Source organism: Opisthocomus hoazin, chromosome Z (assembly GCF_030867145.1).
Source record: "Opisthocomus hoazin isolate bOpiHoa1 chromosome Z, bOpiHoa1.hap1, whole genome shotgun sequence".
Classification (NCBI taxonomy): Eukaryota; Metazoa; Chordata; class Aves; order Opisthocomiformes; family Opisthocomidae; genus Opisthocomus; species Opisthocomus hoazin.
In genome coordinates, this window is record NC_134454.1 from 68,329,702 (window position 1) to 68,473,880 (window position 144,179).

At 42.0% G+C, this 144,179-nt stretch overlaps 2 protein-coding genes across 2 annotated transcripts; both read left to right on the forward strand.

The window, feature by feature from the left end:
• The first annotated feature begins 19,995 nt into the window (after positions 1 to 19,995).
• ELOVL7 (ELOVL fatty acid elongase 7) lies at positions 19,996 to 57,736 on the forward strand. The gene is made up of 8 exons (XM_075410799.1): positions 19,996 to 20,071; positions 44,055 to 44,148; positions 46,442 to 46,632; positions 48,991 to 49,071; positions 49,522 to 49,578; positions 51,894 to 51,999; positions 54,849 to 54,985; positions 56,255 to 57,736. Exons 2-8 carry the CDS (start codon positions 44,085 to 44,087, stop codon positions 56,456 to 56,458), a joined length of 840 nt encoding a protein of 279 aa, XP_075266914.1. The 5' UTR covers positions 19,996 to 20,071; positions 44,055 to 44,084; the 3' UTR covers positions 56,459 to 57,736.
• Positions 57,737 to 59,221: 1,485 nt separating this feature from the next.
• Positions 59,222 to 79,934, forward strand: DEPDC1B (DEP domain containing 1B). Its single transcript, XM_075410972.1, has 11 exons — positions 59,222 to 59,269; positions 59,799 to 60,064; positions 64,603 to 64,738; positions 66,990 to 67,117; positions 70,422 to 70,552; positions 71,599 to 71,646; positions 72,090 to 72,230; positions 76,829 to 76,995; positions 78,189 to 78,365; positions 79,021 to 79,206; positions 79,531 to 79,934. The coding sequence occupies exons 1-11, from the start codon at positions 59,222 to 59,224 to the stop codon at positions 79,690 to 79,692; spliced, it is 1,590 nt and encodes a 529-aa protein (XP_075267087.1). The 3' UTR covers positions 79,693 to 79,934.
• The last annotated feature ends 64,245 nt before the right edge of the window (positions 79,935 to 144,179 follow it).

Sequence of the window (144,179 nt, forward strand, 5' to 3'; positions counted from 1 at the left end):
TTATCACCATTTGCTTTCAAACTAAGGCAGAAGGAAACCAGGATATTCTTAGTTATGCATTATAGCTTTCCTTTTGAAAGAAGGAGACTTTCAGTCAGTCACTGAGGTCTGTACACTTGGAAGATTACAAATCCACCCTTTTCTTGCAGCTGTGGGACAGAGATGCATCTGTGATCCTAAACAGGTTTTACAGTAAATTTCCTCATGCCAAATCAGAGATTAAAATCAGCAGTTTAAATCAGTCTAACCAGTTATTTTTACTGCTGCATGTTTGTAATCTAGAGTAACATGTTTAAGCAAGAATGGGGTGATTTATTTAGCAACAAAAATAATATGCCTTTGTTTAATACAAAATAGACTAATATGGGGAGTAGAGAAAAGGGGGGTTATTAAAACATTGTGTTTGTTGTTCTCAGTAGCCACGTTTGAAAGATCCTGAGCATTTTCCTTTTCTATTCAATGCAAAGCATTTATTTAACATGGTACCAGCTTTACATTAGTTACAGCTCTTAGCCTCCAACAGAAGTATTAAAACATTCTAAGAAAATTTGGAATAGTATTTTTAGAAAAGTTAGCTCAAAAAACATATTCATAATAAATGAAGACATATATTATGCTCTTACTGCCGATCATTGGCAAAAATAAGCTTACATTTGGAGGCCAGCCAGTTCCATTAGTATTTAAAATTTGAAGTTGACTCAGTTCTCGCTGTTAGTAGTTCAGGATGGCCTCTGAAAGAACTAGCTGCTAATGTCTGCCTGCAATGTTTTACTTCCATCCGTACAAACAGATCTTCGTCTCTGGTGGATATTGAATCTGTCAGTGCCATTTTAAGAAAGGGGGGGGGGGGGGGGGTAGCTTGGGGAAAAGAAAGAGAAAAAAGAAAATCCTTTCCTCTGACTTCAGGTGTGTCTGTTCTGCAGGCAGCAGCATAGCACAGAGGTGTAACACCAGCTTGCGCCAGCAGCCCTACCACAGGCTTATGTACCTTGCTGGGATGTTGCATCAATTCGGCTATATGAAGCTTCACACTTCCACGGCTAGACTACTTTGTTACTGTGTTAATATGCTTCTTTCCTATTTTCTGTAGATACGCTGTGTCAACAGGGCACAATGAATGCAACGGTTTGGGGAGTTTGTGTTTGCTGTGGTAAAAGGTAGCCCAAACAGTAGGTGTATGGTAAGAGTATCAAGTTCTCATGTTTTGTGGCAGTTGGGAGTGTCTGGTGTTGCTCAACAGTTAATTACTGTTGCTATCATCTCCTACACTGTTCTGTAACACCTCAGGAAATCAGCTGATGATGATTCTCATGCTAACAAACAAGAAAAAGATGTTTTGGGACTTTATAAAATAGTAGAATTGAAGGAAGCTCTTTCCTTTTGCCCACCACTAGTTCTTCCAGGTAGAGTATATGGCCTGGAATACATACTTTTGTACCTGAATCATGCATTATGACCTGTGTGAGATGAAGCTAAGCATCTGAAGTACCCAGATGGTCTGATGCTGTTCTATGGTTTCACTGCCACTAGTGCAACAGGAGCCTCATATGGAACAGTTCTTCTGCACGTCTTCTGTGGGTAATGGTCACATTTGGTGCTTACTTGGAGTGTATTGTACTTTCTCAAAGCAGCACGTGAATTGTTTCCCAAGGAAAAAAAATGCATCTCCAGAGTTGCATGGAACTTTGCCATCTGAATGCTATTCATCATTGTTTATAAAGAAAGTTTCCAGAACATTTAATTGTTTTGCAGACAGCTAATGTACCCGAGGGCCTAAATGAATGTTTGAAACAGCTGCTTCATCCTGTTCTGCCACTATGGATAACTACTACAGTTTAGGTTGACTAATGAAGTATATCAAAGTAATTTAAATGACACTTAGTGAAAGGCTACTATATTAAATGTAGTTACCCGTGAGACATGCAGAACTCTGGCGTATAAGAATTATATTGCTGCTTAGCAAAATTCCTCTGTGTTGGATTATAGGTTTCAGTTCTTCAGGAGGCTTGCTCTGTGTGCCCTAAACATGAGTAAGGTCTCACTGGTACATCTTGTCTTAGCAGGAAGGCTTATTATATATTCCAGTGGCCTTGAAAACTGTGCCAGCAATGTTTTTTTTCCTGCCAGAGAGAGGAGAAATAATGCAAGTCAAAGGGTGGAAACTGGTTCAGTAGTTCACAAGACTGCTCAAGCATTAAGCTTGACAGGCACAAGAAAAAGGAAGCAAAGGAAGCAAAGGAGCTTTCTAGTTTACAGAAAGGAAGGTAGAGCCCTGCTCGTGCCCCAAGGAACAAAAGGTGTTCATGTTCGACAGCCCTCCATGGTGCAGTGTTGCATCGCCAAGGCCAGGGCTCACTTCTGTGGCGGCCTGGTCTCCTGAACCCTGAGGTGAAGGTCCTGCTCCATGTGGGCCAGTGTGCGGGAGCTGTGAAAGCAATGGTGTTCACACTGCTCCATCTCCCCTCTACCTCCATTGCTTTACCTAGGGCCAGGTAAACACAAATCTTCCATGGTCCCCAGCTTCTGCCTCCTCTCTGTCTCTCCCTAGCAGGCTGTTCATAATCATCACAGTTAATTTGCATCTCCTTTCTTTGCTGCACACAGACATGCCCACACACAGCTCTCCACGACAGGCCTTAATCCTGGCCTGTCTCTACACTGAGATCCTCAGCCTTTTACCCATTCAATATTATGCAGCAAGCTCTTCTGCTTAAAACTGGTAGTTCTGTTTGCTTTTGGAATATCACCCACCCTCTCTAGGCAGTCCTTTGGCCTGCCCTCTCCTTTCTTCTCCATTTCCATTTGGCTGACATGGCTACATGCTCCAGTGCATACAGCCGTTTGCCAGTTTAGATAGTGTTTTGAGCAGAAGACCATGAGAGCTTTGATCTGAAAGCCACTTGGCTATGTTAGAGCAGAGCTGTACCCACAGAACAAGGTAAACGGGAGGGAGGTTTCATTAACATTGTCGTAACCCTTTGTTAACATATACATGCAGTTTCTGGAATAACATTAGCTCCTTGTTAACTCTCTTGGACCCAGTACAGTATTTCTCTGTGAAGAAGAAGCTCATTAGTTCCCACACTTGCATTGTTCATTAAATTCAGTATAAAAGAGTTGTCTTGAAAACCTGTCATTTAAATAGTATTTTCACTTTATAATTGACCTATCTTTGTCATTATTTTCCCCAATCACCCACAGCTTCTTAAAATCTTACAGTCATTAACAGAAGTGATCATATAAATGTTCAAGGTCTGTTTTATCTGAAAATAGTTAAATAGAAGTATAACTGAAATATTGCAGAAATCTTTGAAAATCAGCAGCACTAACTGCAATATTAAAGTATTTCTCAGTTTTATAACTTTGTGCAATATATAACAGCTGCCAGGTTTGTTGTTTATCCTCATTTGTAGATGCTATTTCTCCACGATGTTTCTTTACCCAAATTCACATTTGTCCTTTTGCCCCATCACTTCTTCAATGCCATTTCGCTAGTCCAAACTGAATTACTTATCTTCTCTTAAAATGTTCTCACTGCTTTTTCTCCTGTCACCATACCTAAGACCAGCAGCCTCCATGATACAGAGCTGCAAGATCTGCTCCATCCAGCATTGAGATTTTACCACTTTCACCTGTATAACTATTCAGAAAATCTGGCCTAACCTTTTTTTTTGTGCCCAAAGTCAACTAACTTTCATTCCCTGACCTCCCATTTTGGTGGCTTCCTTTTCACTTACTTCCACATTTCCAATCTGCCACCTATTTAATGAAAGGTACCTCAAATTTTAATTGCTCCTTTGATAAGATCTAGCCATTTTCTTTTTACCTTTGCCTTTTTACCTTCTTTTTACCTTATTCTCCCACCATATCACCTCCTCTTTTAATCACTTTTCTTTCTTATCAATGCTTTTCGTAATTCTTACCTCACCTGCCTGCATAAGGTTCGTTCATTTACTCTTCCAGCAACTGCCTCCACCCTTTTCACTTTTTCCACCTTACTCCAAGCTGGTCTACCCAGGTTGTAACTTTTCACTCTTATCAGATTTCAGGACTCACTTCTGTCACTATGTCTTTAGAAAATAAGTCAGACATTTCTTTATCGTTACCTCTTAAATATTCATGAGATGTTTCTGCATTGTACTTAGAGCTGCATCCCATGCTGTCCCATTGTTGCGGGTGTCCCAAGCCATCATTAACCCAGAAAATGGACAACTGACCAAGCAAACATTGGACTTTGCTTCTTTTCCATTATCATGTCATCCACTCCTTTTCTGTTCTACTGTCCTAAAGCTTTAACCCCTTCATTGTATCAGGGCTCACATCACTCAGTAATATAACACAGGTATATTAAACATATGAATGGTTTAATATGGGAGGTAAACCTTCATTTAACATTAGCAGAAAAACAAAACAGTGTTTTATTACATCCATGGGTGTATTCTAAATTACTACAGGATAATTAACCAAGAAATACAGGGAATATCTAAGATACATAGCTTACAGTTCCTTGACAAATATGCTTATCTTTGTTAAAAGCTGTTGTCAAAACCACTTTGAGGAAATTAACAGTTCTACCAAATCTTATAAAATCTGAGCTTATGCTGCACATAGCAGAGATTTCCTTAATTGGGCTCTGCAGAAATCTGCAAGTAAGTAAATATTCTGCATTATTCCAAATCCACCTAATGTTATCCCCCTCCGAGCTATCACCTATTCAAGAAGATAAAGGTGTTACCAGAGATGACAAAGTCAGGGACAGTCAGCAAAAAAGAGCCCTGTCTGTGTCTTCACCATCTCTGGCTGCCTGGGCTGCACCGCAGCAGCCACCAGAGTCAGCAGCATTTAGGAACGTCAGGGCAGTTAAGTTAAAGACAGGCCAAACAGGCACAGGGACATCCCTGGCGATTAAGTGATTAAGGCTTTGCCTCACGTCTCCTCAGGTCACGAGAAGGAAAGATCAGGTGCAGAACTGAATTGCTTCTTTACTTTCCATACATGAAAATCCTGCAATATCTCGGCAGAGTCTTAAAAACAAATCCAGCGTAATGGAACGAGTTTATAGGGAAACTCCCTAGCTTTGTCTACTTGAGTTATTTCTCTCCTGTTTTTCTGTCTCATCCATCTCCCTTTTATATTACTTAGAACATTCTTGTCCTCCTCACTTTTCTTTGTAGCCTGTTTGGAAAAATAAGGTATTTTCCTAGGAACTCTAATCTAAAAGCCTTTTAACTGTTAAAGGTTAACCATTACAGCATCTGTGCAAAAGCACACTTTTCCCTGACACTTGACTCCAGCCTGCCGTGTTCTGAAACTCAGCTATTAGTAATGCTTTAATATCTTGTTCATGCTGACTGAGTTGGTAGGAAGACAAGCTCAGATCCTACATGGAAAACAGACAAAAGCAGGTTAATAACATATGCCTGAGTGGGGAGCCACAAACGCTTCTAACTGTGAGCAAGCAAGTGTAAGAACCTGTCTTTCAGTGGCACTATTCTCTGGTGATTTTGATTCTGATGAACCTTTCTAGTGAGTTTGCTGAGAGTGGCTTGGGTGCTTTCAGGGGGGAAGAGATGTTCCTGTGCACAGAGGAAAAAGGATGAATGCAGCAAATTAGGCCCAGGTGGGGCACATCAAACAAAAAAAAAAAGGCTTTTTAGAGAGGATGATGTGCACGTGTAACTGGAAAAGCAAAACTCTGAAATAACTATTTCAGAGCACACGATATGCTTCAGATGAGAAAACTCAATGCTATGGCACTGGTAGGAGTTTTCCAAAAGGTATCTACACTCGTGCTGAATTTTGGGGTCAAACATGGTTTAAACACTTAAAACTTTACAACTTTACCTGGATTTTCCTAGAAGATTTACAGATATTTGACCTTTCCTGTATACAGGGTAATCAAAAGCAGCTTCCAGTGTCAGTGAGAGGTTTCCTGCACAGCATTTTGCTTATCCTTTTTTCAGTGACATTGACATATTTGTTTCTACCTCACCACAAAGTCATGGTAGAAGCCATTTCACCATTTAGACTGATTTAACTAAGCTCCTTTTAAAGAAAGAGTAGAAGACAGTCTAGACTGTGAAATTTCTTTGTTTTTAGGAATTTCAGTAAAATTTCAAATGGCTTTTCAATTCTACCTTAAAAATAGAAGTCATTAGTTTTATTTTAAGTTCGTTTGTGATGTGGAAGATTCTAGATCCTCTAGCAGAATCAATGACCAAACACGCTAGTACAAGAACTAACCCAACTGGCAAGGAAAAAGAGTGGGAGAAAGAGAATGATGCTGGTTTTTCTCAATTATTTATTTTTAATTGGGTTTTTGTTGTTGTTGTTATTACATTAACTAATAGTATGTAGGATGACTTCAGTATTCTCTGTAATCTGCAGAATCTTAGAGCAGAACGATTAGGTGGCATGTCCTGACAAAGAGCACTAACTCCTGTATGACTTCGTATATGAAAATACTGCCACCAGAAGAAACAAAGATGCTTGGAGATAACTTATTTTTCCTCATCTTCAGTACACAACAAAGAGACAAGCTGCCTTAAAAATGGTAAGAAAATAGTAAGCAATAGTAAGTGTCACAATGACATTATCTCTACCAAGAGATTTCAGCTGCATTCATAAGCTTGAGCTCGTGTAGCCTTTGAGATTTTTTATGTATGTAGAACTCATTAAAAACAATAAAGACCAAGATCAAACCAAGAGCAGCCTAGAAGACAAGAGCCTGAAATGTCTCTGGAAACACTGATGTGTTTAAAATTTCCATTCTGTCCTCTTACTGCATCTCTCAATAGAAAAGGTGAGCACAATAAATATAATAATGGTTTACCTCAACCATGGTAAGTCTCTGTATAGGACAACAGTTGTCAGGAAGGAAAAAGGCTGGGGAGAAAGCCTTGGAGTATTCTTTAGAAATACTTGAGGAGCTGTGTTAGAATCACAGAAAAAGACCAGTAGCCTTAGTCAATAGCTTTCTGCTATCCAGTGATTAAGCTTTGAAGAGAAACTATTGGCAAGGTCTTGCAAACTTCACTGAAGACTTAGTCCTGAACATTTCTCCTGCTGAAGAACATCAGGCTATGTATTATTCCATAGCAACGTGCTGTAGGTGAATGCAGAAGTAACAATTCATTGAACAGCAACCAAGGAAGCGTAAGCTTTTTTTTGAAACGCTGGAATTTTAAAGTAAGATTCAGCACATTGCAGATAGTTCCATTAATCTCAGCCAATCTCTGTTTGAGCTGTATTTATAATTCATTGCTTTGCCTGTTGCTATCCTAGAGTGAACGTAAAGACATGTCAAAATGCATGGAGATACAAAAACAAGTACACTTAAAAGGATTTCTTCTCAGCTCCCACCTACACCTAAGAGTGAAATAAAGCTCTGCCATCTGATATTAAGCCACATTCCCACTTCCACATTTTACTCTTGATCTATTTAAATTCTCAGCCCCAAAAGCAAAGACATAGCAGGAGGAGAGAAAGAATGACAGGACCTACTGTGAAGCACACCGTAAGACATAACACTGTTTCATGCACTTCCCTAACATGTCCCTGGACGCAGCTGTTGAGGAATACAGGATTCTGCCTGGGAGAGTGTCCTTAGTGGGAACATAGGCCTGGGATATACCCTGTCGCAATAACATACCCTGTTGCACTCGAAGTGTCTCACTGACAGGTTTAATTTGTAAGCTAGAATAGGACAACCTTTTTTGGAAGCAACCATGTGGTTCACTGAGTTCACACTAAAAGTTTCACTAGTTAGTTTGGTGAGCTTTCCCCGCCTTCCTTCCATACTGGCCTCAGACTCCTTCACAGAACATTTTAGGTTTCACGGCAGGTTCCCCAAGACAGAATGTGTTTTTCCAATCATGTTACTATTCATATCTCTAAGCCTTGCCTTGGGCCTCACTGTTTGATAGCTCTGCTACTCTCCTTTAAACATGTAAAGAAGACATCTTTATTTGCAAAACCTGATTATTCTGAACTGTTGCAAGTGACATTCATGGTGAGCAGTAATAAACGAATTTCAAGCACTTTGTTAAAAAATCAGACTACTTAGCCCATCTGTGTAACCATGTCAGCTGTAGTGCTGCTTCTCGGTAGTGTCTGCTTAAACGGCGCTCTCATGGCTGCCTGGAAGATCAATGATAGTATGGCAATGAAAGCGCATCTGTGTTGGCCTGCAAAGGGGTGCATAGGGTTTTTCCCATGAGGCACTAATAAAGCCAGGCCTGTAAAATCCCCCAAAGGAGACGATGCCCAGCCCAACAACAGCCCAAGCAACTGTTTGATAACCTCATGGGGTCAGCTCCTCTCCTCTCTCCTCCACTCCTGCCACGGTGCCATTTAAGTACAGCTCAGCTTTGTCCGTCTCAGCAGTCTGAAGAGTCTTTACTCAGCCCTCAAGGAAGCTTTAGTTATTTGCTCTGAGTTTGCTGTTGCTGTGATTATGCTACTGCAGGCCCCTGAGCTGGGAAGAATAAAAGGAGTTCAGGTAGGTTTCTGTGAACTGCTGTGATAGCAATGTTAAGTGTGTGTCCTTCTTTAGAAGGAGAAGTTTAATCACAATGGGAAGGCATGTTTCATCGTGCTGGTGAGTGGTGGTGGCTCAGGTGCTTCCTGTGAAAATGTCACATTTGATTGTAAAGGTTAAAGAAAAAAAGTATACAACAAGTAATGCTTTCAGTAAAAGTTTCTGTCATACGCTAATACTGTCTGCCTTCTTCCTTGTGGAGGAAAAGATAGTGATGTGTAGGCATGTCTGTGCTAGCTGGTCAGGAGTGTGTAGAAAGGATCGGAATTTTTTGTTTGGAGAGGGCTAGGGGTAGACTCATGTAAGTGAATGAGAACTGTTGAGCACAGCTTAGCTGTTTGCACATGTGATTTTGTTTTCACTTTGTTTTGTTGAAGTCTTAAAACTCAGATTGTGGGCTTCCTGTTACCCCTTGGAGAGAGTGTAAAGGTACCAAAGAGAGAAGACTCAAGAAAGGAGTATATGCTTGATGCCTGTTTCCATGTCATGAACTTGTCAGCCAACAGGAAGGGGAAGACAATGGGCAGAACTGAGCAGGAAAGGGCTTGGGGTTAAAGTTGTTTGAGTAACAACATTGTGAGGTGGAATCTGCATCATCGCCCCTGGGCAGAGTGCTGGAAGGACCAGCCTACTGTAACAGAGCAGTGATCTTTCCAGACTTTTGCACTGGGCAGATGGATAACCGAACAGAAAGGCTCAGTGCATCTACTGCTGCACTTCATACTGGGAAAGTGGGATTTGCTGCAGCTTCAAGGTTAGGTGTTTAAGTTAAGAATTACCAGCACCAGTTACTCATTCAGCTCTAACTGCTCTTTCTTATGTGTATGCAGGATGAAGGTGTATCACTTAATATTATTTTCAGCCATTTTTCTGGATCAAATTATACAGTAAGTGGAACTCACAGCAAATGTTTGCTGATAATTATTGCAGAGTTTATGAAAACTGTCTGAACCAATGAACTTCCTTGAAACTTGCTTGAAAGACAGGGATCCACCACGCAGAGGATGCTGTCAATAAGCAGAAAACTAAGGCTTGTTCAGCTGCTTTACTCCATGAGCACTCTTCTTCTTTGGGGTGCAGCATATAGCCAGCATTTAGGGTCTTGATGGTTTTGGTTTTCTTTAGAAGAAAACACTTGAAACAACTGCATATATTCTCTGGTAGAACCCTGCTTCCTTAAAAACAATGCTTCCCCAAAATAGTAGGGGAAAAAGATCAAGCTGACAGTTGCCTTCTTCAGAAATCCAAGTCAAATTTCCGTAAGGATAATGCCTCTGTCAGAAACTGTTTATTAGCTTACTCCAAAAGTTTAGTTTGTACGCATTTCCCTTATTTGCTCTCCTGCATAATTTCAGCTCATTATTTGTGGGGACTGGAAGGTTGTAACCTGTCCCAGGAAAAAATAACTTTAAGATGCTGCAGGTTAGTCCTTGTAAAATCTTACCATGTAGCTAGTTGATTTAACTGCTTTGGTTGGTGCCTACCTCACTCCAAAGGGAAGCATAAATGTGCTTTCTGTTGCCAGTGGCAGACGATGCTTTCTCACTCTTGAAATTAAAGCAGATCTGTGACTCTCCAATGTTTTCCTTGTGACTGTCACACCACTGCTTTGCAGCACACCTGCACCATCTCAACATGCACTGTGAGTGAGATGCACTTTCGTGACTCTAGTACATTGTGGATGGAACTGCAGGCCTGCACAGTGCATGCTTACATAAAGGAAGGCCATGGAGTGTCCACATTTCTATATGTATAAGCATGGTAATGGAAGGTGTCCTAAACCCCTTTTGCAAATATATCTAAAGAAACAAGTACATAAGTGAAGAATTTTTTTGTTGTTTCTTTGGGTGGGATTTTTGTTTTGGTTTTTTGGGTTTTGTCATTTATTCTTTTTTCTTAATTTTAAAAGCCTAATGTAAAATACTTACCTGTAATAGTACTACAGGTATGAGAGATCACAGAAGAAGTATAATTAGCTATGAAGTGTAATTAGCTATGAAAGGTAATGAGTATTTCTGTTTGATTGATTGGTAATTAGCTTGTGGGATTTCTTTTCCAGGAATCATTGTCTCACAGGTCTTATATTGCCAATGAAGAGGCTCAGTTTCAAAACCAACCTGCTTATGTGTGTAACCTATGTGTTGTACAACAACACAGTACGAATGACAAAGACTCCTCTATCATGCCATTAGATGGGAAATTTTTTGAAATTCCCAGCCTGTTCTTCTTATGATCTTATCTAAAAATAATCTAAACTAGCAAGTTTACAACAAGAAGGGCTTCTTCAGCTACATCAGCAGCAAAAGGAAGGCTAGGGACAATGTGGGGCCGCTGCTGAATGAGGCGGCTGTCCTGGTGACGGAGGATGCGGAGAAGGTAGAGCTACTGAATGCCTACTTTGCTTCAGTCTTCAGTGCTAAGACTGGCCCTCAGGAATCCCAGGCCCCGGAGGTAAGAGAAGAAGCCTACAAAGAGGACGAATTTCTCTTGGTCGAGGAGGACTGTGTGAGGGATCGCTTAAGCAATCTGGACGTCCACAAATCCATGGGCCCCGATGGAATGCACCCAAGAGTGCTGAGGGAGCTGGTAGATGTCATTGTCGAGCCACTCTCCATCATCTTTGAGAGGTCCTGGAGGACAGGAGAGGTGCCCGAGGACTGGAGAAAGGCCAATGTCACTCCAATCTTCAAAAAGGGCAAGAAGGAGGACCCAGGGAACTACAGGCCGGCCAGCCTCACCTCCATCCCGGGAAAGGTGATGGAGCAGCTTATCCTGGAGGCCATCATCAAGCAAGTGGAGGAAAAGAAGGTTATCAGGAGTAGTCAGCATGGATTCACTAAGGGAAAATCATGCCTGACCAATCTGATAGCTTTCTATGATGACATGACTAGCTGGGTAGACAAAGGGAGAGCCGTGGATGTTGTCTACCTAGACTTCAGCAAGGCTTTTGACACAGTCTCCCATAATATCCTCCTAGGGAAGCTGAGGAAGTGTGGGCTGGATGAGTGGTCGGTGAAGTGGATAGAGAACTGGCTGAATGGCAGAACTCAGAGGGTTGTCATCAGCGGTGCTGAGTCTAGTTGGAGGCTGGTAACAAGTGGTGTCCCTCAGGGGTCAGTACTGGGCCCAGTCTTGTTTAACTTCTTCATCAACGACCTGGATGAAGAGTTAGAATGTACCCTCAGCAAGTTTGCTGATGACACCAAACTGGGAGGTGTGGTAGACACACCAGAAGGCTGTGCTGCCATTCAGCGTGACCTGGATAGGCTGGAAAGTTGGGCAGAGAGGAATCTGATGAGGTTCAACACAGGCAAATGCAGGGTCCTGCACCTGGGGAGGAACAACCCCATGCACCAGTACAGGCTTGGGGCGGACCTGCTGGAGAGCAGCTCTGCGGAGAGGTACCTGGGTGTCCTGGTGGACGACAGGTTAACCATGAGCCAGCAGTGTGCCCTGGCTGCCAAGAAGGCCAGTGGGATCCTGGGGTGCATCAAGAAGAGTGTGGCCAGCAGGTCAAGGGAGGTTCTCCTTCCCCTCTACACTGCCCTAGTGAGGCCCCATCTGGAGTACTGTGTCCAGTTCTGGGCTCCGCAGTTCAAGAAAGATGAAGAGCTACTGGAGAGAGTCCAGCAGAGGGCTACAAGGATGGTGAGGGGACTGGAACATCTCTGCTACGAGGAGAGGCTGAGGGAGCTGGGCTTGTTCAGCCTGAAGAAGAGAAGGCTGCGAGGGGACCTAATATATGCTTACAAATATCTGAAGGGTGGGTGTCAGGAGGATGGGACCAAGCTCTTTTCAGTGGTGCCCAGTGACAGGACAAGGGGCAACAGGCACAAACCGAAGCACAGGAAGTTCCGTCTGAACATGAGGAAGAACTTCTTCCCTCTGAGGGTGACGGAGCCCTGGAACAGGCTGCCCAGGGAGGTTGTGGATTCTCCTTCTCTGGAGATATTCAAGACCCGCCTGGACAAGGTCCTCTACAGCCTGCTGTAGGTGACCTTGCTTCGACAGGAGGGTTGGACTAGATGACCCACAGAGGTCCCTTCCAGCCCCTACCATTCTGTGATTCTGTGATTCTGTGATTCTGAAGTTCTTAATCAGTTGGTTTCTTCTGAATTTATTTGAGCCCTTATCAGGAAAGCAGCACTACTTGTTTTAACCCATTTGAACCATTTCTTGCCTACATCTCCTTTTCTGAGTGTCTTGAAAAGCACTTCTGCTGCTAGGCTATTTTTCCATGGTTTACCTTTCCTCGAGCATGCATGGGTATCTTCAGTTTCAAAGTAATTTATTAATCTGTGGCCTATTTACCAAGCACAGGTGGCATTACTGTCATGGAGAGAGTGGGGACAAAGATAGCCCAATTTGTCTGAAATCAGATATGAATGTCAGAAGATGAAAGCTCTGATGTATTCACAGAAATGGTGTTGAATATTTCTTTCCCTTTTGCTTATCCACTTCTTCCCTTTTAGTTTCCGACTTTTCTTCCCAATCCCATCTGCAGAAAGTTTTATAAAAATTAAAAAAAAAAAAAAAAAGAAAAAGAATCTATGAAAGACAGGTTTCCACAATGAGTTATGAAGTATGTGTAGTGTGAGCAAGAATCAATTTTGGACAGTAATTTTTTGGTATGATTTTACTCTAGTTTTGCATTTTGTGAGTACTGGCACATCTGTCAAGGCAAAATGAACTGTGGATTTGTTGTAATTAATGATAAAGCTCTCTTTTCTGGTCTTTTGGTTTTGTTCATGTCTCAGTGATTTGCAGAAAAAGGAAAGAGAAGTTGCTTTGCTGTTAGCAAGGCTTTACAATTTAGTAGCATTCATGGCAATTCTTGTGGATGTTGGGGCATGAGGAATATGAGAAGGGACAGGAGAAAAAAATAGATTATTGGCTTTTGAAGCATGGGAGATGGGCTCTGAGTGGCTTTCTCAGTAGTTTTGTAGATGTCCATTTCTCACTGTGATGCTGAGTTACCTGATAAGTTATCTCCCGAGCCTTGGCTGTCCGAGGATGAAACAAATGAAACAACTCGAGGGCTCTGGTTTGAAAGTCTCTTCTCACTCCTTAACGCAAGCATACCATCTTTGTAATGTGTTCTCACATCTGGGAACTGCCAAAATTAGTTGGAGCTTTTGCATGGACGCTGAACATACAAAGAGTGCTATGCCTCAGCAGGCATCCCTGTCTCTCCTGCTCAGGAAAGATGGCAGCCCATGAACTCCCACAGCATGGTCTTTTCACTAGCAAGGGAATAGGAGAATGGTGCAAGGAATACAGCTGTTTGCACATCTCTGTGTCATCACACACTGCTTAGATAAAGAAGCTGTCCCTCTTGCGTTCACACAAAGTGCAAATCAGCAGCTACTCAATCCCACATCTGAGAAAGGTCTTACTCTTGTCTTTGCAGGGGTAGTGCAGGATGTGGCATGCTGTGGTGACATGGCCCAGACGGCACCAAAGGACCACGCAGCTGCTCCATCGCCCCTCCCCCCGCTGGGGGGGTGGGGAGGAGAATGGAAAGAAAAAGGCAAAACTTGTGGGTCGGGATAAGGGCAGTTTAACAGAACAGCAAAGGAAGCAAACAGTAACAGCAATACTGATGAGAACACGCGAATACACAGAGCAACTCTCTCACCACCTGATGCCCAGTGTGCTGCCAAGGCGCGACTCGCCTCCCTCCCGCCAGAACCCCCATTCAGCACCGAGCATGACAGCATAGGGCATCGAATACCCTGTTCTGTTTGGCCAGTCTCGGTCAGCCGCCCGGCTGTGTCCCCTCCTGGCTTCTGGTGAAAGCAAACCCCACCCCAGCCAAACCCAGGACAACATCTAAGTCTTTGCTACCACCAAAGAGTTTGCCTAGGCTGTACTGGTTAATCTTCAGCTTGCGTAATTAACACACTTGTTTCTAACAGCACAAAACAAACTTGAAATAGGATAAAAATTCTCCTTGATTACTCTGATTTAGAGGTGGTGTAGTACTAACAGCTTATTGTTATTGATCTTGCTAGAGCTCTGCATCCTTCTGGTGTGGTGATTGCACCATGGCATTCCGGCACCTGCCAGTCTGGCCAGCCAAAGCCTATTGAGCACAGTGCAGGTATTCTGCAGAGTTAGCATTCACTTCTTTGTTGGCTTTTTTTGTGTGGTTGGTTGTTTTATTATGACACATGTTAGCATGCTTTTGCAGTTATGGAGCACTGCTCTCTAAAAGCAACTTCTTTTTCCAGACATGTTTATGCACCCATGCTCATGGATAAGGCTGTGATGATGGCATAACATTGTGGCCCAGGTACAACAAACAGATCCCACAACTCTCCAGCACCCTGAAAAGGTTACTACTCCTTTTAGCTTTGTCTGCCCAAGCTCCTACAGAATAAAACATTTGCTACCATCACTGTCAATAACACATACAGCTACAATTTGACTGATGAAAGACCTAGCTATAAATTTAGTATAACAAAACCATTGGTAGACAGCATCTGAATCAGAGTTCTCAGCTGTGAGAAGCTGTGAGGTGTTGTGGACTCCAGAACAGCCACTGTCTGCAGTATCATGGAGCATGCTTGGAGTGTTCATTCAATGGTTATCCACACTACGCAACAAGCATTTAAATCTTCACTTCTATACATTTTTAAATTGGAGATTATATTCACAGTTTTAGTGAGGTTGGCGCTTTTTTCCACGTATTGTTTTCAGAGATGGGACAGATTAAAATGAAAAATCTGGTGATACAACATTACGGTTTTTGGGAAGAGGCTGGCTAAGCATGTCAGCTTTGGTTTTCTCATTGCATTCAGTAAGGTTTCTTGGGCTGACTGCAATTCACCTTTTGCAGGTGATTTAATTCTTCTTCCTCGTGAAGACTGAGTTGCAATCAGCCTGCATTTAAGCAAAACACTCTGAAGAGGTGTGTCACTACCAGTTTTCATTTGAGATGCACAGTGTGTATATAATAAACTGTATTATATGTTGTGTGTATATATGCATTATATGTGTATTTACATATATATTATATATGTGTATGTGTCTATAATGTATATGTATTATATACATATTATAAACTTGAACATATACACATTCATAATAGAATGTGTAGATATATCACATATGTATAGCATACACATACATGACATTACCTCTGTTAAACGTCCTCTTTAAAGAGATTTTTCATACACTTAAGATTATTGTATCTACTTTTCCAGTAGCCATTATTCACCCTACTTTTGGAGCACCTTCCTTCACTCCTGCCTAGCACCAGTCTCAGCTGCATAATAGCAAAACAATTTTTCACCATAAGGACCGAATTATTTTAATACTGTTGCTTGAAGTAGGTGGCTTTATATGGAAAGTTCCCTATCTGCATAGCTTTGTCACATCTGCAAGAATTAATCAGATTCACTGTTGTTCAGATAGCAAAACTGGAGTTCAAGATGTAGGTAAACACACAACTGTTGAAACAGAGCTGACCTGACAGCACTGCAGCAGTCTGCAGTGGATTCATGGTGTCAGGCGACCGTGCAAAACCAGCCACAGCTACTCACTTCTGTGCAGCTACCTGCGGCGTCAGTCTGCAGAGGGAGCAAACCTCCTTGCACAATCCAGCTCATCCACAGACAGATGAGCAGGACTGTGTCATTCTGTTTTCTCATCGTTTTCTCATCACTGTCCTCTCACCTTGTGCCACAACAGAAGTGATGATACATATCTGAGGAGGGATTTCTCTGGCATCTGGAAACTGCTCCTGGAACGTCACCACCAGCGTTATGCAAGGACCTGTGCATGGCTCTCCAGAACAGACCTGGGTAGAGAAATGTTCGGAAATGGCTCAGCTACACAATGGACACTGTTGCAGCTCAGAGGATTAGGCAGAAAAAGCAATTTTTTTTCTGCAATAAGCAGTAAGAAAAGTCTGAAAATAACTCCAACTGGAAAATGAGAAAGGCTGCGGATAGCCCTTTTGTCTCCAGCCCAGCTGCCAACCACAGCAACGGGCTGTGCTGTGACAGCTGTGGGACAGAGGCTGCTTGCAACAGAGCCTGCCTGGGACAGGTTTGGCAGTTGTGACTCAAGAGCACCAGTGCAGGTGCACAGGCAAACTGGATGTTTTCTAGGAAAGCAAAGCCTGCAAACAAGATTTAGGTAACTTCTGCATCTGTTCCAGATAGGTGTGCAGATATCTGTTGGTGTTCTTTGGGTGATTGCCTTGCTTGTTTACAACTGTTTGTATTTCAGCAGAAGCTCCCAACACTGTTGGTGCACTAGGGAGCAGCTCCTGTGGTTCTCCTGCTGATCAGCCCTACAGGCTTCAAATACAGTCCTTACGGAGTACTAATCTCTAAAAGACTCTTAAAACACAATCTCATCAACAGAATGACAGCCTAAACATCCTCTAGTCAGTAGAAAAAGTAGTGTCTGAGCTACGTGGTTGCTACTAATGCAACAAAAAAAGGAAAAGCATTGGCTAGCAGTATTTATGGCAAGCATGGTTCTTCATTCAGCGTTAAGACCAGGAGTTCAGCCCTCAGCATCTTGTAAAATCCAGAGAGCTGCCTCCAGTGTCTATGTTCATTTCGCTGTTGCCCTGTTCTTGTGTGGTGAATGCAGGGAACTCAAAAGATTACTTAAATTTACAGTAAATCCCATGTGCATCTTTCATGTGCTAAGCACTGAGAAAACCTGGTTGCTGCTAGCTGCCTCTTTTACAATTTAAATGCCTCTGACTTCCTGAGTGTCTGTTTTCTTTGTGTGTGTAGGGCACAGCTGTCTCCTCCATGCTGCCTTTCCCCTGCCTCATGTTAATCATTTACCTGCCATGAGCAGGTCAACCTTTATTTCTGTCCTCTCCCAACCCTCACAGACTTGCTTGGTGATTCCAACTACCTTTGCTCCAGAAGTCCGTGGAAGGCGAGGCCACTTACTCTCTTTATGAGGCTCCAAAGAGACAAGTAGCAGTGTTGTTGCTGACACTGTTGGCATCAAATGTGTTGGCTTGCAACTGGTAATTGTTTTATTTTTTTCGATTAATGACAACAGCCTTGCATTTGAAGTCTACAGGTGACCTACTTCCTTTTTGTTGTTACGCACCACAGTGTCCCATTTTGTCCCAGCCAAGGCAGCCCTATCAGGCATGGCAAAACAGATATTACAACACATGAAGAATATTAGTTGCTTGCTGTGCCACACAGCCGCATCCCTCTGGACAAGTCAAGACTTATTCGTCTTCAGGTTCCCATGGGCTCTGTCTGAGCAGGGATGTGCTGGTTCCTAAGGTCTGCTTGCAGTTTTTCTTGGCTGATCTCTTAGGAAAAAATGGTTTTGAATCAAGAAATCAAAGAAAAGGCTGCAACTTCTGAAAATTAAGGGGGAGAGGGAGTGGAGGGTATTCTAATCTTGTTCTGTGATTTTCCCCTTCTGGGTGAGACACACAGTATTGCTCAATGCATTATCATATTTCTACATATCCTTTTTGGCCAAACCCAGTGATCTTATTAAGATGCCCTTTCAAAAGCCCCAGGATTTCTTCATCTCTCATAATCCTAACAATTCCAACAGGAACATGAAGCATATCTGGAAGCTCAAGGTCCTCCAGCCTAACCAGTCACTCAGTGATGTGGAGTTTCTGCAGTATCACTGTTACACACCATGTTTCTCCGCCCCCACCCCACCACCTGGTTTTCAGCCTCTCGTGGTATTTCCATGCTCCTAACAAGCTTTTGATGCTGGTTCTTGGTATCCTTCTATGATGGGGTTACAGCGTTGGTGGACAAAGGGCGGGCAACTGACATCATCTACCTGGACTTGTGCAAGGCATTCGACACTGTCCTGCATGATGTCCTTGTCTCTAAATTGGAAGGATGTGGATTTGACAGATGGACCACTCGTTGGATAAGGAACTGGCTCGATGGACGCACACAAAGAGTTGCAGTCAATGGCTCAATGTCCAGGTGGAGACCAGTGACGAGTGGTATGCCTCAGGGGTCGGTACTTGGGCCAGTGCTGTGCAACGTTTTTGTCGGTGACATGGACAGTGGGACTGAGTGCACCCTCAACAAGTTTGCCAACGACACCAAGCTGTGTGGTATGGTTGACACGCTGGAGGGAAGGGATGCCATTCAGAGGGACCTTGACAGGCTGGAGAGGTGGGCCTGTGTGAACCGCATAAAGTTCGACAAGGCCAAGTGCAAGGTCCTGCACGTGGGTCAGGGCAATCCCGAACACAAGTACAGGCTGGGCAGAGAGTGTCTCGAGAGCAGCCCTGAGAAGAAGGACTTGGGGGTACTGGTGGATGAAAAACTGGACATGACCTGGCAATGTGCGCTTGCAGCCCAGAAGGCCAACCGTATCCTGGGCTGCATCAAGAGAAGCGTGGCCAGCAGGTCGAGGAAGGTGATTCTGCCCCTTTACTTTGCTCTGGTGAGACCCCACCTGGAGTACTGCGCCCAGCTCTGGAGCCCCCAACATAAGAAGGACATGGATGTGTTGGAGTGGGTCCCACGAAGATGATCAGAGGGCTGGAGTACCTCTCCTATGAGGACAGGCTGAGGGAGTTGGGGCTGTTCAGCCTGGAGAAGAGAAGGCTCCGGGGTGACCTTAGAGCAGCCTTCCAGTACCTGAAGGTGGCCTACAGGAAGGATGGAGAGGGGCTTTTCACAAGGGTGTGCAGTGACAGGACAAGGGGGAATGGCTCTAAAATAAAAGAGGGCAGATTATGACTAGATATTAGGAAGAAATTCTTCACCATGAGGGTGGTGAAACACTGGCACAGGTTGCCCAGAGAAGCTGTGGATGCCCCCTCCCTGGCAGCGTTCAAGGCCAAGTTGGATGGAGCTCTGAGCAGCCTGGTGTGGTGGAAGATGTCCCTGCTCATGGCAGGGGGGTTGGAACCAGATGATCTTTAAGATCCCTTCCAACCCAAACCATTCTATGATTCTACGATTCTTGCCTCTTGAGGTCTCAAACTTCTCGCTGTCCTCCAGCTCAGAGGCGCCTTCTGCATTCCGGCGTAGACTGTGTATTCGCTTCACAGCTTCAGCTCACAACTCCTTCACCTTGTGCTTTTCTTTGCGTGTCACAAAAAAGAGTTTCCGTCTTTTCTTCACTTTGCCTTCGTGCCCTCCCCTTGCTCCTCGCTTTTGCCTCTGCTTGAGTCGAGCTGCCACCCTCACGCCAATCACAGCAGAAACAGCTGCGCGCTTCCTGGGCTGACAGCCTGACCTGCGGCGCCGAGCGGGCTCGGCTCTCCAGCAGCGCGGGGCCGCCGCGTCCCCACGCTGCCGCCATCACCGCCCCGCAGCGCCCGCGCGCCCCGGGGACCCGCACCGCTGCTTGCGCGGCTCCCGGAGGGCGGGGCCGGGCGGGGCCGGGCGGGGCGGGGCCTCCCGGCCCCGGGTGCGAGCGAGGCGAGGGGCGGGGCCGCGGCGGCGGGGGCGGGGCCGGGCGGAGCGGGGCGCACCGCCCCCGCCCGCGTGCCCTCCTGCGGGCGCGCCGCCCCGCCGCGCAGTTGCTGCCGGGCGGCCGCGGGGACAGGTGGGGGCGCGGCGGCGCGCGCGAGGGGTCCCGTCGGGGGCGGGAAGCTGCGGGGCGGGAGGGGGGCCGGGGGCCCGCGCTGCCCTGCCCACCCGCCGCTTACCCCCGCGGCCTCCCGGCCTCGCCCGGGGTCCGGGGGGCGTTGGGCGCAGCGTCCTTTCGCGGGGTGCCCCCCGCGCTGGCGGGCACGGGGCTGGGCGGGATGGGCCCCGGGGTGCTCCCCGCCGAACGACCTCCCCGCGCCCCCGGTGCCGCCCCCGCTCCGCCTCCCCGCTCCGTCCCCTGGCTGCGTCCCGAAACTGCGGGCGGCAGCCGCATCCCCGCTCCCGGTCCGCACCGCGCCGCACCCCCCGAGCCCTCAGGGGCTGTGCCCCGCCGTACCTGTTTCGCCCCCCGCCTGGCTGTACCTCGCACCCTGCTCCGCCCGGTCCCGGGGTTTCTGCCCGTGCCCCGCACCCCGCGGTGCCTGTCCCGCCGTGCCCGACGCGGGCTGAGCTCACCCTCCCGCCGTGAGGGTCAGGCGTGGGAGCGGACCCCGCCTCGCGCAGGAGGCCGCATCGGCGATTTCGTTCCTGAAAAAACGCCTTTAACACCCCCCCCCCCCCCAACCGCCGAGAGGAGAGCGGTCCCCGGCGTCGAGCGGCGGGGGCTCTGTCCTCTGCGCGGGCAGCGGCGGGGGGCGGGCGGGTCGAGGCGTGGCCCACCTGCTGAACTGGGCCATCTGAAAACGCAGGGCTGGAGGGACGGTGTCTGGTCGGGGGCTGTCCACCAAGCTATTGGGCTTGCTGCCTTCCTCCTCCTCCTCCTCCTCGACAGGTCTCCTCTGCTGCGGTGCGTGGCGGGCCGGTCCCGAAGGAGCTGAGGAAGCAGGAGGGTGCTGGTGTGCCCGGCTGACCAGGCTATGCTGGGCCAGTCCCTTGGACTTGCCCTTTGCAGGCGCGGGTGTCGTGTGTGTGGTTTGAGCGTTGTCACTACGCTGAGACTTCATTTGTAAATACATGTTAAGGACAGTGATACTTTGGTTGGGCTTTGGGCGTCGCTGCCACGAGGATAGAGTTGGGTGACGCTGGAAAAGGTGTAGTGTGGCTGCAGAACAACCCTCACCGATTTCTTCATTTGATTGTGTAGGAAATCAGGGTGAGTTAAATAAAACTGTTTGGACAAGCCAGGAACCTTACAGCTGTGTGCGGATACCCTCTCCCATGCTCCCTTGTAACTCGGTCCTTCCCAGAGCTGCGTGTGGCTCTGAACTGAACGCTGCCGCGTGGGAGAAGTTTGAACTAGTTTTTCTGGTTGTCTGGAGCAGGCTGGGAGCAGCGTGCTGCCCGACTTACTCTGCTGCTCGGCGTCTGGGGTGCTGCCCGGGAAGCGTTCAGGCTGCCTTGGCACTGCCTCGGTAGCAACGCTGTTTATCGACATGGCGTTAGGCAGTGTGGACGTACTCTGAAAATGCCTTACTGCAGAACGGGAGCACCTGTACTTACATGTTTGCTTGAAGAACAAGTGCAAAGACCTAGGATGTGAAAACCCAGCCAAGCATAGGCTTAACGCCTTCCTAGGTGCCACAGTTGCAAGTGTGGGGAATAACGCAACTTTATGGTATTTCATTACAGTGTGTTGATCAACTTTCTATTAAACAGTATTTACTTACTATTAGAGTGAGGTGGGTTGTGGTACAGGAAGCAGTGTTTGTGGAATGTGTTGGGAAAAATGCCACGGCATTAGACAAATAACACATGCCAAATAGGATTTAACTAGTTATGAAGCTCGCCAACTACCGTGAAATACCTAACAACTAATTATGTACCAGTAAGAGAACTAATCAGTACATTTCTGTATGCTGACATGACTTGACAGACTTTGAGTGTGCTCCCCTTGCCATGCTCTGCCCTTCCTGGCTTTGTTTCACTGCGCTGCAATAAACTGGGAAAGTTTTTTTGGATTTTCCCCCCTACCTTGGACTCCCGCTCTTCCTCTCAAATCCACTTCTGCCCAGTGCTTCTGGTTTAATGCTTATCTTATCTCTTCCTCTGGCCTGCCCCTGTCTGGTTGCTTCACACGCAGGTTTCTGGAGGAGCGGGCAGAGGGGTGAGGAGAGCGTGGGATGGGCGCGGGAGGTGTGCGGGCAGCGAGGGGAGCGGGAGGACATCACCTCTCTGCCATGTTCAGGTGCAGGAGGTGAAAGGCAGCCGGGATCCCTGCCTGGATCTTCGTTCGCTGCTTGTGGAGTTGTGCTTGTCCTGTTCTGGATCTAACTTTGCAGGCTTCAGGTGGCATCTCTCCCTCCCTGGTGCCTCTCTGCCTCAGCATGGCTCTCCAAGGCTGCCGCCCTGTAATTCCCCTGGCAAAGGCTAGCGTGAGCTCCCTGGGCTGCCACGGCCAAAGTGAGATGGTTGAGCTCCCGGCTACGGGTTGAACTAATCTGACTCACTTTGTCTGAAGTGGATTAAGGACTATGTGTAAAATAGTGGTAGTTGAGCAGCGATGCACATAGGCAGCGATGAATAGATGGGGTGGTGTCCACCTTCAGTGGCACAGCATGACTATAAAAATAATTTTATAGCCCAACACTCATATTGACTTGAGACTAGCGGATGTCTGAAGCTTTAACCTGCTTCCCAAAGCCTGTGTAGCTGAAAAGGAAGAAATACTCCATTCCTGTCACTATTCCTCTGCCCCTCGCTGCAGCTCTTCACTGCTCTGGTTTTCTTTCCCGAGGTCACAGCAGGTGACAAACAGAGGTGCAGCATTTTAATCAGTTTCTCGGTTGCCCAAGCACACATGAATTTTGAGAACTAGCAGATTTGATTACGTACTTCTGTATTGCAATTTATGGACGCTTTGAACAGCAGTTCTGGTAGTCCTTTCCAAATATTTAGGAGGAACCTGGTCTGTGCGTGGAATCTGCCCCCGAGGCAGAGACGGATGGGAGCTAAGCACTGGGGAACTTGCACAGAGGCTACTCCGACATTAACTGTTGCCGTAAAATAGATTTAAAGCATGTCAAGGAAGTTTCACAGTTGTTTTACGTTTAATTTTAGGATATTTCTTCTCACTTAAAATTATGTGTTATTTAAAAGTTGGGTGATTACACTGTATTGTTGGACGATGCCAGGGAGCAGGTTGTGCGTGCTGGCCCGGGGGCCTCCCTCCAGTGCCCAGGCTTACTGCTGCATCTGGAGGGAAACGCAGCCTAAACGGTGAAAAGTAAACCTTTTACTGCTTGGAGAGATCAGATTATTAGAACAAAAACATAGCACTGACAAAGTAAAGAATTCATTTTTTAAGCCCAATTGTGCTTTTTTAGCACAGTTGCTTTAAAAGGCAAGAAAACGAAAGCCAGAGTGTCATGCAATACTTGTTTGTTTTTTTTCTGTAGTCTGTTGTCAAGTGTTCAGTTTACAACAAGTTTTGCAAAGTTACAAGTGGTGTAGCAGTTAATAATTTTTTCTGTCCTTCTGATACTTAGTTGAAATACAGAAAGTAAAAAGTTATTTCAGCTGAAGTTAAATATGTAAGTTTGTGCTGACGGGAGACACCAGAGCACATAGGTGTCTCTTTACCTGTCATTAAACACTTTACCAGTGTTTGATGCTGACCATTGAAATGGAAACGCTGAATAGGTTTTTTTAAAATTTTTCTCTCTATTTTTACTAAGTTCATGTGGTAAAATGCTTTCCATGTGTCTGTTGATGTATATCTTGATTTCAGTTTTTTTTTCTGCATGTATTCTGCTATTTATGTTCTGTCTGCCTATGATGGCTACACAAAAGATTTTATCACTGAAGGTGTTGACTAGAAAAGACCTGTAAGTAGCTCATAAATTGAGTAATGAGAGAAGAACTAACAGTTTAGAGCATCACAGGTGTAAAAGTATCATCTTGGTTGTTATCTTGCTGCTGGATGAGAAACTGAGGAACGGAATTTTGCTAGCATTTTTAACTTTGAAATCCTGAGCTAGCACACAAAACTAATCTCTTGTAAACACTATCCAGCCCGAAGCAAGGTCTGGGTTCCACCTGCAGAGTGGCAGAGATGTCACAGGGAGGACAAATACAGGTGCCAATATCACACTCTGTGATTCATCTGATTTGCCAGGAGCAACAGCATTCAGATAGACCCTCTGAACTGTGTCAGGGCTGTGTTACTCGTCACGGTAAAAGCCGTGAACACTTACTTCTGTCTCCGCTCTGCTCATGATACCAGCTTAGGTTGATGTAGTTTCACCAGCATTCCTTTCATCCTGAGTGCCTTTGCCCTTGTGTCACCTTTCCGTTGTGCTGGTGTAACCCTTGGTGAAGGCTGGCGCTGAAAAGCACCGAGGAACTGCTCTGGGTTAAAAACACCCGGTCCTTTTCTGCAAGGCTGTCTCTCCCGCCCTGAATCTGTTTCCCAATCTATTTTATTATGCAGCCAGAAAAACAGTTGTTCCAGTACAAGTCAAAGGTGACATGGGAGCAGGTATGAGTGATGGGGGGAGAGGCTGATTAAAATGGCATTGCTACCATTAAAAGTGCTCTTATAATTGAAAATTTACCCGTAAACAGACTCGCTCTGCTTGAGCCAGCTATGCTCAAGAGAAGCTGCTTGTAGCAGCTTTACAAATTTCTACATGCTGCCTGTGTGTGTTTAGTTGTATTAAGAAGTCTTTGTAGGTTGGATTATCTTTTATGTTGATATGGTGCCTTGCACAATGGGCCCTGTGCCTGGAGCCTCTATTCAAAACCTTTTTTTTTTTTTCAAAGCAGTACCTTGCTAAACGTGTGAGTATGAGCGTAATTTTTCTATGGTGCACTGCAAAAACCTATACAGAGAAATGTACAGCACAAAAAGCTGTTACGTTTCTACAGGCATCTCCTGGACTGGAATTCAAGAGAATGCCCCTACCCCAGTGATGGCATTCTGGGCTAATGGGCATGTCTGAGATAAAAACATAGCTTACTAAGAATATTCCTTTTATTCTTTGTTTTCTAACAAAAGAAGGGGACAACTCTTGCTGCAGTCTGAAACACAAAGATCAGTTTGTTGATTTGGAAATAGTTTGCTCTGTATCGTCAGTCCTGAAATGGCTTACAACAACGTCACAAAAACCGGATCCAATGCTTCTCTCTGCTCTAAGAGCACGGGTACAGTTCATGTTGATACCGTGACCTTTCTAACTGGCTCAGGAAAGCTACTTGAGGTGACAAGTAGATTTTTCTCCTTTTTTTTTAAATTGAATTTTGCCTGATCCGTTAAAAAGTGCCTAGAAATTGTAGTTGAAGCTGATGTTTTTTAATGTGTAACTGAGCACAGTGCAAGAAAACCGGGAAGGAGAAATTTCTTGGTTGAGAACTGTTGTCACCAGTGGAGGAGAAATATCTTTTTTTTTTTTTTTTTTTTGTATCTGATTTTTTGGTAAAGATTTTACAGCCTAGATTTTCAATTGTTCTCTTTTGGTAAGATATTTCTTGTTTTATTTTTAAATAAAAGGTATTGGCTGAAGCATGAGGAGTATCAGGGCTATTGGTCAGATGTGCTCATTTATTCTTTCAAGTAAATACTCTGATATTTACCATGTGACATTACGAATAGATGGGGATGGGCAGCATGGAAATGTCTATAGTCTGTTCAGAGGAGTAGTAGCTGGTATGCCTTCTCCTGTACAGGTGAAAATTACTTAGATTCAGGTATATTACAAGTGACTACTTCAGTGTATTTTACAATATTTGCCTTTATGACATTCACTACAATCCTTTTTTTGTTTATTTGTTTAGATGTACAGTTGTAAATATCTGGATTAAACACCTTCTTTAATCACTTCTGTAGTCAGAGTTCTGTGGCTTGTCTTTTCAGTACTGAGATAAAAGATTCACTTTTGAGGCTTTAACTGCGCAGAATGGGTCTGACAAGCTTAATAAAATTATTATAATGCACTTTGGAAGTGCCCTGTCCACCCTTGTCTCTTGTGACTGAGATGTGTAGAAGACACCGTGTACAAAAGCCAAGAGGCTAATGGGGCAAGCTCACTGCTCACTGTCAGCTTTGAAATTAGACCTCTCACAGAACTGCTTGTGAGCTGTAATCCTCAGAAACTTTGTTACAAATATTAATTCCTTCAGTCACTTGTATTATTAATGTTGTGCTGACAACATTGTTTCTGTAGCACCTTTTGTTCTGTACCACATCAGGTTGTGAAAGAGGAGTCTGCTTCAGTTTGTTTTTACACGAAGAAGTGATAAAAGTGTGAGGCAAGGCTGTAAATAGCTTTATGTGTAGCTCTGGTGTTCAGGAAGTCCACTTATTTAACTTCTAACCATGAACATGACACATTTTGGAGAAGGTTGGGAGGAGGGAGTGCAAAACACGGGAGCTGTTAGAGCTCTCTGTGCCGTCCTTCAATGAGTGTTCGAAAAGTTATGGGGGGAAAAATCCCCCAGCTGAATTTCGGATTGTCCTGAAACTGCTTCTCATAAACTGAAGTGGTCCACTTGATCTATTAGGGAAACTTATCTGAAAGTTGCAGAAAAAAAGGGTTCCTGAACATGGAGTGGACTGCACGGAGTTCTGGTTTGATCCAGAGTTTTTCCTGATCTGTTGAAATGAGGCTGCTGCTGTATTTTAAAACTGAGCATCTTAGATACCCCATTTCATCTACATTTAAAAGTATGGGATGGAAAATTGCTTCTGGAGCTGTGGAAATTGTGCAATTTGGTGTTCTTGCTTTCATCCTGTCGAGACTTTACACGTGTCCGTGTGAAGTGTGATTGCATGCCATCGGTTCCTTTCATCCAAGGTGCTGGAGCGTTGGACAAAGCTTGGTTGAATCTAGACAGGCTTTTGTGATAAGCAAGGGAGCTGCTTTTACAGATGGTAAAATTATATGACCTTGACTCACCAGTTGAGCCAACAGCAGTGAGAAAAGGTCCAATCAGTGGGAAAGCATCGTGCTTTTCGGATATAGTCAGCTGGATAAACCTGCAGGTCTATAATGTGTATGGAAGACAGCGAGAGTGTGTGAAAGCAGTTTCCTTAGTTTGAGTGTGAACAGTAACATCATCTTTAGGTGAGATAGTAGAGAAAGAGTGGAGGCAAACCGCTGCACTTAGAAACCCGCTCGGGTGGTGAGGACTGCGGTGTTGCTTTAGGTTCGGGCAGTGGAGTGTGGCCTGGTAATTTTGTGTAGTGACTGGAATATTGAACTGGAACCCAACATTTTGGTTTTGCTCACAGCTTTGCTATGCTAACTGATGGAAAAAGTGCCACTTTCTCTCTGGTGACTGGGTGCTTCATGCAAAGAGTGAACCAAACACACTGACCTCTTGCAAAGCACTGAAACCTGTACGTGAAAAATGCTATGTAAGCCCTTTGTTGATAACTTAAATGCATAGTTATATATAAGCCTAATCTTTCTTTATACTGGAGATGGTCCAGTTTTCTTCTCTTTTACTGCTGTTGCTTGCTGAGTAGACTATTAGACACTTGTCTGTTTCTTGTATACTGTTGTTTTACAGGAACATTAGTATTAGGCTGAGTACTCTGCGGCTTGCCAAGCTTCTGCGCTGGAAGTATTATTGTCTCCTGTGTTATTCTGATGTGGCATATCCATTGCCTAATGCACTTTGTTGATGGGGTAAATTTTTTGAGCTATTTGTATTTGGCAATCTTTCAGGATTTGAAGGAGGAGAAAAAATAAGTGCAGTTGACGTAGCCAGATGTAGCTGGTTCGTCCCTACGTGCTGTCTAGCTGAGCTGATCTATTTTAAACTGCAGAGATGTCCTGTGGTTCTGGGTGGTCTCTGAATGCTTGGAAAGATGGTAAAAGCTACATTTTACTACAGTGGTGGAAAATATTGATAGAAGATGGAAGCATCTGACAGCATACCTGTGATTAAACCTGTGCATTAATGTGGTGTTTCATTCTGTTCTTCTGTGAAGTTACCATGTGGTGTCTTACACTGATTTTGAAAAGCTCTGCTGTTATAAACTTACACCCTGCATATTGCTACTTTATGCGCTGTTCTTGAGCTTCCTGAAAGTGCAAAATAATCAAGACTTCTAAAAATTCCTCTTAGCAAAGGAACTAAGGTCCAGCTAACTAGATCTGGAGCAGAAGTAAACCTTCACAGCTGTGTAATGTTGTTAATATATTTTGCCCGTAATATCAGCCTCTGCTTTGCATTCTGTGTTATGAAAGTCCTGCATGTTGATTGCTTGGAAATTGAACAAAGAGCTGATACATTTTTAAAGCTGGATTTTTGTAAGAAGATCCGGTTTAAAAAATGTTGTAAAACACTTTTGCTGATCAAGCCCATTAATGATTTTAGGTGATGGAGGGTTTTGTTTTCGTGTAAGCTTCTGAGGTTAGGTTGTCATCTGAATACTGTCCCATGCAGCATTCCTTTGCCCTTGGAACAGCCTTTTTCTTTTGTCTCTATGGGCCTTTGACTGCTCTGAGTCACCTTGACTGGATGTTTCCTCTCTCTAATGCTTGTATGCTGCTATGAATGTTCCTATTCCGTACAGTTTGTTGAGTCCTGACCCCCAGGGCTTTCCCGGGAACCCTTTGGAAGTCCAACACTTCTGTAGTCCTTAGAAAGGTACCTGCACAGCAAGCAGAAAAGAGCCTTTCTGGAACTGACATTAGTACTGAGTCAAAGTAAAGGTGCTCCCATTTTTGTGTTCACACTGTGTGCCCAACCTCTGTCCAACTGGATCACCCTCCAAGGACTGCAGTCACCTCAAAAGGGAAAGGTGCTCTAGAAGCTGTGTAAACAGCATCCAAGACGTCTTGAGTGGTAACCGAAAGCTTACTCAAATTTCAGACAGAAAACCTGGGGTTTGTAATATGCTAATTTCCATACATTCATCCCTGGACTCAAAGTGTAAGCACAGTGCAATCTTGACAAGTGACTTAGACTACAGTCTGAGTCTACAGAGTCATTCCCTCCAGCTGTCCCTAACATTCAGACATTTCTTTGCTATCTGTTCTTCATCCCTCTGTGATTCCTCATTTGAGTACAACGTGGACTTGCTGGGAAGCATCTGGCTTTTCTACCTCACCTGCATTTGTGAAACCGTGTTTCACTTCTGCAGTGACTCTGTTCAAGTATAGACTAATGATTTCTCTTTTTTTAAGTTGACAGCTTCTTTGGGATGTAGGAAAAAACCTCAGGAGTATCAGGAGAAATTAGAAGTCTATTCATGTTCTTACTGCTCAGTTTAGTTCTTCTGGCGGAGAGGCCTGAGTCTCCAGGTGACAGTATAATGCACCTTCGTGGGTTGCCGGACACTAAAGCTCATGAGTATGTTTCTTAGTGATAAATTAGTCCTTTCATCATGCTGAAGAGTGCTGATTTAAACAACAACAGAAGACGCAAAAACCTAAGGCCTTGCTATCTCACTGCATATTCCTCAGTGATTCAGAACCTCCAACTGCAGGTATACAAATTACCAGCTCTGGACTGGAAAAATTTAGGATGTGGCAGTGCAGTCGCTTCCTGGAGCACTCCAGAAAGCACATTCACAACAGTAGCTGGTGTGCCAAGACAGAACTTGGGAGCAGCAGCTTTTCTCGTGGTACTGTCAGCATGTTTCCCTGGGTAGGGGGAGTGTTCTGAGACCCTAGTTCAAAAACGCATAGCACAGATTTCCTGTAAAATGGCTTTTGTCACCGTAAAGCTCCGTTGTCCCCTCTCCCTGTGCAGCTGCTGCCTGTGTCGTGCTTGCCGAAGTTCAGGGTTGCGTTGTGTGGGTCGTTGCAAGAGGTGCAGGCACAGCTGGTTCCAGCTTTCTTTTGAAAGAGCCTCCCAGGGAGGGTGCAGTTGCTGGTGTTTACAGTGCTCAACAGCATGTCCACTATGCTGTGGTAGCTTAAAAAAAGGAGGAGAGGGACGGGTGGGTGTTAGTTCTAGGTCAGCTGCCTTGAAAATTTATGCTTGCCTAATGCAACGCAAGCGAAATCAAAGCAGAAAGAATGCATTATTTTGCTGCCTAGAATATTGGCCTAGGACCCAGAGGGTGGGTAGGTTGAGAAAGTGCAAGGCGGTGGGAAACAATGGTAAAGGAAATTAGCCCACGTCAGCATGAGAGTGGTGTGGGAGCAGTTCAGCTTTTGTAAATTGCTGCATGAAAGAGTGAATAAAATAATATGTTGCAACTCTGCACCGGTGTTATCAGTGTTACTACTTACTAATATTCTGAACCCAGCAAGATTACAGCTGGTGCAATAAAAGTTCCGTAAAATGACGTTGACTTTGCAATGTCTTTTTGCCAGGGCGATTATAGTGACAGCAGCCAAGTTGAGTGTATGCTATAGGCAAGATGTGTCTGTAGAAAAATATTTCTTTCGTTGATAGTGATGAATATATTTCACTTGCTTACGTCTTCTTTCTTAAGGTGAATATTGTGTTCCTAAGTTAATGATATCTATTTTTTTTAATCTCCCCTTCCTTTGAAACTTCTTTTTTGCTGTACTTTCATGTTACAGAAGACAGCACCGTCTCCCTGTCTTTGTCTACCATGTGTGGAAATTTATAGTCTAATTTTGCTGTATTTATTTTTCTCTAGTGCTGAATAGCTACAGGTACGTTGCTGTTGATTACTTAGTTACAAGGTGTCTTTGGAAATAAGAAGGCTTGTCTGCTTTTTTTCCATTGCTATTGGCTAGATTAGCAAGATGTTACCGTTTGTTTTAAGGAGTCTTCTTGGGAAGCTGAAGTCCAACTCTGCATTTCTCTTTCTGTTTAGCTTCCACAGAGTGCCTCTTCTCCCCTCCCCCCCACCCCCCGTGACTATTTAATGACAATTTATGGCATTGTTCTGTTAAGTGATGGGGAAAGACAAACTAAGTTCTTTACGGGTCCTTGGTAGCAAATTGCTTCTATTTGTAGTTAATTGAACATATGAGATTCTCATATGCAGTTAACTCACGTGTATTAAATCTTAACTGTTAATGAGGATAGATGATATGACGGAGCCAGCTCAGTGACTCAGCTTGCCACAGAACGAAGGAGATGGTCTCACTCATGTCCCTTCTCACATTTTGGCATGAGTAACTTTAATCCAGCAGGTGGATACAAGCAGTAGTACTCATAACCAGAGTCATTTTTAAGCCGTACTACTGGGAGGTTCAAGAATGATACAGACTTCGGGTAATGGTATCACAGAGGAGGAGGAGGAGGGAGAGCTTTAGACTGATGATAAATCTTGGCAGTGTTAGCTGCGTGTTTTACTTGTGACCTTCCCTCTGTCAGGTATATTGGGAAGGTATTGATAACTGATACGAGGATGCTTTTATCTGCATTCCATGTGCTTCACCTTGAGAGAGGTGTCCGGTAGAATGTTGAAGAGTCTAACCAAAGCATTCAAATAACTACAGTGTGTACTGAAAACAAGCAATCTTCATCCCCACAATGAGAAGAAATTAAATGTGATTAGTCCTATTTTGTGGATGTGTCCACAAAACCCCATCACTTTTAGTCTTCTAAAATGTAAACTTTGGATGTCATCAGACATCTTTGATCCCTGTCTTTCAAAATATTTAGTTAATCACTTGCACTTCCTCTACCTTTTTAGAGCTTACCTGTAAATTGTGTCTTAAAAATAATGTACTTCCTATGCAGGTTAAAAAACCCAGACTGTGCTATCTTTGCAGTGCAGGTAAATACCACTCCTTACCCCTGTAGTTCAGTACAGGGTTTCATATTCTGGTTTGCTTTAGAAACACGACAGATAAATATAGGTAAGAATTGTTTATATCAGAACTGTCTCTACTGTAGAGGAAAAAACCAGAATGGGTAACAGCTCAGCATATTACGAAGATGTTGGCTTGTACGGGAATGAGCGGGGAGCACTGCGTGTATCAGTTAGCACGACTGTGTGGTGCGGCTGAAAATACTCGATTGTGTTACTGCTGTCCAGCAGGTTATTGTTTTGTGAAAGTCTGTTTAAAGTGACCCAAAGCTTAGTTGATCTGGTCTTGAAAGAAAAATTCAAATGCCGCAGAAAGTTTTCTAGTTACATAATAGGCAAGGAGAAAAAAGGAGAATCTGTGAACTCCTTTGGTTAAGGAGGAGATTAATCTGAGTCAGATACAGCCCAATTAGTAAATCAATACTTAGTCGAAGGTCTTTGGTAAGGGTAATTGTATTTCATTATCTAATGAAAGTGAGGTTGCATTAATTAAAATAATTACATCATAAGTGAACCTTATTTTGACTTCTAAGTGAAAGTTGTCATCTGATATGTGCCACAGAGCTCACCATGTACTCAGAGCTAGGTGACTTTGTTAGCTGGCATCACTGAGCCAGAACGAACCTTAAAGGAGCCAAGTGCAAGTCATGCACTGGGGGACCAACGAGAAGAGCTTCTGTCCTACACTGGGTGCAGGAGTCACTCAGTCCAGCAGAGGACTAGGCAGGTGAGACTCATTGGCTGCAGGATGGCTGGCATAAAAATGCTCAGGTAAAGAGTGTTTGGCAAAGGCAGGGGAGCACCGATAATAAGTTAAAATTCTAGGAGCTTTTTCCCCTTTTTATTTTTTTGCCTTTCTCTGAAACTTTGGGAAAATGGGGAGAGAAAACTAGTGAAGTTACAGTGATGTCCATGACATTCACTTCCTAAGTGAAGCTGGCAATCTTTTCAGGGGCCTGCCCAGAGTCTTTCTTGTACTTGAGTTAAACCGAGTTAAACTGACAACTGAGTTCAGAGCTGGAAAGAAACCCCCTTCCAGGCTGTGATTGCAGGGGCTGTTTGGACTTGTTGTGTCTTTCTATGTGATGTGGGACCCACAGAGGTCCCTTCCAACCCTGAACATTCTGTGATTCTGTGTGATTCTGTGATGACTTTCATATGCATCGCTGCAACCCCAGGTGATGCATTTAAGATATTTAAGACATTGGCGATGCCAGATCTTTTCCTGCCTTACTGTAGGACAATATGATTTTTATGGCTTCGATTCTCGCCTTGTAGGCTGTCTCTTGTGGCTTATGATGGACAGAGTGATGACTTGCTGAGGTGCAGTATGTGAACTTCTTGACTGCCGATCTAGTACGTGATTGTCTATGAGTATGCAGGACCGGACATGATGATGCTGTGTCCTCCCTGCATGGTTTCATTATCAGCTTGAAGCGATCTATGATGGGGCTGCTACTCCCAGCTTTCTCCCTGCCTATGGTATCCCAGTTCGTGTGTCTCAATGTTTCCTTTGCACGAGCCTGTTAGCCTTTCAGGTCCAAATTGACTGAAAAATAGCCTTTTTTTCTCAAAAGCCTAAGCTTTCAGTTGGGTCAGTGAGCTACTGTGATACGTGCTGCAGCTGCCTGAGGAGCAGACCCATTGGCAGTGATACTGTGGGGCTGCTCACCAGTTCTTCCCCGATCAGCCATTGCTGGTGATTGGATCAGTGTAGATGGACCAGGAGAATGCCCATAAAATTCTGGCTGGCAGTTGGGCACAAAATGGGGCTGTACCCCTGAAATCATTCCCATAGGAAGGGGATTCTCTGTGCCTGTTGCCAGTGTTCAGCCTTGTTGTCAAGTCTGCAGTTATCAGTTCTTTTAAGAATTTATAGGCAGGTGTGGAAGGAAATACAAATTGGTCTTTATTTCACGCAGCATCAGAATGGGAAATCCATTAGTCTGGCAGAAAACCAATCTGAAGTGCGATTGAAATGAAACGTGTTTTCACTAGTTCTGCTACTTACAGACTACTTTATTCATGTAGGTGAATGACAGATTTGATGCTAGTTTAAAGAGCAAAGCATTGAATAAAGAGGTACCATGTGATTAATTCAGTATGGGTGACTACACAGGGTAAGTATTAGATCTCTTACTGAATACTGCCAATGGGGAATTTTACAAGTAGACATGCTAATATAGTTTCTAAACATCTTTCATCTGGTTTTAGGATGTCCATTTCTTTAAAAGGAATTTATATTTATTTTGAAATTTCCTATTTTCTCCCCACTGTCTGCTCTAAAATGCACATGCAGAGGTTTTTGCTGCACTCTAAGGAGTAGGATTTGTGTTTCAAAACGGACTGGCTTCAAGGACAAAGTTTTAAATTTAATCAAGGTAACGACTAACTAATACATCTCTCAAAACTTGGACATTTATCAAAGTACCTCTATTGTATAGAATTTCCTTGCCTGCCTTCTGTCACTCACTTGGGCAGAACTATCATCTAACAGGAGCAGTGTTTACAAGCAATGTTATCAAAGAAGAAAAGGCCACCTAACACTGAGTGGATATAGCCAACTTGCCTGCGAGATGAATCTTTCAAAAAATGGGTTAGGTGGTTGAGAGGAGGCTTAAAGGATGAGGAATGTGATGGAAACTTCTCTTAGGGAAATCCATAATAACAGGTGACACCTGGCTAAAATTTAAAACTTTGTTGCAGAATATAGGTGGGTAATCCGTCTAATGTAATAGGCAATTTGTATTTGTTTGCTGTGTGCATTAGGGAGCAATGTGGTTAGAATAACAGCAATTATGTAAGCACACAGCCTTGGGAAATAGGGAGGGCAGAGCTGGTATTTCCCAGGTAAGGCTTAAGATACCATCTGTGAAACATCTTGATTTAATTACCTTCTGAACTTCAAGAGCAGGATTAACAACAGTATACCAAGTGATTCTGAAACATGAAAGTTTCATAATTGTGCCTGAATATGTAAGCTGTCATTTCTTAAGCTATCATTTTGAAATCAGACCTGTGTGGGTCAATGCTTTCTTCAGGCTCTCCACAACTTCCAGCAGGCTCTGTGGGGTGGAGGGTCCCCCCTTCGTAACCTGCTTGCAGGGCCAGGGGGTAATGCTCCAGAACATTTGTTTTTGGGATCTGCCTTGGGTGGAAATTACCCCGTTGAAATTTGTACTGTATTGTCATATTCTCCAGTCTTGTTGAGAGATCCCTGTAAAAGTACTTTGACCATCTTTCTAATAATTAGCTTTGCTCTCTAATGCAAATTCTTAATGTTTAGTGTTTTAAGTTCCCACTGAGCTTTAGAACTTGTTTCTGGAGTGATAGAGCTTCCATTAGATTGTTTCATTTTGCTTGGTTTTCTGTCAAGTTCTTCTGTTGGCTTGTTTTGTTCAGTTGCCATCAATCTAAACCACTTGTAAAATTACTATTTAAAAGCAAATCTTGATATCTGTTTTGATGTTTAAAAACTACGTAGGGGGAATAAATAAGCAATAAGAATGGCAAATATCTTTCATGTGGGTTAAGCAAAGGAATGCGAGAAACTTACTGTTCTCATTTAAAAATAAGGAATGTTTGAGGCATACCAGTAATTCCCATTACAGGAGTCACTAATAGTTTTGTGCACTAACTGAACTTGAGCACTTCCAACAGCTTATTACCTACTACTTGTCATCGTGAGGCATTCTCATATGGTTTGCTGTGGTATTTGTGGCATTTTTGGCTGGTGAAAGTGATCTTATTGTCTACCTTTGCCTCTCCAGTAAAGGTAATGGTACAACTCGAAATTGGTTCTGCCAGTCCGTATGCCTTAACTCAGCTGCACTTAGTGGGCTCTTTCAGCTGTCTACTGCGCTGCAGGGGACCAGAGGCCAGCAAATGGCTTTTCTCTTTTAACACAACCCTTTCCCTCATTTGCCTCACACCCCCTATTTTTATAATGGTGAACACACATTCGTTTAACGATCTCTTCAGAAATTATTTTACTACAGCTGGCTTGAACCTAGGTGCACAATATTACTTCCACTGACATTTTTAAATAAAAAGAAAAGAAAGAAAAATAGCGCTTATTTCTTTCTAAGAACTGAGTACCTTGCATATGACTTTGAGGTGATTTCAGTGCTTGTTTTCTGAATGCATGTGCTTCAGAGGACTGCCTCTATGTTCAGAACTTTTCAGGCTGGGCAGACTGAATTTATATGACTGCATTTTAAAAATTTGTGTAAATTGTTTCCAATATGTCATTTAAAATAACCTAACTTTGAACATTAGTCTGCTAATGTGACTTCCCTAGTTCTGAGAGTTTACTACAGTCTAGACACTGTTTTAAAAAGAAAATTCCCTACTGTTAGTGCATTTTAGTTGCATTTTTTAGTTTTGTTACAAGCAGAAAATGGAACGTTGGAAGTAAAAGTGCCAATTTGCTGATTCTGTAACCACATTAGCAGGTATACCAAATGTGTACTTTCCTGACTGAACTGTGGTTATACAAATGCTTAATGTGCAGAGGAGTTTTCAGCATGAAAAACTGAAGCTCTGTATTTCATAAATGACCTTCTCTGCCCCCAAGTCTTTGTCCCTTCAGGCAAAATATTTGCAGTCTTAACGTTTAGAGGATAAGTTCTGTGGACTTCAAAACTGCCAAATGTTATGGAAGATTGTATTATTGGTAAAGCATTATCAGGTTACTTCTTAACAAGATGGTTGTACTGTAAAAAAGAAGCCTTTCAAAAATGATTTGATTTTTTTCTGAATCGCAAGCTAGTTGTTTATCTTGTGTGTGGGTATGTGAGGTTTTTTACTCTTCTATTTTTTTTAAAAAAGGCAAGCCTTGATTACATTATTTTCCAGTACGTATGAATTTATGTGTGAAGTAAGTGTAACAGGATAAGACAAGCTACGTTCCATGCTGCCATTAACCCTACTTGTAGGTAGATAACAAACAAAAAATCCTGAAAACTTAACATGAATGCAGACAATTATTCATAGAAATGGACTTCCAAAGGAAAACGAGGTAGCTAGTTCATATTCAGAATAATTGATCATTCAGTATGTCTGTGTGGTGAGGCTGTGGCTGCTCTGTGGCTGGTACATCCTTCTCTCAAGGATAATAACTGAACTGCAAAAACTTTCAGAGTTTAATACCTGCTGTGGAGTTCTATCTTGCATGCCACGTTATGAATAGAAAAGAAACCTTGAAAGCTAAGAGCCTCTGCTGTTTTACCTCTTGTGAAATGTTTTAAACGGAGAAGAGCTGTGAGTGCTGGGGTCAGGAGAGGTGTGACAAATGCCTCTCCATCTGTATGGCAGGGGCTGGGAACCATGAGAATTCACTGTATTCATCATCTGCCACCTTTCTAGTATGAGTAGAAGCGATCTATTGGAAATGGTCTGGTTCCAGATAAAAAGCTTGCTTTTGGTCCCAGTGCCTAGTAGGTGTAAAGGTTGCTATTTAAACACTGACAGCATTTGTCAGACTCCTAATGCAAAATTGATGCAGTGTTGATTAGTCAAGTGGAAAAATGTAAAGAATTCTGTATTTGTGAGCATGCAGTTGTCAGGATGAGAGCTTTGCACTGTCGGAAGGAGGAAAATTCAATCAACACTGCGTAACCTCAAATTAATGGTAATTCATTTTGAGCCCAGCATCCGCTCCAGAATTTTCTGGATTTTGGAGAGCATGTTTTGAAGTGTTAGGTTACTTCTTTAACATAGGTTTTGGTTAGCATGCTGAGCTAGCCTGTCTGAGTGCCTGTAACACCTTCATCAGGATGAGAGCAGGAAGACTGACTGATAGTGAAATTAGGAAGCTGTTTTTCTTGTTGAAGTAGTGATTAAATGTAATGTGATTGTTTGTATTCAGTGAGTATATTTTTATTGAAGTACTGGGCCACACAGTGCACAAGGTGTCTGTAGGCTTTGGTAGAGTATCATTATAACTGCTGAACAGGGTACTTTCTGTATGTCATGCCTTGTCTTTTGATAGACCGTTCTCATGAGACTGAAATTGGAAGAATACTGGATTTCAAGGATAACCTACTGTAATCAATCTAACTAATTTAATAAAATAATTACTTATAAAATACAGAGTTTTAACACTTCCCTCCATCACCAGTTACTTACAGCTGAGTTGCCTGGTTGACATAGTTGCACGATCTGAGGTACCTGGTGTTCAAGACAGGGTTGGGTATACATGTGATTAATATCATCCATAGTTTGGTTTATGGAGCAAAATGGCAGGGATATTTATAATTTGTCTCTGACCTTAAAATCCTTTTCTCTTGTGTGATTGCCAAAAGGGCCACTCAAGTTTCCATTAGAAAAGGAAGAGGATGTCCTCTGCTTCTTCAGATTTTGCCCGCACCTTTATAAACAGAGCTTAGTAGCAAACATGGTAATACAAACACAGGGCGTGTGAAAATGGTCGGCGTAAAGGCAGTGATGTTGCGTTGGGAAATGCTGATGCCGGAGGATGGTATTTCTAGAAAACATGAACTTTAATAGAGACTTGCAGAGGTAATATTTTCTGAACGAGAAACTGATAATTGTTTCAGATGTGCAGACACACAGGACAGAAGGGCGAGCAGGAAAACAAGTGGGTAGCAACATGAGAATTGGGAAGAGATAGATCAGACGAACTGTAATGAAAACAGCCTTGTCTGTGTTGCATCTTGTGATGAAGGATGTGTGCAGTGTACTTTGAGGAGCCTAAAAACTCCTGTGAAATGGCAGTGAACATGAGGTATTTGTAGAAGTGGAGATAGGGGTGAAATTGTTTTGCAGGACTGCTCAGGTGAGGACAAATGAGAAGATGATAGTGGGGAGATCTGAGGAGAAAGATGCATTACCATCAAGAGGGTGGAACTGGCTCTCCAAACCTGCAGCTGACTTAGCCTGGAGGAGATGCCGAAAGGCAGCCAGAGGAAAGGAGCTGGTTGTCAAAGTGTGCTGCAGCCTGGACTAACAAAGGCAAATTCTGCGTGAAGATTGCACAGAGATGCGGAGAGAAATCGTATGGCAAAATGAGACACTGAGTAGGAATAGGAGAGACACCCTTCAAATATGTTGGGATTTTTAAAAAAGCATTTTCTAGGGGGAGTGAGGGAGAGGAAGAGCTGATGAGTACTTGATTTTGAAGCAAAAATCAGTATTCATATAAGCATACTTCTTTGAAAAGTTTTACAAGTGTGGGTGGTGCTGCCTGCAAACTGGATGTGCTGGATAATTTTTGTGAGTTAATGGTATTACTGGTGGTACTGTGAGACTTCATGATCCCAGTGTGGAAACAGTTGATTCATCAGAGTGTGATTTGCATACTAATTCTAACACAGCTAATTATTGTATTTAAAAGGAGTATGCAGACATATTGGCACCGTTCCTCCTTCCCACCTACCTCAGAAATACTTCTTAGTTAGAAAATTAAAGTTTTCTGTGGTGAATGTGGCGAATGTTGCAAAGCTGAACTTCTTCACATATCAGTGACTTGAAGTGGAGATGGCAATAAAAATGAATTTAAGCAGCTACTCTTTATTTGTATTTCCCCCTTAACTGCATTTCGGCGAAGCTACTGAAGGTGAAGGGTTCTGGAGCAGAGGCTCGCGCCGAGGGACCCTTTCTCCGGTGGCAAAACCGCAGCGGCGAGGCGGCAAAAAGCGCCGAGAGAGAGAGAGGAGACCCCAGCCTCCCCCCCCGAGCGGGAAAGCGGGAGGTGCCAACGAGCAGCAGCTCTGACTCAGCGGGGGCGGAGTCGAGTGTGACAGCGGCCAAACCCCCTCAGGGATAAGAGCAGCTCCCAGGGAGCGCGAGCAACCAGAGCCGGCAAACAGAGCCGGGCGCAGCAGCCCGGGAGCGGCGCAGCAGTTTGCGCGGCAGTTCGCGCGGGCAGGGCGAGCGGGGAAGGCGACTGGCGGGGTACAGCCACCCCTTCTGGCAACTCAAGTAGTGGGCATCGCTCTTCCAGGAGATATTCTAGCCATGGTTACCACCCGTGGTAAAGCTGTTGCTCGAAGGAGTGTGGGGACCCAGACGGAGGCCCCACGCAAGAACGCGGGTGTCCAGGTCTCTGGCTGCAGGGAGTGCCTGAGCCTGGCGCTCGTACCGGAGGACAGCAGAGACAACGGCTGTGTTTGGTGCGAGCAGGTGAATGACCTGCTCAGCCTGGTGGCAGAGCTGAGGGAGGAAGTGGAGAGGCTGAGGAGCATCCGGGAGTGTGAGAGGGAGATCGACTGGTGGAGCCGCACGCTGCCCTCCCTGAGGCCGAGGCAGCAGGAGGCGGCTCCACAGAAAGCAGAGAACCCCCTACCCTCTTGCCACCGAGCAGAAAGAGGGGGCCTAAGAGATGGGGGGGAATGGAAACAGGTCCCTGCTCAGGGGGGCAAGCGAATCTCCCCCCGGCCTCCCTCACCGGCCCAGTTGCCTTTAAGCAACAGATATGGGGCTCTGGAATGTGAGGGACCGGCCACAGAGGATGTGGGTGAAGGTGAGGCTCCATCCAGGGGGTTGCCTAGAACGAGTCAGACAGCCCCAAGAATTACGACTGCCTCAACTAAGAAAAAAAGGAGGGTCATTGTCATAGGCGATTCCCTTCTGAGGGGAACAGAGGGCCCGATCTGCCGACCGGACCCATCCCACAGGGAAGTCTGCTGCCTCCCTGGGGCCCGGGTTAGGGATGTTGCGAAGAAACTCCCTGGTCTGGTGCGGCCTTCTGATTACTACCCCCTCTTGGTAATGCAGGTTGGCGGGGACGAGATAGCAGAAAGAAGTCCCAAGGCCATCAAAAGGGACTTCAGGGCACTGGGGCGACTGGTTGAGGGATCAGGGGCGCAGGTGGTGTTTTCCTCCATCCCATCAGTGGCAGGGAACAGCACTGAAAGGGGCAGGAAAACTCACCTGGTTAACAGGTGGCTCAGGGACTGGTGCCATCAGTCAAATTTTGGCTTCTTTGATCATGGGGAGGTGTACACAGCACCAGGCCTGCTGGCGACAGGTGGAACTCAGCTGTCTCAAAGAGGGAAAAGGATTCTTGGCCACAAGCTGGTGGGGCTCATTGAGAGGGCTTTAAACTAGGTTTGAAGGGGGAAGGGGACATCGCCCAGCTCACTAGGGACGAGCCCAGGCTTGGTGTGCCAGGGTCAGGGGTGAGATTGACAGCCCAGCTCAAGTGTGTTTACACCAATGCACGTAGCACGGGCAATAAACAGGAGGAGCTGGAAGCCATTATACAGCAGGACGGCTACAACTTGGTCGCCATCACAGAAACGTGGTGGGACAACTCGCATGACTGGCATGCTGTCATAGATGGCTACAGACTCTTTAGGAAAGACAGACCAACAAGGAGAGGTAGGGGGAGTTGCTCTGTATGTGAGGGAGCAACTGGAATGCATTGAGCTTTGCCTGGGGGCAAATGAGGAACAAGTTGAAAGCTTGTGGGTTAGAATTAAGGGACAGGCTCATAAGGGTGACATTACGGTGGGTGTGTACTACAGGCCACCTGACCAGGAGGAGGAGGTTGATGAGGCCTTCTACAGGCAGCTGCAAGCAGCCTCACAGTTACAGGCCCTGGTTCTCCTGGGGGACTTCAACCACCCTGACATCAGCTGGGAAGACCATACAGCTAGGCAGGCGCAATCCAGGAGGTTCCTACAGAGCATCGATGATAACTTTCTGATGCAAGTGGTGGAGGAACCAACAAGGAAAGGCGCGCTGCTGGACCTTGTGTTAACAAACAAGGAGGGACTGGTGGAGGATGTGAAGGTTGGAGGTAGACTCGGCTGCAGTGACCATGAAATGGTTGAGTTCAGGATCCTGTGTGGAGGAAGCAGGGCGATAAGCAGGATCAAAACCCTGGACCTCAGGAGGGCTGACTTTGCCCTCTTCAAGGAGCTACTGGGAGGAATCCCGTGGGCCAGGGCTCTCGAAGGCAGGGGGGTCCATGAGTGCTGGTCGCTCTTTAAACAACACTTCTTCCATGCACAGGAGCAATGCATCCCCCTGAGAAAGAAATCTAGCAAAGGAGGCAGGAGACCTGCATGGTTAAACAAGGAGCTTCTAGCGGAGATCAGGCAGAAGAGAAAGGTCCATGGAATGTGGAAAGAGGGGCAGGCCACTTGGGAAGAGTACAGAAACGTGGTGAGAGCATGCAGGGATGCGACGAGGAAGGCCAAGGCTCACCTGGAACTGAATCTGGCAAGGGATGTCAAAAACAACAAGAAGGGCTTCTTCAACTACATCAGCAGCAAAAGGAAGGCTAGGGACAATGTGGGGCTGCTGATGAATGAGGCAGGTATCCTGGTGACGGAGGATGCGGAGAAGGCAGAGCTACTGAGTGCCTTCTTGGCTTCAGTCTTCAGTGCTAAGACTGGCCCTCAGGAATCCCAGGCCCCGGAGATAAGAGAAGAAGCCTACAAAGAGGACGACTTTCCCTTGGTCGAGGAGGACTGTGTGAGGGATCACTTAAGTGATCTGGATGTCCACAAATCCATGGGCCCCGATGGAATGCACCCACGAGTGCTGAGGGAGCTGGCGGATGTCATTGCTGAGCCACTCTCCATCATCTTTGAGAGGTCCTGGAGAAGAGGAGAGGTGCCTGAGGACTGGAGAAAGGCCAATGTCACTCCAATCTTCAAAAAGGGCAAGAAGGAGGACCCAGGGAACTACAGGCCGGCCAGCCTCACCTCCATCCCGGGAAAGGTGATGGAGCAGCTTATCCTGGAGGCCATCATGAAGCAAGTGGAAGAAAAGAAGGTTATCAGGAGTAGTCAGCATGGATTCACCAAGGGGAAATCATGCCTGACCAATCTAATAGCTTTCTATGATGACATGACTGGCTGGGTAGATGAAGGGAGAGCCGTGGATGTTGTCTACCTAGACTTCAGCAAGGCTTTCGACACAGTCTCCCATGATATCCTCCTAGGGAAGCTCAAGAAGTGTGGGCTGGATGAGTGGTCGGTGAAGTGGATAGAGAACTGGCTGAATGGCAGAACTCAGAGGGTTGTCATCAGCGGTGCTGAGTCTAGTTGGAGGCTGGTAACAAGTGGTGTCCCTCAGGGGTCAGTACTGGGCCCAGTCTTGTTTAACTTCTTCATCAACGACCTGGATGAAGAGTTAGAATGTACCCTCAGCAAGTTTGCTGATGACACCAAACTGGGAGGTGTGGTAGACACACCAGAAGGCTGTGCTGCCATTCAGTGTGACCTGGACAGGCTGGAAAGCTGGGCAGAGAGGAAGCTGATGAGGTTCAACACAGGCAAATGCAGGGTCCTGCACCTGGGGAGGAACAACCTCATGCACCAGTACAGGCTTGGGGTGGACCTGCTGGAGAGCAGCTCTGTGGTACCTGGGTGTCCTGGTGGACGACAGGTTAACCATGAGCCAGCAGTGTGCCCTGGCTGCCAAGAAAGCCAAGGGGATCCTGGCGTGCATCAAGAAGAGTGTGGCCAGCAGGACGAGGGAGGTTCTCCTTCCCCTCTACACTGCCCTAGTGAGGGCTCATCTAGAGTACTGTGTCCAGTTCTGGGCTCCGCAGTTCAAGAAAGATGAGGAGCTACTGGAGAGAGTCCAGCGGAGGGCTACGAGGATGATGAGGGGACTGGAACATCTGCCCTACGAGGAGAGGTTGAGGGAACTGGGCTTGTTCAGCCTGAAGAAGAGAAGGCTGCAAGGGGACCTTATAAATGCTTACAAATATCTGAAGGGTGGGTGTCAGGAGGATGGGGCCAAGCTCTTTTCAGTGGTGCCCAGTGACAGGACAAGGGGCAATGGGCACAAACTGAGGCACAGGAGGTTCCGTCTGAACATGAGGAAGAATTTCTTCCCTCTGAGGGTGACGGAGCACTGGAACAGGCTGCCCAGGGAGGTTGTGGAGTCTCCTTCTCTGGAGATATTCAAGACCCGCCTGGACAAGGTCCTGTGCAGCCTGCTGTAGGTGACCCTGCTTCGGCAGGAGGGTTGGACTAGATGACCCACAGAGGTCCCTTCCAACCCCTACCATTCTGTGATTCTGTGATTCTGTAACAGTTAACCACAGTATGGTTTCTTGAGATAACACTTTATGGCATGGAAGCACCTAGTTTGGTATGTAGCGATTACAAAATCATATTGTAGCACATAACAGCTCAGCTATAAATTAGCATCAGGCATAGTGCAATGTGGTCAGCTAATGGTCCCTGATCTGTATTTTACATGTGGTTCTCTGTTATCCCTCTCTATACATTTTTCCATTCTGTTTAATGAATGTATTTCCCAAACACTTGACCTTTATTATTTACAAAAATCTATATTTCTGTTTTGTTTTGTTTTCCTGCAGGCAGCATCATAAAATCTTCATCAAGTGAAAATGGCCTTTAGCAATCTGACATCAAAGGCTGTACTACTGTATGATGAATGGATTAAAGATGCCGGTGAGTCATTTAACTCTAAACCTTATTGACTTTCAATGATTTTGAATAGCGATGTGTAGCTATTCTGGGTTTACTGTTTATCGACTTATAGTAGCTTTGTCTTCCTGTAAATGTTTTTAAGACTTGCAAGGTTACCTATTGATGATTGTAATGATAAAGAACAGACTAGTTTCTGCATTTTAAAAATGGAAAAAAAGCAAAACTGAGTTAGTTTATGGTTATAACCTCAGAATAAATAAACTGCAGACAGTGATTCTTTAAGAGTTTCTGCCTTGTGGGAATATATAGTTTACGTTTCTCCTGTGCTACTGAAGGTAAAGCTTTAATTCTTTTTCATTACCAAACAATGGTATTTTATCAGTTCATTGAGCTAGGTGCTTGGTGTTGCTGTATTTTGCTTTTGCAAAGTAAAAGAAATAAAAACCCTAGTAAGTTATAGTATCTTGAAATTAATCCTCAGAGTAATTAACTCAGTCACAGTTCTGTTTGGAAAAGGAATGTTAGTCTTGTGTCGCAGCTGGTATGAGGATATTAAACATGTTTTGCTTTGATGTTGTTGTTCTGTGGTTGTGCATGCTTACCTAAAAATGACACAGAAGATCTCAAGTTTGGGGTTAAAACCCATCTGTTGCAGTGGCATCCCTGAGTGTTCCCCACCATGGTAGACACATAGTGACAGGGATTAGCTGATTCCTGGAGAAAACTTGAGAACCAGTCAAGGTTTGATCAATAAAATTACTAATTTGTATTTTCCAGTGTAGCTGCAAACCATTTCTCTTGTTCTGTAGAACCACAGCATTCAGGTGAAAAGTGAGTTTTATCAGTGTAACTCCTGGGGTGAAGTGGATTGGGGTGGAGCTGGGTGGTGGAGCATTTCTGCTGCAGTGCCTGTGACTTCAGAATTTGAGTTTCTCGTCTCCCTGCCTACCAGTGCTTATGTTGGGCATCTTGTAGTGTGCTGTTAGTGGCTGGACATGGTTTCATCAGGATCAAGTTGGGAAAACCAACGGGAAAGTTTTGGTAGTATCAGTGCAAAGAGTGGATGCAGAAAAAGCAGTCAATGGTGAAGAGCTGGTGATTCTTGTGCAATGCAACACATACAGATGCCTAGTGCTGTGGTTCACAATCCTTGTTGGTCTGTGGGCAGCAGCACTGGGCACATTTACAGGCTGTGAGCAGCATTATAACGTGTTTCCTTATCAGTCTGTTTTAAAACTTCCATTGGCTGCAAACATCAGAGCATCTCATGGGTGATATGTTGCTTGAATGCTGTGGGTTGAAAATCACTGACTTAAGACATTTGGCCATTAATTAAATGCTTAACAAAAATCGCAGTGGTGTAATTTGACCCCCAAAATACAGCAGCAAACCATGAAAGCAGCAGTTTACTGAGTCAGTAGTTAAGTTTGGGATCATTAAGAAATAAATCTTCCAAAAGTCAGTTTATAAAAATTAAAAAAATATATATTAAAAAAAATACATGAAGTTCATGTCAATTCTCCTGCTTATGAGGAAGTGTTGAACTCTTTGGTGAGCTGGGACTTGGTGATGGACCCAGAAGGGTGCAGTGGGATCATGGTGAAGCTCAGAGGGAGTGCCTGCCAGGCTCAGCTGCAGGGAGAGAGAGCATGGCGTGTGTAGGAGGAGGACTCTGCAAGGCTTCTCTCTGGGATAACCGGAGAGAAACTTGTGACACTTTTCTGTTGGCAGACTTACAACATGAAGGTGTGTTTTGTGGTGATGTGCCTGGACTGAATACGCACAAGCCTGACGTACTAAGCTATGGATACCCACTGATGGGACAGAGGGTATTCTAACTTTAAAATCCACATAGTTACCACGTCTAATGCCATACTGCTTATAAAGCTCAAGGATCTTCGAAAGTGGGGCTGCTCCCCATCTGTGACTTGAGCTTGAATGAAGTCTCATGTGGAGGTGCAGCCTCAGTGATCTGCTTGTGCACTCACTGCCTTCCTGTGCTGCCCTCCGAGACCCGTTCATGTGTGAAAATGCAGACTATTTATGAGGGAGAGCTCTAGACTGAAAATCAGGTCGCTTACATGTCTCCTCTTCATTACCTGTGAAGAACTGATGCAAAAAGAAGCAATGAATCCTACAGGTGCTAAATATTGTTATCCAGGAGGTATGGATTTGAGGTTGAATGGACCCTGAAACATGATCAGTGACAGCAAAACCTAAACTGTTAAGGATTAGGTACCTTTCTGTAGACATTTGAGGATTTGCCAAGTACTGGAAAGATGTGGTTTATTTTTTTTCTCTTCCCCTGCTCTAGATCCAAGACTGGAAGGCTGGCTGCTCATGTCTTCACCTTTCCCAACAACCTTTATTGTTGGAGCCTACATCTATTTTGTCACTTCCTTGGGACCCAAACTCATGGAAAATAAAAAACCTTTTGAACTCAGACAGATAATGGCATTTTATAATTTTAGTGTGGTAGCTCTCTCTATATATATGACTTACGAAGTAAGTACTACTTTTATTTGTAATATACTTATATGTTTTGTATCTCTAACTATCCTCTTGCTAACTTTTAATAAAATAAGTAATATAATTCCCACTCTGCAATTCTCAAAAATCTATTATTATTTTAATTATATTCCTCCCAGATTGATGCTAAACTGATTGTGCTAATACTTGAAAAAAAGGGAATAAGTTGTAACTAGAGAGATTGTAAAATATTCTATGTGCCATTATATATAATCTACAAAATTAAAAATCCTTATCACTTATTTAATTTCCCTGGCCTATAGAAGGTAAAGCAGACTACATGTTTTTCTTAGTCTGTTGTAACTGTTTCTGTTTTACTATGTGATAGCCAACACTGATGTTTCAAACAGAGTATAGAGTATGTTTATGATAGAATAATCATCAGTTAGACCTGCCTTTTAAATGACAGAAGTTAACAATATCTAATCTGATGATCTCCACCCTTAAAAAAAAAGAACCGCAAAACCCACCAACAAAAGCCACTCACAAAAAACCAAAAAAACCCCAAACCAAAACCTCACATGAAAATCTTTAGCATTGATTTTTTTTTTTTTTTTTCCCTCACAGAGATAGTAAATGTTCTTCTCCTGAGCAGGAGTGTTGCTATTTTGCTATATTTCACAGCCCAAGCAAACGTTAGACTTTTAAAACTAGAAGGCTTTGAGGAGTTGTATAGTGTTATGGGTTGAATGACCTAAAAATCTATAACCATGAGTGGGATAGACTAAATAGAAGCTTTAATTTAGAACCAGCTTTTGAACCTTAAGATAGCTAATGTATGTTGGACTATTCTTAGGTTTTGTTTGGTTTTTATTTTTTAAAGTGTAGCTATTTAATGATAACATCATGTGAACGATAGCCTTATACATTTGGTTGGTGAAACATCTCTATTACCTTCTTTGTGTTAAAGTTGGCTTCATGGCTATTTTGGGTGTGGCAAACTGGTAGTGAAAAGTTGTCAGGTTATCGTGCCAAACCGGCAGAATACCTTTCTTTTAGCTCAATTTGCATAAATTTTATCATGAGTTACAGTGAACTGCCTGGCATTTCTTTTAATAGCACTCTAAAGGCAGCGCAGCAGCAGCTGCTCTGTGTCATGACTGTTGAGTGGAAAGCTATAAGTGGTGGGCAAGATGCACGCATTTAGTATTTACTCTTTGATATGAAAAATCACCAAACTTCCTTTTGTGATATAGTGGTAAGTTTGGTTTTGGTTATAGCCCTCAGAAACAAAAAAAAATTATTAAATTTCTGGTAGTGTCTGACAGTAACACATTATTCAATTAATCTGCTGTCACAACTTCCATTATACAATTTCATGAAAGAATGCACAGAAAAAGTGTAACAGATTGAATTTCTGCTGTTGTCTGGCTCCCAGCAAAAAGCTGATTCTTTCCCTCTTTGGATCCAAGCCATTGGGTGGGTGCTTTAGTGTTGTGGTCTCTTGGTGGTGTTTCAAATCTTGTCTTATTTAAGCAATTGGTTCTTTTGGGGGGTTAAACATCTATCGCAGTCACAGACTAAACCCCTCAATCTGTTAAGAGAGCTAAACCTCCTATCATGCATGAGTTGATGATGATGTAGAATGGATGAGAAACGCTTTGTAAACGGATGTAAGATGCAGTAGTCCTAGTGGCTAGAAGGGGAATGAGCCAAGTAGTATTAAGAATGTTGCTCTTGTCCAAACTCTAACATAATTTAACCCTTACTCTTGGAATATATTTGTTATATACAGTCCTTTGGTCATGCACCTGCTCTTGACTGTAAAATCCTTGCTTCTGATCCCTTGTATCACTGAAAGATTGATTGAATTGTGCAATTTAACTAAGCAAAATTTTAGAAATTATATGATACCTAAAATATAGTGCATAGTGATTTGTCACTTGTATTTAATGATACTAAGCCATATTTTTCTGTTGTGCTAGTTTTCTTTCAGTATTAAGATGTTTGGCCGTGATGGCAATTTACAAAAAATTTGAAAATGTTTCATTTGATTTTGTGATCTGATTAACACAGTAAGTTGCTTTTCTAACATTGGTTTTGAGATGCAGCTGTTTCTCCTCCTCAGTTACTAATGCTGTGATAATGGGTGTAGGAAGAAAGATCTTGTCCATAGGTGTGGTCCTGGAACTAGAAACTCAGTGATCTGCAACAGCAGAGGATTTTGTGGTGGCTAGCCCACACAGAGGTAGATGACTGACAAGGATGCCGATTCAACAAGTTTTTAATTCTGTTTTCCCCTCCTCCTTAGTGATTGCAAAAGTAACCTGAAATTAATGAATTTTTCAAAACACACACAGTAAATCTTTGCCCTTTCCCTTTTCTTTGCTCCAGTTTCTTATGTCAGGTTGGGCCACGGGATACTCATTCCGGTGCGATATCGTTGACTACTCGAGGTCACCTAGAGCTCTGAGAGTAAGTTGCTAAAAGAAAAGCTGAATTGTTGTGCTACACTGACTTTATTTTTGGAAATGCTTTTTGGACAACCAAATGCACTGCTGCAGAGTGGAGTGCACTAAATGGCAATGCCCTCTTGCATAATGTAGAGCAAGTGAGTTAAATGCAGAGGGCTGGATTGTTTGAGGGGGAAAAAAAAGAGGCAACGTATTTGTTGGCTTGTTCTTCTGGGTTTTAAAATTCCTTCAGGAGTAAAAAATGGTTTATGTTGTTAAAGAAAAACCAATCAAACCATACATTTCAATATTTTGGTCAACAAAATTTGTTGACCAAAATTTGTCAATTTTGTGACACCACTTACTTGTCCCAATATTTTATTTTTATATAGTTACTTACTTTTCCTGTAGCTGCTTAGTTTTATTTACAACTATATTATGATTTGACAATTTCTGGTTTTTACTCTTGCAGATGGTACGAACTTGTTGGCTTTACTACTTTTCCAAGTTCATTGAATTACTAGACACTGTAAGTATTTGTAGCCTAACGAAAGAGGTAGTGATGTTTCCTTTTCAAAGCAGAACTGGTGCTGTTGGTGGCTGGGAGCGTAAATTGCTCTTTATTTAGCTCTCCAACCTTCAGTTATTGGAATACCATCAAGGTGTTTACCCTTACTATCTCTTCTCCTGTTATTGTCCCATTACGCTGTCATTCCTTGACTATCAGGAAAAACGTTAATGAGAGAACACACCTTTAAAAGTTTAGGAAGCCTTGACAACTTGTTGGTTTAACAGCTGAATACCCTGACCTGTTGTGCTATGGCAATGCTTGTCTCCACACTGCAGATAAAAAATTGTGTTGATCACGTTGAATTTTTTTCCACATCATCTTCAGATTTTATCTTCCACATTCAGAATATTTGCATCAACAGTTCTGAATGCAGCATAAATTGCCGTACCTACCTGCTCTAAATGTCTTCATGGCCACAGCTATGGACGTGTTTCATGTCAAGCTGGCACTCTGACCTGTTTCAAAGAAAGTCTGAGCAGCAATGCATTGAAGCAGAATGCAGACCTCACTTACCACCAGCAGCCATCTGCCTTCCCTGCTTCCCAAGACTGACACCTAGCTACTGTCAAACCAGCCTCTGAGTGTTGGAATCAGCTGCGATTTCTTTTGCCTTGTATGGGGCACAACAGGAGTGATTCAGGAGCTGAGTCATGAGCAGTTAGGATGTTACACGGCCTGCAAGCAAAGTTAGCCATCTAACTTTCATCTGCAAATACTCATGATTCAACACTGGAAGATCTTACTGACTGAGCCAAATGGAATGGTAATGGAAGGGCCAGGAATGCTAAAACTGGAAAAGCCTGACAAGTTCAGTCCTCTATTTAGCTTTACTACCCACTGGTTAGACCGCTCCTTTTTAATCAGTCCCGGGCCTGAAAAATTCTTTTTAAAAAAATTTCATTTGTTTAAATCCACCCAATCAGGTACCTGTTTCTCAGCAGCTTTTTGATTTTATTGCAAAAATAATTTCTTAGCTATATTTAATTCAGCTGTTTCCAAATGTTTTGCCTGGCACACCAGACTTTTCTTCTGCATGTCTTTGCTTGCCATCCGATACCTGAATTCAGTTTTCTTGCTCTGTCTTCCCTTAAGTTTCCTTCATATCTGTCCTTTAAAATGTGGTCCGTCACTATCGGTTAAGAATTCCTACATATATTCTGTCCAACTTTGCCATTTTCCAAGGGTAGCTAAGTCAGTGTTCATAATAAAGTGCTGTTCCTCTAACTTAATATTTGCTACTGTCTTGATCTGTTGCTAGTCCTTCGGTTAATTTTCGCAAATGCCCTTGCCTTAGTTCAAGGGACTGAAAATCTGATGCCTCTAAATACTTCTAAATCCAAGCAAGTCCATCTTTCTGTTAAAGATTTTACTCTCACACGAATGGGTTACACTAGGTAATGCTTTATTCACAACTCGGAGTTGGGCCATCACCTCAGCAAGTGGCAAAGCTCAACTCCATAGATCAGTTTTTACACATTTCTTACACCAATTATATCAAGTCTAGAATCATCATAAGTTTCTAAGCAATCATTCCATTTCTTAAATACATCATTTATTAAGTTCTCTCTATTCTTCTATCTTAGCAGAATTCTCCCTTGCTGGTTTCAGGTCCCGCTTGGTTTCAGGGTTGTCTTGGGGTCATCGTCTGTCCTTTATCTTGTTCTGTGAATTCTGTTTGGTACAATCCAGAGAAAGACGTCGAGACACTTCAAGATGTTCTATTAAACTTACTCCTGTTTCTAAAATTTAACCTATTGACCCATGACATTAGTCTTGCTACACCTTCCTATGCTTATCTTATGCTAGGTCAGTTGGTTTTTAACCCAACCATGGTAAGGCCTATAGAGGGGACAATTGAGAGCAGTATTCCATGATCATATGGTTTCTTAACACACCTGTATTCACACAACTGAGTCTATATTCTAGTTCTATGATTTTATTCTATTCTGTAGTCATAATCAATCTTCTCTATAATCAATCTCTAACACTTACGCTGTTGCACACATAGGTGGTGGCTTAACCTTGGACCTTTGCTTTCAAAGCTTGCCCTAGCTTTTGAGATTCCACAGGTGGATTTTACATACTGGTTTAATTTTCTTTGAAAACTAGTCCACATATCAAGAGCCTTGGTTTCCCTTCTCCCGTAACTGCAACTGTGAAGAACTTTTAAATGTGTAATAGTGAGCAATCAGCACTGCTGCATACAGTTTTCCATAAGTATGTTGGACTTGATTATCTCCTGTAACATTCTGTTCATTAAAAATCTGTTTCAGATATTTTTTGTGCTGCGTAAGAAAAACAACCAAGTTACATTCCTGCATGTCTTTCATCATTCCATCATGCCATGGACCTGGTGGTTTGGAGTCAAATTTGCTGCAGGTAGTGGAGAGAGAGTTTAAGTTGTACATATCTTCCGGAGGCAAAAGTTAACTATGCTAGAGAAAAATATTTAAAGAACAGGATTAAAAAAACTCACAAACTTCGATGTTTTTAAATTTAGGTGTCTGCAGTATTTCATGGAACATCTGAGGTCACCATAATTATTTAAATGTGTGGGGAGTACTCATTTTTCCTATTTGACAGCATTTTGTGCAATGTTGATTTCTCATGGAAGGAGGGGGAAGTTGCACAGGAGAGAGCTGTGTATATAAGCAAAGAGCATTATTACCTGAAAAAGAGATGTGACTGCAAAATCAGAAGTGCTAGGGGAGACATATGAGGCAGATAACTGTTGAATCTACTTCAAAGCCATTTGTCATCCTGAAATGTAAGAACTGAGTTGGAGGGGAGGACTGTTCTAATTTTTTCTGACCTGTTTAAGAATTTATTCAGGCTTTGTTGCAGTTGTTTTTACTGGCTTTAGGTAGCATGATTGAGGTTTATTTACATCTAACACATTGGCTTTCACAAAACTACAGAAATATTTTCTGGACCTTACTTATTACAGAAACTTACCTGAATTGCACTAAATTGAAAGTCTTCATCCACTTCTCACTTACCTTCACTTTCTCCTTTCCTGCCCTGTGTGTCTATGCCTGCATCTGCCTATGCTATATTATTAGGGTGCACCACTAATAAATATAGCTCGCCACTAGAATAGCCTGAGAAGCACAGAGTGGAGAAACGCATAGTCATTTAGTAGCCCATCTCTAAAAGGGCGTGGGTTTTCTTAGGAGCTTCTGCCAAGAAATAGGTTTGTTTTGTACATGTTTCTTCACTCATGTTCTCTGGCATGTTTTTTTTTCCCCAGAAAATTGGTGACGAATTGATGAAGAGAAACATTGCTTATAAAATCTGATCTGTTAGTGTCTGTTTTATGAATACAAAAATAAGACCTGGAAGCAGTCCAAAAGATTTATAGGTGGGATCTTACGAACATGTCCACTGTGCAGATTTTCCCAGTGTATAAAAGGATATTCTTCTACTGTATTTGAGTTTCTGTTATTAGGAAGCTGGTGTCTTGATCATGTATTTTTCGAATGCTGCTGAGTAACTGGTATTTTAATTAATGATGAAATTGTGAGTAATTTTTTCAGCATACAGTTCAATGTGTTTATGGAAGTGCAAAAAAAAACCCAAAACATCAACTAACAGTCCCTCCTCTTCAACCTTGAAAAGTTTCCATTTATAGATGATTAACTTTCTGCCATTTATCTGGACATCGGATCAGTATACCAGCTACAGGTTTCTGATTTTACTTCAGATTCAAATTTCCCATGTGATAATTTGACAAATACTTTCAGCAATGTGTACAAGAACTGTTTTGTCCTCTGCTAATAATAGTCCCTCATATTCGTGCTGAGCTGTGTTTATTCCTACAACTCTATTGCTTGTCTTTATACTAATCTTTCCAAATATTGTTGTTTGATAATTTAGTTATATTTCCGAGAATCAGTCCTGCTGCTGATTATCTTGTATTCAGTTTCATCACTGTTTGTCCTTCTAACTGGTGGCATTGATCAAGTTTTCAGCCTGTTTTAAAAAAACAATGGGTTTGAACAGAGATGCTGATTTTTCTCTGATATGATATTAACAGGAAACTGTAAGACGGTGCTTATGTATGATGTTGCTTTTTGGAGCATATTTTTGTACTGTTCATTAAGTTGTTTTTCCTTTTTTTTTTCTCCTGTGCTTTAACTATTTATTTTTTCTTTCGAATATTCACTGTGCAAGCCAAAAAAAGTATGTACATTTGAACTGTAAGAACACTCAAATTATTCTTAAAAATATAAATGGCTAAGTTTCAAAGAAAGTTTGCAGTCACAGCTGGAGGAGTTATGATCTTTCAAGCTGGAAGATTAGTGTGAGCTACTAAAATCACAAAATAAGTTTTATTTTTAAGTTAAATGATTCCTAGTGGAAAATTTGCGCTTTTCCCCCCCTCACTAAATGTCTGTTGTTATGTCATCTTGTTTTCTTCCTGATGCTCAGTATGTTCATATTTCTGTTAAAAAGACTTTGCTGTCTGCCACTTCTTGGATCATTTTACATGTAATTTCTTGTGTTCATTAAAATAAAATTACTTTGAGCAGGATCATCTGACTCCACAGTTGATCCAATGGGAAAGAAAGTATTTCCTTACTTGCTTTGTGAAACGTTTGTATCTTACCGGTTTCAGTCATGAGTTTGTCCCAAATAGGGCTACTTGGCCTTAAATTCTCTTTTCACTGTAAGCGTGGTTTTGAGATGGACCATGAATATGTGAGACCCTCACTTAGGTGATGATTCCAAAAACTTACTCTCTGAAACTGTGATTCTTTCCCTAGGAATCTGGAAGGCTGTGTTGGGGAAAGAATTATTACTTATCCTCCAGAGCTTTGCAAAGTTCATCATGATGTCTAGAAAACAGATGTAAAACAGGAGGAACACGGTTTCTACTAAATTCTCTGTGTCTCCATCACATATATGTTTTAATAAAAAATAATAAAAAAGTGAACCCAAAGAACAAAAAAATTCCAGTAAAACCTTTTACAGATAAGTAGATCAGCTAGATTTTACTGCTGTTTTGAAAGTGCTTAGTTAAGCTGTTTCTGAGAAAGGAAACTTGGATGCAATCCCTCAGAACTGGTGTGAACCCAATTCAGGTTAAACACCTTGAGGGCTAATCAAAGTCTGTAGGTTTTGTGGTATATGTTTGTTCTACCCCGACTCAGACAAACCTGCGAAGACCTGAGGTGGCTTTTAAAACAGCTGAGGCAATAATACTACTATGTTTTGGTTTTCTACAGGTGGTTTAGGAACATTTCATGCTTTGCTGAACTGTATTGTCCATGTTGTCATGTACACTTATTATGGAATCTGTTCTTTGGGACCAGCCTATCATAAATATTTGTGGTGGAAAAAATACATGACAACTATACAACTTGTGAGTAATCTTCTGTTTGATATAAGCACCTCTCAGAAAGCTGATTGTGGCTAACACAGACTTAATGCAATGCATTTGTACTTTTAGTTACGTCCGTGTGTGTAGCTTACAGTTGGTACAAGGTTTACTTATGTTTTAATTGAGTAAAACAAAAGTTGTGAGCTCCCCTCAGTTACATGCTTGAATCTGCTGACTTCAGTGTTCACTGTAAAGACTGATTTAGACACCTGAGCTTTTTATTACGCAGCACTCAGTAAATATATTTCCAAAACTCATGCCCTGTGTAAAAATTATTAGAATGTAATTTTACGCCAAGAAAACATAATTAATGTACAGAATACATGTGACTAGTAGTGAGGAAAGGGAGAAAGAGGTGTTTCTTTAGCATTTCATGTCTCTTCTTTCATAGAAAATGTTTGTGTTTAGCAAATTTACCCCTCTCTAACTCAGAACATTAAAAAATACTCTGGCAGTAATGACATTGTGTTTTACCAGCATTAGAATACTTTCAAAAGGTGTGCTTTTTCATGCCTGGCTTTTTTAATAATTGAATTTTCAAAATTCAGCTTCCGGATAAACAATTAGTTTGGCCTGAGCAAGGATGCTGATGAAGGAGGGAAAGGAGCAGGGAGAAGCAGCCATGGCTGTCTTTTTGCACCAGGTCTGGTTTTAATGGAATAGTTCTTGTAACCACGTGTAACTCTGGACAATTTACCTTGAATATTTATGACTTAAAGTCTTTTTGTCCAGGCAGCGCTACCAGTGGATTATTAACTTGGAGTTCATGTGGAAATTTTTTTTTTTTTAAATCTTTCTTTAAACTGTTTTTTGGGAACTGTGGACCTTTGTGTCACATGCTAGTGTGTGAAGAAGGTGGGAAATCATGTTCAGCAATCCTATAATGGTTGTCTTTTTGTTTTTCTGGCTAATTTTTCTAAAGGAGCCTCCCATTTGTCACAGGTGTTTGCTCCTTTCTCCTCTGAACTGGCCAGGGCAGACTCCCGTTCTCCTAGTATGGGTTTCTCAGTACTGCTTGTAATTCAATTTGTCCCAGGATGTCTTTTTCTTTACTCTGTGAAAATGTTTTTCAGTGCAGTACCATTTTGGGAGAGGGGGCTCTAAAGGTGCACCTGTGTCATTTTAAAAAGCCTCCCCCAAAACAAGGTGTCTGTTTTTCTGTATGCAAGTTATGCTGAATCTATTTAAAATTCTGTTGTAAATTTGTCATTTGTTTAAAAAGCATTTCTTTTCTTCACCTTTTTCCTCCAGGTCCAGTTTATTATTGTTACAGGCCATATAGGACAAATCTACATCATGGATGACTGTCCGTACCAGTATCCAATTTTCATGTTTATTATTTGGCTATATGGCTCTATGTTTTTAGTCTTGTTTCTCCACTTCTGGTACCATGCTTACACGAAGGGCCAAAGACTACCAAAGATGGCAAGAAATGGGATCAGCAAAGATCAGTGAAACAAACTCTTGTCTCTCAACCCAAAAAAAGTGTATACGTCAAAGTGGAAACTTGTACTACTTGACAAGATATTTAGGTGTGCACACTACATGGTGTATATTTTGTATGTTTTCTTCCAAAACAGAATTTGTATTTTTATTGTAAGTTATTTGGGATTCAGAATTTGGGGGGTGAGGGAAGCAGCGTGGATCTCTGATTTGAAAAAGAAAAAAGGTGTTTTTTCAACAAGTTGTTCATGTTTATTCTATAAGAAAAGGATAGATGATCTCTGTCTAGAAGGTGCATGAAAATAAAAATATTCTTTGGGAAAATTAAAATGTGTATGACAAGTACTGAGTACTTTGAACACAGAGGGGAAAAAATTACTTCACCTTAAATGTCATAAGTTGTTGAGTCTGTCACCTGAATTTTATTAAAAGAACCATTCTTCCATAAGTACTGTTTATACAATCTAAAGCTTATTCGTATAGTTAGTACATAAATATTGTTACATGTGTTAACAGACTATATTACTTTAAAGAAAGGAATGTATGTTAATCTGTCAAGGTATGGTGTTTCATTTGAAGATCATAGATTTTTGGATATACTGTCTTTTCCTAAGATGACTTAATTCATTTCATGTTCTACTCATTTGAACTTTATTCTAAATGTTGGAAACCTACTAATTTGAGGATTATCCAAACTGTCTTGTGTAATGATCAAAGCATGTTACTGATTTGTTCACCGAAGTAGCCTAATATACTTATTATTCAATGTATCTATGGATATATTTTGATATTGGTAGCCTAGGCTGTTTGGGGGGGGGAGGAATCTGGTAATTCAATAGCCAAAATCTTAGTCCTCAAATAAGTTTTAAAATATTTTTTGATTTAAGCCTAAATATCACCTGGCATGATTGTGATGTGCTATATTTTCTTTGATTTCCATTATCTATTGAAATACATGCCTAGAAAGATTTTCCATTGTTTTCTTCATTATTGTTTGTACTGTATGAGTTTATTAAGGAATTGGTGCATATAACAGACCTGTCAATGAGGAGTTAAAGGTGTTTAATGTTACCTTTAAAAGTACTGTTTTCTATTGTGTTCACTACTAACAGAAAAGAAGCTTGCCGTTTTTGTTTTGTGCTTGATCTGATCTGTGGTATTTTCAAATACCCAAAATTCTGGGGCAGGTTTTAGTTGCCTCCCTGTTGTACTATTCCAAGAAGAAAGTACGCTTTATTACTTGAATACTTTTATGGGGATACTGACATTTATGGTGCATTGTTAATGCTAGAAGAGTTTAAACTTTATCTTGGATATGAGTTGCAAATGATTTCTTATGAGATTACATACAAGTTGTCTTTATAAAGCAAATAAAAAAGTAATTTCTACTTTATTTTTCCTCTGTTTAATCCCCATAGCTATCAACTGTCATGGCAGATTGAAATTATGTCCCAGCAAGGATTTGGATGGTTCAAGATGTGTGTTGTGACCCCTAAATTTTAGATGCTTGATCCTGGAATCCTCAGTGCTGAGTTCTGGCTCCCTGGCAGCGCAGGCAGAGAGGTGCTTTAGCACAGAATCCCAAGACAGCCGGAGCGCTGAGCGGGGGCCACACAGGTTTTCAGCGGGAAATGCAGTCACTGACTCCAAATCTCGAATCCTGCCAGCCTCCAGCCTGTGTGCGTGCCTTCCAAAGGAGGGGCCCATCTCCTCAGGACAGAGACCTGCTGCAGTTTTTTTCTCCTTTTTTTTTTTTTTTTTTAAACCAACTGGAGAGGGTTTGCCTCTGATTTACTTCTGAAGCTTGACTGGTGCCTGTTTTTTGTATAATAATTTATTAACTAAGTCCTGATGAAGAAAGTGGAACAATTGGTTCGTTTAGGCCTTCTTGAGCCTGAGGGTTCAAACTTTTTTGAGAAATGCAGGCCTCCTGGGGGAAGGCTGTGACAGCTACTCCGCAGCACAAGCGGCATGACGCTACCCTCTGCTTCTTCCCGAGGGCAGCGGGCACGGCACTCCAGCCTTGCAGATGCCCCACGTGCTGGCAGGGAAGCCATAGTTCTGGTCCCTGATTTTGCAGCCGCGCGATTTCTTACACGCTGGTTCAGTTTTCTGTGAGTTGTGGAGCACCTGGAGAAAGGGGACGCGTCGTGCGGCTGTGCCGCGTGGATGCGCCCAAGGAGGCCGCACAGGGTGCGGCTGCGCTGACGACGCCAGCACAGGGCCTTGTGCAGCCCCGTCGCACCAGCTCCAGCTGGGTTTTCTTCCTTTAACGCCGAGGCGAACACGTGAAGTGTGGTGTGATAATGAGACGTAGTAGGGTGTGGGTGTTTTTTTGTTTGTTTCGGGGTTATTTAGGCAACTGCGGGGATGGGTGGCAGGAAAGAACAGAGGAAGGTTATTTTTCCTGCCTAAAGATTGTGCGCCCCGCATGTCGAGGCGTACGACACGCTCACTGCAGTTGCGCTAGGAAGAGGGGTGCAGCGGTCCGCACCCCCGTTAACATCGCAGTGGTTAGCGGCAACGAGAGGAGCCGGAAAGCGCACGGCCGGCCAGTCCCCGGGGGGGAAGGGGCCGGCGGGCACTGGGACCTCTGCTCCCCGCCGCCGGCAGGGGCGGGGCCAGAGGCTCCTCTCGCCAATGAACGGCGGCGGTGGTCCCATCACGTGCCGCCGCCACCCAATAGGCGAAGGCGGCGCGTCTCGTCCCCGGATTCAAACGGTCGGCGGGCGCGGCTGCCGGTTTCCGTGGAGACGGCGAGGCCCGGCCGCGTCCATGGAGCCGAGGGTTGTCGGCCCCGGGCCCTACCGCGCCACCCGGCTGGTGAGTGACCCCCTGCCGTGGGATGCCCCGTCGTCCCTTGGGTATCCTCACCTCGTCCGGGTGGGGCCTCCGCGCCCGATGGCGACTCACCAGGGTCTCCCGGGAGCGCCGCCGGGCGCCCGGGCCTGCCCCGCCGGCTGCGCCTCTGAGGCCTGGGCGCGCCTCGGGCCTGTCCCGGGCGGCCGGCGGGCACCCGGCGGGGCGGTCCCTAGCCGACGTCCCGGCGTCGGTGCTCGCCACGCTGAGTCTGCGCGAGGCGGCGGCAGAGCGGAGGCTGCGCCAGAGTGAAAGCTCTGCCCGCAGACCTGCAGGTAGCACGGGGCTCCAGGTCGCCCAGCTTCCTTATCCTGGTGTTCGTTCTCGGGTCTCAGCTGTTCAACCCGTGGTTTTAGCTTTCGGTGTGCTTGTAAACCCAGGTGATCAAAGAAACAATGTCGTGCTGCGTTCGGGTCTGGCCGCGTTCTGATCGAATGAAAACGCCTCTCGGAGAAGAGCTCCGGTAACGGTTTGTTTTGTTCCTCTTCCCCAGTGGAATGAGATAATAGAACTTTTTCGTGCTGGGATGCCTTTACGAAAGCATCGGTGTCGCTTCAAAAGCTACGAGCGTTGCTTCAAAGCTTCAGAGGCAGTGGACTGTTTACACGAGCTGCTTGGCTCTAATCAAAACTTTGGCCCAGAAGTGACTCGCAATCAAACAGTTAAGCTGCTTAAGAAATTCCTGAAAAATCATGTTATTGAAGATATCAAAGGAAGATGGGGCAAAGAGGACTTTCAGGATGACGGCCATTTATATAGGTAAACCTCTATGTGGTGACTGAAAAATGGTGGCTTTGGGGAACAGGGAGTAATAACTCTTGCGCGTGGCCTTAACGAATGTTTTTGTAGAATACCTTTGAAAAGGTGTTAATGTGTCTCCCCACCTTCCTTTTAAAGACTTTATTTTCTTTAGTGATAGGCAACTGTCATGATTTAATGTTTGGCTTGGTTTTGAGGGTTGTTTTTTGGCTTGTTCAAGTATTTTTGAAGGGCACTTTTACTTGATTACGTTCTGTGAATACCAACAAGAGCTTTTGCAGCTTTTATAAGGTAGCGAGTCTGTTTGCTGTTGGTAGACATCAGGTTTGTCAGTGTTGGAAGAGTGCATATCAAGAAGATATCAATGGAACTGAGGACGCCATTGAGCTTCCAGCTACGCTTGTCTTTCCTTTTCCCCAACCCCCTGACATTTTGGCTGCTGTTTTCACCCCTGAGAGAAGAGAAAGCCCTTATGAATTCATAAGTCATTCATGATATAACCTTTTACTACGCTCCTTGGGTTGTAGATTGAAATCATCTTAAAAGAGACAAAGTTCTGTTTGCTCCTCCTTAAGGATGCTTACTCACCACTGTTTAGCTTCTCAGTTAGTGGATTGTTAACAGAGGAAAAGAATTTTCTTTGTAGTGAAAGCTTAGCACTACTGGAGTGGGTTCTTTGACCTCTTGTGACTTCAGTTAAGGTTTGGGTGTCCTGAAGGTGCAGGTTCTGAATTTGTACCATTTTGTAGTACGCTGTTCAAGGAAAGAGTAGTTTAAAAATGACTACTACCTGAAGTATGAATTTGTAACTTCTATCACGGTGAGTCTTCTTTTGAGGAAATGGGAGCTATCTTCACACAAAGCAGTAGGGAAAACAGGTCAGCAGTAATGATATGTTTCTATTTATTTCATTTATTATTATATACTTAAAGAAATTGTATGTATTATTCTTTTTGTAATGATTTCTTAATCTTGTCTTTGGGAAAATGTATGTAATGCTGAATTTCCTCTTGGTGCGGATGAAGTCTATTTTTCATTATGCTCTATGATCTTAACTAGTTTGTTTGTAGAGTGTGCCTAAGATTTTTTGCTGTCTAATTTGTACACCTGTGCTGTAAGTGCAGTTGTTCATTACTCTCCTAATTTTATTTATTAACTTGGAATACTTTAAATGTAAGAGGTATGTATGGTGTAACTCTTTTACTTTGTCATAAGCAAACTTGGGTCACGATACTTTCTTGTAGAAGAAAGCTATACTCTGCTATAGAAGGGTAAGTTGTTGTGGTAGCTTACCTACTTATCAACTAGTTCAGGTTGGAAAACAGGCATGGAAGACAAGAAAAGCTGCAGAGCATCTTATGTCTTGACTTCGTTCTGGAGAAGGTAAAATGTAAAGGAGCTACAGAGCTAGAAAAGCAGTTAGGTACTGGTACAACACGTGGTGGTGGGTGTGTTGTTTGTTTGCTGTGTTCCTAGCCCAGCCCTGCTCTGTCTACTCTTCTTAGACCAGCACTACCTGCATGTTGTTGTTTTTTTTCACTAGTGCCATAGATTTTAAATACAGCATCTCCTTTCTTTCTGGGCATTGTCTCTTTGTCAAAAGATTAAATATGGGTGTTGGTAACCACTCGTATTGTGCTATATCTCTTTGGTTTGGGCTTGTTGTGTTTGTATGATTGTGGTTTGTGCTTGTTTGTTTTACATTGGCACCACGCATTCAAATTATTTTGTTCGTTTCTCCTTTGTATTTTCAGCCATGACTTTCCTGAGCTGCAGGCTGTGGGAAGCTGCAGGCTGTGGAAGATTTTGGGTGAAATATTTCTGTGTTTTTCATTTCCTGTGTGCTCTGCCTAATGATCTGCTTTTGGACAAGAGAGCATTTTCGTTATAGCTATCTTAATCTTGTCCTTTCTTCATTTCCCATTCAAAAGATAACTAAGTTACTAATTGAACAGGTTTTTTACTAAAACTGTGTATCTTCCATGCATCTTGAACAGGAGCCAGCTTTTTGCCGCTGAGCTTGACGCATAGATAAACTATGCATGTTACTCACGGTTTTGGTGTTTGGCTTTAAATATTAACACGTGCTTTTCACCTATTTATGGAGCTAAACATCGGTTTTCTAGCCTGGCTTTGTTCGCGTATTTAATGTCCTGGCAGCTCCCTCTGCTGGACTTTCCTAATGTTACTGTGTAAGTACTTTTTTCACCGAGTGATTCAGGTAGCAGTACAAGCCGCTTATAATTCTGCTGACAGAGCTTACTCTGGAAACCTTGATGTACTTCATACCTTTTCTATAAATTCCTGTGTTAATTTACTGTAGTTGTACACTGCAGTGGACAGTTGTGTCATTCATTAACTTCACATGTATGTGTAGTTGTCTGCCCTTGTTCACTCCTCAAGGTATGCAAAGGAGGTGTTGCCAAATGTTGATTTGCCTTGACAGTACTGGGCAAGCATTAAATGTGAAGGTGAGAACTGGTGTGGTTTCTAAAAATAGGAAAGACTGTCTGTCTGTGTGTCCTGACTTACTGGCTCAGTGTAATCTACAGCTACAAAAGAGATGTTGCAGTTTTGGAAGCTGTCAGGCTTTACATTTTTTAGTCTAAGCAGTTGTAGTAGAAGCAAAAGGGTTAGTACTCTTGCATTGCTAGTAAACTTCTGGGAATTCAGCTGTGGTACTTGTTATACTGTCAATACCAATGTTAGTTGACCTTGTTCTCTACCACTTGCCCTGGACTCAAGCAGGTATCTCCTTCCTCCCTGTATAAACTCCTAAAAATAGTGTTGCTAGCTGTAAACCATGCTACTCTTGACATGTCAAACTTGAAAAGCTCTTCAGTGGCTAGCTTTAGGTATAATTATTCCATTTGTCATAAAATCAGAGGCTTTTCATTGTTCATCTAAAAACTTGGCTCTATCTAGGTCTTGCTGTAATGCTATCTGAAAAAGGGGAATGCACCTCCTTTTTCTGCTTGTAAGAACTCATTTATTTACTGGTTGGTTGAGAATCAGGACAGCAAATGACATAAAGCTAAAAATTGTGAAAAACTGGAGGAGAAACAGGGAACTGTTGAGAATACTATAAGGCAAAGCAAAAAAAGGCTGCAGATGTTATAACATTAAACTCTAAGAAGCAACAAATAGCTGAAAAACAGTTGAGAACACTCAACAGCTGGGCATCTACAATGCAGTCTGGGTTACTCTTAAAAGGTAGAGCAAGTCTTGCAGCATTGGTGCAGGGTGTGCTTGTTACTTCTCCTCAGGGTTTGTCTGAAGGAAGTGATATCTCACTGTGTTGCACAGATTCTGTTGAAGACCGTTGTGGAATCTGCCAAATGGGCTCAGTGTGCGTGGTCAAAACCATGACATGTTTAACTCGTGCAGTATGACACTACTGCACTACCGAAACTGCAATACAATATAATAAATGTTGGAACTTTCTTGAGAGGATGGGGTGAAATTTTAGAAAAATCTTGAGGATTTCTTGAGCATGAGAATCTTTCTGATAGGATATAAATGCATGCTGTCCAGCAGTGTACAGGCTCTTGTTGCGTCATCACAGACATAACTGTCTTTTACATTCTGGTTAAAAGCATGAGTGAGGCTGATGCAATTTCTGAAGCATGAGGAACCTTGGCATCTAAAACCTAGGAGTACAGGTAAACAAGATCTGATCTCGACCAATCTGATATGATGACCATTCTATGATGACGAATCTATGACCATTCGGTGATGATACTATGATATGTTGCCATCAAACTGATGTGTCTTTCTGATGTGCTGCCATTAATTCATTTGTACAAGCTCTGACCTAGGTTTTGCAGTAATCTAATTCTGGTCAAGCTGGAAACGTGACTGAGCTGAATGTGACATGGAATTGTTTGTTTTCCTTGTTTTGTGCAAGGACTACTTAGGGTTTATCTCTGCTGATTTCTTCAAGGCACTTCTTGAAATGCCTTAAAAATAGTTTCCTCTGCAACCAGCTGGAAAGACTCCAGTATGTGATCTTCTCATAGGAAGCATGTACACACAGAACAACATGGTAATGTGGACAAAACTTTGCGTGGACACTTGGATGTATGCTAATTAAATCCAAGTGTTAGTCATCTGGCTTAGTTATGTAGCTTTTTGCTTTAGGAAATGCATGCCAGCAGTGCACTGGACATGGGCAAGACCTGCCCTCAGCTTTTTCAGCAGAATCAACATCTGCTAGTGAAGACCTGAGTCAGTTGCCTATGCGTAGGCAGCTGGTGCTATTTGAGATGCACATGGATATCAGATGTTCACCCAAGGCTCAGCGATGTCGTGGGAGGTACAAAGAAGCTGAACTGTTCTGCAGCAGCAGATGAAGCCAAACAAGACACCTTAGGATGTTTTACGTGTCACTCAACAGCAGTCTTCAGGCAACTAAGTCACACTGTGAATGTCTAAGGCATTTGTGGCCTTTTTGTATGTAAAGGCCTACTACAGTTTTGCATTGGTAAATATGGAATAGAGTGGCTTTCAGAGGCTTTAAAAGTATTCTCTCATTGTAGATTTCCTCCTTCATCACCGCTGAAGCCATATCCAAAGAAACCTTCATGTGGAAAGGAAGTCATTAAATTTCCAGACTGGAATGAACTGGAGGCTGGCACTTCCCAGGAACACATCCCAGTGAAATCGGTCACAACGGTACGATATCCAGTTTTCATTTCCCCAGACACAAGCATGTTTGGAAAGCAAAACTGAACTAATGATCTCTTTGATGTGGCACAAATACTTGGTTATGAAATTAAATGCAAAATACTTTTATGTGAAGTAAAGTTTTTTCTTAGTGATTTGCTGGGGATCTTGGTTTCAGGTGCTCTTTCTGCTACAGATTATGATGTCCTGAGCATCCTAAGTTCAGCATGGCTGTATTTGCCAGTATGGTCGCATTCCAGTTTGCTCAAATTCCAGTAAGGCATTTATTATACTACAGGAAAGAGCAATTACTTTCCTGTCACTTGCCCTGTAGCTCTTATTCAGACACTTCAGGTAGCAGAATATATACAGTATTACTCCCTTCCTAACTGCTATGGGTTTGTTAGCAATTCCATTTCCTTTTTCATAAGGAATATGTTGTGGCTAAGGAGAAGTGGTCCTGGTTTCATTGATACCCTTTGTGAGCTAGGAGAATCATCCTGCCCCATACTTGCCTGGATTGATCCTTCCTTTGTGAAGTTGTTGGGGAAAAAAAGCTCTTGCTTTTATTAGTAAACCAAAATTGTATCAACTCTTGCCACCTGGACACCTTAAAAGCCTAGGCTTCTGGAGTTCTGTGTATTCTAAATCCTTCCTCTGGTGTATCCTGTATGTGAGTGTTCTCATATTTTGTGAACTCTTGGGACTTCTTTGATAATTTTGGGCTTTTTATTAATGCTTATCAGTTCAGAAAACTAGCCTTGGATTTCTTAGTGATCAATAGTCTGCAAAAGTTGCTCCTACGATTTTGCTGGAGCTCTAAAGATCCTGAGTGAATATGAAATTCCCTATTGGTAATCCAATTACTTATGTACAGATTGAGTGCACCTTTCATGTACAGCAGGCTTCTGAAGAGAAAAAAGCATAGTCCTTACAACTTCAATAGTAGGTAGAAGATTAAGTGGGAAGAAAGAAAAGATAGTGCCAAAGACAAGTAAAAAGAATAGAGTATTTTAGTTACTGAGCAAGTTATCTGCTGCAATTTTAACATGTTATGGTCTCCAACTGTCTGCTTTAAATTTCCATCCAAGCATCCTGGCCTGATAAGAGTCAGTAAAAGTTTGTCTATATATGTCTCACTTAGATGTGACAGCATACAGTCTGACATCGCTCAAAATCTCTCATTGGCAGATATGGTTAATACAGTGGACCGTAAGTTGAAGTAACTGAGGCAAAGGAATGAGCTTGTTTCTGCTGGCTCTTCTGTAGAAAGGTATAGCTTCATTGGAAGGGTGAAGTAAAGAGGTGGGTGCAGTGGTGGCACCTTAAATTGCTTCATCATCAGTCAGAGCACTTACTGGCTGTGTGGGTTGACAGGCATGGCTCTGTGTAGTGAAATACTAATGTGGAAGACCAGATACTAATTTCAGAGGGTGCTATTTGTTTTGAATTAGCTCTAGTCTAGAGTCATGGAATGACAGATGATTAGTGCTTTGAGTAATTAAGTGCATTCCTGGAGTGCATTTTATGGTTTGGTTATGATCACAAGAATTAATGTGCTTTAGGACTGCTCTGTGATGTAAATTAAAGAACTGGGAAGGATTAGAAGTTTTGCCTTGAAAAAAAAGCTGCTGACACAAACTGTATTGTATGTCCTCCCATCAACACGTTGATGACAATCTTCAAGCATCAAGCTTGGATATGAAGGTTGTTTAAAGGATAGTAGTCTCTTGCATTCTTTGTTTTTATTCTGTTATAATGGTGGATTAGATCTGATGAGTGTCTTCAGCTGTAGCTATTTGCTTTCACTTTCTTCACGTATAGAACCTGCTAATGAACTTAATGTTTAGTTATGATCAGTATATGTTGAACAAGGATGAATATCAGTCTTTGATATCTAATAATTCTCCAATATTTTTTCCATAAGCAGATGTTTAAACTTAGAGTGGTAGTTGAAAACCAGTGAGCTGAACTGATTTTAATCATGGAGAGGAACTGAACACAAGATTAGAGGCCACTGACTCCTGAATTTCAACGGCTATTCTGACACACATAATTTTTCAACTTTGGACAAGATATGTAACTGAGAAAATATGCTGCACATCTGTAAAACTTAAACACTCACTTGTATCCTGGACACTTTACTGGAATTTAGGAATATTCAAAATACTTGTAATAGGGAGCATGCTGTACTATAAATGTGTTACACTGTTTAATATTTGGAAAGTCACCAGTTAGTGACTGTTTTTTCTGATTTCAGAACTCTGAGATGTGGTACAAGCGACACAGTATAGCTATAGGGGAAGTACCAGCATGCAAACTTGTGTTCCGCAGAGAGCTAACACAAACAAATATAGAACAGATATGGAAATCCATTACTTTGTCACGGTGAGTATATTTGTGAGTTTGTTGTTAGAGTAAAACTGTGGTAGGTAATAGTCTTCTCTGGTAATGCTTGTAATTTCATCCACGTACCTTTCATCACTGGCATCAAAGCCATAGTGGCTAGACTAACTATACCACTTGTTCTTTGGCTAACAAATTCAGCAAATAAAGTTTGCAAAGAAACTTTGTTGTGCTTAATACCTCTTGACATTTCTTTTTACTGTTGTGTTATGCAAGTTCTTTTGTTTTGTGGGCTTTGTCTTGTTTTTTTCCTCTGTCTTTCTCTTTTTGTTTTCTTGTTGCTATAACATAAAAGCACTTCTGTAGAAGCGCAATACCAGGAGAAGTCTTAATCACAAGTACGAAACTTCATATGACATAAGAAATGGAATAACTAGTTGAGTGCAGAAGGCTTTGCGATTCAGATATTCTTTACTATTTCCAAAAGGAATACCCCATGCAAAGTTAAAGGCATTGCTTTAGACTATTCATACAGGAGAAAAAAACCAAATCACATTAGCTATTTTTACAGCACAGTTGAGGCCTTACTAATGATTACTTTTATCTAAACGTGGCACATTATCTCCATGTAATGAAGCTGATGCTGAGGGGAGCAGCTCTGGTGCTGGCACGATCCGCAATGGAGCACTTGACCGTGGTGCACAAGGGGGCTTCTGAAACCGAGGAAACCTCTGAGGAGTGGAGAGACCTGCTGAGAGCCCACAGCTCCTGCAACAGCAGCTGGCAAGACCTGGGCCAGGCCAGGAGCAATGGTGGCCAAGCCCCACCACCTCCTAGGGACCAGGAGCACTGTGAGCAGGGTGAGCAAAAGGGCGTGGTGCAGCAGCTTGCATGGGAGGGTGCTGAAGCTCTGCCAGCTTGGGGAGTAATGGTATCTGCCCGGCAGAAAGCCCTGGCCTCTCTAAACTCTGCACCTGCCACGACTGGAGCAGCTTCCCAGGCACAGCTCCACTTGGAACACAGTGCCAGCTGGTTGTCAGGCTGCAGGGAGCGCCCTGCTTTTACACTACTACGGGCCAGCAGTAGTGAGTACGCCTGTGGAAGGTGTGCCTAGGTAGAGGGTCTCCTCTGCTTAGTGACAGAGCGCTGGGAGGAGATGAGTAGGTGAAGGACTGTCAGGGAGTCCGAGAAAGATAGGTTACTGGAATTGCACCCTACCTTCCATGGGACAAGCCTGTCCAGCAGACAGGACACATGATACAGAGGATTCCTTATCTTCTCTCCACCTGGCTGAACATTGTGACTTAAGGGATAGTGGGGAATGGTGACAGGTTCCTGCCTGGCACAGCAAGAGTGTCTCCTCCATGACTATCCCACCTTCCCAGGTGCCCATGAATAATAGATATGAGGGGCTCAGCAAGTGGAACCAAACAATGATGAGGATGATGGTTCATCTAGGTTGGAGGTGTCACCAGGGTTAAGTCAGCCTACACTCTGCGTCAAAACTGCTTCTGTAAATTAAAAAAGACAGGTCATTGTCATAGGAGACTCTCTTCTGATGGGAACAGAAGACCCAATATGCAGACTGGACGCACTTCTTAGGAGAGTCTGCTGCCTCTCTGGGGCCCAGGTTAAAGTAGTGAAGAAAAGACTTCCTGTCCTGGTACAACTCTCAGATTATTATCCATTACTGTTTGTTTTTTTTTCACGTAGGTAGCGATGAACTTGCAGTAAGAAGTCCAAGTGCAATCAAGAGAGATTTCAGGGCCTTAGGATGACTGGTTAAGGCATCAGGAGCACAAGTAGTCTTCTCTTGTTTCCTTCTAGTTGTAAGGAATGATGAGGGAAGAAACGGGAAAACACAGAAGATCAATATGTGGCTCTAAGACTGATGTCACCAGAATTTTGGGATTTTTTCATCATGGATCAGTCTAGACAGGGACTCATGGACAAAGTGGTGATTGGTGGCTGTCTTGGTCACAGTGACCACAAAGTAGCTTCAAATTTTTGGTGATAGGAGAAAAACCACAAGCAAAGCATGGATATGGGGAAAACAGACTTTGGGCTGCTAAAGGAGCTAGTTATAAGTTCCACTGGGAATCTGCTTTTGCAGGTATTGGGATCCATGAATGCTGGTCACTAGCACAGGAGCAGGCTCTTCCAAAGTGCTGGAAGTCAAGCAAGCAGGGCAGAAGGTTGTCTTGGCTAAGTAGGGCTCTTCTAGAACTTAGGTGGAAAATGAAAGTTTATGGACAGTGGAAGCAAGGATGGGCAACACAAGTACTACAGAGATGCTGTTCACCACTGTATGGTTTTGTAAATGATCTGGATGCAGGAATTGAATGTACATTAAATAAGTTTGCTGATGATACTAAACTAGAGGGAGCTGTGGACTCCCTCGAGGGTAGAAAGGCCTTGCAGAGAGATCTGGATAGACTAGAGAGCTGGGCAATTGCCAGCTGCATGAAATTTAACAAGAGTAAGCGCTGGATTCTCCACCTGAGACGGGGTAACCCTGGTTTTACGTACACACTGGGGGACAAGAGGCTGGAGAGCAGCCCTGTGGAAAGAGATCTGGGGGTCTGGGTTAATGCAAATTGAACAGGAGTCAGCAGTGTGCCTTGGCAGCCCAAAAGGGGCAACTGTGTACTGGGGTGCATCAAGCACAGCATAACCAGCTGGTTGAGGGAGGTGACTGTCCCACTCTACATGGCACAGGTGTGGCCCCACCTCAAGTACTGTGTGCAGTTTTAGGTGCCTTAATATAAGAAGGACGTCAGACTATTAGGGTGTGTCCAGAGCAGGGCAACCAAGATGGTGAAAGGTCTCAAAGGCAATACTTGCAAGTAGCAGCTGAGGTCACTTACTTTGTTCAGCTTGGAAAAGAGAAAGCTGAGGGGCGACGTCATCACAGCCTATAGTTCCTCACGGGGAGAGTTGGAGGGGGCTGTGCTGATCTGCTTTCTCTGGTGACCAGTGATAAGGCACGAGCAGATGGAATGAAGATGCCTTGGGGGCAGTTCAGACTGAGTATTAGGAAAAAGTTCTTCACTGAGAGGGTGGTCGATCACTGGAACAGGCTCTGCAGGTAAGCGGTCACAGCACCAAGCCTGTCAGAGTTCAAGGAGCACCTGGATGATGCTCTTGGTCATATGGTTTAGTTTTAGGTCATCCTGCAAGGAGCAAGGAGTTGGCCCTGATCCTTATGGGTCCCTTCCAACTTGAGATATTCTGTGATTCTATGAAATAGAGAGATATCTTTTTCAGAATTGTATCTATCCTAATACTATGTTTGCCTTTTTTAGATTAGATGACGTATGAACTATGTGTTTATCTGTTTTTACAGATTACAAAAGGTCCTGGGTTTGGATTCTCTGGATGAAGTGTTAGACACAAAACTTGTGAATTCAAAGCATATAGTCCAAAATGCATACAATGTCAATAAGCAAGGCATTGTCACTTTAGAAGACAAATCAAGTGAGTATTTTAGAAGTTTTCATTTACCTTTTTTATGTTGTAATTTAGTATTACAGAAAAAGTATTAGTTCTAACCTATACTAATGTGTATCATCTTTATACTTCTATGACCGCATCTATACCAGAGTTTTTACAAAGTATGTCGTTGTTGTCCTCTGACATCCCAATAGTAAGACTCACTGTTTATTCCACGTTTACTCTCCTAAACATATTCTTGCTTTAGCAGCGTTGAAAGATGAAAGAGCAGCAACTTTTCATCTATAAAGATAGGGGTATTACTCACTTCAAACTGGCTTTGTCGATCCAGCTCGAATGAAGTGGAGTGTTTACGTGCGGGAAAAGTGTATTAGAAATTGGGAAAGAATCAAAATGTACACTGAGAGATGTTTAAAATTTATCACTTTTGAGTTTTCAGTCAATGTGTTTTGAAATTAGTACTGAGTTTAAAACTGCTTTGCACATCAGGGAGAAAGTAAAGCATCTTTGCTGCTGGGATATATTGCTTAGAATATTATTGCCACCGTGTTTTCCACAAGATTTGTAGAGAAGTGAAAGATGAGATTGGAATCTAGTTTGATTTGTGAATGAAACCTCCAGAGCACATACATGTTCATTTTAAAGACAACTAGAACAGCTCAAGATATTAACTTACTCCTTGCAGAAATGACAGAACTGAATATACGAGTGCTTTTCATCATCTTCAGTGCAAAGTAAACACTACACTGTATGCACTAATGAAGGTCCAGGTTGAACTAGTTTGGCTGATTTTTGCAGGGCATGTTAAGGATTTGCAATACAGTCCATTTTGCTGATGGAGTTGTAAGAGCAGTAGGTGCAACTGGTTGATATTGAGTGCTGGAGGTACTAAAGTATAGATGTAATTCAAGCTAGATCCTACATAAAGGTATAGCCTGCCTCTGCAACCAGTCAATCTACCATATAGGAGGAACTTCTTAAAGAATTTTCAGCTTTGCTTTTATCTACAGTTTAACATTTTTCTGAAGTTTTTTTTTGTTTTAATTTCTGTCTGTTTCTCTCCTATGCAGAGGAACTACCTCACTGGATATTATCAGCAATGAAATGTCTAGCAAATTGTAAGTAAGTTCAGGAGCAGGGAAAAAAAACCCCAAGACACAAACCACCTCTGTAAAAATCAGTTGAACTGACTGTGGCTTTACCACATCATCAAATCCCATTTACATTCACAATCAATATTTTTCTGGTCATTGCTTTAAACAAAATTGGGAAAGATCAACCAGCGTATGTTCTCCTGCCAGTGCAGCTTATTTCAATGAAACATACAAAGGTTTAACTATTCACATTTTTCCTCTGCTATGTTTTTCACTAGACCTGTTGGAAGTATATCAATTCAATAGATCAATACAAGTTCACTTATGTTTTGAAGAACAAATCTAAGATTTGGCAAGTGTTTTTTGGTTTTTTTTTTTCCCTGCTTGAAGTTGCATTTTTATTGGCTGGACTAGAAAACAGCTGCAAATTACTTTTCTCTCCTTTTTTTTTTTCCACCTTTGTGTAGGGCCCAGCTGCTCAGATATGAAGCAGCCTGCATACTCAGGATTTGAAAGAGATGTCTTCAAAACTATAGTGGACTACTTTGGCCAGATGAAAGAACCTCTTCTCACATTTCACTTTTTTGATGTTTTTGTCAGTGTGTTAGGTAAGTAGTTTGGGGTGTAATGAAAACATAATTCTTTAGAATTATCTTCCTGGAATTAATTTACCATACCCAAATAGTATCACAGCTCATTTCTTTAGGACCTGTCCTGTCCGTTCTACATAGAGAACAGTCTAATTTTTAAGTTTATTTCATATCACAAGGCAGTTTTATTCTTGTGTCTTTTTGATCACACTAGTCCAACATTCTTCCATTGCTTGTTTTGTAATTTTTAAAGGCCTCTGTTCATTGCTTACCACTGCCACACCTAATAGGTGGATTTTAACAGATTTTTCATTTTCTTCATAAATACCCAAGCGTCTTAAAAACTCACATAAGCTTTTAGGAATTGCTTGACTGAAGTCTCTATTGAAAAGAATTAGGGCTGTAAGGACTGTTTTTAACCCGGGCAATACGACATCTGAAGGAAATTGAAATCCTTCGTTGCTTAATCTTAGAATAGACATTAACTAATCTACTGCTTTAAAAAGCAATAGTTTAATTTTTAACTATAACTTTTTAAGGGTTCACACCTTATCAAATTCACCTATCCTATAGCTATAGATGGCCCATTGAAAGACAGTAAATTGAAAACATTTGATTATGTTTTATGGTTAGATTTCAGAAAAGAACAACTGTGTTGAAAAAGTGAACGTGCTTTGCAGCATGACACTTTTTTCTGAGCTTCTTTAAGTCAGAACAACATTGCTTTTAATAAACTATTGAGAAGCAAATGGAATTCAGAATAACACTTTTGTTTCTGGAATTTTGTATTTTAGTACTTTGTTAGTTGACAATTGTGCTTCAAGCTAAACATAGTTTCTTTTTTGACTTCTTTGTCTTAGACAACAGATATTCTTGATAATATCTTTAAAAATTCTTCCTCTCCTTTTATACTGTCTTTCTATTTGCTTTTCCATTGTACTTCATTTCTCTCAGGTTTTAAGAGTTTTATTATGCAGTATTTCACAGATGTAAAAGTAAGAAGAAAGAATTCCTGCCAATGGTCATGTGGAAAAGAAAGGAAATCGTGTACAGTTTAAAAAAAAAAAAAAGTAAAAAAAATAATTTTGTGGTCTCTTTCACAAAAAAAGAGAGGTGTTAATATGGAATCCTTCCTTACAAACAAAAATAGATTTACACAAAATATCATGGGAATACAGGCTTTCAAGAACTACTTAGTTTGTTTGCCATCTTCATACTTACACAATTTACTTTAAAGTACTGGCGGCATTTGTTTGAAAATGTCATGTTTCTCTAGAAGTCTTGCCTAAACAGCCTCTTCCAGACACCTAACACAGGTATTTAAACGGCTAAAAGGTTGCATTTGGCATTAGTGGGATGATTTGGGAATACCTGAGTTAGGCATTCTCAGTGACTGGGGCATGGGGTTGGGCCAGATGATCCCCAGGTGTCTCTTCTGGTTTTTTTTATAATTCAGGATTATGCTTCCTATCTAGCCAGTGGAAGGAGTTCAGGAAGATGATTCAGCATACGTATAGTGAAGCCTAACTCTCCTTTTTGTACTCAGAACTACTTAGAAACAGTAGAAAGAAAATAAACAAGTAAATATGAGGCAGAGATGCCTGATTTGTAGTTTTGGTAGCAAGGTGTTCTCACTCAGACTCTCTTCTGAGGTTCAGTCTGTGATTCTTGGGGGCGGGGGGCAGGAGGGGGAGAAGAAAGTATTTTTTGGAGGTTCAGATGAGAAAGGGAAAAGTTTCGGGTTCTGCTCAATGTGTAATTAAGTCTTAACAATGATGATAATGTACAGACCATTATGAAGCTGTACATAAATGTAGAGGATATTGAACACTCCATAGAACAGTATTTTGTAATAAGTGTTTAATATTAGTACTGCATGCTGCCTCTGAAGCAGTAATCACTTAGGAAGTTATGAATTTACAAAATATGGAAAGGCAAATACATGTCTGCAGTTGTATTTCTGTTTTTTTGAATTGAGTATGGCTGGCTAAATCAGCCACAATTCTAAATCTGAAGACATCTATAAACCAAGATTTCCGTTTTTGAGTCTTTGACTTTTCATATTGCTGCCCTGAGGGAGCTGCAACCTTTCCACAGTGATTATAGGACTTCTTTCTTCGTTCAGTGGATGAGCTTTCTGTTTAGTGGAAGACTTCAGGAAACAGCCAAGGAAGTGTTGTTAGATGGTATTTTTCGTCAGTTGAGGTGGCCATGATGTGATTTGTATATGTCTAAAAGCTCCATCTTAAAACCTGAAAAATATCTGCAGAAGTCATAGGTGGCTTGTGTAACCATACCAAGATGCCTCACTTTGCTTCTGCTTTTGAATGAAGACTGTTTAGAGCACTTCTCTTTCCAGAAGCTGGCTGCAATTAGTTTTCAGAATAGCTAAGAAAACAGGACTAAGGTGTCAGTGATCATCGGATATTTTACCAACTTAGTAAGATTAAACTTGTTCTTTGCACAGATTATAATGATTCTTTATGTACAAATCTCATAAAGGCTAATTATTATTTCTCGATACCTCTTCTAAACATATGCACCAGAGTGCTTGCCAAATCTTCCTTTGAAATTAGAAAAAGTGTTGCTTTGAAAATGAAATTAACTGCAGTCCTTTACCACACTTTTCCTGGAATACTGTTTGTTTTGGCTGCCCTACTTACTACTGCACACTTCTGTTCTCTTTTTTAGTAAGAACCTCCACTTTTTATACAGTGTGGAATTGACTGTCATGGTGGATAAGAGGCCAGCAGTGGACGCTGTTTATGTTGACCGTAGTAAGGCTTTCAACACTGTCTCCCATCTCATCGTTATAGGCAAACTGAGGAAGTACAGGCTAAATAACTGGATTGTGAGGTAGACCAGAAATTGGCTGAATTGCTTGGCTTAGAGGATTGAGATAAGTGGCATGAAGTCCAGTGGGGTGTCAATCGGTAGGAAGTACACCAGGGCTGACAATGGGGTCAGTAGTGGTTAACACTTCATTAATGACCTGGATGGTGGGACAGTTTGTCCTAAATAAGGTCGGAGTGCCCTAAACAAGCGTGGAGATGATACAAAATAGGGAAGAGCGGTTAGTGCAGCAGAGGGTTGTACTGTCGTGCAGAGGGACACTGACAGGCTGGAGGAATGGGCAAACAGGAATCTCACGTTTAACAAAGAGAATTGCCAAGTTCTCTCCTGGGGAGGTATAACCCACACCAGTGTGTGCTGGGGGTGACTGACTTGAAATCGGCAGAGAAGGACATAGTCCTGGTGGGCACTAATGTAACCAGGAGCCAGCAGTGTGTCCTTGTGGCAAAGACAACCAGCAGCATCCTTAGCTGCATTAAGAGCATTGCCAGCAGGTTGAGGGAGAACTTTCCTCAGCACTAGTAAGTGAGTCCAGTGAAGGGCCACAAAAATTATTAAGGGCTTGGACCATCTGCCATGTGGTGAGAGGCTGAGAGCAGGGACTGTTTAGCCTGGAGAGGAGAAGGCTCAGAGAGGATCTTATTAATATGTACTGATGTGGGAGCCGTGAAGAAAAGGGATGCAGGCTGCTATCAGTGACATCCAATAATAGCACAAGAGGCAACGGACATGCACAGAAATACTGAAAATTTCATTTATACACAGGAAACTCACTTTTTTAATTGGAAGGTGGTCAAGCACTGGAAGAGGTTGACCAGAGAGGGTGTCAAATCTCTGTCTTTGGAGATATTCAAAACCTGACTGGACATAGTCCTGGGTGTATTGCTGTAGATGGACCCTGCTTTGAGCAGGGGGAGAGGTCTAGATAGTCTCTAGAAACCCATTCCAAACTCTACAATCCTATGGAAAAAAATGAAGTGTAAATCTTTGTTGTCTTCCTTGTTTCTTTTTTAAGAGAACTTACTGTTAGACTTCAGTTATGCAAATGTTTTGCTCCTGACTTCTGTTTTGTTCTTATACTAGTGCTCTTTAGGCAAATGTGTAGTACATGCTTCCTCCACTGAGCCTTAGAAACCCAAAAGAGGATGAGATTTTGGTGGTGAGATCTCTTTATTGATACCTAAACTACTATCAGATTCTACTGTGCCTGTCCAGTCTTCAAATTTCTCTGCCATGCTCACATTCTGGGTTTTCTCAAGAGTTTTTAAGTAGAATTAGTCATAGATTTAACTTTGATAGGTGTGAGGGACATGTCAATATTGTCATAGCTGTCACTGATGCAAAAGCATGTGTTTTGTTCAGGTTCTCTGGTTATTGCCCCAGGCTTAACGTTTTTATGTGGTTGCTACACCTGTGCATACATCTCAGTTGTGTTTGGAGCTGAGGGTTATAAAAAAGCAACGGATTAACTAAAGCATTGTAGTTTTTCATGTGTACTAATATCTAGAGTTGTTGGTTATGGTTATTAATATCTCCCAATGTATCAGAAGGAAGTCTTGTAAATAGTTAAACAAGGCGCCCAGTTGGAAGTGAGTCCACTTCTAAGGATGTCTTCCTAAACTCTTTGGGGAGTGGAGTTCTAAGACAGTCTTGAATGAGTAGGCAAGGAATCCGGGGAGACAGATTTTGAAATGTTACATTAAATGTTATGGAAATACATAATTGAGAGATCTTGCCCAATCTCCTGATTTTGTATAAACCAGGTCTACTGCAAAAGCACAGCAAGGCCATAGAGGCTCTTCAGATATCTTGTCTCCTGCTACCACCAGAAAATCGGAAAAGACTACAGCTGTTGGTGAGGATGATGGCAAGAATTAGCTTAAATAAGGATCTGCCACCTCTTTCCGAATCAGTGAGGACCAGAACCTTGGTACGTATAGTGTAAGGCAAAAAGTCTAGACAAAGCTTTTGAGCCGGTACAGGTGAAAGAGTCTTACTGGCGAGCATATACAAAATACAGTTTGCTTGTTTGAAGAACAGTTCATCTATTCTGGCTATGTGGAAAGCTACTATGAATTTGAATAAATTGGGATTTCTTGGTAAGTTGTGAGCAAGGGAAGAATTTGCTCAGAGTTTGGAGGTTTCTTTATTTTTCAAAGTTAAATCACCACTGATTTCACTACTGAGTAGAAAAAGAGCAAAATACAGTAGATGAGGTCCCTGGTCTTCATCACTGCAGACAGTGTGAGAGAAACACACTGCCTGTTTCAATCACAGTTAGAAATGTGTAGCTGAATGTTTTGATTTACCTGTTTTCAGCCATTAAAAAAAAATTCGTACCAGTTTATTTCAGTACTAATTTTTTTTCATCACTAAACTACAGAGATCTCTGAAAGTAATTTTAATCAAATTTTGACAAAGCCTTAGTTTTTGCTAATGCTCTTTCTGTAGGGCTATTTGCAGAATTACCACTAATGTTTGCAATAGTGTGTTATTATGAAGTTATTAGGCATAACTCTTAACGACTCCAACTGGCTAAAAACATGTGTTTCTTTTGGTTAATTTTCAAGTCTTTTGCAAGAAGGGCAACAGAAAATTCAGCTCTAAAACCACTCCACAAAAATCCTATAGTAGCATTCATAAATCTAAATTTGTTCCCATAGCAACTAAGTTTTTAATGAACTATGAATAGTATTTGATTAGAATAATTAAATTCTTCACTGCTAAGGTTATAATTTAATTAACTGTAAATGGTCTTTGATTAAAATAATAATGTTATAATCTCAATGTTATTTTTAGAAGTGAATCCTTTACAGTCCAAGTACTTTGTACTAATTTTTAATTCAGCAATGTCATGGTCCAATGTCATGGTACCTGACAGAGTTTAAAGTCTGGGTTAGATTACGTATATGAGGCAAGAGCCATCTTCAGTCCACTCAGATAATGTCACTGTACACAATATTCTTTTTTTAAAAAAAATTTATTTTATTTTTATTGATGTGTTGGAAGTATGGTAAATATTGTGCTGTTAAAATTATTTTTCTAAAAGATCACTTTTTAAATACAGTCTGATTTCCACCCTCAAACAGAAAAATATACAATAATGGTATTATTTTTTATCAGATGGTTCAGGCATTTGCTCGTTGTATTCTCTGCTCAAAGGATGAAATTGACTTGGATGAACTGCTTGCTGCTAAACTAGTATCTTTTCTCATGGACAATTATCAAGACATCTTAAGTGTTCCTTCTGCCTTAAAGTCTTCTATAGAGGAACATATTGTACATCTTCAGAGAGTTCAAGTAGGTATCTAGTGAAAAAAGCCTCCTATGTCTCTGTGTTTCTAGATCAGATTTATCCTTTCTGCTCTGAAGTTCGACAGTTCTTAGAGACTTTGTTCTGTCTCTGCCATCTTCTGAAGAGCGAACTAATTTTGCTGATATTCAACCATAACTATGTGTTTCAATGGAACTAAACAGATCTTGAATGGTTTAGAGACAAGAACTCTAAAATATGTTTTCTTGTTGGTCAGCACTATCTTCTCCATGGAATGGGCAATCTATGTGGTAGTGAGGAATACTGTGAATGGTTAAAAAGTGTTTCCATTAATGTTCTGATTTTCTTTTAGAGCAATCCTTACTTGCTTGGGTTTTTCATAACTCTGTTTCCTGTTACCACATCCTGTTTTGTTCAAAGCTGCTTTTTAGTTCTCCCTTCTCTAGTTTCTACTGAAAAAACAACTTTTAACTTCTTCCAAGAGTTAAACAGGCTTCCTTTGTGTCATATTTTTTGACTTATTAGAACTCATTCAATTAGTGCAGGAGATAGGAGATAGAATTATAGGTCTCTAATCTGTATCTTCGCTACTTAATGACTTCAGGTGGCCAATTTGATTAAGCCAGTTTTTGCAAATTTCTTGCAGAAAACATAGCTGCTCTTTTTTTACTTTTTGTTTAGATAAAATATGCTGGAGCTGATACTGATGCAGCTTTTCCTCCTCGATCATTTTGTCACCAAATCAGTACAGATGAATTTGAATACCAAAGGACAACTGGCTCTCAAGAACCACTGGCAGCTTTATTGGAAGAAATTGCAATGAATAAAGAAATATCCGTGAAAGATAAGAAGAAACAGCTCAAACAAGTAAATAAGAATTCCTCCACCAACTTTAATTTTAACTTAAAAAGCTTTATCAAGTCTTAGACATGTAGTCCTCTAGAGAAATAGTGAGATTTAAAATAGTAGGTACTCTTGGGGATTTTTTACTTTTTAGTCATTTAGAATAGCGGTACAGTGATAAATCAAGCCATATTAGAAAATATGACTTAATTTTCTGTGTAGAGGTACAGAAATTCCATTAGAGATATAATCAATTTTTCCTGCTCCGGAGGTGGAGGTTGCATTTCAATAGTTTTTTATATTACAGGTTTGAGTGAATTCTTCATTTAAATTGATGTATTTTTCTAGTTTCAGAAATCTTACCCTGAAGTGTATAGAGTACGATTTCCTACCCCTGAAAGTGAAGCAGTGCTGTTTGCAGAAAAAACTAAACAGAAACCACCAATACTGATGTGGGCCTTGAAAAAGCCTTTTCAACCATTTCACAGAACCAGAAGCTTTCGGATGTAAGTGGTTTGAAATATATCAATGAACGGAGTTGTATTATCAATGAATCTTACACAAAAGAAGCCTGAGCAGCATGTAGTTACTCAAAAATCTACTGGACATACTGCCAAGGTAGTAGAAAAGGTCAAAAGAAGATGAAAGTATTGAGGTGATAGAAATGTGAGCCACTAGCAGTATTTTTGTAAATAATAATTTTTTAAGTGTCTTTTTTTAAAAAAAAAAAAACAACCAAAAAAAAAAAATCAAAAAACCCACAACAAACTGCAAGTGATTAGTCTACATGGGTGATAAAGTACACACTGTAGTTTGATGTCTAAATGTATTTGTGTGTAATGTATTGTTGATAACTACTCAACAGCATTTTTTTCCCTGAAAAGGAAAACTAGGCTGTGTTTGTTCACTTATAGCTTGAAGAATTAATTTGCTGTACGTGCTTGAATAAATATGAAACACTGGATTTTGTTTTGCTGTTGTACACCTTAGTGTTCTTGATATGTAAGACTTATTTTGGAAAATAATGAAAACTCAGTCTTGTTTAACTTCTTCATCAATGACCTGGATGAAGAGTTAGAATGTACCCTCAGCAAGTTTGCTGATGACACCAAACTGGGAGGTGTGGTAGACACACCAGAAGGCTGTGCTGCCATTCAGCGTGACCTGGATAGGCTGGAAAGCTGGGCAGAGAGGAAGCTGATGAGGTTCAACACAGGCAAATGCAGGGTCCTGCACCTGGGGAGGAACAACCTCATGCACCAGTACAGGCTTGGGGTGGACCTTCTGGAGAGCAGCTCTGCGGAGAGGTACCTGGGCGTCCTGGTGGACGACAGGTTAACCATGAGCCAGCAGTGTGCCCTGGCTGCCAAGAAAGCCAATGGGATCCTGGGGTGCATCAAGAAGAGTGTGGCCAGCAGGACGAGGGAGGTTCTCCTTCCCCTCTACACTGCCCTAGTGAGTCCTCATCTAGAGTACTGTGTCCATTTCTGGGCTCCGCAGTTCAAGAAAGATGAAGAGCTACTGGAGAGAGTCCAGCGGAGGGCTACGAGGATGATGAGGGCACTGGAACATCTGCCCTACGAGGAGAGGTTGAGGGAACTGGGCTTGTTCAGCCTGAAGAAGAGAAGGCTGCAAGGGGACCTTATAAATGCTTACAAATATCTGAAGGGTGGGTGTCAGGAGGATGAGGCCAAGCTCTTTTCAGTGGTGCCCAGTGACAGGACAAGGGGCAATGGGCGCAAACTGAGGCACAGGAAGTTCCGTCTGAACATGAGGAAGAACTTCTTCCCTCTGAGTGTGACGGAGCACTGGAACAGGCTGCCCAGGGAGGTTGTGGAGTCTCCTTCTCTGGAGATATTCAAGACCCGCCTGGACAAGGTCCTGTGCAGCCTGCTGTAGGTGACCCTGCTTCGGCAGGAGGGTTGGACTAGATGACCCACAGAGGTCCCTTCCAACCCCTACTATTCTGTGATTCTGTGATTTTTCTGATTTGTATGATGCATTACAGCTTGAGTCAACTCCTATTGAAATTCCATTAACTGCCACAGTGCATGGATATGCATGGCTTAACTTCCATTCTTTTAAGCAACCCAGTCTTTTAAGTCTTTTCCCCTATGCTCTTGCTAAATATTGCCATACAAAATCGGATGCTTGAGGATATTAACGGTATAAACATGTTTTGTTGGGAAAATGTGAAGCCTTGCATTTCCTCTGGAGATGGTATTAAAATATTGGAGCGACATTGAAGAGTACATGCCTTTAATGATTTCATTTGTTTTGCATTATGAAATCTACTGTACCTATAACTTGACTGTGCATATAACATACTTGATTCTGACAGCTCTATTGAGCTATTGAAACATTACGATTTCCTGATATTTACTTAAAGTGGTGTTTCCATGATATCCATTAGAGATTTCAAGAGCAGCATTTCGTACCTTACTGAATGTCAGAGTAGTCTACACAGGAGAGAAGACAGCTGACATCTCAACAGATTTGTCTGATGTTTTAGTAAGCAACATGGTGACTGTCCTGTAATGCAACATTAACAGTATTTTTACTTTGCTAACCTCCTAACCAGTCAATAAGCTTTAAAGTGTACATTACAAGGTTGTTGGTTTAATAGATTGGAATATTTCTCGCGCAATGTGCTTTTGAACAATACACGTTTCCATGATCTGTTTTCATGTATTGATTATACTTGGACTTCATATCAATAACCTTTATTTCTTAAGACAAAGTGATACAAAAGGGTACCTTCTGCCTTTCAAATAATAAGGAAATATGAAAATTAATATTTAAAGTAGTCTGAAGCAACTTCTTAACTTTTGTACTAGGTCTTCAAGGGTAACATAACCTTTTAGATGTGTTACAATATTCTGTGTATGCTTGCATGCAGTCAAACTTTGACTCTGATTAGACTACTCACATATAATAATTTGGTTACAGCATTAATCCAAGAAGTATAATAATGAGCAAGGCTAGCTGGAAAGTAAGTCTTGCATAAAAGTGGAAACCCACCGTAAGTGATCTCTCAGATCCATTCCTGACTTGCAGAGGTGAAGTAGAAGCCAATCTATTTGCCATTAGAAGTGATCTCACTGCCTGCCAACTAGCCTTCTACTGGCATGTTGAATTTTTTTCACCATTGTAACTTTTAATAAATGTGTAGCCTTCCTGAGCCTATTTTAAACAGTAATAAGAGTTTACTCATTAGTTTGCATGAGGAGAAGTTGAAGATGTGTCATATGTTTCTATGAATTAATTCTACTTCTGTTTCAAAGAACTATTTCCATGACTGTGGTAAAAACAAACTAAGAAAATCTGTTTGCTCACAATTTCCAAGTCTGCGAAAAATACCACCACATAATGTCTGCTAAAAGCCTGAAGGGAACGTAGAGAGGGAACTGTATTTGAGATCATAATCTCACAGACTGAGTTTTAACTGTTGCCGTATCTTGGGAGACACTTATGAAAGCTTATCTTAGTGATAGAAGATGTGTGACTACGGCTGCTGCTTACATCGTTTCTTTGTCTCATAACTGAACCAGCTGCAAATATGCAAGAGGAATATGGTATGAACACGACAATAAGTTTGTCTGTTCCTTTTGGGGTGGAGGTTAGAAAAAGAAAGCTTGAAAGCTAGTTCAGAGAAGACTGTGGTCTTGATGAAGTGTCTTAGAAAAACACAGTTTCTGTATCCCTAACCAGTAGTCCATATAAACTTCAGTTTTTATAATAACTTTCTCAGGAATTTAACCTTTACTTCTGTGTTAAACCCCTGCATTGTCTTGATGTTGCCAAAACTGAACAACCTGGACTCTGTTGGGTTTATTTCCCCTGAAGTGTGAGGACCATAAGCCAAACATTCTTTTGCTTAACCTAGTTGCTGCTTTCTGGAGAGGCTCACTAGATTGAGTACTAGCTGATGTTCTTTTAAAGCACATCAGGTAGAAGACTCAATAAAGGTAGAAGATGATGTTTCAGCTGCTTTTTCAGTCTACTTAGACCAATGTTTGCCATCTAAGAGGAGCATCAGAAATATCCACCTGTAAGTGTGTAAGTAGGAGCTATTTCTTGTTAAATTTGGATGATGCTGTTTAACTCCTTAGTACTGAAACTTCTAGTGTAATGCCTTTGGTAGTCATGGTACTGTTAGGCTTTCTGGACAAGATCTTTGAGTAGAAACACTTTTTTGTGTGGGAGGTTTTTGTCTGGCTTTGTGGTGGGTTTTTTTGTTTGTTTGGGTGGTGGTTTTTGTTTTTTTTTTTCTTTTCTAAATTCTTTGCCCCCAGCAGCGCAATCTCTTTTCCCTCACCTCCCGCTGCACCTTGAGCATAACCTCTCTCCTGACCTATTTGTTCTTAGTGACACGCCTGTGACGGCTTTGCTCCAGAATTTCCTGGAAGAGGGAACAAGTGTTTACCTTCCTTTCTAAGGAGCTGGGCCTTTGCTTAACATCACTCTTTCTTGCCAATTGTTGCATTGCTTTCATAGATGCTGTTCTGTAGCTATAGAAGTGCACTTAAATTGATTTTATTAATTTGGAACAGTTGGTGCACTTTATACTATCTGTAATGCACTGACATTACCATTTTCATCAGTTCCTTAAGCTTGAAGCACAAGCACGAGATGACAAGCTTTTCAGGAAAACAAAGTCCGTAAAATGGGATTAGAATATATACGGATTTTTAGTCCTGTTTTCAAGTATCTGCTGTATGGTATTTGTTTATCAATATGTCTTCCTGTGTTAGATATCAGTTCTGTTGTTTGTTTGTTTGTTTGTTTTTCCAGAAACCCAGATTATGGAATAGTTAAGCATCCAGGACATTATTTATCTCCTCTTTCTATATGAATTATATTTGAGAAATGCGTGTTTCATTCTATTGTCTGTAAAAGGAGTGGACAACTTTACTAGATATAAACTTATAGAATAAGGTGAAGTCCCTCTTCATGAGTGTCTATCTGGGTGCCTAACTCCCATTTAATTTTACCAAGGTAATTAAATAACATAGAGGAGATGCTCAAGACTGTGTTTAAAAAGAAGGAAGCTCATACATGTTTGTGAAGTCCTTGAAAGAGGCAGGATCCTTAAACCATATTTAAGGACAGTAATTTTCAGTTTCATTGCTTTTTGGGAACTTTGTGCATCTAAAGCTGCCTGAAAAAAATGTCGCTTGTCCTGGCAAAAGCATAAAAATGCCAGAATAATGCCACATACACCCTTATTCAAGAGGATAAAATAGCCAATAGCAAATATATCTGATGGCAGACCTCAGCAAAACAGTGGAAGAAGTTTTTTAGTGGGAAAACCTAGAGCACAGAAATAGAGCTAAAACTTAGTCAGTGCATTGTTTTAATTCTTTACAAAAAGTATGCTGTCTTGTGTGGCAAACTTGCTTTTGTTAGTGATGGAGATTAAAAGTTTATAATGTGTGTCAATTTTTGTGAAAATTTTTTTTGATGAAGGTAAGATATTTATGTAGCAGATTTAGGTAAACTGACAATAGACTTAGGTCTTTTTAATGTTTTGTGGGTTGCTTGGAAGTACTGATGGAGCTATGGATATGGATGAAAATTGTGTGTACAATAGGCTTTTTATGGCATTCCATTTAGTAACATCTGATAAAATTATTCTTAGATAATGTCAGTAAGTGTTTAGATGATTAAGAACTGCCTAAATGCAGGCACAAGGGAATCATGAAGGAAGAGTGTGGCCAGTAGGTCCAGGGAGGTTCTCCTTCCCCTCTACTCTGCCCTAGTGAGGCCCCATCTGGAGTACTGTGTCCAGTTCTGGGCTCCCCAATTCAGAAAAGATGAGGAGCTACTGGAGAGTGTCCAGCGGAGGGCTACAAGGATGGTAAGGAGACAGGAACATCTCTCCTATGAGGAGAGGCTGAGGGAGCTGGGCTTGTTCAGCCTGAAGAAGAGAAGGCTGCGAGGGGACCTTATAAATGCTTACAAATATCTCAAGTGTGGGTGTCAGGAGGATGGGGCCAAACTTTTCAGTGGTGCCCAGCGACAGGACAAGGGGCAATGGGCACAAACTGAAGCACAAGATGTTCCGTCTGAACATGAGGAAGAACTTCTTCCCTCTGAGGGTGACGGAGCACTGGAACAGGCTGCCCAGGGAGGTTGTGGAGTCTCCTTCTCTGGAGATATTCAAGACCCGCCTGGACCAAGGTCCTGTGCAGCCTGCTGTAGGTGACTCTGCTTCAGCAGGAGGGTTGGACTAGATGACCCACAGAGGTCCCTTCCAACCCCTAACATTCTGTGATTCTGTGATTCTATGATGGAGATTCTCTTTATGGATTTTTGCAGGAAATCAATACTAGATTTTCCTATCAGCCAGTGTTTTACTTGAGGATGTGAAAATAAATATAAAATTCACCATTAGCATCATTAGCTAAACTCATCAGTGTTTTCAGACTGTTCAATAATAATAGAAGCATCAATATGGAACAGTGCATGTTGAAAATGAATTCAAATGTGGTCATTTCAAAGTTGTATGTCTGAGAACAAGATATGTAGGTCATTTAAAAAAAACGGGGGGGGGGGGGGGGGGAAGAGGAGGAAAGACTGTGTTCTGGAAAACTGCAGCTCTGTAAAAGTTGCTCCCACAGTGAACAAGGCTTCCCAACACTAGTGAGGCAAAGGGCTTATGTAGTGCTTAAAGGTCTAAATTGGAGGTTGTTACATAAAATCAGCTGACTCATCTCATGTGACCTCTACGCTCAGTACTATCTGACTGACACTGAAACATTCCCTTTTTTGCAGCTTTTGTAAAACTGTAGATGATGCAAGGTGAGTATTTGGCATTCTTTTCTTAAACTGAGCATTTACATTACTCAGTCTTTCCCATTTATTAGAAATAAGAACAGGAGATCACTTGATTACCTCATGGCCTGCGTTCATATAAAGAAGCACTTATACTGGTAAGCAGGAAAACTGGAGTGAAGAAGAGAGTAATACTTAGTGGATGGAAGATGGAGCTGGATATGTATTTTTATGTTGAGGGTACCGAATGATGAGAGTGTGATGAATTTTAACTTGTGTCTTCAGAGTAAGATCTCTGGTGGATATTTACTGCAGCCCAAGTCACTGAGCTCAGGGCAGGGTGAGCAGAGGGGAAACATAATGACTCATCTTGTATGGAAGACTGGACAAAATCTCTGGGCTCCTCAGTCTTTACATGCTACAGATTTTCACATGTGAGTCACACATCTGTTCAAATTCACTAGCTTCACTCAGTGACTTGACATTCAGGATGTGATGTGAAACAGTTGATTTGTCATTCCTCTCTTGATTTTTGAGGCAACTAGAGAAAACAGCATTTGTTACTTTTGTTCTTCAGCCAAACTCCAGTGAATATAGGCAAAGAGGGGTCACCTTCTGAGTTACCAGGGCACAGCTGCTTCTGGTGATAATGAAAATGACCTCTGCTTTGCCCAGCACTCTCATCAGGAAGGGCGAGGTATGTCTCTGGTGTGCTGCAGTTGTTTTGCCTGGGAGTGAGAGAGAGAATAAGGTACATAGAAATGTGATTTGGTGGCTGGTATGAATTATAGTAACACAATCATTGCTGCTTTATGACCTAAGTAGGTCTTTTAAAATGCATGTCTTAGTCTTGCTTTTTTTAACCTGGGATTGTGTGGTGCTGAACTAATCATATTCATCTCTAGGAAAGACAACTCTTGAACATCAAAAGCAGCCTAAAGTATCTCTTAGCACTAACTTAAATCTATGCTATAGCTACTTTTTCCTGTGAATTTTTTTGCACTTTCTTTACAATTGTGATTTGAAACCACTGCAAGGCTCTCTGAAACATTAGCGATGACTGACAGAGAAGCTTCTGGCAAAGATGCCTGAGCTTGCCTGCTGAAGAGAGGATGGACTGACCTTGGCACTTCTAGACAGACTCGAAAGGTGAGTAAAAGGCACCGTGTAGTATATTTACATGTTTGCAAACCTTTCTTTTGTTTCCTTGTTTAACCTGAATACTTATTCAAGTGAGGGTCTGGCCTTGTGCATTGACTAAGTTTTGTAATGTGATTTCAAAGCTCATATGCAGTGCTAGCTTTTAAATTTAAAATCTTAAAAAGCAGTAGTTCTGAGTCCTGTGACTACTTTTGTATTCAAATACTGATGAGAGGATGAGTAGTGGGATCATTAATTTCTTGTTTGTTATAATAGCTTGTTGCGAGAGACTGTGTGAAGAATAAGCTGCCCTTTTGATGTTGAAATCTATGCAAAATATTCTGGGATCCTATGAAAAATTCCTTTCTTTTCTCCTTCTTGATAATTTAATGTTTTGTGTATCAGTCTAGATGCTTGGTAATTTATGACCCAGCAGAGGTCAGCCTTGTGACACTTAGCAAAAGATGCTGAAAGAAAAGAAATAGAGACAAAGTTCTTCTTATGCAGGCCTTTGGAATTTTGTTTTATGAAACATACTCCTGAAAATTAGAGTTGGTGTGATATTACTGTGTTGTAGCTAGGTGTGTGGCTTGAATATCTCGGTGTAACTTCTCTTTACGTAGTATGAACTTTTACTGTTTTGTAAAATCGTTACAAATTGCCTCAAATGTTAGTCTTATTGGTATACTAAAATATGTACTTACTGATTCGATTAGAGTATTGTATTTCCAGAGTTGGTTGTGTAGTTCAGTGAAACAACATCAAGAGGGAACACATGGAACTGTCATTTGAATGCTACATGCTTCAGATTCACAATGATGTCTTGAAGTAGTGTGTCTGTATAACATTAATGACTGGCTTATGGCAAGAAAAAGTGGGGAGGGAGGGAGGAAGAACAGGCAAGTATTTTGTAACATCTCTCTAAGAGTCTATTGGAATAAAAGATGTTCTTACCTTTCCATAAAAGAGATTTTTTTTTCCTTTGTGATGCTTAAAAAAATAAAAGATGGGGAGTGTAGGGAGATCGATATTCACCCCCTACACCAGCTCAGAGCACAAATGATTTGTTCACAATTTAAACCACTCTTCCTCTGTTGTATCACAATGCTAGAATGATCAGTGGTGGTTTCTTTGATGCTAATAAGGGTAGCACTCTAATTGTATATGGAGCTGATGATTCAGATTATAATCCTCATCAAGAATAGTGGCAGTCCTGTCATAAATTGGTTCATTACCTGCTTTGTAAGTTCAGTTTTTACTGGCAGACTCAACAGCAGCTGCTGTAATTGCTCTGCTCTGCTTGAACACAATCTTCTGTGTTAGCTAGCTACCTTGAGCTAGCTCTAAAGTAGTTTTATCCAGTTAGACAGTAGAACAGAATATGCAATAACAGCATTGTCAAGGCTGCAGCTGAGTCTTCTGCAACAGAATATGCTTAAATGACTTGAGCATGGCATTGGGAACTGGGAAAACATGTTGCCTGTTTTGTTCAGCCGGTTTGTTTTCTGAACTTTGCAAAGATGTTTTAATCCTTTACTGTTACTGCATTTTTTGTATACTCTGAAGTCATTTTTCAGACATTAAAAACACACTGTGATGAGAACAATATTCTGAGGTTTTGGAGCAGCTAATAAAAATACATTCTGTGTCTCATGCAGCAACAAGGCTGCAAGTCAAAATTATCCTCGGGAATGGGGACTGTGCTTTTTAGTTCTTGCTTTTCTGTTAAAAACCTCTTCTCTTTTTCTCTTTTTAAAATTTCCCTTCAAGGAGGCAAGATCAGCTTGGAGCAAAAGCAGCTACTATGTTTTTCTTTATCTTTTGCAGAAGATGGCTACAAACCACCCAAAACCTGCCAGACAGAGCATTATCTCATAAATATGTTCTCCAATTAGAGAGAGAAAATAAGATCTTCGCTAAATGGAAGCCTTTCCTGAAATTGAGTCTTTATTAGTGTGCTGTGACCAGTATGCTTTAACACGTTCTTTTTGAATATATTATTGAGGATGCTTAATGTTTATTATTTGCTGGAGAATAGCAAAGCCAAGGTATTAAGATGAAGAACCCTATTTCATGTTAATGAGCAACAGTGTATGTTGTTCTTGTTCCTGTTCACTCACTCTGTTGAAAGGAAAATAGTGTTGAATGCTTTGGGCATCCTGTGGACTTCAGAGTATGTACTTATGTAATTAGGCCCTAACCTAATGGATATGTAAAAGAAAAGATATTGTGAATTAATGTTGCATGAGTAATTATCATTTTATGGTGCTTTTTAGCTCTTCAGTACTTGACTCTGTTGTCTGAACAGTCTCATACAAAAGCATTTTTTGTCCTTAGCACAGTGGCATTTGCCCAGCACTTTAGTTATTATACAGAAATCCCAGATTTGTGAGCAACTCTTCAATTTACTAAGCCTTCCTTTAACAAACAGAAACAAAAGTAGGTGCAGAGACAGATTCTCTGAACTGAATGAGCTTAGATCCAGGTGTGCAGAAACTGATAAACCCAATTGAATTTAGACTATCTAAGCAGAAAATCACTTGGACGTTTGCACTGTGCTGTGCACCACAACCTCCTTTTGAGAACATGGTGCAGAAATGCCTCGTCTGGTTTTGACAGGGAAGCCTGCTTCTCAAGGTGTCACATGGCTATGTAAGCCTCAGATGGTAATCTCTTCAGTCTTTAGACGTCTGCATCCATAAAGGGTGCATAAACTTACCTCTTCCATAAACTTAACTCGAAGAACGGATTTAGGTGAAAGGAAATACACAGCACTGCCCAGGTTCTTCTGGGAAGCTGTCTACAAAGCATGCCCTAGATCTTCAAAAAATCTAAATGGTTTTTCCCTGTATGTTCTGAATTTCTACACATCTGGACTAAACAGAAAAAACAGCAGCCCATTTCTGTCCTTTCAAACTGAAAATGGTAGGTTATGAGACAGATAAACAACATGGCTCTTAGAAAACAATAAATTCTGGTAAAATTTAATTTCTTTTTTCCCAGTTTGGAGTGAGAAGAGGCTTACAATAACTGTAATGAGAAATCGTAATGAGAAAATGCAAGAGTAATTGTGTAAATCTGCATAGAAAAGTTGCACTATGTGCACCTGAGGAAGGAACACTGCATATTCAGATGATGTATAACTAATGCATACTTTAAATTTTATAAAGGAGTGTTTTTGTTTTTTTTTTTTACAAACTAGGAATATGGAGTGATCTATACAAATCAGGTTTGACTTCCTGAAGCTTCAGTCTGTCCTGTGAAATCTTTGTTAACGCTTCTCTGGGAAACACTTGTCCAAGTTTCTTTAACTCAAGCAAGTCTTGTTACAGGACAGATGACTAAGAGGGTTTTTTTTCTTGTTTAGAGTCAAATAGGCTCAAATTTTCCTGTGTTGACTTCCTCTCATAACTTTATTTTCAATCATAACGGATGTTGTTTTTCTATAGCCAGGTTCATCTGCTATTCTGTGATGATGTCCAGATTATCCGAGTGTGGAATAGTAATGTCTGTGCTTACCATGATAGTGCTCATTTTCTTACAGATAGGAAAGACAAAGAAGAGAGTCAAGATTTGTGCCAGCCATCCTGTTTAACTGCCTGATCTCCCTCACTGTTCTGCATATTTGTTTGGTATTTTGTCTGAATATACTCAAAATACCTGAAAAATATTAACCAATATAAAATAACTTCTGATTTATTCCAGAAAACCTGTTTGCTTATTTCACAGGTATCTAAAAGCATAAATAAATTTTTTGGTAGGTTTTGGTTCTTATCATCTCGGGAAATAGAATCAAAGAAAGAAGAAAGCTGTATGCCATTTCCATGCCAAACATGTAAGTAAAGACAGCAATAGACTTGTTTTACAACATCTGAAGAAATTTTCTGTATCTATCTAGAAAGTTTAATTTAATCAAATTCAGATTTATTCTCATTTTATTTTGAAAAACATCGAAACATTGAAATACTATTGTCACCTGGCTTCCATTAGGAAAACACCTTTATTTAGACACTTGAATCTGGGCTGGAATAAATAATTATGTAATGTAACATCAGTTTTGTAATATTGGCACAAAATATGATATTTTTTCTGCCCCTACCTTTAAATTCAGTTGGAAGTCAAGCTTCAACAGGACAAATTCACTACCAAACACTGCAATCTTCATTGTACTTTTCACCCAATTTTGTCAATTTTTCATATTCCTGTTAGTGAAGAAAACTATTGCCTGAAACCATGAAAATGAAATTTAAATTCAGAGGTGGAGTGACTGAGAAATCTTGTCAGGCTCATTATTCTTATTTAAGGTGGGAATCATATGCAACTTCAGCTGTGTAAAAGCTAAATTTCAGCTGAATACCTTTTTATTGCCATTTTCAGAAGACTACATTTCGCCTGCCTTTTCAGATGCAAAGAATTGTTTTCAGAAAGTGCCCTGTTGATTTAACAAAAATGTAGACAAACTTTATGGTCCAAAAAAATAATCAGCTTGGTATTTTTTCTCATGTTTATGAAGCCAAATATAGGTAAGACTGTAGCACTCTAGAATATGCTAAATTTAATTTGAGGTGGTAACATGGGTGTTAACGGTGAAGAAACTAAGCTTTCAGTGCAGCTTGCAAGCCTGCCAGGAGCTGTGGACATGTACTCTGCCCTACTCAGAAGCCCTCGCTCTCACGATCTTTACCAGGACAGCTATTAGTGCTAGCCTAACTCCAAGCTATGGCTGTCTCCTCATTGCAAGTATGTGAAATATATATTTGGGAGGAAGGAGATTTTAAAGGCTTTCTGACCATGTGTTTTGGAGAATGTATTAATCCCAATATAGGTTTACAGAGTATTGTATTGTATACAATTTTGATGACGTTGCTTGTATATTTAAATCGCAAAAATGTTAGTAAAACTGAACATATATTTAAAGAAAGAGAGTGATAATCCTACAGGACTTATGAGATAAATGAAGAAATATTCTGCCATTTCTTAAATAGTGTTATGATGAGTGATAATTTTAGAAATATACCTAGGGAAAATGAAGGGCTTGAAAAGAAATCTTGCATTCTGATTTTTTCTCTGATTCTCAGTATTTATATATGAAAGAAGTGCTGTGACATAGGTGCATAAAGAGATTTTCTTCAAGACAGGGGAAAAACAACTTGACACAGGAATCACAGTAAAAGGAATATCCAGCTGTGAGATAACTGAAGGGAAGTAAAAAAAAAATTTTGATAAATATTTATACATATCCTCTAACTGTTTAAATAGGAGACATTAAGCAGTGAAGGAGGCAGGAGGAATACTGGCCTCAAAGGTTTTTGAATGATAAATCTAACATACAGAGGAAATTATTTTTTTTTTAGCTTATTATTCGTGACAAACTCAAGGTCAAAGCAGAGATGGGGATAAATCACCCCAAGTGGACAGTGACATGGTAAGAACTTTAATTTGCTTGCCCTGCATGGACAAAAAATAGGTAAGAAAATGAAAGCTGTGCAAATAACATTTCACAGCATACAATAAAAATTTTGCCCTGAAGCTTTGCTTCTCTTAGATGTCAATAAAATACCCCATGAACCAAAGAGTAGCATGATGCTTCTTGAGGGCACTCTACATAGTGTTCACGTAGGAGGGACAGGTGTCTGATATCATTGATTACTAAATCTCTGGTGTGTTGTTTTAGGATTTTCTGTCATACTACATTTTTATTTTTATTTAGAAAGTAAGAATAATGCCTCCTGCCATCCAGCCTGGACAAAGGAATCGCCCTAATGCTTGTCGGGGTGAGGTTTCTTGATAATGGTGCTGCAGCATGTCATGGGAGTAGCAGGAAAGAATGGCCACTACTACTGGCACAGGTAGGTTATCTCAATGACTTTATAAAAGTATGCTTAAGCAACACTACTGATACCCTGCTAAAGGCTTAGCACAGAGTAGAAGCTGTCTTGAGACAAATGTTGAACAAATGAGGCTGAATGTTATCCACATGGTCCAGACTGAGGAGAAACAGACAAACTGTGAATCACCCCACTTTATGAAAAAAGATTTTTTTTTAAAACACTTGTCCTCCGAGGTGTTTGCTTTTGGTGAGAAACGTTTTTCAGCATATGTAACTGTCTTTGCTCAGGGAAGTACAGCCACTATTAATAGAAACTTTTGCCAGAAAAATTTCTATGCCATTGAAAGCATTAAGACGATCTTCTAGTCTTCAGCTTCCCCTATCTGTAGTCCTTGCCCTAACATGGTTATTACTTTGTTGGAAATTGCCTATATGTAGTATATGCAAAGACTCATCTTTTCTCACACTTTTTTCTGATGCTGATATATTGAACACTCAGACATTCGCTGTTACAAGAGTACGGACCAGGTTCTGTATATGACCTCTATAAGTCTAGCTCCAAAATGAGCTCTCGTGAAGCCTGTCCTCCAAATATGGTCATGGCTGCACATGATCACCTCCAGGAGTAGTAAGACCTTCTTAGTGTTATCTTGAAACACTACACAAGACCATTATGCAAGTTTGGCAGAAAAAGTTAAATTGTTGAGGGTAATACAAGAAGAGGACTGGGTAAAAAACAGGTGCATGGAGAAAGATGAGGTATGAGATTAGATATTGTTTGGACAAAATCAATGGAGTAATATTAATGGAAGGAAGTGGAACATTTTCTGGTGGCCAAGATGCCTGTTATAACCATGTGGGAGTTGTCTGTCACTGTTAGTACTTGATATGGTTTCATTCAGCTTTATACATAAATATATGAACAACAAAAATTAAAATAAGGCACAAGGGGGTAATCAAAAAGATTCTGTAATGAGATTAGCTGAGTCTGATATTCTCTTCAATTGGCGAAAATTAAACTAAGAGAAGACTTGGAAAGTAGAGATGGCTGCCTGTGGGTAGATGGGGGCTTACCAGGGAGGCAAAAAGCCAGTCATCTTCTATTTCTTTCCATAGATCGCTTTGAAGGCTTGCGGTTGGCTGAGAAGTTTTCTACTACTTTCTATCCTTTCTACCGGTTTCTGTCTTTGCCAAAATGGAATATAAAACTGCGAGAGGGAAAAGGTGTCCAACAGTTCTCTGTGAAGAGATGCTGAAAGATAAAATGTGCTTAGGAGGCAGGAAAGGATCTTTCAGACAACTTTTTTAAAGGATTGTTAATTTGCAATAAACAATAATAGAACCGTGTAGTGTTCTGTATTCAGAAAACCCCTCGCAAGTTTACTTGAAAAGAGATATAGAAAAACCACTAAGCATCTTCAGGAACAAAGCTGTAACTATGCATGATTCTGCATTACTGTTTAGGATGAAAGGCATATGTTGCAACCTTGCTATAGTGTTGCCAGTATCACATACATTTCCCTATCTAAAGAACACAAGGGAAATGAAATAGTAAGATGTCCTCAAGAAAGCCTTTAACCTTGTTAGCATTTCACTCTCTGTATGTTGCAGACAACATTTTCTTTAAGGCTGCTTGCTCCGCAGTACTGTGCTGTAGTTTAAATTGCAGTGAACTGCTGTGGGTTTCAAGAAAGAGGCTGATGAGTAAGCTTCTGCATCTGCAATGCCTCCATGAGCAGAAAAACTCTTCTGTTTTGGACTCCATTTTAGGACTCTTCAGGGTAGCAGGACTGAATTTCCTCAGATTGCCTTAAAAGCTTAACAGGTGCTAATTGTAATCTTGATTTTGTGAAGTATTTTTTTTTAAATTATATTTCTGTGAAGTACAACCTGTTAGGTTAAATTAGGAACTTTGTCACCATTTATTATTCATAGTTGTCTATTGGTGTCTGAGGAGCATGCGGGCATGTTCTGCTGCTATTCCATAGCTGTCTCAACGTATGGAGAATAGATACACTATCGTGTAGATAATCCAAGGCATGCTCCTGGAATCTCAACCAGGGCTTTATAGTCTTTGTTCAAAAAGCTCTGAAGGTTTTGAGACCTACAATTGTAACTGGTGATTACAAATGCTTGTAAACAAACAAAAATCAATCCAGATTCTAGTTGCTAGTCTTTTGCAGGGAATGTGTGAGGATGATGTTTTATTACAGGTAGGAGCTCAAACTGTATGAGGTAACTTTTTTCTTGTTTTATTTTTTTATGAAAAAAAATCACTAGAACGATCTGCATATCAACAATGAACTGCACAGGATTTTTCCATATGCTTTAGTGCTTTAGTCACTCTTTAAAGTATACTATATCATTACTAAAGCTAGTGCAATCTTCTAGTATTGTGGATTTTCTTTTTTTCACGCACCCTATTGCACCTTCTATTTTCCCCTCATACCTTGATGATTCTTCTCTCAGTGAGCTTATTAAGCTTCTGATATTTAGTGCAGTTCTAGTCTGTTTAATGCTGCTGAAACACGTTATGTTTGGAATTCCGTTTTGTTGTATCTTCTTCCTTCAGGGCAGATTTGAAGATACTGTTCCCCTTCTACAGGGCCACTGTATCTTTGGGGCCTGGCACTTGGATATAGGGCTGGGAAAACAATAATTTTGCTGCAGGGCAGGCTGTCGTGACGCTGCAGGAAGTTCTTCAGAGGCATTGCACTAGATGATAAAGAAGCAGAATGACCTTTTGTCTTTTTTTATCTTACACATACACTTCTTGAAATGCTTCACACTAACAATCGTTTCGGTTTTCACTGAGGCATTGTTTTTTCTTTGCTTGGACCGGTTGCCTGTGAATCTCACTGAAGTGACCCCGAGCAGCACGCTGCAATTGCCTTTGCAGGGCTGCCAGCCTCCAGTGTGTGCCAAGCTTGCACCACACCTCTTGAAAAGCACAAGACCATATTTCCAGGTTCTGTTTCTGACGGCATTTCTTTCAGTTAATAGGTAAGCTTTTTCCCACAGCCTTACAACAGTGAGATCCATATTTCTTCCAGGCTAATATCCAGGCATCAAAACTTCTATCAGCTGCAGCTGTTCAGCATCAAACTTAATGTGCCACACCTCTCCCTTTGCGACAAGTCTGCTACTGTTCCCTTGCCACTTCATGGATTCTTTGCCTCCCCCATTTTATAAGCCAAAACCGTCTTTGCTTCTCTGACTGCAATCTCTTGAATTATTTCATCCTTCCTGTTTTCCTGTTGTCATGGTTTAACCCCAGCAGGCAACTAAGCACCACAGAACCACTCACCACCCCACTAACCCCCCTCCTGCAGTGGGATGGGGAGGAGAATGGAGGAAAAAAAAAAAGAGTAAAACTCGTGGGTTGAGATAAAGACAGTTTAATAGGACAGAAAAGGAGGAAAATATACTGCTACTGTGACTAGAACATATAAAACAAGTGATGCACAATGCAATTGCTCACCACCTACTGAACGATGCCCAGCCATCCCTGGGCAGTGACCTTGTCCCCCGGCCACCTGCCCCCCAGATTATATACTGAGCATGACACCATATGCTGTGCAGTATCCCTCTGGTCATCTTGAGTCAGCTGTCCTGGCTGTGCCCCCTCCCAGCTTCTTGTGCACCTTCTCACCCAGCAGAGCTTGGGAAGCTGAAAAGTCCTTGACTTAGCATAAACATTACCTAGCAACAACTAAAACATCAGTGTGTTATCAACATCATTCTGGTACTAAATCCAAAACACAGCACTAAACCAGCTACTAGGAAAAAAATTTAACCATATCCTGGCCAAAACCAGGACACCTGTGAACATTTTTATCTTTAGTGACTGTATTTCTTTATAACTGCTTCCTAAGTGCTGCCTTGTTTAACTCCCTTCTTGGCAAGCAGATTTAGGAATCCCAACAAACTGTCATAGGTAAGGGCTGTCTGTGACTTCAACCTGGGTAGCTTGTCCAGATGGTTTACGCGTGTGTTCTTTGAGCTAAGCCTTCAAAAAAACCTTGTCTCCTGTATTATGAGAGAGTTTAAATAAGAATTAAATAAGGCTATGCCTAAATGTTATGGCTTCCTACAGGACATGCCCTTTTAATTTACTGCTATAATTTGTAATGATGTCCCTAACAAAAGATCTGCATAATCTTCAGAGAATTTGAAGAGATAGTTTCATCATTATGAAGAGAGAAATTTTAGTAAAAGGAGTCTCATTGTCTGCGAGATGCAACATAACAGACTAAAGCAACTAGAAACTGAATTCAGACACATCTGGATTAGAAATTAGGAGCCACCTATTTATTACACTAGTAGAAAAAGTTTACTATTAAAAATCATTACAAATGGATTGTAGTGGGTTTTCAGTCAGAATCTTAAAATCAGTGTAGAGTAGTACTTGAAAAGTCTATACAGTTTTAGTCTTCCTTCCTGAAACTCATCTTAATTTTTCCTGTTCAGAAGACAGTCAGCTATCCTCTTTAATTAAAACAAGAATTGTTTTACTTAGATTAGGTATTGCTTTCTATACTGGACTAGCTAGACTCCTTACTCTAATGAAACTTAAGTCTTTCCCCACTCCTATTGCATGGTTCATTAGTAACATTCAATATCAAAGGTCTCTCACATTGGATCTTTATAGATTCTGCAGCAATCAATATATTGACAAATATACTTAATAAAAGCATTTAAATGTCTACCAAGTTTGTAGATAATTTTCATAGACTATTTTTTATTTATAAATAAAAATTATAATAATTATAATTATATTATTACTTTTTATTTATAAATAAAAATAAGTAGAAGTGAGTATCTTTATTTACCACCTACCATATTAATCACTTAGATGTTTCTGATCTCCCAAACTCTGTCTCCAACGCATGCTCACACTGGCTTAGCAGGACAAGACAAGTTTGCGCTGTTAAGTCCTTTAGAGGTAAAAGACAGTAGGTTCAAGAAAGTGGTACCTTCTCCAGTTCATTGTTAGCCTGGGAGAATGAAGGACTTCTTTGTGCGGATGTTTGCTGGCACTAAGATGGGACTCGGGAAACTCAGTAACTGGAAGGCTGTTGACAAAGGGTTTTTTTTCTTTAGTAGCACCTGAATTCCATTATAAGTATTACGAAAACAGGAATTATGCAAGAAAGTGTCTAGCGCCAAATCCATACTTATTAAAAAGTACTTGATAGTCAGGCAAATACATTTTAAAGGTCAGTTGGCTAGAATACAGACTGTCTAACGTTTTTATTGTCAAATGATTTGAACAATGTTTTTTTAAAAGAGGAAAAGAATTAGTGGTATTCTATTGCGACACCTAAAAAGGTTACAGTATTCATCTCATGTAAATACCCAGAAGCATATTAAACATTGCTGACCTTGCATACATATTTTTTTAAGAGAACAGGTAATGCCAAGAAAGAAGCTAGTACTCTGTATCAGAAATGAAAGGTATTTACAAAGGGACTCCCAATCCTTTTCATTAGATTGTGGTATATCTGTAAAGGCAGCCTGTTCCTTACCTGGATATAGCTTGAAGGGCCATTTTCTTGAGTATGAAAAATGGAAAGTCATACAAACTTTTACCTTGGGCACAGGATAACTTTATTGGTATTTATACATCTTTCAGTACTTACTTTGAATATGTAATAGCAAATCACAAAACAACTTCCTGTCAGTTTGTTGCCTTTTAATTTCAGTATATGTCCACAGGTTCTGTGTCTTTTGAGTAAAGTAAGTTTCTTTTTTCCAAAGAGAGCTTATGTCATGATTTCTCATAATTGCCTTTTTTATCTAGGGTTCTCAGTGCCTCTAAACGCTTTGGTATTCCTTTCCCATTTCTGTTGTGCCCTCTTGGATAGCCAGTGACCAGAACTGAAGAGATGAGAAAATAAAGTAGTACTATAATGTTTTCAGTTCTTACTCTGTTCTTTTCTAGAAGAAACTTAACATTCTTTCTGACACTTGACAGCTTACACATTTTGTGCCAATTACTTCATTAAGTTGTCACAGTGTTAGCTTTTTAGGATACAGGATACACCGATGTGACCACTACCTGGTTTTGGTTCATGACTGGCTGAGCCTATAGAATGCAGCTGGCACAGTAATACACTGCTCTCCATCAGGACGAGATGATTTGCTTACTTTCCTTGCAGGGAGAATACACTGGGATGTCCTTGTGGATGTTTTGCAAGCCGTTACCTGTGGCTTGTAATATACTGCATGGGCAACGTGGTCCTCAGTGAACCACCAACCACTTTGAACTGCAATCTGAAATTCATCAGATAACTTGGATGCTTTTCACAAACTATCACAAAAATTAATCTAGCTTGCAGTGTTTCAGCAGTATTTATCAGAGTTTGCTCTGTGAACATAGCTTTGGTAGAAACATAGAACAGTGAATTAAATTCCTCTTTTTGGAAACTGTATATTTAAAAAGTGGCCATAGTATTTGGATTTTTTAAATATAGAGGTTTGTTCCTGTTAGCTCAGGGGGTGGACACTGGTTGCTTAAGACTACCTATTTGCCACTTCATGACTAGTCAAACAAATCTATGGGACACGTGAATCTGTTTAAAAATCTAGATCATATAGTTTTTCTGTGTGATTTCTACAGCTTTCTTTTCTGTAGACGTCTTTTCTACAGATATCTTTTTCTATGTGTTTTTTATAACCTGACCCTTCTTTTATACAATACCATTCCATCCTTCCCCACTGCACCTTCACCCCCAGGACGTAGAAACTGTTTGTTAGTGACCTAACTAAAATGACTGAAAAGATACAGAGTACTACTGTATGCAACTTGATGTGTCTAGTCAACCTAAATAATTGTTTGGCTATTTACAAGTACTGTTCTGTTTCAGTACTGATGTTTGTCGCTTAATGGAAAGAAAACAGAAGAGATAATTAGCACATGAGAGAACTCTAAGGCATTTCTCAGGAGTGACTGGAAACAGTTTGATCTTTTTAGAACAAAAAATATGAATGCCTGAAGACAGGAAGGGTGTATTGTCTAGGCTTTTGAATATGTGTTCCAAATTTCACTCTCTTTCATTGTGGCAGATGGTGGATTAAAAAGTATTATGAACCCTGTATTTAATTTAAATATTGAGTTTAAGTTGTCAGGTTAGTAAGGACTTTTTTTATCTAGTTCCACAGATAGTGTGGGTATTGTAGCTGAAGTTCTTGAGGCACTGCCTAAAGGTAGCTGAGTGGCATTCTACATACTGTATCTATTTGTTTTTAAGGAGACTACAGTAACATTCTTCTGTTTTCTCTTGCTACTGTAAAAAACAGGCCACAGAAAGATGGTTCAGCATTTCAGTGATTACTGAAATTAATGTTTTGGTATTATAAGATAATTCACATTTATAGAATAGTATGAACATTTCTCCCCATATTAAGACTGTAGAAATTACAGTATCCTATAGTATTTCTGTATCTGTGTATATGTAGCACGATGTCTCCTCTGTCAGGAGGAAAGACAAGGAACCAGTCTTTTGGTAACAAGAACATATGGCTGCTGCTCAGCTTATGTGCATAATCTTCATGATACGTTACTTTCTGTTACTTTATATAGTTCTCCAGTGTGGTGGGTTGACCCTGCCTGGGCACCAGGTGCCCCCCAAAGCCGCTGTATCACTCCCCTCCTCAGCTGGACAGGGGAGAGAAAATACAACGAAAGACTCGTGGGTCAAGATAAGGACAGGGAGAGATCACTCACCAATTACCATCACAAGTAAAACAGACTCGACTTGTGGAAATTAGTTTAATTTATTACCAATCAAATCAATGTAGGATAATAAGAAACAAAATCAAACCATAAAACACCTTCCCCCCCCACCTCTCCCTTCCTCCTGAGCTCAACTTCACTCCCAATTTTCTCTCCCTCCTCTCCTGGAGTGGCGCAGGGCAACGGGGAATGGGGGCTGCGGTCAGTTCATCACACATTGTCTCTGCCGCTCCTTCCTCCTCAGAGGGAGGACCCCTCACACTCTGCCCCTGCTCCAACGTGGGGTCCCTCCCACGGGAGACAGGCCTCCACGAACTGCTCCAGCGTGAGTCCTTCCCGCGGGGTGCAGCTCTTCATGAACTGCCCTAGCATGGGTCCCCCATGGGGTCACAAGCCCTGCCAGCAAACCTGCTCCAGTGTGGGCTCCCCTCTCCACAGGTCCACAGCTCCTGCCGGGAGCCAGCTCCAGTGTGGGCGCTCCATGGGGTCACAGCCTCCTTCGGGCATCCACCTGCTCTGGCATGGGGTCCTCCCTGGGCTGCAGGTGGACATCTGCTCCACCATAGACCTCCATGGGCTGCAGGGGCACAGCCTGCCTCACCATGATCTTCACCTTAATGCTGCAAGGAAACATGACATCATTAAATTAAGATGTATACTTTGCCTTCTAGAATTTTTGATCTTTGCTTCAGAGATATGGCATAGCATAATAAGCAACAATTTCACAGGAATTTGTCTCAAGCACTTTTATCACATGAAGTTAAAAGATGTGCATAAGGAAATAGTAACAATTCCAAATGTGCCATAAATTTTTTGAGGCAGAAAAACTATTTACATATATCTACCTCAAAGAGAGAACCTGCAATGGTGAGATGCCATCTTAAACAGGTCAGCCGGATATATGGTCTTAAAGACCAAAGAATTCTCTTAAGTGGTAGCTGATTCTTAAAAAACAGCTTAGCTGTTTTTAATGAATGTGTGTGAATTTATGGTCTTAAATTGCGTTGAATGCCTTACATCAGTTACGTGAAATTGAAAAGGCTTTCATCATGTGTCTCAACTTGTTTACTCTTTAACTTCAAATGACAGAGTCTGAACTGGTAATTCTTTCACACCTCCCACCCTATAAAGTTCAAACTGGTGTTTACTCTTTTGGTGCCTACTGCCAAAAAGCTTATAGTGCATTTGCATATGAAACTGGGTTAAAGGTTTAGCACCAGACTTAGACAATGGTCTCCCTCACTACTAAAGCTTCAGGTGTTATTTAGGGCCTGATTACACAGATGCCCTGAAAAATAATTTCTCCCACTCAACTTGTGCTCAGATGCAAAGGTCAAGTTCTCATTGTTATGTGACAATAAAACAAAACTCGTCATTATTCTGTCTCTCAAATGGGACAAACAGCTTTCAGTTCCAACAATGACGTAAGTAAATCTCAGAGAATATAGCACTTTCCCAGGAGTTTAGCAAGAGTATTATCAAAAATGAACAATACTGGACCCAGGAACTTAATAACCTTTGATTAATTTAATCACCTTTAAAAATGAAGCTGTTCTCCTGGATGGCTGAAAAACTGATAGCACAAGAAAGACAACTATTTATCCTGCCACCTTGGCTGCCAAAGCAACTTAAACTAACAGGAAAAAATAATACAAGTACTGAAAATTAATAAATACTAAGAGATCAGATTCAGCAACAATGTTAACTATAATGATGTAGGTTTTAAATGACTTAATCCAAGTTTAAACAGGGAAATAAATGAATTACTGGAAGTGACCTTCAGCTGGAAAGAAAAGCCCTTGTGTCCGTGATTTGTATTTCTGGTCTTCTAGTATACATCAAAAATTCTCAGACATACAGTGCAGTAAGAGGCTTTTCTGTTATTTCACTATGATAGGAAACTGTTCCCTCTGAGATAAAGGGAAAAAGAATGAGAATGGACAACGCTAGAAACCTCTTTCAGTTCTGCACAGAGCGTGTGCAAGTATGAGAGGTGACAGTTGTTTGTAGGACACTTGCTGTCAGTATAGTGTATGTAGCTACACACTATCAAAAGAATATTGTTATGCCCATGTAGATGTTGGTGGTGTAGCTATATGGAGAGTATTGGATGGGCTTCCCACATGGGAAATAAATAAACAGACCAGCAGCCATCAGCCTGAAGAACAGATGATAGAGGGGTAAAACTGATGGCTATGATATAGTGAGAGCGAGAGAAGAATAGGGAACAATTATTTATTGCAGTTTTGAATACAAAAACTTGGAATAATGAAACGAACCTAGGAGGAGGTATCACGTTCGGAACAAAAAGATGTGTTTTTTACAGGGTACTTCAGCTGCGGACTTCTTTCTAGCAAGTTCCTATAAAATGGTGAAGGCTTATGTGGGTTCAAAATGTGGCTGGATAAGGTTATGGAAGAAAAGAATTAACTGGGAACTATTATAAGCCATGATGCCAACTTTGGCTCAGTGCATTGCTGATCCACAGCTTACTGAAGTTTGCAACTGCATTCTGGAGAGGCGGTTTTTACATGTTCACTCTTTCATTAGCATTGTCTACTTGCCAGTGTGAGAATCGACCACCTCTCCAGGAAGCCTGTTGCAGTGTTTGACCACCCTCTCAAAGAAGAATAAGAAATGCCTCCTGATGTCCAGTCTGAACCTCCCCTGGCACAGCTTTGAACCATTCTCACACGTCCTATCTCTGGATCCCAGGAAGCAGAGCTCAGCATCTCCCTCTCCACGTCTCCCCCTCAGGAAGCTGCAGGGAGCAACGAGGTCGCCCCTTGGCCTCCTTCTCTCCAAACTGGACAAGCCCAGAGTCTTCAGCCGCTCCTCACAGGACATGCCTTCCAGCCCTCTCCCCAGCTTTGTTGCCCTCCTCTGGGTGCATTCAAATTCCTTCACATCCTTCTTAAATTGCATGGCCCAGAACTGCATACGATATTCAAGGTGATGATATTTATGCATTTATTACAACTCACTTATGAAGACAGACAGACACAGGATGTTCAAGTGTCCTCTCCACTTTTCAGATTTTGTATAGAGTGGAAAAACTCTGACCAGAAAAGCCTGTGGATGATCTATGTCTAGACTTTGGATAGGCTGTGACTTTAAGGATGGATGAATTGGGCAGAAATGTGACTTAAACCATGACTCAGCTTCCAGGCTATTGCTTGCCATAAGCAGAGCAACAGAGAAGAGAGGGTGAAAGAAAGATCCAGCAAGGTTTTCCCTGTCACAGACTTCTACAGTTTGACTGTGGTCTAGAGATGACACTGACAGTTCTTAAAAAAACTATTTCATGTTCATAAGACAATTTCAGTTGGCATTTTGCAACCAAAAATGTGACCTACTCTGCTTATAACTAGATTGCTTAATATTTCCCACCAGAGAGAAAACCCTTCCTCTTAAATCTCTTGTGCCCTTGTTCACGACAGTTGTTTGAGAAAAAGAATACCAGGACTGAAAGAACTGTTTTGTTTAGGGCTTTTTGTTCTCTACCCAGTCAAATCCTATCCAGGTCTAGCTGAGCTATCCAAAGTATTAAATTGCCAGATTTTTTTCTGAGAAGAAAGAAAAAAGCAATGTGCTAAAATAACTGCGTGTATGAACTCAGCTATGCTCACGTTGCTGCTGCCAGAGTGACAGCTGCTGCTTCACTAAGAACATCTGAGACTGCCAGAGGGGGTGAGAGGGAAAATCAGGCCAAGAGTCCAGCCCTGCACAGACCCATCACTATAACTGAACCTGTGGGGCTCCCAAAAAAGGTAAAGTGTGGGCTGTTTTTTTTCCTGTTCTCCTTTGACATTGTAACTTTAATTTCTTCCTGATACCCTTGTGCTTCTCCCTTCCCTCTCGCAGTGACTTGGTGGGGATCTCACAAAGTGCTTTGGGCTTTTCTGGTGTTAATACCACTCTGCTTGGATCTCCTGACTCATGGCATGTCTGGGAATTGCACTTGGCAGGAAATGTGCTGGTTCAATCTTCCCCACTCTCTTTTGTACCTGGTTCTATTTATCGAAGACCAATATGCAAAAAATAGTTTGAATATTTGTACTTTTTCCAGCTTGAGCAATGAAAGAAAAGCCTGATGCTTCCAGGTTAGCTTAGGGAGAGAGGTTATGGGAGGGTTCATTCTTCAGTAGTCATTCTCACTCCTGAGAGCCAGTGCTCGGTCCCAGAGATCCATCCACACCAGCAGGCTACCAAGTTCCTGGACTCGTCAGTAATGTCTTTAAATGGTAACTGTATGCTTCAGTGCTTAGTCTGCTGTGTGGGCCAACAACTGTCAGCTCCTCTCAACCATCACTGAAGGTCTAGAGGGGCAGATATAATGCATACTGTTTTTCTCAGTATCAACCTAGGAAGCTACATAACTATCACCTCTCCCCTTCCCAAGAAAATCCTCCCCTGCAATTCTTGTGCAAAATATTACACTGTTTCTGAAATCTAGTATTCAGATGCTGGAAATGGCAGGTTTTATATTCTTATAGCTAGTTTCTAACACAGTTGCTATCTATTCTCTATCTATTCTCAAAGGACTCCAAATTTTCTTACTGCTAGGACTGAATGTATAAATTTAGTGTGCAACTGTAGAGCTGTCATTTTTAAACTTTCTAGTGCTTAGGTTCTCAATGCAAACAAGTTCTGCTAATACAGTCAGACTTTTCTGAGAGCAAGAAAATGGAAACTTTATAGGGCTTCCCCAGCTAGGTACTCACTTGGTTTATCGACAGGGCTGAAAACACACTGGGTCTGCTAGGTGCTGAACTTCAGCTGGCTGCTTGCTTAGCTTATCTGGCACGTGCCTGAGCATAGGGTTTATCATTCTTTTAAACACATGCTATCTGAGGCTACTGGGGACAGTTTCATCATTCCTGCCAGATGTTAGTAGTTACAATGGAGAAAAGCAGGCCCTTCTTTTGAAAACTGGTTCTCTAGATCATGGAGTTTCTCTTCTGTCTCTTCATATGAATTTCTTACCTCTGCGGGAGAGGGAATATATGCAAGTGAAAGCATTTTTTTTACATATTTGTCTGCTGTGGTCCTCTTCCTTGGATCAAGCTTCCTGCGTATCTGTGAGACTCTATAAATTCTTCTATATCTCTCTGGTTACTGAGACTCCTAATGATGTCCCCATGTCTTCTGCTGTTTCTGGAATAATTCTATTCTTCTCACTTCATGGACCAGCAAGTGTGGGTGGACTGATTTCCCTTGGCTTCAGCCTTTCCTTAGTCTAAATGTGATTCTGCTTTCCAGAGGACCAATGAGATTTAACAATCGTCCATCTTTGCTGGTCTAGGGTTTAGGTAGTACAACTTTGATAGCATAAAGTTGATTCTATGTATGCAGGATGTTCAGTCATACAGTAGCACTTTATGTAACTTCACTGCCTCATAGGTAGTTTATAAGATATAACTCTCTGTAGTAAATTGTGATGGAGATGAGTATCTTGTGGCTTGAACCGTGGAGTAAGGCTTGGAAGACTGGATTCCATTCCAGAGTCAGTGATCGTGGGAAAAGTTTCTTAATATTGTGTCTCCCTTGGCATCTGTTAAACTGAGAGAAATTCTACACTCCCAGTTTTTTTAATAAGTGCTATATACAGTGTGGGGTTTTCCTCTCTTTGTATGTGAAATGAGTTCCAGATTTCAGTCAAAACCTCCAGGACGTATTAGAAGGCAAAGGATACTAATAACAAAGCTTACCATTTTTCTTTTTTTTTTTTTTTCTCTTTTCTGTTTTCGTGTGGGTTTTGTTTGTTTGTTTTCATGGTGGTGGACATGTCTTCCACCAGGCATTTTATATAGCTCACTTTCAAATTTGGGATACTGGGCTGAATTTATTTTCAGTCTAACTTGATGCAACTGTTCTATTAACGAAATCAGTATTACTGAAATAAATATATTTACTACATAGACCCAGGGAACTACAGGCCAGTCAGTCCCACCTCTGTGCCCGGCAAGATCTTGGAGAAGATACTCCTGGAAACTATGCAAAGGCACATGGAAAATAAGGAGGTGATTGGTGACAGCCAACATGGCTTCACCGAGGGCAAGCAGTGCCTGACAAGTGTGGTGGCCTTCTGTAATGGGGTTACTGCATTGGTGGATAAGGGAAGAGCAAATGATGTCATCTACCTGGATTTGAGGAAAGCATTTGACACTGTTCCGCATGACATCCTTGTCTCTAAATTAGAGAGATATGGATTTAATGGATGGACCATTCGATGGATAAGGAATTGGCTGGATGGTCGCACTTAAAGACTTGTGGGCAGCGGTTTGGTGTCCAAGTGGAGACCAGTGACAAGTGGCGTTCCTCAGGTGTCAGTATTGGGACCGGTGCTGCTTCATATCTTTGTTGGCAACGTGGACAGTGTGATGGAGTTTACCCTTAGCAAGTTTGCAGATGACATCAAGCTGTCTGGTGTGGTCGACATGCTGGAGGGAAGGGATGCCACCCAGAGAGACTCTGGCAGGCTTCAGATGTGAACCTCAAGAGGTTCAACAAGGCCAAGTGCAGGGTCCTGCCCCTGGACTAGGGCAACCTCCAGTATCAATACAGGCTGGGGGATGAAGGATTTGAGAGCAGCCCTGACAAGAAGGACTTGGGGGCAGTGGTAGATGAAAAGCTGGACATGAGCCGGCAATGTTCGCTTGCAGCCCAGCAGGCCAACCATACCCTGGGCTGCATCAAAAGGAGTGTGGCCAGCAGGTCGAGGGAGGGGATTCTGCCCCTCTGCTCTGCTCTGGTGAGACCCCACCTGGAGTCCTGCAACCAGCTCTGGGAGCCCCCAGCACAGAAAACTCATGGACCTGCTGAGGCGGGTCCAGAGAAGGGCCACCAAAATGATCAGAGGGCTGGAACACCTCTCCTGTGAGGAAAGGCTGAGAGAGTTGGGGCTGTTCAGCCTGGAGAAGAGAAGGCTCTGGGAAGACCTGATGATGGCCTTCCAGTAACTGAAGGGGGCCCACAGGAAAGCTGGAGACTTTTTACAAGGGCGTGTAGGGGTAGTACAAGGGGTAGAGGCTTTAAAGATAAAAGAGGGTAGATTTAGATTAGGTATAAGGAAGAAATTCTTCCCTGCGAGGGTGGTGAGGCACTGGCACAGGCTGCCTGGAGAAGCTGTGGCTGCCCCCTCCCTGGAAGTGACATTTCATAGAAGCGTAGAATGGTTGGATTTGGAAGGGATTTTAAAGATCATTTTGTTCCAGCCCCCCTGCCATAGGCACGGACGCCTTCCTAGCCAGGCTGGACAGGGCTTTCAGAACTCTGGTCTGGTGGAAGGTGTCCCTGCCTATGGCAGGGGGGTGGAACAAAATGATCTTTAAGATCCCTTCCAACTCCAACCTTTGTATGATTCTATGAAATGTCAGGATAACTTAGTAGTTCTTTGAGGTCTTGCAGCATCTTTATCCTGAGCACAATACAAGCACATGCATATAATACAGCATAATATTGTGTGGGCTTACATAATAAAGGTGTGCAAGTAATACAGCCAGATTGTACACACTGTTCTCCCTCTACGCAGAACTGATCAGCTGTGAAAATTGCTTGTATTGCTTTTGTATTGAAGTTATCAGTTAACTGTGCATCTAGGAGCAAGTTTAGCACTGGCGGAGCTTGTTCACATGCATCTGAACCAGTAGTACAGATGAATCCTTGGCTTCCTAGACAAAAATGCGTATATAGGATTTTTCTCCCCCCGCCCCTCCCCCCCCAAGAAAAAAAAAAATCTGCTGTGTATATACTCTGTTTCTTCAGCTTGGTTTTTGTAGCTACATAATGTAACCTTAACTAGTGGTTGTTCTTGTTTACTGTAAGCAGGAGTTTCACATTCTATTACATATTGGTTTGCTAATTCATTACATAGTTCCATGCTGGTTGAGTCCTTCTGCTTTTGATGTAGGATGTGTATTCATGGATCATATGTTCCATTCGTTGCATATTTTCCATGTTTTTGTACACTGTTCAAAAGATTTCCTTCACAAAACTATCACACAGAGTACAATTACCTTTTACGATCTGGTATTTGTTGGCATTACTGCTGTATAAAATAAAATCAGCATCTGGAGACATGAACAACTTGTTTATTAAATTATTCTATGTTTGTGTATACCTCAAGTCATTCAACACTCAGTGCTTGTTTCCTAATATTATCAGAGAAATCTTATTCCCCATGTAAGGTTCACTAGCAGATTATACCTGCTTATTAATCAAATCTGTAAACAGTCAGAAGTTCTCTTGTAGCCTGCCTGCAGATCTCTACTTTCATTGTTCATATATGCAATTTCCAATGCTGTCCTAGTGTTGAATTTCCCTGCTGTTTTTAGAGCTGGGTGTAATAGCAGTATGGCTTTCTTTCCATGTATTTTGTGTGTGTGCATTGCAAGGGGTGATTTGTAGATACCACTTATATAGTCAGTCCATACAGAGAAACTGGTAACAATCACCTCTGCATGGACTTCATGGATTGCAAGCAACCCTAGGAAAGCTAAGAACAGGTATGTTCTACAGGATCAAGTAAATCTGCAGATGTTTCAGCTCATATACATCTGGTCATCTACAAGACACTCTTGGAACTGCAGGAGTAAAGGAATGTGAAACCTGCGGGATGAATGGCATAATCTGCCATGGAGTCGAAAGTGTATTGAGAAAATTGAAACATATCGGAATGTAACCTAATCTCACTTTCTTCTTTTGGACAGCCTAATTGCCACTGACAGGGGTAGCCTTTTTTCACGGGTCCTAATTTAGCTAAGGAGAGGTGAGGAAGGAATTGGCCCCTATTAGCACTTTCGCACAGAGCCAGCTGCAGCTGCCAGGCTGCCTCACTCTTGCCTAGGCTGTGCCTGCCTCTTCCAATCAGTTAAACAATCAGAGTCTACTGCGCCCAGACACTCTCGTGTATGAAAATGGGATTCCCCTTCAGCCTGCCAGAAAGACTAACCTTCAGGCAGGTAACTGTTGAAGTTCCTGCTTGGGACGTTTTCCTTTTAAGCAATATGCTACAGTGTTAAAAAAGTATTCAGCTAACAAGAATATTTCAAGTATTGACAAAGAGAAATCATTTGTGGGTGAACCATTTAAAAAAAATTGTAACTGGCAGAGGAATGCATTACTTTTAAGGTTGCTGACTTTGTTAGCAGATGAGAAGCTGATACCAGCGTGGCAGACCATGAAACGTGATAAATCAGGGAGTTCTGAAAGAGAGCCTAGTACAGAAAGAATGAATTACATGCAGAAAACTCCTCTTATGGAAATGAATAACTTAACAAGACAGAAAAAAAATTAAGTGCCAAGGATATGATATTTTAAGTACTGAAGGATTAACTGTATTGCTTTACTTCAGACATTCCAGTTATTTGGTGAAGGCTTTTCTTAACTGTGGATTTTGTTTCAATGAAGTATTTGGTTTTAAATTTAACTACAGTAAACTGGCAAAGTGATACTGTCCAGAGTTATATGGCAAATAAGGGAATGGTACAAATAAGGAAATGGAATTTATTATGGTACTGCAGTAGATTTTGTTTTCAAAACACTGAGTGTGGGTGTCAGGCTGTGTATATCTCCCACACTGGTGGAAATGGTAGGAGCTAATGCTTTTTCTGATCTTGAGAAGGAAAACCAGAGACTGACATTCTTTGAGGGTATAGCTGAGAGTTGTGGTAGGTTTCTTCGTTGAGAGAACGAGAGCTAGCAGCTTCGCATTTTGATTGTGAAAGTCCTAAAAAGAAGCAAAAGGTGTAAGAAGGAAGTTTTTGGCAGGGAGGTGGGGGAAGCATTCTCCCTCCTACTTTCAAAGCCTGTTGTAGCCTCAGTAGATAATAGGGTGGCAGAGAGGACTATGAAGCCTATTTTGGGGGGAAAGGCAGCACCCTACATGAATTAGTCTGAAAAAAACACCTTAGCGTGTGTGTATACATATTCATTTACTCCTTTCATTAGCAAATGCTTTTCTTTGGAGGTGGCCATTCCTCAGTCATAGTGGAAAGAAACAAGCTAGTAATTGCTTTATTTTCCTTATGTTATGGCAGCAGGAAGCCGAAGCTGAAATTTGCAGGGTTTCCTTTTTCAGTGTGGAGACGTGGTTTGCAAAGGTAATGAACTTAAGTTCCAAGTCTGTGAAGCCATTGTGCTTCTTTCTAGTATTTGTCATATAGAATATGTGCTGGTGACAAGGTTGTAGTGGATATAGATAAGAAGATATTGTATGCATCCCGTAGGTATGACTACAATATTTTCAATTTTCTAGGTTAAATTTCATAATCTTACCCCTTTTGAAATATATTTTTATATTTTATTTTTATGTATGCTATCAATGTGGTTAGTAAATGCTCTTCTTTGGAGGTGGCTGCTCTTCAGCCATTGTGGTTTCGTAGAATCTTTGAATAAAGTTATTCTGTTTATCTGTTGCTCAGAAATCTGTGGGACATTGCAAATTTTTTCTAATTAGTGGAAACAAGGTAACTGAATATCACTTTGAGTATCTGTTATAAACTGTTGATTTTAGAACATCGTTTCTTTTCTTTTTGCATAGTAATTTTTCATCAAGATCCATTTAAAAACATGCAATGCTGAAATAGCTCATGATTAGTAAATGTAGTGACAGACTGGAGACCCAGGAAGGAGACTGCTTAAGTATGCAAAAAGACAGGATCCATGAGATTAAAGGCTTCTGTTTCTCTAATTCAAGTAATGATACCCAGCAGGACAAGGTGGTCCAGATGGTCATCTGTGGCTATTAACTGTCTTATGGAAAGTATCTAAAGCTGCAGAATATCTGTAGAAGCTGTTGAATATGGGTGTCACAGCAGCAAATACTAGAGCGTGTTTTGTAAAATACATTTTGCCAAGGAGATTTCAGAAATTATTAAGGCATGGATTGCAAGAGGAAGGAGAAAAGGGAAGAAATGTGAAGAATGACCATGTGTAAAAAGAATCTAAAGATAGAGCAACCAAACCTATGTGATTTCCATCCTTGTAAAATTTATGCTAACTCACCCCAAAGTATCTTACGTTTTCATTAAATATTACTAGGATTTCTATATAAACAGGCTTACAGCTCTTTTCCAAAAGTGTTGCTTTTCATATATTAATGTTTGTTTCCTAATTCTTTTTTGAGTAAATAGAAATTCATCAACATGGAGAATTCAGTGGGCACTTGTGCAGTAAGATAGTTCTGTAAGTTCAAAATTTCTTATCTTGCCAGATTCTTACATATTTTCACTAAACTATAGATCTTATTGTATAGATTTTTATAAAATAAACCAGAATCGAGACAAAAAAGTTTTCTGTTAGTCTGAAGCACTTCAGAAAAGTTATTTAGCAGAAAACATCAAAGAGGTGTTCATTTCAAACTGGTCGAATCCACATTTCAAAACCGTGGAATTTTCCAGGAAGGATAACTTTGGCTCCATATGGTCTAGTGTGTAAATCCTGGTGTTTCAAATTTTTTAAAGTGCTTCCTTTTTGATTATTAACTGAAGACACACTTTCTTGTTCCTCTACTTATCTCTCTGGTAAATGATGACCTTAAAACCTTAAACCCTAGGACCATGCAGATGGCTTTCCAGGAAGGGCTGCTCATTAGTGCACGGAACAGCCACCTGTGATCTGAAAAAAAAAAATCTTAACTCTAATCAGATTTTATGGAAGGATGTTTCACACTAAGCAGTAACATTATATTCCAATTAACAGCAGCAGAGCACTGAAACAATTGCATAGGAAATTAAAAATTCAGTTTGCGCAGCTTTCTGTTAATAATGTGAAAAAAATCACTCCTAAGGGGGATGGTACTCTTCTCAGATGTTTTAGCTGATGTTGCGAATGTTTGGCTATAGTGCTAGCCATCTGACTACAATGGAAGAGTTGCCTGTTAATTGAAATTTATTCTGTTGTTTCAAGAGCAAGGCTGTGATTTTTCTTTCTTTTTTTTTTCCCTGTCCTTGTTACATGCTTTCCTCTCTCTACACAGAAAGCAATCCTAGATAAACAGATTAATATGTGGAATAGCTCCTCTTCATTGTTCTGTGCAGCACTTCCAGCTTTTCATAGCCAGTTGGACTTGTTAGGAGGAGCTAAGTGATTGGTTGTTTCCTGGGCTCCGTTTCATAAATTATAGCCCAGCATGCACAAGCATGATTCCTACAGCTGCGGTAGTCCAGAGGCCTGTCAGTTCCTGACTTTATGCATGTTTCTTCCTACTTGTTTTATGATATTGCACTGGAATTTCCTGTCTTAGATAGTTTGCTATTGCATCTTCAGGACTCTGTGAGTAATTTTGACTCTTTCAACTCTGTTAATTACATACCGTAAACAGGAATGTTTGTATTTAGGAAGCCGTTCACTATCAGCTAGTATTTGAGATTCTGTGCTGTGTGAGATCAGGTACAGTTAACTTTGAAGCTCTTCTATTCCTAAGGTTAAAATAGCTTCATGGTGTTGCATGTGGTCGGTGCATTTGGAGTTCATTCATTTCTGGAATGGGCTGTATTTGATCCCTGTATTTTTTTTTCTTCTGTAACAAAATATGGTGATCCTGCATTACACGTCATTTGTGCCTAATCAAGACATGTGGCGTGTCTTACATTTTCATGCAATTTGTATATTATATACTAGCAATTGCAGTAGAAGTATTGAAGAAATGCATACAATTCTCAGCTTACAGTACAACAAAGAACCCCCACTCCTTTCACACTCTGCCCCTACATCTTCTCTAAATAAGAACAAACATGCCAGTAAAAACAGGACAGTGCTAACATCCAGTATTTTAAACAACTGCAAACCTTAACTAACCCCCTCTACCCTCCCTGTTTTTTTTTTTTGTTTTGTTTTTTTGGTTTTTTTTATGATGCTATGATGCTTTCATTAATTTGTAGAGATTGTTTTTGTAGCAAGCAAAATGCCAGCATGTTAGAATCGACACGTCTAAAAACAAATTCTGCTCACAGTGAATTAAAAACCAGTGGGAAATGCTGTTCAGGATCTGCAGTTTAATCAAATGGAGTTATCACAGTGACTCCCTTGCTGGTTCCCTGAGATTGTTGGGTGTTACCTCTGCACAACTGAGTTTTAAAACAATAAAGCAGGAGACTGAAATCAGAAATTAGAAAGCTACTAAGCTAGTGCTCTACACATCTCTAGTGCTACATGGTCATATTCATTGCTATAAATGCATTACTTCATTACTGTCTATGTTACTTGTTTTTCCACTGGCAACATCATTTCATTGTGTGGTGTAATCAAGCTAGCATTTGTGGGTAAATAGCTTGGGTTATACCAAGAAGTACATACTTTCTGCTAGCAGGATATATGCCTGTGCTGTTTCTTGCCAGCTTTCCTTCTTGAAGCCATAGCTTTTCAGATGGATTTGTGTAAGTGGATAGTTTTAAAAGAGCGTAGGTTCTTAAGACAGATGATTTGCTCTTTCTAATGATATTATAGCTTCTGGGGGTATAAAATGCCCTTGTAAAACTTCTGTAAAAATCTTTTTTTCTAGCAGATAACTCTTATTTTAACTTGTAATAGAAAATAGGAATGTAATTTTAGCAATATGCTTATCATTTACTGTCAAATTCTTATTTTAGGCAGTGGTCAGCTACATTTTCAACTTCAAAAATAAAAAAAATTAGCTACTGAATTTATGGTTAACATTGCAGTAAAACAGTTTCTTTTGTATTAATGGCTTTATGCTTATTGAATTTCTTTTTGTGAGGAGTGTATTACTTCAAAAGGTGAGCTATGCATACTGTGTCCTTTGGTGAACACAATATTGCTGCTTGCATGTCTTACGTTGCAATGCATAGGATCATGCAAGACTAAAGTGACCATCACAAACTGAAAGTCAACACTGTGGTAATACTGTCTCAAGTATTTTTGTTAGATGTGGGTCAGCAAAGTAAACTGTTTAATTCCTCTAAATGGCTGTATGAAGGTAAACAAAAAAGTGCTTTGGTCACAGTAATAGTGGAGATAACTTTTGCCAGCTTTACCTTAATGTTCAGGTATAGTAAATAGGTACACTACTATATATGTAATATATAACCTAAACTGCAGTGAAATTAATTTGACTGAGATGGTCTGCATTAAGTGAGGCAGTGAATTATAATATAAACTATTAATTTCTGTGATATTTCTGACATAAGAAATCCAGTGTAGTTCTCTTAGATGTGAAAGGCTGGTTTCAGCATAGTTTCTATGACTATGCAAAGCACAGGGAAATAACTTGGTGAGATATTAAATGTGGAGAATGTGGTATTGTGGTCTGAACAGCCATGTGAATTATCATGTCTCATTTGAATGAAAGTTATCTCTGCTGTGATAATTTTTTTTAATCTATTCAGGTTATTTGGCTCTGAACGTTACTACTTTGCTTTTCCTGCGCTCAACAAAAAAGAGAGACTGGAAATAAAAACTTGCAAGTTTAAGTGAGTTTCTTATGGCACAGTGTTTGCTGTGATCTTAAGGGGTGTAACGTGGAAAATTGGTCCTGTGCTGTATCTGAGCACATGCACTGTTTCAATACTGTTAATACCATGTTTCCAGGAACTGAAACTGTACTGATACAGAATTCTATAGGTGATATTTGGAATCCAGCGTGCCGCAAGCAGTGCCTACAGGCTGGATCAAAGTTCTATTGTGCTGGATGCTGTTCAAACAAGTAGTAAAAGGCAGTCTCTGCCCTTACGAGATTATAAACTAAACAGGATGGTAGGCACAGGATGGAAATACGCGCAATTTAAACATAACCTTGGGCAAGTCAGAGCAGGTCAGCAGCCAAAGAAGGAATGAAATCCTGTAATATTTCTGCAACATGATGTTGTATTAGAGCTACCTGTAGCCAAGAGCTGGAGCAGTGAAGGTCCACATTAGGACATCTGTTTGATCTCAAAGCAGTATAGGTACATTGTGCCAAAGCTAATTAGGGCAGAATTACCTTACACTGAACATTTTACTGCTTCTTATATAGAAGTTCCCCTAATTCATGGTTCAGTGCCTCCTTGACTATACTGGTGCTACTTGAAAGAAAATGTTTGTCCCCTATTATGTTAAAAAACTATTCCAATTTTTTACATCAACTTTCGGAAGTATAGATAGCTACTTTTTTCAGAACTCTTTGAAAAGGTTTTCCCAGTTGTTTAGTAGAGAGTCTCAGATCTGCATCCTCGTTTAAAGCAGACCAGAGGCTTTTCTCTCTAAATGCAAGGGAGCTTAACTTTGCAGGAAAGACAGCCCAAGTTACAGGTTTTGTATAATGCCTACCTTGAGGTCTACTGGCTGAGTTGTATGTATTGGTGCCTGACCAAAGCAGACAAAATTCGTGTGTGTTTGTCTGCCTGAATGTAAAATTGGTATGAAGAAATGCTTTACATAGTTTGGAACGGCATACAAGAAGAACTAAAATTCCCTTTAAACTTTGAAGTCTGATACTTTGCAAGTGATTTTTCAGTGTGAGTTCAGGTATCCACCTCAGCAACATAATTTGTATAAAAACTCCAATGTGTTTTGGAAAATATTTTTGTAAACGTTTTGCGTACAAATATTGAAACCGTGTCGCCCCAGTACAGCACCAGAGTACTGGCTGGAGGTGTGTCCTGCTTTTTACCGGTGCTACAGTCTCCCAATGGGCAGTTAATTATAAGGCATTTGCAGCCAGTAGAAGCATTTCTTCCGTTTGTGTCTCTGTCAGACATCAGTTGTCTGAAGAAAACCTCATCCCAAAACACAAACAAAAAAAATGGGGGGGGACATCCCCAGAAGAATGTGCCCACCTTAGCCACTGGACACATCTTAGGCCTGCAGAAGTGGTGGGTTCTTCATAGAGACAGCAGACAGGAGTGGTCCTGCAAAACCCCAGAAAGGCAGAAGCGCTGCTTACTAGGGCAGTTCGCCCACACCCTTTCTTCTGCTAATAATTCATGGCAGTCTGAGGAGTTAAGTACAGGTCAAAATTAGTAAAGCATCTCACAGGGCCTTCTGTTGCTGTTGCTATTTAATATTTTGAATTATAACATTAAGTGACTTTGAGTGTGTGTCGCGTTAAAGGGGGGTAAGGGGAGTCTGATATTCAACTAGCCTGCCAGAGCCCTTCCAAGGACTTTCACTGAAACAGTTTCGCAAAGTTGAAACAACAGGTAATTTGTTCAAGCGACAGTTATCACAGATTCAGAATTGCCGTTGATAAATTCACTGTCTACAAAAGTTGAGCTCAAAGTAATAGTTTAGAGCTTTAGTTAACAATGTGTTCCCGGGGATACGTCTGACAAAGTCAGAGGCGCGACTCTTACCAAAAAGGCGTCCCTTCTTGGGGGGGGAAGAGAGGTTCAGGCCCGTCAACCCGTCCGTCAGGTGAAGTTCTCGCTTGGCTCCTCCTCCCAAAGAGAGTTTTCAAGTGCCAATTTTTATATGTTTGGAAATCTTTTTGCGAAGTGGGACTAAGTCAATTATTGTGTATCGATTGGCTCTTGGCATGGAATGTCGTGTGTCAGAAGCGGGACTCAGCAGTGAGACACGCCTTCGGAGCGGGCATCTTGGTATGTGTATTCGGGGGCCATCTGTGCTTTGTCCAAAGCAATCTCTGAAGCAATCTCTGGCTTCCCAGCCTCCGCGGCGCCCCACAGATCACCGAGTTTACAGTGATGGGCTATCCCCCCTTACTTTTGTCTGATAAGATAAGCACCAGTTACTTACTTCCTTTGTTAGCTCTTCGGCTCTTGACAACCTCAGTCTCTTTGTCTTTTGTCTTGCATTCGACAAGTCCAGCAGGGCCATCGATTACAGTGTGGCACTGCATATCTTGGAAATAAATATTTCTATATTCCTCGGTTTTACAGATCTAAAATACTTCGGCTTCACAGAAGAATATATCAGTGTGACTGTATTGTTATGGTTTTATGTTATAATCTTTCATACAAAAAATAAAGAATTTATAACCGTAAATTTAGAATTCACAAGAAAAAGAAAAAAGAGTTTTGGTTAAGCTAAGGTACACTGAAATTTTTCTTCTCTCATTTACAGTGGGCAACTTCAATTTCTGAATTAACTATGCTCTATATAAAGGTTATTCCAGAACCTGAAAAATAAATAATTTTGTTAAGGTCACCAACAACAAAAAAAAAAATTTTTTTTTTTCTTTTTAAATGGGAGGAGTTTTGTTTTCTTCCTGGCTGATCTTGAAGAGTTAAAACAGAAACTTGCTTGGGAAAAAGCAAGAAATGTGTAATCAATCACATCAGTACACTAATGTATTATATCCTCTTAAAACAGCATAAACATTTATCTGTGATATCTGTGTGTTCTGATAGCAGATTGAAAGGTGTGGAGTGCATGGGGCAGAGAGAGAAAGGAAAGAAAGAAATATGGAAGAAATGACAAGTTAGTCCCCATCGTATTTAGAGACAGGAGGAATTCGAAGGGAATCAGTGGGAATGTTGAAGTTAAAATTAGCTGCTCAAATTAATGTCTTCAAAGTATCTTGAAAATGTTGGTTTACACTTTTAAACAAAGTATGTGATGCAATTTGGCCAGACGAGAAAAGAAAAAACCTCCAAGTCGTATTATTAATGAAGCAGCTTTTGGCTTGCTGGTCTAATTTTGTCTTTGCAGATACTTCCCATAAACAGTTGTGCAGTGGCTGTACTGATACTAAAATATACTTCAAAGGTGCATGTGTTCATAACGGGAGCATTTACATTTGTATACATGTGGAAAAGGCCTTAAGCAAAAGTGGTAGAGGTTGTTTGCATGTATTTGTATTCGCAGGATCAAGGACAAGATTACTTTGGTTTTGTTGTGTCGGGGTTTGAGTTTTGTGCATCTGAAAAAGTAGTGCTCTTTTCCTGTGTTGCAGCTTGCTTTCCTGGAATGAATCTATTGTTACCCAAAGTAGAATACAGATGTATTTAAATTTTCAGGCAGTAACACAAATATTCTCCCCAAGTAGCACAGCTCCTGGCCTATGCACAGAGAACATGCTGTTCCTTCAGGCACTCGCTGGAACTTGCTGTTCTTTCTATGAGAAATGATGGTGTCCTTTGCATTAAATAATTTGGGGGCAAGTTTTACGTGTCACAGCGGTTTTGATAGCTAGCAAAGCTCAGCCTTGCTATAGCCTGGAATCTCAGTTACAGCTCGTGGATAGTCTGTTAGCTTTCTTGATGCATCATACCTTAAGTATGATCTCATTTATCTCTACAGTTCTGCCAAACCAAAGCAGACCAAAACTTTTTTGAATTTTCATGGTCAGAGGCTCTCAAGTAAGGACTGCAAGTGTATAATTTGTACGTTGCCAAACTAAAAAGTGAAATTATTCCAGTTCAGTAATGGATTTGAAAAGTCGATGAAGGGAGAAAACCAGCTTTTTGTGTATTATCTGTATGGAAATAGTTGTATGTACTTTTTTTTTTTTAAGGTGTGGTTGACAAATATTTTCTTCATGCTTGATGTGTGTTCAGAAGTGGTCTGATGACAAGTTAGGAGCTGAAGTGGAAGAAGGCAGAAGGTGGCTTTATGGCCTGTGACAGAAAAGGATCTAGATGGACTAAATGGACTCTGTTTCCTGTCTTGAAAGCTGTTTTATACTCAGTTTCACTGGAAAACCAGAATTTTGAGAACATAAGGGAGGTGCATGCCATGAAATGTGATTAATTGAATTTGTGTTTGCCTGTGGTTGTAGTTATTCCAAACAGCTTTCCTGTATCTTAAGCTTTCTGGTTACTGTTAAAAAAAATCTTGCAGTTGACTGAAGTACATAAATATTAGACACAGAAGAGCAGAGGAATACAGCTGATCTTGCAATGCTGAATTTCTGTATGTGACTCAACTAGATTTCAGTGATAGCTGTATTTCCCCCAGGGTCCAACATTTTTGCGAACACAATTAGAAATTAAAGAAAAAGATTTTGCTCATTCTATCTTGGAATTTTGAAAATGTAGGCCCTTACTCAACATTAAGTTCCTTGATGTAGTTATTTTTACAGCATTAAAAAAATGGTGTTTTGCATGTGATATATATGGTGATATACCCCCAAAACAGTGTGTGTGGTTATATCTGTGTAAGAATTTACATGCACAATAAAAAAGTTGAATTTTGGTGATGATGATTTTGCTTGCTGTTTTTAAATCTAAGATTTAAATCTAAGATTTCATTTAATCTGTATCAAAATTTTTGTTTTTTTTTGTTTTTTTTAAATCAGCATTTAGCTGCTAAGAAGATGAAATATAGTCTGTCTTTTCTTTATCTTATCATCTAGGGCTCTCATCCTCCCTAAGCTCTTTGGGATCTGGGCATTGATGTGAAGGGTGGTAGTTTCATTAATTTATAGCCAAGGAGTCTGCATTGATTTCTATCCTTCTGCCTGTTCTTTCTGTCTCATGAGTAAAGTGATACAGAAAAGAAGATATATTTGTATGAGAATGTGTTTTCTACTTTCATTACTCTTAGTAATACATGTACAGACATAAAACTACTATTAATATTTATATGTACAAGCCATCATTTGCACAGAGAAAAGCTATAAAATGCAAATTATACATGAAACCACACTTGAAAATTAAATCAAGGTCTGGATTTTGATATCTGCACTTTTCAGTATCTGAATACTGTATGCAGCTTCTGGACTCAGCTCATATGGAGTCTGAACATCTGTGACTCATCCTTTTAAACAGATGGTGAGATCTGTGATGTCCCAGGCATTTGCAGTGCAACGTGGTGTCAGGCACAGACGTGTTTGTACATCCACCTATCTTTGACCATTAAAAAGACTGGCCTTGCTCCAGCCTTTTGGTATAGGAAATTTCTAGCAGTGTGCTGCCCTTGGACTTCAGGGATACAAAATCTGTTATTTGCCTCTGTTATGTCCATGTGGGTGCTTCCTATCAATACATTTAATTATGAAGAGAGGGGAAGTTGTTAATCACTAACCTTTTTTATCATAGATTACCACATAGTGGATAGAGCACAGCATGTATGTATACAGTAAAGGAAGCAATTAGCTGAGACCTGTAAAGAGCAGTTGTTAATATGCTGTGCATTTAATTAGTATTAACAGGTATAGGAACATCTACCTAATGCCCCACTAATTAACATAATTTTTTTTTATTAAACATAAATCTCTCTGTTTGAAAAACATCTGTTGCTCTGAATGATCTGTTCAAGTTTATTTTGGAAGAAGCCAACTACTCCTGATGACAAAGTTTGAGAACATAAACCCCGCTCATTACACGCATTTCCTGAAGCCTTCTCCTAGAAATAACACTGAGGTCCTTTATTCCAACATTCAGATTGAATTGCCTTGTCATGTGGCTAGCTGTGGGAATAGGAAAGAGAAGAGATATTCATAATGCTGGTGTTCGCCAAAATGTGCAGTATGGACTGATTGAATGGCAGTCTTCTGGTATTTTTTCAATGCAAGAGAAATAATGCAAGATAGCATTTAAAACCCACAAAAAAAAAGAGCAGCACTAGAAAAGACCTACATCAGTGTAAATGGGGGCTATATGGCCTTTTATGTCCAGGTTTGAAGTGCAACAGGAAAATATAGCAATAGTAGAAGAGAAAAAAAGACAGTTTTCTATAGGGCATGTAGTAACATTTGTTGGTGTACTTGGTAGGATGGGAAAAGAATATTGAAAAAGGTATGAAATAACCCTTTCAGAAGCCATTAGCTGAAAAGCCAAAAAATGTATACTTTTGCAGTGCATTGGACGGAGAGATTAGAAGGCGATAATTTATGGCTTGAAGACTTGAATTTTGTGGAGGTCTTACACTAGCTTCTTTCTGAAATGCTACACTTACATGCTGTTTTAACGAAAGCAGAATTGCTTACTTTTGGATATTATTTCCTCTAGCTTCAGCTACTGACTTTTAATTCTATCTCTTAGTAAGTCTTACTGCAGTTTAAGAGCAACATATTACCTTCAAAGTCTGCTACTAAAGTGTGATAAAATCACTATAAATACTTTCCAATCCTGGCTAAGATTCTAAGGTTTTTAATATAATCCCTGCTTTTAGATACTCTTGATCCATCTAAACTATATGGAGTATTACTTTAAAAATTCCTTTCTTCATTGAGGATGCTTTTCATCCTCAGAGGTTTTCATGGTTCATTGCAGTTTCAACTTTCAGAGATATTAAGAAATTTACCATGTGTGTAGGATTAGTAGTAAGATAGCCTGTGCTGGAAAAAATACAGTTATTTTCTTCTGCACTTTTTCTCCCTGAAATCTGCTCTTTCCTGATCATTCCTGATCACAATTTGCTGCAAGCTGACCACTAAAAGTTGTAAGTGTACTTTCCTGATGGTAATCAAAGTCCCTGTTGCTGTAATTTTTTTTTTTTTTTTGAACTGGTAGCTGTTTACAGCACTGCAGTGTTGGAATCCTTAATAATGCAGCGATGAAGTTCACTATGAACTTGAGGCTATTTGTCTTCCCCCCACCTCCCCTGGTGGAAAGTATCTAAAATCATATTGAAATTATGCTTTCTTGCAGAAACTTTCCTGCAGGTGAAATTTTCACAGTATGAAGTGTGGTATGACCAGTACGCTCTGGAGTCTGGCATGGTAGGGGTATTCAAGGGTAAAAACCCAGCTTGGGCCAGCGAAGGGCAGAGGGAGACAAACCTCCTGAGACCTTGTCTGTTCTTGCTGCTGGGAACAGCCCCTGCCATGTGCTGCCTGTCAAGACTGCCAGCTCGCACACGTTGTACCCCCAGCCCCGTGCTAGCTGGCACAGCCAGTACCGCGGCCAAGAAACGTGTTTGCAGTTCCCTGGGGCCGGCGGACGGGGCGGGGGACGGGGACGATAGCGGCCCAGGGTTCAGGCGTGCACCCTGGCCACGTTTTGTGTGGCTTTCAGGAGTACAGATCTGTCCTCTGTGTTTACTCGTCGTGCGACCGTGTTTGTGTTTTTTCTGGGTAGCAGCCTGCTTGCTGCACCGTTGAGCAGCTTCCCGGTCAGCTCTTTTCGTGCTCGGGAAGGCAGGCCCTCCCCAACCACGGACCCTCTCGTTGCCTAACAAAGGGCAGCTCTCTGAAGAAAACCCTGCGGGTAAGAGGAATTCCTTCCCGCAGAGCCGGGACTGTGTGTGCCTGACCTTCCGCGGGATGGGCGGCAGCTGGGGCACCCGCTGTGTCCTTGCGCGGGGATTTGTACGCAGGGGCTGCGATGGCTGTGGGCACAGTCTGCAACTAACCTGAGTAACCCCAGTGCTGTGGCTCTACACCAACCCCCTTTCTGGCTTCGGTTGCTCGCAAGTGCTCTGGGAGTTTTGTGCAAAAAAACTCCAGAAATCTTTGAACTACAAGCACGGAGTTGAGGCTTTGCCATGGGAAGCTGTATCCGGGCTCATCGAGGTGTTTACATATACATCATATCAAGATAGTACAGCAAACCAGCACAACACATTTTAAAGTATACACGAAGTTAAGCTAATGGATTTCAGTGGAAACACCTGCTTGAAATTCGGCACCACTGTAGTGCCTTGGTTAGTAATGCACTTCAGAGATCTACAGTGAAAAGTCTGAAAAATACAACTTCTTGCTTTTGTAGCTTGCCCTGTTTTTGTATTTTTTTGTGTACTTTTAGTAGTTTTTGCTGTTCATCATTGGGATTATCCATGGGCATCTTACTGTGCAGGTATTTTTTTAAGATACTGTATTTTTTTTACTGACTTGCTTTAGAATCATAGAAAGTTTTGGGTCGGAAGGGACCCCTAGAGGTCATCTAGTCCAACCCCCCCGCAGCGAGCAGGGACACCACTAACTAGATCAGGTTGCTCAGAGCCCTGTCCAGCCTGGTCTTGAATGTTTCCAGGGATGGGGCCTCCACTGCCTCTCTGGGCAACCCGTTCCAGTGTTTCACCACCCTCATTGTAAAGAATTTCTTCCTTATATCCAGCCTAAACCTACCCTGTTTTAGTTTAAAACCATTACCCCTCGTCCTGTGACTGCTGTCTCTACTAAAAAGATTGTCCCCATCTTTCCTATAGGCTCCCTTTAAGTACTGAAAGGCTGCAATCAGGTCTCCCCGCAGCCTTCTCTTCTCCAGGCTGAACAAGCCCAACTCTCTCAGCCTGTCCTCATAGGAGAGGTGCTCCAGCCCTCGGATCATTTTTGTAGCCCTCCTTTGGACCCGCTCCAACAGTTCCATGTCCTTCTTGTTCTGAGGGCTCCAGAGCTGAACGCAGGACTCCAGGTGAGGTCTCACCAGAGCAGAGTAGAGGGGCAGAATCACCTCTCTCGACCTGCTGGCCATGCTCTCTTGATGCAGCCCAGGACACGGTTGGCCCTCTGGGCTGCCAGCGCACATTGCCGGCTCATGTCCAGCCTTTCGTTCATCAGTACCCCCAAGTCCCTCTCGGCAGGGCTGCTCTTGATCCTTTCATCCCCCAGCCTGTATTGGTACCGGGGATTACCCCGACCCAGGTGTAGGACCTTGCACTTGGCCTTGTTGAACCTCGTGAGGTTCACACAGGCCCACCTCTCCAGCTTGTCCAGGTCCCTCTGGATGGCATCCTGTTCTTCTGGTGTAGCAACCACACCACTCAGCTTGGTGTCATCTGCAAACTTGCTGAGGGTACACTCGATGTCGCTGTCCATGTCATTGATAAATATATTGAACAGCACCGGTCCCAGTACGGACCCTGAGGGACTCCGCTCGTGACTGGTCTCTGTCCGGACATTGAGCCATTGACCACTACCCTTTGGCTGCGACCATCCCACCAATTTCTTATCCACCAAACAGTCCACCCATCAAATCCGTGGCTCTCCAATTTAGAGAGAAGGATGTTGTGGGGGACCGTGTCAAAGGCTTTACAAAAATCCAGATAGATGACGTCCATTGGTTTTCCCTTGTCCACCCTTGTTGTTACACCATCATAGAAAGCCACTAGGTTGGTCAGGCAGGACTTGCCCTTGCTGAAGCCATGCTGGCTGTCTCGAATCACCTCCCTGGCCTCCATGTGCCTTAGCATATCTTCTAGGAGGACCTGTTCCATGATCTTCCCAGGCACAGAGGTGAGGCTGACAGGTCGGTAGTTCCCAGGGTCCTCCTTCCAACCCTTTTTGAAAATGGGCACAATGTTTCCCTTTTTCCAGTCACTGAGGACTTCCCCTGACTGCCATGACTTTTCAAATATCATGGAGAGTGGCTTGGCAACTACATCAGCCAGTTCCCTCAGGACTCTGGGATGCATCTCATCAGATCCCAGGGACTTCTGTACGTTTAGGTTCCTCAGCAGGTCCCGAACCTGGTCTTCACTTACAGCTGGAGGGATTTTACCCTCCTGGTCTCCCTCAGGCCATCCCATCGACTTGGGAGGGGTGAGGAGAGAGGTTGCCAGTGAAGACTGAGGCAAAAAAGTTGTTGAATACCTGAGCTTTCTCCTCATCTGCTGTTACCAGTTTGCCGGTCTTGCTCATGAGCGGGGTTACGCTTTCTTTGAGCATGTTTTTCTGGCTGACCTAACTGTAGAAGCCCTTCTTGTTATTTTTCGCATCTCTTGCCAAGTTCAGCTCCGGCTGTGCCTTGGCCTTCCTGACCCCATCCCTACACAACCGGGCAGCTTCCCTATACTCTTCCCAGGAAGCCAGTCCCTGCTTCCACTTCCTGTGCAGTTCCCTCTTCTTCCTTAGTTTGACCAGCATCTCTTGTCTCAGCCATACCGGTCTCTTCCCATCTCTGTCCGACTTCTTACACTTGGGGATCGAGAGCTCTTGCGCTCTGTGGAATACATCCTTAAAGACCTGCCAGCTCTGTTCTGTTCCCCTGTCCCTGAGGACCGTTTCCCAGGGAGTCCTTCTGACTATCTCCTTGAAGAGCTGGAAATTTGCCCTCCTAAAATTTAGGGTCCTGACTATGCTCTTCGTTATTCCCATTTCCCTCAGTAGCATTAGTTCCACCAGCGCGTGGTCACTGCAGCCCAGGCTGCCTCCGATCTTGACATCCCCAACGAGCTCACTCGCACTGGTGACCACCATGTCAAGTATCGCATCCCCTCGGGTAGGGGTGCTTATTACCTGGCTTAAGAAGTTGTCCTTAATGCATTCTAGGAACCTGCTCGATTGCCTACAGCTTGCCATGTTGCTTTTCCAGCAGATGTTGGGGTGGTTGAAGTCCCCCAGTAGGACAAGAGCCTGCGAGCGCAAAGCCTCCTGGAATTGGAGGAAGAACGCTTCATCTGTCAGCTCCTCTTGATCTGGCATCCTGTAGTAGACACCAACCACTAGGTTCCCTTTGTTGCCTCTCTCTCTGATTCTTACCCATAAGCTTTCGACCTGCTCGTGGTTATTCTTCAGGGACAGCTCTTCACGCTGTAATGTTGTCTTGATGTAAACGGCAACGCTCCTGCCCCTCCTTCCTTGCCTGTCCCTTCTGAACAGCCTGTAGCCATCAAGAGCTACATTCCAGTCGTGGGATTCATCCCGCCAAGTTTCCATGATGGCAATCAGGTCGTAGCTTTCCAGCAGCATGATTGCTTCCAACTCCTCCTGTTTGTTTCCCATGCTGCGTGCGTTTGTATAGAGGCATTTCATCTGAGCTGTCGGCCTCGTTACCTTCATAGCAGAGCACCCCTTTTTTCCCTTGAGGTGTTTCATGGGTATTTTCTTGTTGGCACCTGATACCTCAGGCACCTCCAGCTTCCTTCCACAAGACTTCCACATTGCTGCAGTGTCCCTTGCATGCTGCTGGGCAACGGGTTGAGGGCTCCTACTAGCCCCCCATCCCTCTAGCCATTGTGTATCATCCCCTAGCCTGTTGCTGGCAAGCCTGATAGGTGCCCCTTCCCCCTTCACCTCTAGTTTAAAGCCCTGTCAATGAACCCCGCGAGCTCCTGGGCAAAGATCCTCTTCCCCCTTTGAGAAAGCTGGCTCCCATTTGATGCCAGCAAGCTTGGTGCTGTGTATGTCATCCCATGGTCAAAGAACCCAAAGTCGTGGTGGTGACACCAGTCACGGAGCCATGTGTTAATAGACTGAGTCTGCCTATGTCGCTCAACATCTCTGCCCACCACTGGAAGAAGCGATGAAGAGATAACCTGTGCTCCAGATTCCTTCACTAATCGTCCTAGGGCTTTGAAGTATTTTTTAATTACCCTCGGGCTACTTGCTGCAACTTCGTCCGCACCCACGTGGAAGAGCAGCAGAGGATAATAGTCTGAGGGTTGGAGCAATCTAGGAAGTTTCCTAGCAATGTCCTTGACCCGTGCTCCCGGGAGGCAACAGACTTGCCTGAGAGGAAGGTCTGCCTGGCATATCGGACCCTCTGTTCCCCTCAGCTGGGAGTCTCCTACAGCTATGACTCGTCTCTTCCTCCTTGTGGAGCTGGTAGTAATATGAGAGGGAGGTGTTTCTGATCTTTGTGCCTCCTCCGATGTGGATTGGTCAGCCCCTGCACCATCCACCGTCTTGTTCTCCACATCTAGAGCCTCATACCTATTATGCAGAGGCACCTGTGGAGATGTGGTGGGCAAGGGAAGGGTTCGCCTCCTGCCCCGATTGCGGACCCACTTCCACTCACTGATTTAGACCATCAGATGTCTGATTATCCAATACTATACATGGACTTCAATTTGGAGAAAGTTGCCCTCTCCTGTGGCAAAAAAAAAAATATCTAGCTGCTGCGGAGAATTGGTTGATACGCGCATAAAATCAGAATTCCAAAATTTGGATTGAGGATTCCTTGTCTGAAATAACACAATAATGTTGCTTGAGAGAGTTAATCCATGAACAGACAGGCTGTGAGAATATAAATACACATGTAAAGACACCAAACTCCACCACCGATATACCACCAGGTGAAATAAATCTGACCCTGAAGCTACTATTGAACAATTTAAATTTACAGGTGCCAGTTTGTGTGTGAAGTCTTGTGTACACACACACTGAATATTTTAAAGTGTGCTATACTCTGTGATGATCATATATTCACTAATGACTGAATTAAAGGACAGCTGAATTGAGAGGCAAATCATGTAATTACAATAGAATGACACTTTAATTTATTGGTTTTATTATTATTCCTCTTTTCCCTAGTTGCTACTTAAACTCATTTTCTCATCATTCAGATTTGTAAGTTATCAGCTGTCAAACAGTAATTTTGGAATTCAATTACACTTTTATTAATAAAATTCAGTGAAATATCTAAGACCATAAATCATCAAACTGCAAATAGCCTATTTTAAAAGCAGCATTGTGCTAAAAGCATTTATAATATTAAAGCATTCACAAAATTACATTTTAACTTGATAATTCTGAAAGCCCTAGACTTCAACAAAGCCAGTTCCATGGAAGGACTTTACACGGCACTAGGTATAAAGAAAGCAGAAATATAAACCAGCATTGGATTGTGACATGTAGTGCCCAGCTAGTCCCCACCAATTTCAATTTGAATCTTTGAAATCAAAATGCAGGTCACGGAAAACATGTAACTGTAGCAGCATTTTAGGACTACTGCTGCCAGTTACTTCTGTGCAGATGATTCAGTGTTGGGGTTGATGTAGCTTGAGAGTTCGCATGACTAGGCCGCTTAAGCAAAACAGTTAGCATAGCTGGACAGGCCGCTGGAAAGGACAGCTAAGAATAGCAATTGAGAAAGTTCTGAGAGTGTACATGATGTGGGTTAGCAAAAACAAGATGTGTTCAAGGACGTGGAGGCAGTCTGTTGTTATTGGCATTAGTGCATAGTTACCAATCATAAGGGAATGTGGGGTGCGTGAACAGCGCGTGATTTATGTCTGTAGCCTATCCGAATAAGCGTGATCGCGTGTGCAGATATGAAAAATGTATATAACCACGCAAGCAGAGCAATAAATCGAATCGACTGTGCATTGCATCAATGTGTGAGAGTCGTTCCTGTCCCTGCACGGATGCTGAAACTCGGCAATTCAGTAATCGAAAGGGAGTGGATGTGGGCAGCAGTTTCAGCTGCGTTTGCTGCCTCAGGGCAGTCCCCTTTAGGGACACTGGAATTCTGCGTTCTTTTTCAGGTTTTCTGGGGGATTATTGTTCAGCTTGGAGGAAAGCAGTCTCTGGGGAGACCTTATTGTGGCCTTTCAATAGATAGAGGTGGTATAAAACAAAGATAGAGATTTTTTTGCCAGGGCCTGTAGTGATAGGACAAGGGGTAATGGCTTTAAACTGAAAATGGGTAGATTTGAATATAAGGAAGAAACTAGTTACTATGAAGGTGGTGAGGCACTGGCACAGGTTGCCCAGAGAAGCTGTGGATGGCCCCTCCCTGGCAGTGTTCAAGGCCAGGTTGGATGGGGCTTTGAGTGGTCTGGTCTAGTGGAAAGTGTCCCTGCCCATGGCAGGGCAGTTGGAACTAGATTATCTTTGAAGGTCTCTTCCAACACAAACCATTCTGAGATTCTATGATTATAATCTGGTGGTTATAGCTGTCTCTGTGTCTCCACATATCTCTTTTCTTCCTGTGCGCCAAACCAGTCCCCACCTCTGAGAGCCTGTCCTATGCTTTTCTGTGCTAGTCTGTGGTAGCTTTTCCCCTCTCCTAGCTAACTAGCCAGGTTTATTCCTGTTCCTACTTACTTTTTTCTGTTTTCCCCAGCCTGTTAACCTCTCTGTCTTTCCCTCTTCTGTCCAGATACTTCTACTTCCTGATGCATTGCCATGGTTGCTTATGCGTTAGTATTAGTGTCGTGTAAAATCAGTATTAGTCTTGTAATAGTGAGGAGAGTCGTGGCAGTTAAGGAAACCTGTACTTGCTCTGTATTTGGGATGTCAGTCCACTATGACTCTCCAGCTGGAGACATGTCAACTGTTTACCTTTTTCAGTCTGTGCATACTCCAGCATGACATAGATGTGATGCCTAAAGGAGCTGAAACAGGACAGAACATGATGAGTTCATCCAAATCTTCTGAAAACTGAGCTGCAGAACTTGGTCCTTGTAGTGCATCATGTGTCCGATGATTTCTTTTTTTTTCTCCCCTTCCTCTCAGAGGTTTTATTACTTAGAAATATTTACAGGGGTAGCTGAAAGGACTTCCCTGATGCGCTTCATTTATCCAAATTTTCCTTTCATTATCTTCTCCAGATTCACTCTACTATGTGGCTAAACTGTGTCCCAAAATTTTAGTTTGAAGTTGTCCTGGGTTTGGCCAGGACAGGGTTAATTTTCACTGGAATCCAGGAAGGGGCACAGCCGGGGGGTGGGGGCTGACCCCACCTGGCCAAACAGAGCCCGGTATTCCATACCATGTGCCGTCACGCGGGGTTCCGGTGGGGGGGGCGGCGCGGCGGGAACGCACTCGCGGCTTGGGGGGGGCGCAGCGCCGGTCCTGTTCGAGAGAGCAGCTGTCTGGGTCGTTACGGTTCGTTGTTGTGTTTTCTCCTTATCTGTATCGTTGTTGTTCCTGTTTCCCTCTGTTTGCTGTTCTGTTAAACTGCCCTTATCCCGACCCACCGGTTTCTGCCACTTTCTTTTCATTCTCCTCCGCACGCCGGCGGGGGGAGGGGCGGCCGCGTGGCGCTTTTGTTGCCGGCGGCAGCCGAAACCAAAACAGAAGTAAACCTCTGTTATGGGATCTTTCAGTCCAAACAAATGAAGTCTGGCAAAATTTATCAGCAACTGAAAACAGGTTTATATGAGAAAAAGGGTAAAGGAATTTTATCTAAGAGGTGTAGCTGGAGGATGGTTAGGAGTCATCCCATGAGCCTTGTGCAGTTTTATCCATAAGGATGATAAGACAGGTGTTGGTCTCTTCAGAGAGCAGTGGGGAAGGAGAGCTCCTGGTGCTGCTCAAAGACACAATGGGACTAGGCTAGATGGTGGACAGCTTCACAGCAATGACCCATGGCAGCCATGGCAAGGTTTGCTGCCTTTCTTCCTCCTGTATCTGGGAGCTGGTTTACTGAGCCGCCCCTAAATCAGAACAGGCATGTGTTTGTTGTCATCTGACAAAACATATCTGTGTACCAGCATTAGCTGGTTTGAGATGCAGCTGACCATCTGGACCCTGAAATTCTAAAGAATTCTTTCCAAATCAGGCTTAGTGTTCCCCTCTGGTCCGTATTCATCTGATTTTAATTCCATTCCTTGGGAAATATGTTGCTGATATATATATAGAGGGCAGGTTTTGTATGGTGGGAAATTTTTCACCTTTAGCTGTTTCAGAGAGCAAATTGTCATCATTATTTTTAATCTAAAAGTTGCCTTTAAGATTTGCTGGACAAGTGCAAATGAAAACATGGTTCTCCCAACTCAGATGCGAATTGAAAAGCATTTTAAAAGATTTGCACAAGCTTTTCAGGGGAGATCGAAGTTTTAAATCCAGGTTTATGGCTTTAATTTCTCACAGCAAATTTTTTAAGGCAGTTTTGAAAATATTAGCTAAATGATTATGTTATATAAATTATATAAATATTATGTTAAGTACCATTAGTTTGATAGGTGAGTTAGTTTTTTTAAAAAACCTCAAAGGAAAAAACAATATAATACTTTCTATTTGCTGCTTCAATACCGAGCAGATGGTGAAAGAGAACTGTATCAATAGTTTGGTTAAATGAAGACAGATTTACAAAGATATTTCCCTAGATCCAGCCTCTCCTTTCCAAAGAAAACTCAAGAATGACTCTTCCTGTTGACATGTGTGTCAGAGCTGCTGAAAGATGTATTTTAATGTGCAGAGAGTTCTTTCAGCTACTTGAGAGAATATCTGTTTTGTTGAACAATTGACCAATGCTTATGACACTAGAAAGTTGTATGTGCAACTTAAAATTGGAAAATTTCTTTATCATATTCTGTACCTAGCAATCTTCTGTTTCCTTTTAATTATGATAGAGAGAATCATGGAGTACTTGAGGTTGGATGGCACCTCTGGAGATCATTTAGCACAACCCCTTGCTCAAAGCACGGTCACCTAGAGCAGGTTGCCCAGGACCATGTCCAATCAGGTAGCTCCTGTAATGTTTCTGAGTACTTTATTTAGTTTCTTTCCCTATATTTCTATTAGGAAAACATTTTTGCGTTTAAGTCAAACAACATATGAAAGTGCCTATCATAGTCTGTTTACCTGGGATGGACTTCCTTTGGTGGAAAAATGTTTTTCCAGATTATTTTCCCCTGGAAAAACTTATCCATTTTTTGCTTAAGGAGCACAAAAAACTCTCAGGCTATGGACACAGGAAAGTTTGAAAATTGTTTTAAAAGTAAATTTGAAAAAACAGAAGTGCTGTGGGGCTCACCCAGTTACCACAAACATGCTGTCCTGAGAACAGCCTTATGTCTACAAAATAAACAAGGTGGTTTACAAAAAATAACAGGGGGTCTTGACTCAGGCTAGCAAAAACTGGGGCAAACAGGTAAGAAAAAGAAGATGTATCCAAGTTTATGCCCAAACAGTTTGTAGATGAAAGGTTATTTTCATTTAAGGCATGTACCTGTAGGAGGAGCAGACCAACTATTTGTTGACAAAAAAGATAAAAGCTCTGCAGATCTTCGTATGTATTTCTATAGTAAAAATACACATTGCCATATTGAGAAGAATGCAGCGGTAAATAGTTAGATGTTTACCTATGGTGGAGTGTGGGTACTGCCTACCCTGGTTTGTTCTTTGCTTGCGTTCTTCTTCCTTTATTGAATGTTTGTGTATTGCACAGGTATTGGCTTTTCTAACTTTCAGATTAATCTGAATGCGCCCTTTGTCTAGATATTTGACTATGCAAAAGAATGGAGATATAAAGGTAAGAATGCATGGAATAAATGCTTTGTACAATAGCAGACACATTAAAATATTCGTTATGTGATTACACTAAAAGTTACAAGTATTTAGAATCTGCTGTAGAGTAAAATAAAAAATCAAATTAAGGACTTTACTGAGCACCATGATCTTTCCAGATGTCTTTGTCATTGAAAGAACTCAATTGTTGGGAGCAAATCAATGTCCTGCAGGAATGCCTCCTATCATCAGGTAGTCTCCTCCAAAGCCTATGAGTTAATCCATAAGTACTTGGCACTGCCTTTGCCCCTGATGTGTTTTGCCAGATCACTTTGCTGGAATTTTTTCTTTTATGTGAGAGCACTTCTCCCACTGCCAAAGTGTCTCAGAGGGCTTGCTGTAGTGCTGTCGTGATAATAGATGGGATTGCTTTCGTGCTTAGGTGGCTGATGTTCCCCTCAGTAGAATAGCCTTCACAGCCTCTCTGAGCCATCTGTGCCTGTGCACAGTCACCCTCACAGTAACGAAGTGTTTCCTGACGTTCAGGAGGAACCACCTGTGTTTCAGTTTGTGCCCATTGCATCTTGTCCAGCCACTGGAAAGAGCCTGGCTCCATCGTCTTTGCACATGTATTTGCACATCTTGGTGAGAACCCCCCTGAGCCTTCTCCTGTCCAGGCTGAACAGTCCTGGATTTCTCAGCCTGCCACCCTCTTGCAGTGGGTGCTCCAGTCCATGAGCCCCCTTTACAGCAAGGGCAGATTGCTGGCTCATGTTCAAGTGGATGGGTGTCCTCTGGAAATGCTGCAGTCTGCAGGGGGTCACTGCCTGCAGGGCAGAGGGAGTCCTTGCAGTGTACGGGGCAAGAGCATTTGCCCCAGTGTTGTAAGGGGATGCTGTTCAGCAGCTTGTGGACACATGTGGGGGTCCTCGTGGGCTGTCTCAGAGAGGCCCCGTAGTGGGGGAATGCAGTGTGTCCAGCTGGATGGAGGAGGAAGCAGAGGGCTCAATAATGCCACTTCTCTGCCTGTCGGCTTGTCTCACAGGGCTCAGTGTGGTGCCATCTTGAGGGTAAGATTGCTTCTCTCCATCTCACTCAAATCGCTATAGGGACCAGTGCTCCAGTTCAGCTGAAGTCCAAGGTGTATGGAGGTGCTGGCTTGTTTGGAAACAGATTACCTCTTGGGGTCAGCTTGATCAAATGCCCCTTTTTTGAAATACAGCATGTCTAACCAGTGATGACGCATGCTTTGTCAAGTTAGAAACAGTTTTATTTTAAAATACTAATCCCAGAAGCCGGCATCTTGGGAGGGTGCTCTGGTTGTCTTCTTGTCCCCCTCCCCTGCTCAAGCAGGGTGAGGCAGAGCAGGCCGCTCAGGAGAACCCAGCAAAGACAGGGCTGTCAGGGCACCTGGACTAGCAGGTCTCCAAGACCCACAACCCGGCTGCTGGTCAGAGGGCTCGGACAGGCCTGCGCTGGTGCTTGAGAGCGTCCGGATGTTTACCGGGGCCTCTGTCCAGAGGTGTCGATGCGCAGAGGCTCCAGCACCCCCACGCTGACGCGGAGGAATGGTGGTGTGGCCAGGCGCTCCCCTGTAGCTGCCCGGGCGGCGGTGATAGAGGGCTCCAGAACGGCGGCGTCCTGCACCTCTGGGTCCCTCCCTACAGGCCCGCTTCCTTCCTCGGTGGGCTGGGTGTTGGTGGGCCTTGGGCGCAGGTGGTATCGGCGCTGCGGGGATCTGCTGGGCGCCTGCTGCCCGGCCGCGGTCCTCTGCCGGCGGGCGGATGAGCTGACCACGTACTGTTCATAGTCGTCGTCCGCCCTCACCGTGTGCAGGACGCGGTGGAAAGGCTGCCGGCAGAGCGGGCACGCAGCTCTCGTGGCAGCCCACCGACGGATGCAGCCGAAGCAGAAGGTGTGGAAGCACCCGTCGATGTGGGCTGCATTGCTGACATCGCTCAGGCAGATGGTGCAGGGATCGCCTGCTGCTTCCTCCTGCTTTCCTGTCCACTGTGTGGTTCCGGCTGTGGCCGTGGAGCCACTCTGCTCCCCAGCCTGCTTGGCGCCTGACGCCATATCCTGCCGAAAGAGAGGTGCAAAGTGCTTGAGCGTTTCTGGCGCCAGGAGGGCCAAAGCAAAGAAAGCCTGAAGAGGGCGATGGGAGAGGGGAGGCAAGGGCCTCCTCGGGGGTCTGCTTGTGGGCTGGAAAGTGGCCAGCCAGCCGTGCGCTTCCCACCTGCCATTCCGCTGCACCCCAAGAGAGCCAGCATGACTCGAGCTAGTGCGGGGTACCTGCAGGAGGTGGTCAGGGAGGGCAGAAGACCTGGCTGGGGAGCGTCAGCAGTGCCAAGGCACCCTCCTCATACCCACAGCGCCGAGACAGCGACCGTGCAGGACCCGCAGCTCCGGCCAAGGCTCTGCCCACACGCAGCACTCCCGCTGTAGGTCCACAGTCTTTCACGATGCGTGTGCACACACCAGAGTTCTGGAACAAATGCGTCAGGGCAGAGCCTGCGCCTGCTTAAGAGCTGTGATGCTAGCACCATCACAGATGCTCCCCACAGATGTCACAGAGGTCTCCGGGGCAACGCGTCAGCCACCGCCGAAGCCAGGACAACAGACGCCCCAAAGGGGGAAAGCCCTTGCTTCAGAGATTGTTGGCCATCTTCTCGTGGCCTTGTGGGGATGGTTCAACCTCAGGCCAGGTCCTGTGGTGAGAGCGTGGTGCCCAAGTGTGCAAGGGCCTGGCAATGGGGCGGCGCAGCAGTGCAGGTGGAGCACCCTGACACAGCTTCTCTGAGGGCTGTCACGGGAGAAGGACTCGCCCGTGATCTCCAACAGGAAATGCTTCGAGATCACAGAATGGGTGAGGTTGGCAGGGACCTCTGGATGTCATCTTGTGCACCCCCCCCGCTCAGGCAGAGCCTCCTAGAGCTGGCTTTCCAGGACCACGTCCAGAGGCTTTCCAAGTATGTCCAAGGAAGGAGATTCCACAACCTCTCTGGGCAAACTGTTCCAGTGTTCAGTCACCCTCACAGCAAAACAAGTGTTTCCTCATGTTCAGAGGGAACTGCTTGTATTCCAGTTTGTGCCCACTGCCCCTTCTCTTCTGACTGGGTAGCACCGAGAAGAGCTTCTTCTCCAGGCTGAACAGTCCCACCTCTCTCAGCTTTTCGGCCTGTGTGGGATGCTCCAGTTTGTTCGTCATCTTAGTGGCCGTCTTCTGGACTTGAAAATCTAGTGGCAGAGAATATTTAGTACCGTACATTCACACTGGATGAGAGTATTTGTGAAAATGAATGGTAGAGCATGAAGTAATCTAGGAGTGCAATAGTTAAGGATACAGGGGAAAGTTTCAGAAAAGAAACAGTTAGTAAGCAAGAAACAGAGTATGACTTTCCGTATTACAGAAAGGACCCTGGAAACGCATTTCAGACTTTGAATAGCATGCCTGGAGTTACGGTATGATGAAGCTGAGAGGAAATAACTCCCCTGAATACACCCCTGATGTAAAAAAGCCAATATTTGTTATCTTAATTGGGTTTGGTTTTTTTTCTTTTTTTGGCCATTTCAGTATGAGAAAATTAGAGGAAGCAGAGAGTGAAAATAAAAATAGTCTCGAACTAATTGCAATCTAGAAATCGAAAATGACTCATAAGCTAATGGAAGCAAATCAGTTGCCGATTCGAACATTTTTAAAGGGGTGGCAGCTCTGTGGAGAGGGACCTGGGTGTCCTGGTGGACGACAGGTTAACCATGAGCCAGCAGTGTGCCCTGGCTGCCAAGAAAGCCAATGGAATCCTGGGGTGCATCAAGAAGAGTGTGGCCAGCAGGACCAGGGAGGTTCTTCTTCCCCTCTACACTGCCCTAGTGAGGCCCCATCTGGAGTACTGTGTCCAGTTCTGGGCTCCCCAGTTCAAGAAAGATGAAGAGCTACTGGAGAGAGTCCAGCGGAGGACTACGAGGATGATGAGGGGACTGGAACATCTCCCCTATGAGGAGAGACTGAGGGAACTGGGCTTGTTCAGCCTGAAGAAGAGAAGGCTGCGAGGGGACCTAATAAATGCTTATAAATATCTGAAGGGTGGGTGTCAGGAGGATGGGGCCAAGCTCTTTTCAGTGGTGCCCAGTGACAGGACAAGGGGCAATGGGCACAAACTGAGGCACAGGAAGTTCCGTCTGAACATGAGGAAGAACTTCTTCCCTCTGAGGGTGACGGAGCACTGGAACAGGCTGCCCAGGGAGGTTGTGGAGTCTCCTTCTCTGGAGATATTCAAGACCCGCCTGGACAAGGTCCTGTGCAGCCTGCTGTAGGTGACCCTGCTTCAGCAGGAGGGTTGGACTAGATGACCCACAGAGGTCCCTTCCAACCCCTACTATTCTGTGATTCTGTGATTTACAGTAAAACATATCTGTGGATTTTGTTTACCAAAAAATGAGAATGAGGAGCTTTGAGCAGTGGGAACTTGTGAGTGTAGTGTGTATGATCTGTGTTCTCTGACTTTGCATTTCTTAGTTTAGCTACAGTTCATGCAAGATATTTTGTTATGAGTGGGGATGCCTGCCAAGATGGTGCCATGTAGGGTTAAACAAGAGAGCCTAGTGTATAAAGCTGCTCAGGGATAAGGGTTTGTATGCACTAATGTTTCACTTGATCTGTTTTCTCAGCTGAGTAAGTTTTCTAAACTTGGCTTTAGCTAAGTACTGAAGGACGATTTCAAGTGCCTGAAGATGGGCACCCACATTAGAAAAGTTTGTGCTATCTTTTGAACACTTTAAGGTATCTGAAGATTAAAAGCATGTAGTCAATTTATGCTGCTGTTTCCTTTGAAAAACCTATTAGTTGCCTATTTAGACAGTTAGATGCCTAGCTAAATTTTGCATGTGTTTTGATTAAACAGACATAATGGCTGGGAAAAGACATGCAAGAAGCTAGATAGGAAAGGAGCACTTAAATTGAAGATATTTGTCTTCCCAACAGTTCAAGATTTTTGTTGTGTATCTTTCACAGGAAAATCCCTGAGATTTATTAATAATGAATCTTCAAATGTGTCTGGCTTAGCTGGCGTTGCTCATTGACTTTTTAGTATAAGAGACATGAATAAGAACAGCTTGGGTAAACTTGGCAGTCTAAAAGAAAATTTGAAATATATGATTTTACTTTCATGTGGTATCCTTCACATCCATTAGCCATATATTAAAATGGAGTGCAAACATCAATAACAAAATCATTTCTAAAATGTGGCTGGCAAAATTACAATTGCTCTTATGCCTTACCTCACAATAACTTAAAATTGCTATTTTTCAGGAAATATGGTCAGGCTGTTTATAATCAAGTATGACCAGTCTCAAAAACTGATAGAAGGTATCTTCCAGCCAGCAAAGTGTAATCTTATATTGTCAGCAGAAAACTAAAAATGAAACCACTGTTAAGAGGAAAAATAAGATGAAAAAAATTCAATTAAAGAAAATGAAATCTTTCAGAGTTGAAGAGACCCATATTTATGACCTAATCAACAAAAATAAGACTGTTCACTTACAAGGCTTGCTTCGTTAAATGTTGCCTTGTGACTTGCAAGCAACTAATCTTCTTTAAGTGTTCTGTCCATGTAAGTGTAATGCTAGTCATACGTTAACAAGCCGACTTGAGGTACATCATTGTTAAATGACTTGCCTGAGCTAACAAAATAACTCTGATTTATATAGTGATCAGTGATTGTATATTTTAGGCTTCTTGAGGTTATCTGGCAAAACACCATTTGAGCCCCTTTGTATCTTTGCGTTGGCATCTGAGGCCAGTACTTAGGAAAATAAGCAAGCACGCAGTATGGCATGAAGAGTTCAAACCCGTTGCTCTCGCTTCCTCCATACCAAGAGTGCAGATCTTCCCTTTGCTCCCAGGCATGCAACTGGTAGTGCAGCCAACAGGTTCCCTTCTGCTCTAGCGGACATGTTGTACCGTGACAACACCCAAAGGTTAAGGTGGAGTAAAGGAGGTGATTGGTTGTATTGAAACACAGTGGTAGAGCTAAATCTGTGATACGAACTTGATGCTTGTAGGAACACAACAGTTTTAAATGATAAAGAAATAAGAGCAAATGCAATCTTATGGTGCAAAGTAGTAATGTAGAAAAGCAGAAATCTGCCAGGAAAATATTTCAGATGCTTTGTCAGTCTGACATTATAAATGTGTTTATTTGCTTGTACTACCTCACCTAAGAGTAGTTTTGATCCTTATGACTTAAAATATGTCATGCTGAGGGATTTTGTACCTTTCTGTCTGGAAAGTCCAGTGCAGACTGTACATGGCATTTGCAGGCTTCTGATAAAAATCAAGAGAGATGGATAGAAGACTGCTTTATTTAGAAGCTGTACTTAAAAGGAAGTGCCCTAAGAAGGTTGCTTAGCTGGAACAAGATTTGTAAAGGCAAACACATTAGCTCATTTAAAAAAAGCACAAACCCTGACAATGTACTTGTGTACATACATACACAGAAGCATCATTTTTAATTATGATCTCTCACATTGCGCATTTAAGAACTCATGCAAACTTATTTTTGCTTGAAACAGTGTCTTTTCAGAAACTAAATTTAGTAGCCACACAAATGTAATTGTAAACACCTTTGATATCGATACAATCCCATCCAACGCTGGTGGGTAAAAACAGGTTTCTGTTTTAATTTGAACTGATTTATATGAAATGGCATGGCCCATGTATATGCGTAGGAATGCAATAATTAAAGTTCCTGCTTCAATGTGGTCATGGTTTTGGGGAGTTTCTGACTTTCAAGTCCAGTATTCTCTTGCCGTGGAATGGCTATAGTGTAGGGTCCAGCAGTGGAAGCTGCAGGCACTGAATGTGGCTTTCTAAAGGGGCCAAAGAAAAGGCTTTTTGCTGTGCTAATTGCTGCTTTTTGCTGCTAGAATTGCAGTTTGCTTTAGTTACAGTTAGTTTCTGAGGCTTTTGTTTCACTGTGGTAAGACAGTTGCTGGGTAATTTTTTTCTGGGTCTGTGTTGTTTGACCCCTTTTCATGAGCTGATTAGTTCTTGCCCCGTTAGGCAGAGTCCAGGAAGAACTACAGCCCTTTTTTTAAAACATCATTATCCATCTCTCTGGAAGGTTATGAGATTCATGAACACGGTCATGGTGTTCTTCTGTCCACCCCCACAGTGTCTACTGGGTAGTAAGGAGCTGCGAAGTTTGACGAATGATGTAAATGTATATCTTAAAGCAAAGCAGCTGTTCGGCTTCCTCCTTCCCCCTCACTGTGCAGCTCTGGGAGCACAGCATTCCCATTGCTATATTCCCACACTTCAGTTTTCAGTATCATCTTGACCTGCAGTCCTGTCTTCTAAGGGTTGGTTTTCTACTGTTTATTTCTTTTTCATCAGCTGATTCTCTACTTCAAAACAGGCAAGAAGGGCAGTTGCCTCCCTTTTCCATGATGAGAGCAGGCACGTGATGGACATGGAAAGCAAGCTGCAGTTCTCCAAAGCATAATCATGTGGTGAATGTATTCCAGACCAGCAGGAGACAAGCTGACCCTACTTGGAGAGCCTCTGAGACATCACAGCACATTAGCATGCTACTGTTGGCAGGCGTCAGGTGGATTTTACTAGCTTGGGCACTGTCCTGTGATCACGTGCAGCTCCCTGTTGTCAAAGCTGCTGGCACAATCCCTGTCATGGGGAGCACAGGACAAGTTAGCACAGAGTCATTTGTACCTCCTTGTGGTACACAGATGCCCTTCATTCCTCCAGAGTCTCACTTCGGAAAAAAGTAATTATCTAGCTGCATTGGTTGTGAAAAACCATTCAGAAGCAAGGGTTGTGTAACCAACTTGGAGATGTTTGCAGGAGTCTGTAAGGAATATGTAGTAGGATACTGTGATCTGCTTGGCCATAAATATTGAACATGCTCCAAATTGCCTAGAGATTTGAGCACATATTCCTTGTTCCTGATTTACCCTGCCCCGTGCTGGTATTCTTTTTATCCTTTCAAGGACAAATTATAGCAAGCAAGTAGCAGATAGTTTATCCTGATGTATTTATAAAGCCAGTGCTCTGTTCTTCAGAAAGTACAGGGAAAGCATAGCAGCAGGCAGTGGTGTATACAGGTAGAGAAGTCCAGCACGGCTTCGTTTTGTGCTGTTGTAATCAGCACATTTACTATTAAACCTGTTTGGAGTAGTGCTTTGTAAGACTGTGTACGTAAGTTCAGTTTGACTACAGGATATAGGCAACACAGTGAATCATTTCTTTGCCATTTTTGGTCTCAGTTTCCTCTGTATGCTCGAGTGTTCCTGGGGATTTGGCTCTGTGGTTTTGTTTCAAGTTCTCCCTACCAATGTTTTTCCTGGCTGCTCGTTTGGCTCCTTCCAGTATTCTAGCTTCTGTTCAGCTTTGCTGGGAGTCAAAGCTTCTGCTTGCTAAGAATCATGTGCCTCTATACCTTTCTGATTTTCTCAGCATTTTAGGCTTTAAGAGCCACTTTTGTTAGCTGGATTCTTTATTTTCCACTTGGGAATTTTACACTCCTCTGACCCTGCCTTTTTTGTTCCTACCAACAAAATAGAGAAGAACAGTGTTACGGTTTTGGCCTGTGGCTGGCAACAAAGGGCCAAGCAGTCACAGTATCGCCCCTCCCCCCACTGGGGTGAGGAGGAGAATGGGAAGAAAGCGGCAAAAAACTCATGGGTCGAGACAAGGGCAGTTTAACAGAAACAGCAAATGAAGTGAACAGTAACGACAGTAATACTGGTAAGAAGAATATACAAAACACACAGCGAAACGCACAGAGCAACTCTCACCGCCCGGTGCCTCGCGCGCTCCCGAACCACGACTGCCTTCCCCCTGGCCAGCTCCCCCACCGAAGCCGAGCATAGTGGCACATGGTATGGAATACCCTGTTCTGTTTGGCCAGGTTGGGTCAGCCCACCCAGCTGTGTCCCCTCCTGGCTTCTGGTGAAAATTAACCCTGTCCTGGCCAAACCCAGGACAAACAGGTTTTGCAAGATTAGACTTCTATTTTACTTTAGGTCAAGAGTGTTTGTGCACAAAGAGTCTTTAAGAATTGCCTTATTTGGAGTAGATATGCATAGGCTAGTATCCTCATCTCCAAAATTCCAGGAATGTTTCTGGGAAAATGCAGTCTTGAGAACAAGTAAGCAGAAATTACCGAGAATCATTACATGAAGTCTCCACTTTTTCGTAGACTCAGTTCACATACTCCCATGCTTTTTGCACCTTTTTCTGTTCAAGGAGTTAAATTTGAGTAAACCAGCATTCTCCATAAATGTCAAATATCACAAAAATGAGCGCTATAAAGAAATCTAAGAGAAAGTAAAACAGTTGTCTCATATACATGAAAGTAAACTGTGTGGTATTTTGCTTCAGCAACTCCCATGAGACAGAGTTAGTTTAGGTGCCCTAGCTAAGGACTGCATTGCTGTCTTTGGTCTGACCTTTGGCCACCCTTAGGTGGCTTTGGGAATAAATGTGAGTGAGTAGCAGTGTTTAGGAGCCTTCCTTCTAAAGTCTGCCATTCCTTGTTAAAGCAGCATTAGATGTTGGGTTTTTTTCCATTCTTTGGAGAGCAAGGGGAGTTCCTTAATACTTGGTGTGCTCAAAAAAAATCATCTGTCCCAAAATCTAATGAAAACAATACATTCTGGTGTTCTCAGTGAAGCAAACTCTGGAAACTCATTTCAGTTGACATGAGACGTTTTGTTTCGATTTTGACAGTAAGTCTGTGTTCTTTGAAACTAAAACATGAAGAGTTCTGTTGAAATGGCAGCTAGAAATGTTCCATTTTTCAAAAGGTCAAAGCAATTCTTCAGCTGTATCAAAAATCTCCGATGCCTGTAAGTAACTTTTTGAAGCAAACTTACTTTGAAATGAACACATTTCCACATAGCCATTTTTCCTTGATGAAATATCTCATTGGAAAATTTTTAAATGTCTTTAGCTAGTACCTGGATAAATGCCCCAGCAGTAGCTCATACTTCTTGGGCCTCTGGATGAAAGCTCTTTTCAGCTGTCCCCACATTCTTCTCAGGTTTGCACTCCTGGTCCTTTCAGCGATGAAAATAAAAATGTTTTTTTCTTCAGGTACAGATTTTGATGCAGTTCTGTTATGTGTTGCCAACAGTTTCACCCAGTCTGGGCTGAGACCGACAAAGACCCCAGGTGGGGTGTCCTCTGCATAAAGCAGCCAAGCATCTGTGTCAGAGAAGCACAACCAGAGGGCTCGTGGATAACCAAGAAATTTTCTGTACAGCAGCAAACACAACCACAAGTTTAGAAACAAGGTTGGCAGGGGCCTTACTGTATTTTGACGAAATGCAGAGGAGAAGCCAAGGATGACTGCTAAGCCTGGTGCACAAAAGAAAAGAGTGGAATTACTTTGCAAGCAGGTTGCCTGTAAGAAGGGTTTGGAGTGAAGTTTACCATCTGAGCTGAGGATTTGAGATGCATTCTGCAGAAACAAGGAAACTGAGGCATGACAGTATCCAGTTTGGAACCGTGACTCTTGATATCAAAGTCTCTTGGTGGAAGTACACAGCAGGAAATGGGGGGAAAAAAGAACAGTAAAAATGGAACTGGGAGTAGATATACAAGGATTCTGGAAAATATAAAAGACCTTTAGACAGGATGTTTCCTGAGAGGCATGATATTAAGAGGTCAAGAAATTCTAGAAGAAACATAGTGATCTTACCATAATATTGCTAAGCTGTAATGCCAGGCCTGCAGGTCTCTCACCCCTTATGTCCCGGTGATTGATTCTAATTCTTTTGATCAGCTGGAGTGTCTCTAGTAGATGATTCAATTTGCCATAGTATAATGGTAGAAGTAATAACTGTGTCTATAAATATTTCTCATATTTAATTGAATTTGGAAATTATGGACATGGCTCCTTAGAACTTTAAATTGGTAGTTTTAAAATGTAGCTGCAGATGTAACCTTAAATATCTGGTTTGAAATTGCTTCATTATAAAACTGAAAGGAACACAGAGAGAAATGGCAGATGAAATTAATGCATATGAACAGTCACCCCCACACATACTGATTCTCTATTTTAATTTCACTTTTCCTATGTGCTGATGAGGTAGTTACTTTGTTTTGATGATCTTTGAAAGCTCATTAAGAACACTCATTAAGCTTCACAGTACTCAGTGAAGTATAGCTGCTGCTGTTACATGCAGGGTACAGTTCAATAACCTTTTCAGATGACAACAGTTTGGTGGCAATCAGGAATAGTACCCCAGAGACTGAATTACCAAAACATGATATAGATAAAAAAAAAGTAGGGGTGTTTGGTGTCAGGTTGATGTATTGTCTAACCTGGCAAGACTATCGTATTCTAAGATGCTGAGAGTTAAACTTTGGCACAAAGCAACTGGAAACCAAATGAGAATTACTGACACTTCAGTTGTAGTTCTGCAGATTGGTTAGTTTAATATTATTCCCCTTCCTGCTGATTCTTTGCCATTACTTGTGTTTCTTTATGCATTTATTCTTTTATCAAGGTCTAAATTTTTTTTTAACTACATTATTTTCTGTCCCCTCCCTCTCTCTCCTGGGAGGAAATCTTTCAGGCCCTTCTCTAATCTCTGCCCCAGCTTCCTGAATTTCTAGTTAACTTGTGCCACATCACTGCTGCCAGCCTTCTTAGATCCTTTCTGTGAGATCTGGGGTTGGTTGCATGGGACTGAAAATGTCTGCCTTGGGATAAAATGTTGCATTTCAGTGTATGACAGCTCATAAAGCACTTGGAAAACAACAGGAGTAGGAGTTCAAAAGGCAGCTTCTGCTCAGCTGAGAGATGAAG

What these genes read in the sequence shown, in the direction of transcription:
- ELOVL7 (XM_075410799.1), top strand. Translation starts at nt 44,085, where the DNA reads ATGGCCTTTAGCAATCTGACATCAAAGGCTGTACTACTGTATGATGAA. An exon ending in CTATATATATGACTTACGAA is followed by an intron (nt 46,633 to 48,990) that starts GTAAGTACTACT and finishes TCTTTGCTCCAG; the next exon opens with TTTCTTATGTCAGGTTGGGC. An exon ending in TCATTGAATTACTAGACACT is followed by an intron (nt 49,579 to 51,893) that starts GTAAGTATTTGT and finishes AATCTGTTTCAG; the next exon opens with ATATTTTTTGTGCTGCGTAA.
- DEPDC1B (XM_075410972.1), top strand. Translation starts at nt 59,222, where the DNA reads ATGGAGCCGAGGGTTGTCGGCCCCGGGCCCTACCGCGCCACCCGGCTG. An exon ending in GATGACGGCCATTTATATAG is followed by an intron (nt 60,065 to 64,602) that starts GTAAACCTCTAT and finishes CTCTCATTGTAG; the next exon opens with ATTTCCTCCTTCATCACCGC. An exon ending in TACATCTTCAGAGAGTTCAA is followed by an intron (nt 78,366 to 79,020) that starts GTAGGTATCTAG and finishes CTTTTTGTTTAG; the next exon opens with ATAAAATATGCTGGAGCTGA.